Raw genomic sequence first — 141,811 nt, 5'->3', positions numbered from 1 at the left:
GCTTCTGGGGCAGACTGGAGTGGCCAGCGGTGACAGGGACAGCACTGGGAGCAGCCCAGTGCCCCTGGAGTGGCCTCGGTGCCCAGGGACGTGGCGTGAGATATGGATGGCATCACCCTGTCTACAGCCAGGGAATGAAGTCGTGCAGGGCTGTGCACACACAGGTGTCTGCTGTGATTCTTTGCCTTCTCTGCTCTGTGAGCACCTGGCTATTCCATTATTTTCTTGGACTATAAGCTTGAGGTAAGCAGCCTCTAGTCCTCCACTTCATTTATTTTTTCTCCTGGCAAAGACATCACTCCTTTTTCCTGTCCTGTGAAACCTCACCTGTTCCCTTGTCCACGCCCCATATTGCCCTCTGTGAAAAATGTGTATTTTATGATTGGCTTTTCACAGATATTCAGATGAATATTGTATGTGTTATGTTAGGAAGTGATGCTGTATTCATCTTCTTAAGTAGTGTGTTACATACAGTTTTAGGTTAGAACATAATGTTAAAATAGAAACTATGCTATGTAAGATACTCGTTTTTAAAGAGAGGACTTGCACTGAGACAGCAGCCACCGGACACCTGAATCTTTCAGAGAAAAAGAATTTATTGCTCCATTATCAGAAGCAACTAAATTCTTCCTGGCTCGCTCATTAAGAGGAAGAAGTTGACACTGACCAGACAGAATCCTTTGTTTGAATAGAATTTATGCATCATGTGTGAGGTGTATGAATATGCAACAGGCTGTTGATTTTAAGGGTTAATCCTCTGTTAATGGGTGTCCTTTTCTGGGCTTATTTTGCCCAGAAAAGGTACCCGGACCGTCTGTAACTCTTTGTTTTTATTATCTCATATTGTCCTAATCCAAATTGTTCAAATTTTATTACTATTTTTATAACCACTTTATTACTATTAAACTTTAAAATTCTAAAAACAAGTGATTGGCGTTTTTCACACCTCGCTTACCCTCGGCCCATCCGAGCGCGTTTTCCCTCCCCGTGGAGAGCACACGCCTGTGTCACGTGTGGAAAACGACAAAAAGTCACCTTTTAACTACAAAACTACATTTATCGTACTGTTAAAACGTTAATGCTGCACTGCTAATCAACACCACACAATGCACACAGTGAATATCTGCGCAGAGCCGTGTAACACGCACTTTCCACACGCGCGTGCGTGCACGCGCCCAGCTGCGCGCACATCTGCCCGCGTGCACGCGCACGAGCACGCCCCGCCCCTGACACGCGCGTCCCCGGTCCCCGTTCCCCTCCCGGTCCCCGTCCCTGTCCCGTCCCATCTCGGTCTCCGTGCCCATCCCGGTCCCTGTCCCCATCCCGGTGCCCGTCCCCGCCCCGTCCCTGTCCCCGTCCCGTCCCCATCCCGGTCCCGGTCCCGTTCCCGTCCCCTCCCGGTCCCCGCCTCGTCCCCGTTCCCGTTCCCGTCCCCGTCCCCGTTCCCGTCGCATCCCCATCCCGGTGTCCTCCCCGTCCTGTCCCCGTCCCCATCCCGGTACCCTCACCGCCCCGTCCCCGTCCCCGTCCCCGTCCCCATCCCGTTCCCGTTCCCGTTCCCATCCCGGTCCCCTCACCGCCCCGTCCCCGTCCCCATCCCGGTCCCCGCCCGGTCCCCGCCCCGTTCCCGTCCCCATCCCGCCCCATCCCCGCCCGGTCCCCGCCCCGTCCCCGTTCCCGTCCCGGTCCCGCCCGGTGCCCGCCCCAGCGGCGCGGGCGGAAGCGCTCGGGGATGGAGCCGCCGGCCATGGAGGGGCCGCTGCTGGTGCAGCACAGCCACAAATTCGGCACCAAGGTGAGTCGGGCCATCCCTCCCTCCCTCCCTCCCTCTCCCTCTTCCCCTCCTCCCCGGCAGCTCCGGGGCCGCTCCCGGTGAGCGGCGGCCCCGGCGGGCTCGGTGTGACCCCGCTGCCCGCAGCGCTGGAAGCGCGGCTGGTCCGCGCTCTACCCGGCCAGCCAGCACGGCGTGGCTCGCCTCGAGCTCTTCGACTGCAAGGAGCCGGCCGGCCGGGCGGGCACCCGGCGGCTCGCCCGCACCGTGGTGCGGCTCAGCGACTGCACCAGCGTGGCCCCGGTGGGCGACAGCGGCCCCCGCGCCGGCACCGCCACCTTCCGCCTGGAGACCCGCGACCGCAGCTTCCTCTTCGCGGCCGAGAAGCAGCAGAGCGAGGAGTGGGTGGCCAAGCTGTGCCAGATCGCCTTCCCGGTGAGCCCCGGGCTGGGCGGGAGCCGGGGACAGGACGGGACACGGGTGGCAGCGTGTGGGGTGGCACCTTGGCGCCTGGCAGCTTGGGGAGGACACCCTGAGGTGTAAAGGTTTGAAGTGCCCGGCCCCGGCGCTCTCAGTGGCTCCTGCTGTGGTTTGTGGGGCTCCTCGGCTGTGCTGTCAATAATTCGAGGTTGTGGCTCCGAATTTTAAGTCGGGCTCTTCTTGCCCGGTGCAGAGCCCGTGCTGGCCCTGCAGAGCTGGCAGGAGCCCAGCTGATGGCCAGGAGCGTTTCCTCTTGGCCCAGCCATTGCTGCCTTTCCTGCAACTTGGAAAACAGCAACCGGGGTGGAAGCAGAGCCTCGAGAGCCTTCCAGGACCTGGAGCCCCTTTCCCAGCCTCGGGGCTCGCTCCTGGCTGCTGCTGTGGGCTCTGGAACCCTGTCGAGCCCCTCCTCTGCAGCCCTGGAGCTGCTGGGCAGCAGTGTGCCAGCCTGTTTGTCAGCGGGTGCCCTGGCAGTCTGGTTTTCTGTGCCCTCTGGGACAGCAGCCCACGCCTGCCCAGCTCCACAGCGCTGCCTCTCCCTCCTGGGAGGTGTCTGCAGAGCCCTGGGTTGGGCTCCAGCTGATTCCAGGCTTGGAGTGCTGGGCAGGGCTGCCTGGCAGGAGGGCTGTTCATCCCAGGATGTCCCCTGAGTGTGATTTACCTTTGTCCCTCCCTGCAGTCTCCTGGCAGGCCAGGTGTGTCTGTGCAGCAAGTGCCAGGGCTGGGAGGCACTGGTGGAATTGTCTCTGTGTCTCCTGGTGCAGTCAGGGTTGCAGCCTTTGCCCTGGAAGTGGCTTGTGGGGCTGAGCTGGGGACACAACACACCCTGGGAGCGGGGCAGGGTGGTGGCCAGGCCAGGGAGCACCTGCTTGGAGCTGCCATCCCCCACATGGGAGCCATCATTTGTGGGCCTGAGAAGCAAGCTGAAAGTTTAGGAGGTTGGGAGCAAAAGGCTACGAGGCTGGCATGTGTTTTAAAAAGGCCTGACCTGGAGCAGGAGGCACAAGAGCTGCACGTGGCCTCTCTGCACAGAGCTGGGGATGCTCAGCTGGGATTGCTGATCATCTGCATGGAGAATGTGATTTTGTGTCATGTTCCTGCCCAGAGGGCATGCAGGGTCCAGCAGCTTGGGAACTAGGGCCAGAGATCATTTGGAGTTCAGAACAGATTTTTTTTTTTCTAATTTCCTTTTGAAGATGAGAAGTGCAGTCAAATGGAGGCTCTGGCAGATCTGGTGGCCCTTGGCTTTCCAGTCCCACTCTGGAGCCCTGCTGTGTTGATGCTTTAGCTGAGGAGGAGCTGCTGCTATCAGCTCTCAGGACATGAGGTTCTGTGACCCAGCCACAAGGGCTGGATGCCCCTTTTTTGGGTTAAGAAGCTCATGTGTGTGGGTTTTAAACTGCAACTGTGGCCTGTGCCTTCTGCAAGATGCACCCTCTGCTGCAGCCCCAAGGAGCAGCTCCAGGCACTGAGCCTGCCTTGTGCCAGCTGCACAGGGCTGGGGGAGCCTGTCCTGTGTGAGGGGCTTTTCTGCAGGAGGATCTCTGGAAGCACCAGGGGTTTGTGTCCCCCCCCGGGCCCTTTGGGGGCCCTGCTGCTGGGACACAGTCGCTGACAGCGTGTGTGTTGCATTTTCAGTTCTGCATGTGCTAAAATAGAAGCACTCGCTTCCCCTCTGCAGGCTCCCTGTCCTCCTGGGCAGGGCAGGACACAGATCCCTGTGTCACCAGGCCATCAGCCCCCCGTGTCACCAGGCCATCAGCCCCCTGTGTCACCAGCCCCCTGTGCTAGGGATGGCATGGCCAGGAGGCTGTGTTTGGGTTGTGCCATGCTTTGAGGGCAGCTCTGTGCCTTGTGCTGCCCTGTAGCCTGTCACTGCAGAGCCCAGCTGGGGACAGGGCGCTGCCAGGAGCTCAGGGAAGTGCCCCCTGTGCTGCCTGGCCCTGTTGATCCGTGTGGGCTCAGGGGGTGCTGTGGCCAGCTCTGGGGTGGGCAGGGTGCAGCACAGCCGGGCTGTGGGGCTGGGGAGGGCAGCAGGGCTCAGGCCATGCAAGGTGGCCTTGGGGCTGATGTGGGAAGAGAACTCTGGGTCTGATCTCTCTCCTTGGGCAGGGAAATGGCCCCAGCGATGGCCTGGTGTCACAGTACGGCCGAGAGGGCAGCGGGGAGTCACCAGCCCTGGAGATGGCCGTGAACTCCATCTACTACTCCAGAGATGAAGGTGGGGCCTGCTGCTGCCCTGGCTCGGGGCCACCTTCCACAGAGCCTTGTCCTGCTGCTGCCCCATCGCTGGGGCCACGCTGGGCATTGCTGTGTCCCCTGCCCTGAGCAGCCCTGTCCCCACAGTGGGCCCGGGTGTCCCTGAGCAGCCCTGTCCCCACAGTGTGTCCGGGTGTCCCTGAGCAGCCCTGTCCCCACAGTGGGGCTGTGTCCCTGAGCAGCCCTGTCCCCACAGTGGGGCTGTGTGTCCCTGAGCAGCCCTGTCCCCACAGTGGGCCCGGGTGTCCCTGAGCAGCCCTGTCCCCACAGTGGGGCTGTGTGTCCCTGAGCAGCCCTGTCCCCACAGTGGGGCTGTGTGTCCCTGAGCAGCCCTGTCCCACAGTGGGGCTGTGTCCCTGAGCAGCCCTGTCCCCACAGTGGGGCTGTGTGTCCCTGAGCAGCCCTGTCCCCACAGTGGGGTTGGTGTCCCTGAGCAGCCCTGTCCCCACAGTGGGGCTGTGTGTCCCTGAGCAGCCCTGTCCCCACAGTGGGGCTGTGTCCCTGAGCAGCCCTGTCCCCACAGTGGTGTTGGTGTCCCTGAGCAGCCCTGTCCCCACAGTGGGGTTGGTGTCCCTGAGCAGCCCTGTCCCCACAGTGGGGTTGGTGTCCCTGAGCAGCCCTGTCCCCACAGTGGATCTGTGTCCCTGAGCAGCCCTGTCCCCACGGTGGGGTTGGTGTCCCTGAGCAGCCCTGTCCCACAGTGGGGCTGTGTCCCTGAGCAGCCCTGTCCCCACAGTGGGGCTGTGTGTCCCTGAGCAGCCCTGTCCCCACAGTGGGGCTGTGTCCCTGAGCAGCCCTGTCCCACAGTGGGGCTGTGTCCCTGAGCAGCCCTGTCCCCACAGTGGGGCTGTGTGTCCCTGAGCAGCCCTGTCCCCACAGTGGGGCTGTGTGTCCCTGAGCAGCCCTGTCCCCACAGTGGGGTTGGTGTCCCTGAGCAGCCCTGTCCCCACAGTGTGGCTGTGTGTCCCTGAGCAGCCCTGTCCCCACAGTGAACACCTTCTGGGTGACCGTGCAGCGGACGGAGGCCGCGGAGCGCTGCGAGCTGCGTGGCAGCTACGTGCTGAAGGCGGAGCGGGACAGCCTGGTGCTGAAGGAGCCACGGACAGACAGGATCCTCTACGTCTGGCCCTACCGCCTGCTGCGGAGATACGGCCGGGACAAGGTGGGCAACGGGGGCCCCGTGTGCTGCAGCTGCTCCCTGTAGCTGTGCCCTTGTGGATTCCTGCAGCCAGCCCTGCCAGGATTGCTGCGGCCCCTGGTGGGCTTGGCTGAACTCAGTTCCTGTCCTGTCACCTGGCTGGCAGGACACAGGCATGGACACTCATCCCCTCTGTGCTGTCCCATTTTCACTGAGGCCATTGCCTCTGCTGCTCTTCTTCTCCATCCCAGCACTTGCCAGCTTGTGCCAGGAGCAGGGACACCCCTCAGGGCTGCACACACGCTCTCCCCAGCTCCTGGAACCTTGGCTCCTAGCACTCCTGTCTCTGCCCCGGGTTCAGTCCCTCCCTCCTAACGATGGTGGCCATAGCAGAGGGGCTTTGAGACACCAGTTGCTCTGGATTTGTTCACTCCGTGGGGGAATTGCTCCTGTTCTCAGTGACGTTTGAAGGTCTGCCCCTCTCCAGAGTCCTCCTGCAGTGAGTCCCCAATCTGCCTTGCTGCTACCCTGAGTGCAAGGGGTGTGGGCCACGCTGGACAGGAAGGAAATGCTGTCCTGGGGCTGCTCAGTGGTGTCCTGGGGCTGCTCAGTGCTGTCCTGGGGCTGCTCAGTGGTGTCCTGGGGCTGCTCAGTGGTGTCCTGGGGCTGTTTATAGCAGGGACCATGTTGGTCACACTGTGCTTATGGTGCTTTTTGTGGCACATTCCCAAAGCACAGGTGGAAACCGAGCTGTCCTTGTGGGGGTGTCCAGCTCATCTGCAGAGTCTGCGCTGGGGGCAGGAGGAGAGTTGCAAGGTGTGGGGAGCTGCACCTGCAGTGACCTGAGCAGAGAGGGTCTGATTGTGCTTCTGTTCAGCAGCACTGACCCATAAAAAGAAGTTTGTCCCCAGAGACCTTTGTAGCAACTGCAGGGGCTGCTGCTGCCTGTGAGAGAGGCAGAAAATGTCCCCTGGTTAAGGGAATGAGGCTCAGGAAGAGTGTGGGCGTCAGCTGGTGGGAACCTGCTCACCAGAGTGTGCTCAGGCCAGAGGAAGCACAGCCCTGGTGCAAGACTTCTCTTTAAAGGACCTTTTACCATGAACAGATTAATGCTGGTAGGTCAGTGCTGTGTTTACTCTTGGTAACTGAGCTGCTGCTGCTGAGCTTTCTCCTGTGGAAAGCCCTGTTCTTCCTCTTGTATCTCTTGCTTCCAGAGCACTCCCTTCTTTCCTAAGATTCCATGCTAGTTTCCGCTGCTGAACTGTCACTCAGCTTCTCACCCTGCTCCTTCCTCAGTGTTGTTTCTTAGACTATCTGGTGAAGGTGGTAGAATCTGCTGGAATTGCTCAGGTAAGGCAGCAGGGCTCCAGCAGGAGCTGCAGCTCTCTGGGGCACTCACAGTGATGTCCCCTCAGGTGTGCTCCAGCTCTACAGCTCGTAGTGTGGCCATTCCCTGCCCAGCTGCTGGGCACAGGCTGGCCCTTGCTGTGGGAGTGGAAGGAGCAGGATTTCAGGGCAGGATTTCAGGGCAGGATGTGCAGGATCAGTGCTGCAGCCACACTCCCTTTGGTGGGAAGCACAGCCTGCACAACGTGCTGGGTGCTGAGCAGGACGTGACCCTTCTGCTTCCCCTTCAGGTGATGTTCTCCTTCGAGGCTGGCAGGCGCTGTGACTCAGGACCCGGAAACTTCACCTTTGAGACCAAGCAGGGCAACGAGATCTTCCGCCTGGTGGAAGCCTCCATCCAGGAGCAGAAGGCTCAGGTGGAGGAGAACCGGCAGAGCTGCGACTCGCTGGAAGCTGACAGCCCCGGCGTGGTGCAGATCCGCCAGGCCCTGGCTGACAACCTCAGCCTGGAGCTGCCCGCTGAGGGGGATGACACCCCGGCACCCAAAGCAGGGCTGGCACCCAGAGCTGGTGCAGCAGCAGCAGCAGCAGCAGAGGAGAGAGATGCCACATCTCTGCTGAAGAGCCGGACTCTGCCAGAGCTGCCCGTGCCACCGGCCAAGCCCACGGTGTCCAGCACCCCGCCACGCTCCCCTCTGCCCAAGGGGCTCCGTGCCGTGCCGCCGGCCGAGGACCCGTCCAGCGTGTACTCGGAGCCCCTGGACTCGGTGAAGGGCCTGCAGCCGTGGCCAGACCCGCTGTACTCGGACCCTGTGGACAGCAAGGCCGTGAGCGTGGCCAAGGCGCCCGGCGGGGCTGCGGAGGAGCCGAAGCCGCGGCTGCCGGTGCTGCCGCCCTACCCGGGCCCCTACGAGCAGGTCCGGCCCGTGTCCGAGGGGCAGGGCCGGGCCGAGGGGCAGGGCCGGGCTGAGGGTCGTGGCCAGGCCGCCCCCGGGCACAAGGAGCACATCTACGACGAGCCCGAGGGCCGTGCCCCCCGCTCGCTGCATCCCTTCGCCTACATCTACGACGAGGCGCGGCCCACCAGCGAGGCCTGGCGCACGCAGGGCCACGATGGCAAGGGGGGCTACGAGTACCCCTACAACCCCAGCACTGACGATTACTCGGTACCCACCTTCCCGGCCAAGGCCAAGAACCCCAAGCCGGTGCCAGCCCCCAAGCCCCCGGCAGCCTTTATCCCCAAAGGGGCAGAAAGGGCGGAGGAGCCTGGCAGGCGATGGGGCGGCGCGGCCCCGGAGAAGGTGCTCGCCAAACCCAGCCTCAACAGCAGCAACAACAACAACGTGGAGGTGCTCTACAGCCAGGTGGTGAAGCCCCAGCAGCTGCAGAAGAAGGAGCAGTGTGTGGATGAGTACAGCTTGTTCCCTCTCTATGAGGATTTAGGGGAGATATAAGCTGCTGCTGCTCTGTGTCTGTATCCCAGCAGGGACTGGGCACCCCAGTGCCAGCTGGGTTTCTCCTCCCCAGGATGACTTGGGGCTGTTTGGGCTCAGGCAGAGCCCCTTTTCTCACCAGTGCTGAGGGGCTGAGTTTCCCTGGAGGGAAACAGCAAGAGAGCTGTGGCTGGTACAAGCCCCAGCTCTGGAGCTGGCTCCACTGTGCCTTCTGATCTGCAGGAGGGCTGGTATTTTCCTCTACCTGCTGCTCTGGCTCTGCTCTGGCTTCCTGTCTGACCAGGCTGCAGAGCTCTGGTGCCTTTTGTGGTGTGTGGAAGGCTGCTTGCTGTCAGTCTCCAAAAGTATTTTTATACAAAGTTATTTTAATATTAAAGTCTGTATGTCTCAGAACGACACGTTTGCCTGTGGCGTGGATGGGGAGGTGCAGGTGCACGTTTGTGTCTGTGCCAGGGCTACTGAGCCAAGAGGGAGCCTCAAAGCCAAGTGCCTGCCAGGCTGAGCTGTGGCTGCATGCCCTGGTGCCAGGGGATTAGGGGAAATCAGGCTCAGATGTGTGATGGCCTCCAGGCACAGGGCTGGGCAGGGACAGGGGCCAGCTCTGCTGCAGCTCGGTGGCTGTTGGTGAGTCACAGGATCTCTCCTTCTCCAGCTTGATCCCACTGCTGATCCCCGCTGCTCCCAGCTGCTTTGGGAGGCCTGGAAGGGCCCAGTCTGGTTCCCATTCAGTTTAATGGCCAAATCTGTGATGCCTGCTGCGTGGTTTGTGGGATTGCTGCGTGGCCAGCCTTAGCCAGAAGCCTACCCAGGAGAAAAACAGGTTGTGCTTTCTGTGTGGGGCCACACCAGGCCTGCTGGCATTGGCTGTCCCCACGTCTGGATGGGGCTGCTGGTGACTTCTGCAGGTGTGGCAGCCTGTGGGTACCCAAAGAACAGGCAGGTGACAGGCAGCACTGTGCTGCACCTCTGCAGAGGGCTAAGCTCCACTTCTGCAGCCCCAGCTCAGCCAAACTGCTGGGGAAGCCTGGAGGTTCAGGTCCCCAGGCTGGTGAGATGGTGATGAGGTGATGAACTCCGGACATTTATTGGTGCCCTGGTTGCAGGGGGAAGGCTCAGTCCTGTAAAAACACAGCTCAGCTGTGGCCAGGACCAATTTGTGGCTGTTCCCCTCTGCTGGGTCCTCTTCTCCACTGGGGTTTTGCTTCAGGAGAAGGGAAAACTCTCTTGGGTTTGAGGAAATCTGAGGGAGGCTGAGGTGGTTCTAAAAACTTTGTTGCCTCCCTGTTGCCTCCTCCCTAAACCTGATTTTATAATTTTTATGTTGTTGACTGGTTTGCAGGCCCCAGGCTGGGCCATTTGTGTGTTCACTCCTGCACCCAACCATCCCTGTGCCTGCAGGGGTGTCTGCCCTGTCTGCCACGGTACCTGCCCTCGATGTCTTGCCCCAGCAGCTGCCTGATGAGATGCCAGGCCATGGGAAGAGCCAGCCCCTGCCTCTGGGCCTGTCAGAGCTGGGATCCCAGGGAGAAGGGATGGGATTGTGGTGCTTGCCTCATGCCCTTGCTCCCCTGCAGCTGTTTCCCAGGAAGCACAGGGCAGTGGTGGGATGGCAGTGCTGGACATGTCAGGAACCACAGGCACAGAGTGAGCTCCATGGAGGGTAACTTTATTTTGGAACAGCTTTTCAGAACCAGGTAAGTAGAACACAAACGCTGCTTGGTATCAGGGGCTCAGTGAGACCACCCCACCTTGGCTTGCTCAAGCTGCCCTGGGCTCACACCTACCCCACCCCAGCACTGAAAAACAGGCTGGCATCTGGCCAGGAATTCTCTGGAATTGCTCTGGCTTGGCATTTGCTACAACCCCCTTCACTAGCTGGGGCGTTGGACAGCAAGGCCAATCTTGGAAGTAACCAAATCATCTGGAGAGCAGAACTCCAGGCTTTGAGATTAAATCCAAGAGCCCTGTTTCATTCCTATTCAACCACCCCACTGAACCTGCTGCTGTGGGATAAGGGCAGCTCAGCACGACTGCCTGCCTTGTCTGATTTCCTCCCTGCCCTGCCTGCAGCTCTTCTGCTCCCGCTGACAGCAATCTGTGATTTGTGGCCTGTGCTAGCCCAGTCTCACAAACCCAAATTTGAGGCAGGCTGGTGACGTGTGCTGGCAAGAACAGGAAATACGTGGTGCTGCTGCTGCAGGGGACAGCTGGATCTCTGGACAGAGGGTCCCTGAGCAGCAAACTTCCTGCAGAACTGGCTCGGTGACGAACACAATGTGAAACAACAACGAGGAGGAACAAACGATGGGAAGTGCCTGCCTGGCCAAGGCCAAGCTCGGTGTCTTGCCTGACCACATCCGGGCAGCTGCTGAGCCAGGACCTGTGCCTGCCCAGGGGCAGCTCACTGTAAGAACTCCTCATACTCCTTGGGGAGCAGGGAGCCCTCACAGGAGCCTCTCCTGGCTGCTGCTGCTGGTGATCTGAACGTTTGCAGGGGAGAGGGAGCCATCAGCAGGGGAGCCACTGCAGCTTTGGCTCTGCTCTGAGGCTGCAAGACAGGGACAAAACACAAATCCCTGTGGCAGGAGGTGCTGGCTGTGCCTCACCCAGCACGGGGAGCTGCCTGCAGCAGGAATCTGACCAGGAGGGCACAATCTGCTGGAATTTGGCCAGGAGGGGACGTCAGCCCCCGGGCAGGCTGCTCACACACAGGGACTCACTCACCTGCCTGGGCTGGTGCCGCTCCGGGCGCTGCTCCCGGGGCTGGGGCTGCTGCCGGGGGGGAGCTTTGTACAAGGAGCTCTTCAGGTATTTGTAGAGGTTGCTCTTCAGGTGCAAGGGGTTGTAAGCAACTTCCACTTCCAAGTTGTTCAGGGCGCTCTGCTTGGAAGAGAGAACTTGAGTTTGCTACAGGATGTGAGGTGGAGGCTGTGGGGTTTGCATGTTTGTGGTTTTTTTGGTTTCTTTTTCAGGGACAGTGTTGTAGACACTCCAAACCACCCACCCTGCAGTGAAAGGTGAAGGGATTGTTGGCTGTGCTGCAAACCATAAGGAGCACTCTTAGCCATGTGTAGAACAAGAGGCATCTCCAAACAGATCTTAATGGATTTAAACATTCCCTTGTAGGATGCAGTCCTACCCTTTCCCATGCCCAGAATCAGCCAAGAAGCTGCAACTCCCTTTCTGGGCACTGTCACCCTCAGCTCTGCCTCACAAGGCCTCTTCCACCCAACAGACACCAACATTGCTCCCAAGGACAGGTATTTGCTGTCCATGGAGAAAGCTGTCTGCTGGGAAGGAGTTCTGGAGTGCACCATCACACTTCAGCTGTCACTAGACATTGTCACAGCCGTTTCCTTCTCTCGTTATCAGCTGAGGTGATAACGAGAGCTGATAATGAGTGACTCACCTCGATGGGGCCCCTGACTCGCTCCGGGTGCTCAGCCAGGAGGGCTGGGAAGGCTGATGGCAGCAGGAGCTCCCTGATGGCCACTGCTTTCACCAGGAGAGTGGCAGAGTCAGAGGGGACGATGACATAATAGGGGTGCACCACCACGTTCCAGTTTGGTCCAGCGTTCTGGGGCTCATGCCTGGCCAAGAGCATCCACTTCCTTTTCTAAAGGGCAAAATCCAGGTGTGAACAACAGCAGCAGCCACTTCCTTCAGCCCTGCCACCGTGGGCTCAGGGCAGGCACAGTCACACACCACGGAAGGGAAACTTCTGCAGCAGGGCTGAGGACAGTATGGCATTTGGTTTGTTTTCTAGCAAGTCAGTTCTTAAGAAAAACACCCAATTTTGGTTTGCAGCTTGTCAGTAACAGCCAGTTCTCCACAGTCCAAGTCCTGGTTAATTATTTTTGCTGTTAAAGTTGCAAGTCTAACTCCAGCCCTGGCATTTGCACTTCACACCTCCAAACACTCATTTCTGGTAGGTTTGAGGGTCTTCCCTAAGCTCTGAGGAGCTGTAGCATCTTTCCAGCAGATGGAAGGATTTACAAGCCCAACTCTGGCCCACGAGATGAGGTTGCAGCTTTTAAAATATTTCCTGGTGCAGCCAGAGAGATGTTACAAGGTGTGCCCTCACTGTTCCCTTCCCTGGCCATCCCTCCCCATCACACTGCCACTGTCACACACTCACCAGGAGACTGTGACACAAAGCATGGAAGCTGTGCTGGTTTGTCTCCAGTTCATCCCAGTCCAGCTGCCAGCAGCTTGTGGGCTTGATGATGAAGGGCAGCCCATAGAGTACAGACTCACAGACCCCTTCAGACTTCAGAGCCCTGCCAGGATACAGCTCATGTTAGTGCTCAGTTAAGAACAACTGCACAGCTTGGAAATTATCCTGTTTTTTCCTATAAATAAACCTCAGGAAAGACACTAAAGGGCATCTCTGCTCTGCCTGTGCCATGAACTGCTGCCAGGAAAGTGAATTGTTAGGGTGAAATCACAGCACTGTGAGGTTTTGCTTAGGCTCTGGCATCCAATTAATTGCTGTGGCCTCATTAGGTAATGATAGAGTAGAATTACTGCCATTAAACATTTCACTGGGGCAAAATAACTTTTGGAGGAATGGCATCTGTGGTGTCACCCTCATTGAGTGCTGTGGTGACACCAGGTGTGATTGTGGTCTGCATGTGGCCTGTGCTGTTCCATGAGAGGAAGAGTGATGGAACTGGGGGTTTTTCACACCAGAATTTGGCTCACCAGCACCCCAGAGCCTCCTGGTGATGTCAGCAGGCCCCAGGAAAGTGAAGCTTTTCTTCCAGCCTGCCCCAGTTACCCAGTGGAGGACAAGGAGCACCACTCACTTCAGCACCCGGAGTTTGTGCAGAGCTGGGGATGGCCAGGCTGTCATGTGCCAGGGAGAAGTGGCATCTGCTGCTCTCCCAGTGCCATCAGATGTCCCCAAAAGCAGGGCTGGGTCCAGCAGCCTCTCCTGCAAGTCACACTTCAGGCACACTGGGAGAAGGAGAATGGTTTAGGTCACTGGGATTGGCAATGACATGCTCAAAGCACTTAAAAATTAATGTTTTCTACCAATTATTGGAGGAAGACAAATACCAAAGCCTGACACAAGGCATCAGCTTGTCCCCAAATCCCTCTGCAAGACAGCCTTTATTTAAGTGCAGCTCTCTGTAAAACAGCCTTCATTTAAGTGCAGCTCTGGCACAGACTCAGTTTTGAACACAATTTTCAGGGCTATTCAATTCTCAAGGTTCCTTTTTACCTTGGCCACGTGGCTGTAAATTCACATGCCCCTCCAGGCACATTTTTGCTGCAGAATGGAAACAACTGCAGCCTCAGCAGCTGTGGCAGCAAAGAGCAGCTTTGTAAGCCTGATGATTTTCCAAGTTATCCACAGACCTCACCTGGGTCTCTAAATGGGAGGGAAGGTGCCCATAGGACAATCCTGGGTACCTTTTAAGGCTGAGGGATTCAGGAGCTCCTAGAAATGGAGCAGAGGGGAGAGAAAATGAAATACTCAAGTTGTTCTTGGGTGCAGCAGCGTGGCCAAAACCTCCTGAGGGAAGGAGGAGATGGAGCTGTTCCCTCTCTGTGCCATGGTCATGGAGCCATGTTTTAAACAGCATCTCCAGGCTGATGACATTGTCCTCTACAGTTTGCACCTCGATGTCCATTCCCAGGATTGCCATATCTGCAGGAAAAAAAGGAAAAGGAGGTGGAAAAGCACCAAGATTTTCAGCCATTGAAAAGATTTCTTCAGCAATTATTAAACTCCTTTGTTGGAGGTGCAGACAAATGTGGTTTGATGTAGCAACAACTCTGAAGCATGGAGAGAAATGTAGGCTGAACAGAGTTAGGCAGGATATAAACAAGATAAGCCCCAAAAATACCCCAAAACCACCCACAAATAATACTCAAAGGTGCATCCAGATGAGAGGCTAGCTTGAAGTCCATTAGATAAACAAGAATAAAATGGGATAAATAAAATAAGGGAAGAAAAAAATCCAATTTGCAAATTGCATAAGACGTGCAATATAACCACTTGTAAACATAGAAGACAGAGTGTGGTAGCACTAATAGCTTTACCATGCAGCCAGGATGTGGAAAGGCTTTCTGAGAAGATGAATAAATAGCAGAAATAGCCTTTTCCCCCTCCTTGTGTTTAGCAGGCCAGCAGGGGGATTAAAAAACAGTGCTGCATCCATCTCCACTGAGATATCTTTTCATTTCTAATGCCATTTGGTGAAAATGACACTTATGCATTAAAAAAAACCCCCAAAACGAAAGAAGAACCCCAAGAAATTAATTGATTTCTAGCTGGCAGATAATCCAGGACTACTGTAATGACTGTAATTCTCCAAATGCTCTGCAGGACACACTTTTTGACTGTCTTGAGGGAGAGATTGTGTTGGTGGTGTGTCTGCAGCAAAGCAGCCTCAACTCCCACTCACAACAGATCTTTCACACTGCCCTTGCTACTAAAAACCTTTCCTTATCCTCTCTGACTGTCCCTGGCTGCCAGGATATTTAATTATTTTATTTTTTCAGTTCTTTACTTGGTTTTGTTTTCTTTTTTGGTTCTTTATTTCTTTTTTTTTTAATTCAAAGCTGCTCTTCATGAACTGAGCTGTTCCCAGCTCCATCCCCTTGCCCAGAGTGTTGCTCCCATTTCCCTGCAGAATTCACTGTTGCAGGATGATCCTGTTTTGGATGCATTCCCTGCAGATTTTAGACTTGGGCTTCTCTCAGGGATGTGCACTGAAGAGGGCATTAACAGCCCAGAAGACAAAGCAGCAGGAAATCCATGTAATTAACTTTTACAAACAGCAAAATATAGCTAACAAAGGAAATTATTTGTGTTTTGGGGCTGGTAAATGCTTTAGTTCTTCCCTTGGTAAATATTTCCCTGGTTTTTGTTTTCTTATTTTTTTTCCTCTGTAATAGATATTTAATCACTTCCACATCTGCAGTTGGCACAACACATGACAATTTTAAAAGAAATTCACTGCATTCTTTAGGAAAACCAGGTTGGGGTGCCAATATCTCAAACATTCTGGAGAGCAGAGCCCAGGTGGGGAAAGGAGCCCTGGGATTGCAGAAGATGGGCTGGGGTTATGAAAAAGGCATTAACGTTTTTTCTGCAGGACTTGTTGTTTGTTTCTATCAGAGAGAAAGAGCTGGGAGCAGTTATCTCCAGCACATGCAAATATTAACCTTTGTTAGCAAAAGGTCTGGCAAGGCTCAGCTGCTTTCAGGGAGTGTAATGAGGCAGGGGAAGAGAAATGCTAATAACAATAACAACAATAATAACAATAACAACAACAATAACAATAATAATAACAACAACAATAATAATTTTTAAAAATGAGCATTATATAATTATAATAGAATAATAGTATAATTATATTCATAGTTTATAATACTATATAATTATAATATTACAATACAATAGCATTATAATATATAATTACTTATTGATAATAATGATAATAATAGTTATAATAATTATGATAATATATTGATTATATAAAATTAATAGTATATAGTTATAATAATAGCATAATTATATTGATAATTTATAATATAATAGAGTTACAATATAATTATAATACAATAGAATTGTAATGTATAATTTAATGATAATAATGATAATAAATAAAAGTTTGTTTGTTTGTTTGGGGTTTTTTGTTCTCAATTAGAGACCAGGCCAGGCATCCTGTTGGTCATTCCTCCAGATTATTCCCACCTCAAATGTCCTGCTCTCCAAAGGGTTTAGTTAAATCACTTTGCTCTGGTTCTGAGACCTCAGCATGTTCAAAGCTGGTCTAAGATTTGCCAGCATGAGGTTTTCAAACTAGTGAAGTCTTTTCCAGCTGCACTAACCTGGGAATGAGCCTGGAGGGGGTATCCTGATCCTGCTCTGGATATTAAAAATGTAAGTAGGTTCAAATAACCCCTAAAAAAAACTAATGGAAGAAATATCCTCAGTGGAATTAAGCTCTTGATTAAGTGCTGCATCACAATGTTTATTTTCTAGCTCAACACAGCACTAATCTTGCACTTCCTGTACACTGGATCTTGCAAATTCAATGCTCTTTACTGTAATTTTTTAATAGTAAAATGGATTTATTTTCTGAAACAGAAGGAGGGAGCTCCAGTGGGTATCTTAAACCAGTTGGGCTCATTTTTCCAGTTATCTGACCTATTCATCCCCTGTTGCTTTTTATACAGAGCAAATAGTTCATCCACTCAGAAAATTAGAATTTCATCATTGACATTTCAATGGCCTTTATGTCCACATTTATATTTTCATTTCCTTTACTGGGTGAAAGGGCTACACAAAAATCCACGTTTAGAAATCATTTGGGTGGGGTTTTGCATTCCCTAAAAGCTGCCTGTGACAGAGGCACAGAGCATCTCCTCCTCTGTGGAGCTGAGCCTTCCAAGGATTCCCTGCAGGATTCCCAGTCCCTGCTGTGACAACTGACCAGAAATTTGCTGCAACCACAAGAGAAAATGAACAGCAAGAGACAAATAACCCTGCCTGTCCCTCAGTAAAAACCAGAAATAACCCCTTTTAATCCTGTTGGAATCTGAAATACAAAGAATTCTCAGAACTTTGGGCCTGTAAACCAAAGCTTAGAATTAAGATTTGATCTGAGACTTTAGAAAAGGCTCCCAAACTTAAGTACTAGAAGCAAGAATTTGGATTTATAGTTTAAAGCAGAGACACGTTAAGCTAAGTAAAAGAAAGTTGAGAGTTTTAGAGTTTAAGATATAGAAAAAAATAAAAGTAGCTACAAGGGTAAACAAAGAAATTAGAATGCAGTACTGTGAGTTTGTGTGTCATAACATGATTAGCTAAGAAAACTTACACTGCAGCATGGGTCTATAAGATAAAATATTTAAGGATTGGGTCAAAACCATAAATATCCTTTATTATTGCAGTGTTTTATTAGTCAATAACTCCTTAAAAAGTCTTGTGACTAAAAGTCTTCTGAACCATGCTGTAACAATGTGAGCTGAACTCACTCTTCTTGCCTATGTAGAAGATAAAAAAAATAAACTACATCATCTAAAAAGCTTAGAAGTCCCATCTCTAACTCATTCAGAACTTAAAAAATCCCTATAGAATCCTCTCTCCCAGGCTGCACATTGGTGGGAAGAGTTACTGTCACTGACCAAGCCTCTTAATTAGCTGGTTTTTGTCTCTGATTCAGTTCCTGCTCACTGCTGCTGCTTTCCTCCATGCTCAGAGTGTGTTACCCCCATAACTTGATGCCTTTTTCTCTTTAACCCTCACAGTGAAGCTGTGTCACACATAAATTTTAAATAACACCAAGAGCTGAAGTAATACACTGCCAGTTTTTGTTAAAAGTAATACACTGCCAGTCCTTGGCTTCTTTTTCTTGTCAAGGTCATGATTGAAGCTCTCCAGAGGGTATTTTGTGTTCAGACTCAGATGTTTATTAGTTCTTATCTATTTTACAGTCTCACAAGCAGTGAGTTCTGCAGCATTTCACTACCAAGGCACAAAATGGCCTTGTATCTCTCTCTACAAGGTGCTTTAAGGCTAAACTATCCCATTAAGAAATGACACCTAAATTATTTTCACTTTTAACCCAATAACTAATCATTCAAAGTCCAAAATGTGGACTTTTCTGTCCAGTTACAAAATACCACCAAACCCATGATGAAGAAGGTGAAGAAGGACCAGCCTCTGCCCTAAAACCTCAATCTTGCTGTATATCTATTACTATATTCTAAAACCTTAAACTCTGGGTTTTGCACCCTGTGATATCACACACTTCTAATCAAACTCTACACCCACAATCCCAGTTCCATCGTTCCATTTTGGAAGCCTTCTCCACAGCCTCAGGTCAGTGCAGTGTTCTCCTGGGGGTCAGTGCCTGTTTGCACAGAAAGTCTGGAATTCTCAGCAGCCAGGACTCCAACATCCAGGACCCCAACAATACAGGAGGTGTGGAAGTTCTACAAGCCCCAGAGAAGAGCTGTGGTACAAACTTCCTCCAGGCACAGCAGTTCCCACTCACCCAAGGGACATTAAGTGGCCCAAAGGGAAGTGGCAGATGTTGGACTGTCATAACTTCCCTGAAAATGTCCTCCACTCACCACTGCTGGGCTCCTCTGCTGGCACACACTGCTCCACGTCCTCAGGCTCCAGGAAATCTCTCTTCACAACCTCAATGACCTGTATTCTTCTCAGGCTCACCAGGTCTATGTCTTGTAGCTTCTTTTCCAGCTGCTTCACCATGTCTCTGCTGGGCTGGCTGGTCAAAATGGTGATCTGAAACACAAATGAGAGCATGAGGAGGCTGCCTCTACCCCAGTTCTCTCTTGGGAGGTGGAGATGTTGGGTAGCACTGGTGTCACTATGGAGAGAGGAGAAATCTTGCTGAAATCTCTCATCTTTTCAAAAGCAGATTTATAAGCAATATTTTTATTTTTAACTTTGGCTCACATTTAAGCCAATATGAAATGGATTGAGAGGTTCACTGGAGGAACATCTACAGGCTTTGCTCTCTGTGCTTTGCACTTGTAATCAGTCTCTGTGTGTAAGAAGGGACTTGCACATTAATTATAATTCAAATAGACTAAACTGGGCCTTCTCCCTTGAAAATTGAATGGGAATTTTGTATTTTTTTTTTAATGTATCCAGTCTATCCTAAAGATATTTCCAAAGAGAGCAGCAGTAGGTGTGATTGTCACCACCCAGTTTTGGTCTGATACTGAGAAAGGGAAACAAAAAGTCTGATACTGAGAAAATTCAACTTACTCTGCATTAAGAAAATGCTTGGTTGGGGGGGGGGGGGGGAGGAATTGCAAGCACTTAAGTATCTGGAACAAAAAAGAAGCCTTTTTTTGAAACTTTTTTTTGGCCTTTTGTAAGGGTAAAAGCCCTTCCTGACTGTGAGTGACCCAAGCCTGTCCCTGCAGCATGTCTTACATCCCCCTGCAAAGAGAAGTACAATAAAATTGCATAATCTAGAAGAACTGGAAGGATAATTGCATAATCTAGAAGAACTAGAAGAATAATTGCATAATCTAGAAGAACTAGTCTAGAAGGACTGCTTAAGGGAGTAAAAACTCCCTGTATCCATGGATTAACTTAATTTTTAATGTAGCTTGCTCCTTCAAGTATACTAGAAAATGTCCTGGGTTTTGGTGTGTGTCAGAAAAGGTCTTGTGTCCAAAGCATGCCCTGTTTGTCCCAACCCCCTTTAAAGCACAAATCACCTTTCAAATGGGCAGGAAAAATACCTTAAAGCCTCAAGAAAGGCAGAAAATCAGCAGAAAAGTTTCCTGGACAGACACTGGGAGTAAATCTCAACTGCAGCCTGATCACAGCGTGACTCTGACACTGTGGAAAGGGTTTAAGGACCTAAAAAAAGCATAAAGACTTGGCAAATTTCACTTGTGGGAATCTCAATTTGCTTTTTATGACTGGCATGTGGATCCTGAGCCTGGGAAGTCTGAAATGCAGGATTGTTTGGAGCTGATATTTTCTGCTGTCCAAAGGAAAACATTCCTGTGTGAGTCCTTTCCCCTTGATAACTCCCTGTCCTTTCATGTCAGTTGATACTGCTTAAAAAAATACTTCCTCCTGTGAACCTTGCTCCGCTTTCTGCATTCACACATCTGTTCTCACGTGTTATTAGCAGCTTCCCTCCCATGTATGCAAAATCACACATTTGGAGCTGAAAACGCAGCCACCAAAATCCACCAAAAGTGCGTCCACCAAAATCTATCAGATCCTGGACCAGGACAGCTTTCCCTAGATGTGTCCCCTTTTCCACAGCAATCTGTCCAGAGGGATTTGAGGACTTGATATCTTCCTTCAGGACTTCTGTGGATCTCTGTAACATCCAGAGTGCTGAATACCTAAATTTTTCTGCATGTTCACTGCACACGAAATACACGTTTATAAATCACAATGATGTGGGATGGCTCCCACTCCCCTCCCAGCACTTTCTTACCTCAACAGAACTATTTGTGGAGCCTCCTGCTGCTGTGTGCCTGCTGTACTGCTTGAACTGCTGCAATCCATCCTGCACAGCTTGCAGCACTCCGCTGCCCCCCGGGGGGAAGCAGCCTTCAGCCGGCAGCGAGCGCAGCTCCGAAATGCAGGCTTGAACTCGGGCAAAGTTTTCTTTCACTTGCTGCAAAACAGGGGTCAGGGAGCAGGAAAGGAAAGGCTGGGGGCTTAGGTTACAAGAAGTGGCTGGGGGTGTGTATTCTATCACCACCTGTCAGAGGTGGGGCAGTTCTCTTCTGTTCTTTGGGCAGTTTTCTTTATCTCTTCTATAACCAATCCTCCCTCCAGGAGATCTCTGCTGTTCGTGGGCCATTAATTATTAATTATCTTCTGTTCATGGCCAGGGAGTGTCCCTGCATGGCTGATCAAATTCCATCATCCCACTGGGAGATGCTCTGCCCAGGGCAGGAGCCAAGCATTCCTACCTGGATACAATCTGAGCCTGGAACAGCACAGCAGCCTTTGCCCCCTGCATTCCCAGAGGAGCAGCTTTCTCCTGCCCTGCATTCCCAGAGGAAGAGCAGGCCCATCTCCAGCAGCCCTGGAGCTGCAGAGGAAAACTGCAGCCTTGTGCAGGATCCCTGCTCCAGCAGAAGCACAGCTGGCACTGCAGGAGGGCTGAGCCCCCATGGGATGGGACTGTGCCACCACCCTGACCCACAGGGTGCCAGCTCCTGCTCTGACTCTGGCTGTGGTTTGTTTTCTTTTCTTTTTTGTACCATTGCATTTGTATTTTAAATTTCCCTAGTAAAGAACTGTTAACAATTCCTACTCCCATATCTTTGCCTGAGAGCCCCTTAATTTCAAATTTATAATAATTTAGAGGGAGGGAGTTTACATTTTCAATTTCAAGGAAGGCTCCTGCCCTCCTTAGCAGACACCTGGCTTTTCAAACCAAGGCACCTGGTAAACAACATGAAATACCTCTCCATGATGTGGAGGAAGGCTGGTGCTCACAGAGAAGTCAGCTCACCTGAGCCTCACCAAGAACTCAGCAGTTAAACTGGTACATTGTGACCACAGGAAAGATACTGAGTGAACTCTACCAAATTTATTTACAGCAATACAAGACACTGCTGCCAGAGGTCACCTTCCCCACTGAGGAGGCAGCAGGTGAACATTTGACTTGTTTGCTTCAGGTGTGTGGAGCTCTGGGTCACTGAAGCACCCCTGAGCCCTGGTTTGCAGGGTGGGCTTTGAGTGGAAAGCTGCAAAGGCTCTGCTCAGTCCTTACTCAGTCCCACATTAAATTTTTTGATGCTTCAATGGTCATTTCTTATCTTGTCACCACTTACTCTCCCTCACAGCTATCTACTTTCATTCTGGCTTCTCCTTTTTTGCCCTCCCTGCCCTTTCCAGGGAGGCTTTATGGACTCTCCTGCTGGGGAGACCAGTGGGAACAGAGACCATAAACAAGCACAGAGGAAAGGTTAAACCCAGGGCAAGTGTGTGTGACACTTCCCCATGTACTCTCCCCATCTCTATTTTCAGCTCTGGGGCTTTCCTGACTTCATGATTTGTCTAACACAGCTCTGAAAAACAGCTTCAGCACAGCAGCTGATGGCTGCTATGGGAATGCAGCACCCAAAAAGCCAGCAAAGTGAATACAAAGAATGGCTTAGGAATTATTAAAATCATTGTAAACATGTTCGTAGTTAAACTTATAATTTGTTCTTGATTTTCCAGCCAGAACAGAGAAGGGACCTGCTCCTATTTAGAGGAACAAAGGATAAAATACAAGCATGTTCTTCAATCTAGACAGAAGAGTAAATCTATTAAGAAATCCCCGGAGGATAAAGCAAATAAATGCAAATTAGGAACCAGGTACAGGTTTCACAATGACAATTATTAACCACTGGATGAAATTATCAAGATTACCCATCTTGTCTTCAGATCAAAACTAGATGGCTTTCTGGAAGGAAGTTTTAATGAAATAGGGGTACTTTAGTGAAATATAATAGCCTGTGATGAGAACAAAACAAAACAGTGATCTAAGGGCTCCTCTGCCTTTAAAAACTGTGACTATCAAAATGAGGAATTGTTGTTTAAATTAAAAAGACAGCTGATCAGGAGCAGCAGTCATAATACTGTCCTTGTCACACTATCTATAACCTTTCTTACAAAACAAACACAATTAGCCCGAGTCTTCTTGCAGATCACATTTGCTCATTTACTCTTGACCTCTGGGGTTTTTTTTTGTCAAGATGTGAAGATTTGACAAAACTCTTCAGAATGTTTCCACCATTGCTGTATAAATTGGAAGGGTTAATCCTCTGTGTTTACACTGATGCTGTGTAAATGGGAATGCTCAGTGTGATTATTTCTAACAGGATGACTTCAAAAATTCTTGTGAACTTTAAGGTGCACATTTGTATTCCCAAACTATTACTGCAGAGCTGCTGCTCATTCTCCATTTATTCCTGTGCAGAGCCCCAAATGAGAGCAATATTTGTTCTTACTGACTTAGAGCTCTGTATTTAAAATCTGTGTGGATGTGACACTTAGGAACATGCTTAAGTGGTGGATTTGCCAGGGCTGGGTTTAGAATTGGATTTAGTCTTAAAGAACTTTTCCTGAAATCACAGAATCATCTGTGAATATATATCAGCACAGATATATATTTTATATATAGAGATATATATTTATATATATATATATAGATAGACATTCAGCACAGATATATGTATATATTTTTTTAAAATTTTTTGTTTTTAATTCTGCACCTTTCCCCTTCAATATCTAGAACCTCTCACACACTGGTAATATTTGTTCAGCTCGAGTAGTGTGTGATAATTCCAACAGAGAAGCAGCACAGCACAAAGCAGCACACGAAAGGTGCAACAGATGCTCCAAAACAGATGTTTTAGCATGGAAGAGCACAAAACCTAATTTATCAGGTTGACAGATCAAAAGTGACACTCCTCCTTTTCAATTTTACCCTTTCATAGAATTCACCTCACGGCGAAATGATCGTTTGGAGAACGGCCGATTTTTGAGACGCGAATTGATATACAGATTTTTAGGTATGAATTTAGATATAAATAATTTTTTTTTTTTTTTTTCACGTACCGTGAAGGGCAGCAGACACTCCTGCTGGGGCTGCACCACGTAGAGGCTGAGCAGGGGCACCCTGCAGGGCCCTGGCAGGCCACAGGCCAGGCACAGGACGTTCTCCAGGGCCTCGGAGAGCACGGAGCAGGTGTTGGCCCAGGAAGGGGAGGTGGCATCCACCACCAGGATGTGGGATGGCTGCTGGCTCGGGGCTTTGGCAGTAGGGAAGGCTCTCCGTGGTTCTGAGGGGAATTTTCTGCAATTCATGGCTTCTGCAGCACGTGGGTGTTGTGTGCACGGTGATGCATCTAAACAGGAGAAGTAAATAAAGAACAGCAATGAGTGAGGCTCTCTGTCAGAACCCTGATAAAATTACTGAGAATTTCAGACTTTCTGTGCTAACAAGCACTAATCCCCAAGAGAACACTGCATTTAACTTAAAGCCATAGAGAAAACTTCCAAAATTAAACGATAGAACCAAGATTATGAGTGTATAGTTTAATTAAAAGTGTGTAATATCAAATAGTTGAAAACCTTGAGTTTAAAATTTTGGAATATAGTAATACATATATAACAAAATAAAAATTTTAAGGCAGAAGCTAGTCCTTCTTCTTCATAGATTTAAGTAGTATTGTGTAATTAGATAAAAAAATCCACATTGCAAATAGTTAGTTATTAAGTTAAAAATTAAAATTATAAGTGTGTAGTTTAAATAAAAGTGTATAATACTTAAGTGATTGCAATTTCTCTCCCCCTCATCACAAGCATTTTCTTAATGCAGAGTAAGTTGAATTTTTGTTTCCCTTTCTCAGTATCAGACCAAAACTGGGTGGTGACAATCACACCTACTGCTGCTCTCTTTGGAAATATCTTTGGGATAGACTGGATATGTTAAAAAAATACAAAATTCCCATTCAATTTTCAAGGGAGAAGGCCCAGTTTAGTCTATTTGAACTATAATTAATGTGCAAGTCCCTTCTTACACACAGAGACTCAGTGATCACAAGTGCAAAGCACAGAGCACAAAACCTGGGGATGTTCCTCCAGTGAACCTCTCAATCCATTTCACACAGAAAAAACCTTAAAAGTTTAAAATTATAAAATATAATAATATATATATTACAAAATAAAAGTTTTAGAAGAAAAACTAGCCCTTGTTCTTCATGAATTTAAACAATATTGTGTAATTAGATTTTAAAAATCCACATTGCAAGCCACAAGTAGTCATTAAGCTAAAAGTAAAAATAATTTAAGTGTAATTTCTTAATTAAACAGTTTATCCTCAAAAAACCTTATAGAAAAGAAATACAGCTCCATTTTTAATTTGTTAACATAGAGTACTATAAAACTCAGTTTGTAAAACTGGAATATAAATAAAAACTAACAAATATCTAAATCCAAATTCTGCACTGGCCAGGAGGTTGCACCCAAACCCTGAGGAGAACAGTCCCTGTTCCTTCACCCCCAGCAGCACGAGACAAATCACTGGAGAAGCCAAAAGAGGCCAGCAGGAAGCAGCAAGAAAATCCTGCACATCCATGAATTTAATTTTGTGGGTAAAATTAATTTTATTTTTTTTAAACTTTTTTTTTTTTTTTGTTTTTACTTTGTGGGTAAGAATAACCAACTTTTGTCCTTCAGAGTGTCAAACACCCGGGATGAGCTCCTCCTCAGTCCTTGAATTTGACATTTGTTCCCCACCCCTATCTCCCTTCAACCTGAAGCACAAGAGCATTTTCTTGTTCAAAAATGTATTTTTTACTTCATGAGCAAAAAGCTTTTCTAAAAATCCTCTCTTCACTAAATCCATGCAAATCCTTCAGTGCTGTTTCTAAAGATACAGGAAATGCTTCAAAAAAGAAAAGTGTTGGTGTAACTGCACACATCTTGTTATGAACTAGGATAATTTTTTCTTTAATTATCAATTAAAAGATTTTTTTTCTTATTTTTTCTTTAGTTTTGTTCCCAGCAGAATTAGTAAAAGTTTTAGAAGGATTGACACAGTTGGGCTCTGGCCTGTCATTTGTGGGGTGTGTTCAGCTCACACAAACAGCTCTTTTTTGGTCTCCAAGGAGACAAGACACTGATTTCCCACAGCCTCCAGCACTTTGGAGTAAGAATTTCTGTAAGGCTTGGGAAGAGCAAGAAATCATCACAGAAAAAAAAAAAAAATCTGAATTTTTAAGATTCCTCAGGATGCCTGTCAGTGCAGGCAAAACAAGAGTGATCACAGCCTGAATTTGAAAACTGGGGTTAACACTTCAGAGCTGATGAAAATGTTATAAATACAGATACAGATCACATAGGTATCTTGCTTTGATTAGTCCTCTGGTATAATTTGATTGTCAAGTGCAAAAGTGCCAGATACCACTTTAATCAGTGTCTCTCCTGAAGCTTTTCAATTTACAGCAGAGTTTACTCAATTACTTCACTGGAGCTGGGAATGCACTTGTCTGTCTGATTTTTCTGATGAGGCTTCAGTGCTACTGAACTCTGCAAGCCCCCAGAGCTTCCTCAAATAAAGGAGACAAAACAAATCCTGTCACAAATCCATGAGAGTTGGGCCTTAGCATTGGTTTCAGGGAGGAAAATGAATTTTGATGCTGAAGCAGAAAGTGTTTTCCCAATTTTGAATGAATTCTCTCATTCTTGGCACTCTACTTATTTGTATTCCCAAACTATTATTGCAGAGCTGCTGCTCATGCTCCATCTACATTTATTCCTGTGCAGAGCCCTAAATGAGAGGAATATTTGTTCTTACTCACTTGGAGCTCTAAATTTAAAATCTGTGTGGATGTGGCACTGAGGAATGTGGTTAAATCATGGATTATTAAGGACTATGCTTATTTTAAAGTGGTTTTGTTAAAATAGCTCCTTACCACTAAATTTAATTTCTTCATAATTGTGGTGTCTTAATTAATCTCTGCTTCTTAATATTAATGTGATTTATATGCATGTCTCTACAATATTTGACAATATTTGACCTCTTTTATAGCTCTAGTGAGGCTGGAGAATGGAAGAATTCTGTGGAAGTGGTTGCTGTGGTAAAAAAATTCTGTGGTAAAATGACATTTTCACTTAGGCATTGGGTGGACTGACAGAGCCCATCCCGAGGGATCCTCCACAATTCCATGAGAATTGGGTAAACTGCAAGTTCTGGCAGCTGATTTGACATTAAGTTATTGCTCAATAAAGCAGAACTCTCCAGGTGTCAGGGCTGGTGATGTGCATTTTGCTCAATGCAAGGAGACACAAATTGTGCAGAACCAGAAAGAGACAGAAAGGAAATTTCTTTGTAGTGAGTGATTTGTGACTGCTGAGGACATTCTGCAGTTGCACACCATCCTATGTGCTTAGTTTGTTATAAAAAGAAATTATTAAATAATATCCAGGTCTAAAAAGGCACAGCACCAAAGCCACTGGTTAAAGAGGATTGAGGATAATTGGTTTTAAAAGGTGAAATTTTCAGAGTAAGCTTCAAACCCCTGGGAAACAGGAATATTCTCATGTGGAAAACAGACCAAGCTGCATAACTGAGGGTTTACTAGAGAATAAACTGGCTGTGCAGTGTGGATGGCCTCTGGTGTGAACAGTTTTTTCCACCTAGCCTAGAAAGGAAGGTATTTCTTTAAAAAGGTCAGGATGAACAGAAGAATAAAGACAAAAAAAGCAGAAGAGTTTGCAGAAAATCAAGCTACTGGAAACAAAATTATTCCAGATCCTGTATAATAGAAGATATTTTGTGTTACTCTATTCATCAGTGCTATAATTAATCATAAATAAATGGCTTTAGGCTTGTGCTTTTATTGACATAAAATCATCAAACCTTAGCAAGAATTGTCGCTTCATATTAGTGTTAAAATCACTCATTATAACCTTTAGAGGTTCTTGGTTTTGTTTTTTCTCAAAAGAAGAGCAACTATAACATTGTAGGAAAAAAGGCATTTTTATATCCTGAATCACTAAAAATGAGTAAAAATAGCAAAACCTTAAGGGAGCAGCAGAGAAAGGACAAACTGCTGCAGAATTCCCAGGTGGAATTTTGTGGAAAAGCAGCCAACTCCAACCCCACCAGGAGAGCTGGGCTATCAGGGTGTGAGTGACAGGCTGGAATTGCCAGAATTCAATGTTCTAAGAACTGTAATAACTCAGTGATCCGATTATGGGCACGGCTAACGAAGCCTCTCGGGGCAGCTGCTCCATCTTCCCTGGCATCTTAATCAAGAATGCGGGCTGACACCTTGTCAACACACGCGGTGTAACCTGATAAAAACCTGCATAATTCATGGGCAGGGCGTGCCGCAGGCAGGGAATCACCTCTGAGGCTGCAGGGAAAATCCTGGGCTGGAATTGTCCTCCACGGCTCCTACAACCTCAGCTCTTCTAGCCTGGATGTCACCTCAGGGTCTAAAGTTTCAATCTTACTGTGACATTTTCGTATTTCCTGTACTGTTTTGGGTTTGTTTTGTTTTGTTTTGTTTTGAAAGCTTTAGGCAGCAACACGCCCTCACTGGTGGCTGCATCCTGGGAGGAAGGGAAGGCAGCACTTGTCCCGCAGGAAATCCTGTGGCATGTCCCACCTGGAACAGCACGATGTGCCCAGGTGCCTCTGGCTTTTGGGGACTCTGCAGGGACTGGGAGAGCTCTGCTGGGATGGACTGGGACAGCTGGACAGGGACAGGAACAGCTGTACTGGGCTGTACTGGGATTGGGAAAGCCTGACAGGGACTGGGAAAACTGTACTGGGCTGTACTGGGATTGGGAAAGCCTGACAGGGACTGGGAAAGCTGTACTGGGCTGTACTGGGATTGGGAAAGCCTGACAGGGACTGGGAAAACTGTACTGGGCTGTACTGGGATTGGGAAAGCCTGACAGGGACTGGGAAAGCTGTACTGGGCTGTACTGGGACTGGGACAGCTGGACAGGGATAGGGACAGCTGTACTGGGCTGTACTGGGACTGGGACACCTGTACTGGGCTGTACTGGGACTGGGACAGCTGGACAGGGATAGGGACAGCTGTACTGGGCTGTACTGGGATTGGGACAATTGTACTGGGCTGTACTGGGATTGGGAAAGCCTGACAGGGACTGGGAAAGCTGTACTGGGCTGTACTGGGACTGGGACAGCTGGACAGGGATAGGGACACCTGTACTGGGCAATAATGGGACTGGGACACCTGTACTGGGCTGTACTGGGACTGGGACAGCTGGACAGGGATAGGGACAGCTGTACTGGGATTGGGACAATTGTACTGGGCTGTACTGGGATTGGGAAAGCCTGACAGGGACTGGGAAAGCTGTACTGGGCTGTACTGGGACTGGGACAGCTGGACAGGGATAGGGACACCTGTACTGGGCAATAATGGGACTGGGACACCTGTACTGGGCTGTACTGGGACTGGGGCAGCTGGACAGGGATAGGGACAGCTGTACTGGGATTAGGACAGCTGTACCAGACTGTACTGAGGTTGGAACACCTGCACTGGGCTGTACTGGGATTAGGACAGCTGTATTGGGCTATACTGGGGTTGGAACACCTATACTGGGCTGTACTGGGATTGGGACACCTGTACTGGCCTGTACTGGGATTAGGTCAGCTGTACTGGGCTGTACTAGGATTAGGACACCTGCACTGAGCTGTACTGGGATTAGGACAGCTGTACTGGGCTGTACTGGGATTAGGACACCTGTACTGGGATTAGGACAGCCATACTGGGCTGTACTGGGATTAGGACACCTGTACTGGGATTAGGATAGCTGTACTGGGATTAGGACAGCCATACTGGGCTGTACTGGGATTAGGACACCTGTACTGGGATTAGGATAGCTGTACTGGGATTAGGACAGCCGTACTGGGCTGTACTGGGATTAGGACACCTGTACTGGGATTAGGATAGCTGTACTGGGATTAGGACAGCCGTACTGGGCTGTACTGGGATTAGGACAGCCGCGTGTGCCTGAAGGGTGTCCAAGCCCCCTGTGGGCTCCCTCACAGCCCATCCTGTGTTTCCCAGACATTTCTCCTTGCTGCCATCCATTTTCCCTGCACTGGATGCTGTGGGAAGGATGGATGGGGAGGGAAGCACCTGGTCCAGCTTTTCCCCCAGCCTGGAGCCTTCATGGGGCATTTTAGTGCTGCAATTAAAGCAAAACCAGGAATAAACTCCTCTGCCTGACCTCTGTTTCCTAAGGTGCACCTTTTATCCCTGAACTGGGTTTTCCCCCACATTTCCCTTCCAGTTTGCTCCACACCAACAGCGCCCGAGGCTGCTGCCCTTGGATGCCTTAATTGCATTTACAGAGGAAATGAGAATTAATTATTAACTTCCCACGGGAGCAACTCCCACAGGAGGCTGATGTTTTCCACCTCCCAGCTCCCAAATACCCTCAACAAGGCTTTTCCTGAGGGATTTGGGACAGAATTTCCCTGAGGAATTCGGGACTGAATTTCCCTGTGGGATTTGGAGCAGAATTTCCCAGATGGATTTGGGGCAGAATTTCCGTGAGGAATTTGCGACGGAATTTCCCTGAGGAATTTGGGATGAAATTTCCCTGAAGGATTTGGAACAGAATTTCCCTGAAGGATTTGGGACAGAATTTCCCTGAGGGATTTGGGACAGAATTTCCCTGAGGGATTCGGGACAGAATGTCCCTGAGAAATTTCGGACACATTTTCCCTGAGGGATTCGGGGCCGAATTTCCCTGAGGGATTTGGAATGGAATTTCCCTGAGGGATTTGGGACGAAATTTCCCTGAGGGATTTGGGACAGAATTTCCCTGAGGGATTTGGGACAGAATGTCCCTGAGAAATTTGGGACACATTTTCCCTGAGGGATTCGGGGCCGAATTTCCCTGAGGGATTTGGAATGGAATTTCCCTGAGGAATTTGGGACCAAATTTTCCCGAGGGATTTTGGACAGAATTTCCCTGAGGGATTCGGGGCCGAATTTCCCTAAGGAATTGGGGAGCGAATTTTCCTGAGGGATTTTTGGACAGAATTTCCCTGAGGGATTCAGGACCGAATGTCCCTGAGGAATTTGGGACAGATTTTCCCTGAGGGATTTGGGGCACAATTTCCCTGAGGAATTCAGAGCCGAATTTCCCTGAGGGATTTGGGATGGAATTTCCGAGGGATTTAGGATGGAATTTCCCTGAGGAATTTGGATGGAATTTCGCTGAGGAATTCGGGAGCGAATTTCCCTGAGGGTTTTGGGATGGATTTTCCGAGGGATTTAGGACGGAATTTCCCTGAAGGATTTGGGACAGAATTTCCCTGAGGAATTTGGGGCGGATTTCCCCTGAGGGCTTCGGGGCCGGAGCTCCTTTCCCGCGGCCGGGCCGGGCCCTGCCCGGGGCCGCAGCCGCTTCCCGGTCCCGCCTCATCCCGGGGCTGTTCCCGTGGGAATGCCGCCCTCCGGGCCCGGACCCACCTGGGCGGGCCGTTTATCCCTGTTCTGGCCCAAATCCCGTTTAAATCCCGTTTAAATCCCGGGTGGATCCCGGGCGTGCGGGGCCTGCGCGCATGCGCAGCCAGCGCTTCCCTCAATCCCGAATTTGGGATGCTCGGGAAAGCCGGGATCGCTCTCCTTCCCAAAAAATTGCATTTTGAGACCTTCCCAGCGCATCCAGCACTGGTTGAATTGTTTTTCCTTTCACCACCCCATCAGCCAAACGTTAATTTTGCCAAAATGAACCCCGGCGAGGCTCAGTTAAAGCCAGAGTTGGAATGTTGGACATCTGGGATTGGGAATTTATGGCTCTTCAAGGAGTCTGGAGGGACCAGGAGATGCAGAAGGGATTGAGGGATGGAAAGTTGGAAAATTCCCTTTTGAGAAAAAGATGATTAAATGTTGGAACCCTGATTGCTGAGAATTTCAGACTTTCTGTGCTGGCAGGCACTGACCCCCAAGAGAACACTGCATTTAAATTAAAGCCATAGAGAAAACTTCCAAAATTAAACGATAGAACTAAGATTATGAGTGTATAGTGTCAATAAAAATGTGTAATATCACAAAGTAGAAAACCTGTATTTAAAATGTTAGTATATAGTAATATATATATAACAAAATAATTTTTTAAGGCAGAAGCTGGTCCTCCCTCACCTTCTTCTTCATAAAGTAGTATTGTGTAATTTAAGTAGTATTGTGTAATTAGATAAAAAGTCCATATTGTGAGCCACGAGTAGTTAGTTATTAAGTTAAAAATAAAACTAATTTAAGTGTCATTTCTTAATTTCTTAAAAATCCCTCTTTGAAGGGGAATTGTGTATTTTGGAGATAAAAATTTAATAGCATCAGTTCGCAGCTGTGCCAGTTCAGTGACTGCAAAAGGAAATCCAGGATTTCTCTAGAGGGAAGGTTTTTATTTGAGTATGTAAACAAAGGCACATCTTTTTATTGTAAAGTGAATTATTGAGATTTGGGGTTGTTTTTCTTCTTTACTCTTTACATTTTCACTCTTGACTTCCAGTTCCACTGTGGCATGAGGGAAGGGATGAGTAGGGAATCAAGGGGGGCAGGTGGACGCTCACAAAAAAGGAGTTTACAGCCCCAAAAATGCCTGAAAACTCACAGTGTGTGTGTGTGTGTGTGTGTGTAAATTCTAAAACCTTTGAAATTCCTCATCTTTATACAGTTATATATATATATTATATATTGAAAAAAATATATATTTATAAAAGAAATATATATTATATAAAATACATTTTATGTATTGAGAAAAAGATAATGTAATTATATATATGATATATATTTTATATATAATATATATTATATAGATCTCATATATAAAAAAATAAAATATAATTATATCTATATCTGTTATATATATTATAGATATAATTATATATTATATAATATGTATAATTATATTATACATATTATAATTATCTATAAGTAGATATAATTCTATTCTATAATATAGTATTATATTATATTATATTATATTATATTATATTATATTATATTATATTATATTATATTATATTATATTATATTATATTATATTATATTATATTATATTATATTATATTATATTATATTGTATTATATTATATTATTATTAGCAAATATATACCTTTACATATTGACAACACTAATATAGATAAAAATTGATTTCAAAATAAAACGCCGTGTCTGCTGTATTATATACAGGATTTTAGGACATAAGAAAGCTCTGGCTATAGAACCGCAGGGTTCGAAAGGGCAAATATAACTTATATATTTATAAATTAAAAGAATTAATGGTAAGGAAAGATCAAGTCCGGGATGGCGGCTTGCCTTCAGTCGCTGCTGCCACCACGTGGTGAAAATGAGGAACTGCAGCCCCCTTGACTCAGTGGTACGACAACCCAAAAAAACCCCTAAAAGCATATAAAACCCCCCTCCAAATCGAACAAAAAACGAAGCAAACCAAACCATAAATTCACCAAAATCCCCCCAAAACCCGAATATCCGTTCCAGCCGTAATTAAAGGTGGGATGGAACAAAGCGAGCCGCGCATGCGCAGTGACTTTTCCTGCTCAGTGCTTCCGCCCTGTGGCGACATCCCAGTACTGCAAGCGGGAGTTGTGTTCCTTTATTGCGGATTTTAGGGGATAAAACGAAGATTTTGGGAATAAAACGAACATTTTGGGATAAAATCAACATTTTGTGTATAAAATAAACATTTTGGGGATAAGGTCTGAGTTATCTGCGCTGGAGGAAATGAAAACTTTGATGTGAAATTGAGGGGATTAATAGGTGATATTTTGAGGGGTAAAATTGAGGTTGTCGTTAGGGGGCAAGTAGGGAAAATTTGAGGGGTAAAACCTGTAAGGGATGGAATGGACATTTTTTTAGGGGATGTGAGGTAAAGTATAGGGGACAAAGGGAATATTTTGGGTTTAGAATGTGAGGTAATGTAGAGGGGACAGGAATCAGTGAACTGGTCAGGGAGGCAGGGGTGATATTTCCGACAGAGATTGAAATCTAGAAATATGCTGATATTAATTTCTTAAAAAATATATAAACCAAGCATCTGAAAACACGCCACAGAAGGCTGTGAAACCTGAAAGTCAGGATAAATTGTGACTTCATTTCCTGCTTCTGTAATTAGGAAATTGCTCAGGTGTGCACAGATTAATTTTTTATATCCTTCAGCTCTCCTAATTGAAATAAAAGCATCATTCTCCTCCCTCCCTTCCATAATTGCAGGGTCGGTATTTATTATTTTATGGGTGGAATTTGCAGAGGGAATGCTGCCTGAGTGCTTCCAGAACACATTTGAGTCGTGGTTTCTATTGTCTGACAAAAATCCTGAGCTGCTTTTGGGAATTTTGGGTAGAAACACAACAGGAAAGGTTCAATGGATGGCAGAAATGAGACGGGATGGAACAGCCCTGTGATGGTTTAGCCTTGAAAAAGGAAATACTCCTTGGATATTCCAAATATTTGCTGTAATGTTAGGAAAAACCCAGAAATTATCACTGGGAATTGGAGCCCGAAATTTCTGCAATTTCCAGGTTTTCCAGCCGGCGTCACTCCTGGGTCAGGCAGAGCCTTCCCAGCCGTGAGGGGATCCAGGAGGTGTTTCTGGGTTTTATAACTAAGGCTTTTATATATATATATATATATATATATATAGATAGATAGATAGATAGATATAGATATATAGATATATAGATATATGTATATTTATTTATTTATTTACATTTACTTATTCATATTTACTTTATTTATTTATTTTCTATTTTATATATTTTTCTTTTACAATTTATTTATTTATTTATACATATATTACATTTACTTTTATTGATCTATTTTCATGTAAATATTTTCTAATAATATAATATAATATAATATAATATAATATAATATAATATAATATAATATAATATAATATAATATAATATAATATAATATAATATAATATAATATAATATAATATAATATAATATAATATAATATAATATCTAGTGTATATATAAAATGTATTAAATATAACACTCTATAATCTATAATCTATAATCTATCATAAATAATATAAAATATACAATACATAATGCAGAATATAGAATATATAATAGTTCATAATATATTTTATAATATATAATATATAATATATCTTATATAAAATATAAGGTATATTTTATAATATAGAATATATTATATATCTTATATAATATATAAGATATTAGATATATTATATATCCTATATATTATAGGATATTATATATTAGAGATAATATCTAATATATATATTAGATATAATAGATAATATATTAATATTATGTCTTAATATATTACATTACATTTTTAAAAATTTGTTTTAAAAAATAACTTACTTTTTATAACCAATTTAATAATTCTATAACCTTTCATAATCCAAAAGATTTTTGGGTAATTCCCCACTTTGTTTCCTTTCCCTGATGCCCTGAGGTGCCTCTGTGATATCCTGAGTTCCCTGCTCTGCTCTCGTGCCTTCTCATGTCAGATCCCACATGTGGCTCCTTGAAACACTCAAAAAAAGGCAAAACTTCATTTTATAGTTCAGAAAAAGAAACTTTGGGCTCCATCTGTAATAAATTCCCACAGCAAACTTGCTAAATTAAATTTAAACATTGTTTATTTGTAATTGTCCCAAAGCATTCTATGAAGAAATGATCTGGAAGATGTTCTCTGTCTTGGATCTCCAGCTGGACTCTGAGCTCTGTTACCTCTGGAAAAAATAAATTTCTGCTCCTAATCCCATCCAGGCAGAACAGCTGAAATTGAGCAGAGCCAAATCTGATTTTCAGATCCTACAAGACCCACGCAGGGTTGGCACTGAGGAAAAGTGACCACCAAAAATAAGATTTAATTAAATTCACTCTGCATCACAACCTCCCTGTGAGCACGTGGGCTGAAATGACTCATAATATTTTTGCTTTTTAAATTAGCCACTTTATGAATTATGGAAAAGGAAATGCCAACATTGACAGATGATTCTTTTAAATGCAGCGAGAAAAAAAAAATTACTAAAAATGCACCTGAAATTCACCATTCTACAGCTCTGACTCTGCTCAAGGTCTGAAATGCTGTTAGTGATGGGTTTTGCCCAAAATTCCTCATTTTCCAGGTATTTCCCTGTCTTATTCAGAATTATTTATGGTTCCTGGGCACTTGCAGATGTTTTGAAGATGATTTTAAAATAAAGATTTTAAATTTCATGCTCTGGTTGAGGCGTCCTTGAAACCTGACCTCATGAAGGGCTGGGGACAAGGTTGGACAATCCAGGACAAGGAAGCACAAATTGTTCATGAACAATTTGGTTTACAAACTAAATATTGAAAAACCCCACACAAATCACCCCTATTTTTAAGAGAAATCTTTGAATTTTTGCTTGGTCACTCCTGCATTGGGTCACCTCTGGTTTGGCTTTAGGTGATGAGAGATTTTGGAGAATTCTTCCACCTTTCCTTGAAATTTGTGTGGGTTTTATTCAAGGATCAGTGCTGGAGGTCACAGGAAATTTCATGGAATGGAACGAAACAAATTAAAATGAAATTTCATGGAATGATACGAAATGAAATTTTGTGCAATGCAACGAAATAAAGTGAAATTTCATTTCATGAAAGGAAATTTCATTTCACTTCACGGAATGAAATGAAATGCAAGGAAATTTTGTGGAATGAAATGGAATGGAATTTCAAAATTTCATTTCATGACAGGAAATTTCATTTTGTTTACTGGAATTAAATGAAATGTAAAGCAATTTCATGAAATGAAATGAAATTTTGTGCAGTGAAAGAAAATAAAATTTTAAGTGTCATTCTATTTCATGAAATGGAATGAAACCACACAGAATGAAGGGAAGTGAAATGGAATTTCGTGGAATAAAATTAAATATTTTGGAACTCAGTGAAGTGAAATGAAATTTTATGCAACACAATGAAATTTTGAAATGGGGCTGCACTGCTTCTGCCTGAAGGGGAGAGCTGAGCTTGAAACTTTCAGTTTAAAGCTGGGTTTAAAGGAGAAGGAATTCCTCCCTGGGAGGGTGGGCAGGCCCTGGCACAGGGTGCCCAGAGCAGCTGTGGCTGCCCCTGGATCCCTGGCAGTGCCAAGGCCAGGCTGGATGGGCTTGGAGCACCCTGGGGCAGTGAAGGTGTCCCTGCCCATGGATGGGGTGGAATTGGGTGGGATTTGAGGTTTCTTCCATCCCAAACCATTCCCAGACTCTCTGCTGTGTGCACGTGCTCACGCTTCCCTGCCCAAGTGATTTCATTATCCCTGCAGCTAATTAAGAGGCTGTTTGTGTCACTTTGTGCTCAGCCACAGCCAATTCACCTTTATAAGTTGATTTCCCCCTCATTTTTGTGCCTGGCTAAGCCAGAACAGCTCTGATCCCATTAACTTCATGCTCCACGTACCTGGGGAAGATAATGAAATTACACCAAGGGATTTAACCTGCCCGGCATTAAACACTGGGAACTGCAGCTCTTCCTGTTGGAGGAAATGAATGAGAAAATAAACAGGAAAATAAAGATATTAAGCAGGACATTCCTGATTCTGATATAGCCCATGCAGCCTGGCTTGAGGGTCGCCCTTTGGATCAGTATTATCAGAAATTCCCTGTGCCAAACCAGAGTTTGTACAAATCACACATTTCCTTATCACATAAATCACACATTCCCTTTTCCACTGGGACATCAACATCCAGGGTTGTGCTGGACTGAGCCTGGTGCCCAAGCTGTGCCTTCAAAGGGGTGACATTCATGGATGTGTTTGGAGAAACTGAATTATTTTCTGACTCCCCTAGAGACAGACTTCCAGCTGAGAGCAGAATCCCTAAAAGACCTGGATGAATTTTGTTCATCCTCTGAGACAAGGACTTTGCGCATTCCAGTAATTTACAATTTGCCACGGAGAGAAACTCTGGCTCTCCTCCCACGGGAGGAGCAGGGCAGGTCCTGGCAGTCCTTTGTGCAGCACGTGCAGCCTCTGACCCTAATCAGGATCCTGATTTATGGGATCATGTGAGTCCCCTGATTTACTGAGCATCTGTCTGGGAGCTCCTTGCAGGTCCTGTTGCTCAGGGCTGCCTTCACACTGAATTTATCAGCCCTGGGTGAGCTGGCTCGAATAAATTGGCACAGGGTCTTGAAATCACAGTCAGACGTGATGGATGGATGGATGGATGGATGGATGGATGGATGGATGGATGGATGGATGGATGGATGGATGGATGGATAAATGGATGGATAAATGGATAAATGGATGGATTCACTCACTGCCTCCCTATTTTTGTGGTTATCCCACATTCATGGCTTTAAGAGCAACGCTCATAAAATAACAAATGCTGTCTCCACGTGGATGTAATTAAAATCCAAGCATGAACATGCAATTATCTGAAACTCCTTTTTTCAGCTTCCAAGCCCCACGAGGCCAGCCTTTAGGTCTGAGTTTCACTGCTGATTCACTGTGCCTTGAGTGCCTGGCAGGTTGTTATTAATTTTAATGACTTCTGTTTTCCTGCACTGGTGTTGGCAGGGGTGAGCACGGCCTGCAGCAGTCTGGGTGCAATTGCTGTGCAGATCCTGGCAGCAGAGGAGCAGGGAAATGCATGGACAGATGACAAAAACCAAGCAGCAAAGCTGATTGAGCCTGGAGGAGGAAGCAGCTCTGTGAATCCTTTCTCTGTGAGTCCAAACCTCCCTTCCCAGATCTTTCCAAGCCCCATCCAACCCAGCCTTGAGTGCTCCCAGGGGCATCCCTTTAATTTCTGTGCACATTTCAGAGAAGGGACCTGAGCAAGGGCCTCCAGCAGGTGAAATAACCCCTCAGGTTGATTTTTTGGGGGGTCATCAGTGTTGGTTTTTATCCCTTCTTGTTGGTCCTGGCAGCTGGCAATGGCTCCTTGTCACCACACACTGCATTTAAAGCTTCTCCTCCAGGTTTGTGGCTCCCCATTTTGGCCAGAAATGCCATTTCTCCTGCAGTTTTCAAGCAGCTGGGGATGACTCCTGTCACAAATGTCATGGTGACTTCCAGAGATCCTGGGATAATACCAGGACCTGGAATCTGGGAATTCCTGTTGCAGGCATGGAACATCCCTGTGTGACACTTCCAGGACAGAGAACCTCCAAAGGAGGACAAAAACCTCTTTTGCTCTGGTCTCAGAGCTCCTTTCTGCCTCTGCCTGCATCTCCTGCTGCAGCTGAAAGCAAATTCCAGGTTTTGCCTGGATGTAGAGGAAAGGGACAGCAGGAGCAGCAAAGCTCAGCAGACCCAGAGGAAGAACCTGCTGCAATTAAAACCAAGACCATGGTGGTAATATTTGTTACTTCCCCAGCTCAGCAACAGGCACAGGAGGCAAACAACAGCCAGGATATATTTTTTAATATTTTTGTCCTTTGGCTTTGCACCCTTTTTGTGGTTTTGCTGCCTCCTGGTGCCAGTGGAGCTTTAAATACAGGAATATCAACTTATTTGATGAATATCTATCTCATGTTTTGCTTTCATGGGGAATGGAGCTTCCAGGGGTAAGAACTCACACATGTGATTATTGTTTATTTAAAAATTTGCTTTAACTGATTACTAATATAAGCAAGTTATTGGAAATAGCAAAATAATATTATGAGACTACGAAAGTGCTTGGCAACCTGTTTGGTAATTAAAAAAAATTATATTTAAGAAAAATTAAGAACATTACTTCTCTTGGTGCCAGTGGAGCAAGAAGCTGGAGCAGCAGTTCTGCCAACAAAGGCATGAGAGATGGAAACCTCAGCTCATGACACAACATGCATCCAGCCTCAAATATTTCAAGTTCTTTGATAGCAAATTTATGGCATTGATGCTTTTAGAAACTTGCCTAGCTCTGCACAGACAGGTGCACCTGCAATAAAAGGACTTTTTAATAAATCCAGAGAGTGGGAGGTAAAAACCTTGCTGGGGCAGAGAGTTTCCTGTAGAGCAGAGTGTTCTCAGGTGTGGAAATATTTCTGAGTGTCATTTCAGTTAATAATGAGGTCATATATTTAATCATGGAACATCCTGAGCTGGAAGGTCAAACCTGACCTCAGCTCAAACTCAGTGTGAAAAATGCCAATCACTTGTTTTTAGAATTTTAAAAGTTTAATAGTAATAAAGTGGTTATAAAAATAGTGATATAATTAGAGTAATTAAAATTTGGACAGTTAGGATTAGGACAATATGAGACAATAAAAACAAAGAGTTACAGACAGTCTGGGTACCTCTTTCTGGGCAAAATAAGCCTGAAAAAGGACCCACGTTAACAGAGGATTAACCCTTAAAAGCAACAGCCTGTTGCATATTCATACACCTCATGCATGGTGCATAAATTGCATTCAAACAAAGGATTCTGTCTGGTCGTGCCAACTTCTTCCTCTTAATGAGTGAGGTGGGAAGAAGTTAGTTCCTTCTGATAATGGAGCAATAAATTCTTTTTCTCTGAAAGATTCAGGTGTCCTGTGGCTGCTGTCTCAGTGCAAGTACCTCATTCCTCTCTTTTAAAAAAGTATCTTACATAGCATAGTTTCTATTTTAACATTATATTATAACCTAAAACTATATTTAGCACACTACTTAAGAAAATTAATACAGCATAACTATCACCACACATTTTCTGAAAAATCCCTTCGCCAGGATTTCTTCTCCTGGGAAGCTGAGAAACCTCAGAGAAAAAGGAAAATAATAATTATCTCATTTGCTTCTCCTGTGTTTTGCTGCTTTGGAATGTGGTTGGAGATTGTTCATCCAACAGATGATTGTTTCATTGGTTTCATGTGAATTGTTTTAACTTAATGACCAATCACAGTCAGGCTGTGTTGGGACTCTGGAAGGAGTCACGAGTTTTCTTTATCATTCTTTGTAGCCTTCTGTCTGTATCCTTTCTCTATTCTTTAGTATAATTAGGATAGAATAGAATAGAATAGAATAGAATAGAATAGAATAGAATAGAATAGAATAGAATAGAATAGAATAATAAATTAGCCTTCTAAGAACATGGAGTCAGATTCATAATTTCCTCCCTTTGTCGAGGGACCCCAAAAATACCACACATAACTTTCTAACATAACACATATAATGTTCATTTCAATATTTGCCAAAAGCCAATCACAAAATATGCATTTTTCACAATTCCATGATTCTGATTGTGGAAACACCCCTTCTGACAAAAGCAAAAATAGGATATTTCCCGTGTTTCCTTTCCAAGGACTCGCATCCTCCTCCTTCCGAGGAGCAGAGCGCTCGCTAATGAGATCAGTGGTTTGTTTTCATTTAATGGGCTGCCCGGGGCCGTGCTGGAAAACCCCGGCCCCTTTGTTTCAGCTGTAAATTGCCATTTAACTCGACAGCTCCGCTCCCATTGTTGGCCGTGTAAGGATGGAGCAAGGTGCAGGAGGAGATGAAAAGCTGGGGTGACACCAGGGAGAAAGGCAGACGGGGTCAAAGCCAAGGGCAGGGACGGGAGATGCCCCACGCCCTTCTCCTGACAATAGGGCAATTTATTCCTGTTCCCTCGGTGGAAGACACTTTAATATCCTAATTTTAGCTTCCTTTTAGCTGGTAAACAGGGAGTATTATCGCGCTGGCAAGAACAGGAATCTCATTCTCACAACCCCCGCTCGCAGATAATTTATTTCTATCCCATGTTCAGCCCTTCTTGCTCACGTTATTTATTTTACAGCTAGCAAAACCAGCAGCAATCAAATCTCATTTTGCATCCTCAGCCCTTCATTTTGCATCCCCAGCCTTTCCCTCGTGTTATTGTGTTGCCAGCACAACACAGAGGAGCAGGGGAAAAATGAAGAGAGCATCGACACGAGGGGCTTTGTGGAGCTCCTGCAGATGCTCTCCCAGCGATTATCCCGGGCAGCTTCACCCCCTCCTCCTTCTCCAGCTCTTGTCTCGCTTTTTCGCCGTGCCCTCCTCTGCACAAAGCCCTCCTCGACTCCAAACCTCTCCCAGCTGGTCGGGAAAGAAGAGTTTGTCACCATTGTCCCCAGCTCTGTCCGTGTCGCGGCCGTGCCAGGCGAGCTCTTCAGACAACACAGAATATTTCACTGATATTTTGCAGGCAGCAATTTGTCATTTTCTTTGGCGCAAATGAATAATTTCTAATTATCTGGGATTGGGAATTGTCTATTTTTGCGCGGAGATGCGGCAGATTTCCCTATTTATTTATTTTTTTAATCTTGGAAAATGGCTTTTCCTTTGTCTCCCCCAGAACAAAGAAACGTGAACACACGATTTAAACAGCGAGGGCTGGGCTGGGCTGAGCCCATCCCCAGGGTGAAGGCGCTGCCTTCAATGGGGTTACACGCCGCAGAAATAAATTTGGCTGGGAGTCTGTAATCACTGCCTGAATTAATGAAAAAAAGGGGTTCTTTGGAGCAGGCTGAATAGCCCAGCTGCAGCAATTATCTCCTCACTCATCAGAATGACGACAAAATTAGTTCCAGATATAAAACCAGGCAGCAGAGGCGAGACACCCACTGGGGATTTATTTCCCAGTTAGGGACACTGGAGGTTCCTTTTCCATCCCCATCACCCGCCCAGGATTTATTTCCCAGTTAGAGACACTGGAGGTTCCCTTTCCATCCCTGTCTCCCACTGGGGATTTATTTCCCAGTTAGGGACACTGGAGGTTCCCTTTCCATCCCTGTCTCCCACTGGGGATTTATTTCCCAGTTAAGGACACTGGAGGTTCCCTTTCCACCCATGGTGGTGCCACACTCATGGCTTGCCAGGGGTTCACAAGAGACAGTGAGCTGCACGTCAGTTTGTGAAATTTAATTCCTTTTTTTCAGGGATTTGGCAAAGTTTTGTCCCAAATCACCTCCCTGTGCCCCAGTTCCTGCCTTTAAAAGTTCCCAGTGTGGCTGAGCCTTGTCGTGGTCGTAGCTGGGGCTGCAGGGAGCAGCATCCTCACACTTACAGTGATTTATTTATCCATCTGTGGGGAACTCACGTCTCTCTTGGGGCCTCTATGTGAGTGATTTGGTTCTTGGGAAGTCCAAATATGAGAATTTTTGGCTGGACATGCCCCAGCCATGCTGAGCCCCAGAATGCCCCTGTGCTGAGCTGATCCCCCAGCGTGGGCAGCAGGGGAAGGGGGGGATTCTGCCTCTGTGCCCTGCTCAGGTGAGACCCCATCTGCAGAGCTGCCCCAGATCCAGCATCAGAAGGACCTGGAGCTGCTGGAGCCAGTCCAGAGGAGGGCACAGAGCTGCTCCAAAGGCTGGAGCCCCTCTGCTCTGGAGCCAGGCTGGGAGAGTTGGGGGTGCTCACCTGGAGAAGGAAAAACTCCAGGGAAACCTCAGAGCCCCTGGCAGGGCCTGAAGGGGCTCCAGGGGGGCTGGAGAAGGACTGGGGACAAGGGATGGAGGGACTGGACACAGGGAATGGCTCCCACTGCCAGAGGGTGGGTTAGATTGATAGCAGGGAGAAATTCTTCTCTGTGAGGAAGTGAGGCCCTGGCACACTGGAATATCTCATTCCACCCCCTGCCATGGGCAGGGACACCTTCCACCATCCCAGGCTGCTCCAAGCCACATCCCACCTGGCCTGGGATGGGGAATCCACAGCCTCCCTGGGCACCCTGACATCTGAGACCCCAAATCTCCCTGCTGTGTTCAGTACAAGCAAAGGCAGCTCCAAGCCTTTCCCAGATATCCCAGGGAGATCTTTGGGGTTTGGGCTACCAGGAGGGTCCCAGGGGTGTTTCAGTGTCTCCATCCTTGGATGGTTTCAGGAGCAAACTGAAAACAGCCCAGAACAACCTGGTGTGACCTCATGGTGACCCTGCTTGGAGCAGGAGGTTGGAGTAGAGATGTCCCCAGGTCCCTTCCAACCTGAATTTCCCTCTGATCCTGAACCATACCAGACTGTTCCTTCTTTTGAAGAACCTTCCCAGAGACACCAGCACACCCCTCCAGAGAGCAGTTTCCTGATTTTTTGCAGGCCAAATGCCCCTCTAGTAAATCTGATATGGCCAAAGAAGATGGTCTTCAAGTCCCTTCCAACCCAAGTTATTTTACGATCCTATAGCACCTGGAGATGTCCCAAAACATGTTGAAATGAAGAACTTAATAAATGCTGCATTCCCTATTTTGGGGGGGTTCAGCTGGTGCACACATGCTGGCAATCAGATACAGCTGCATTGGATGGCGGACAAAAAGAGACTGGCACATTAATTTTGTATTTTTATTTTAAACATCCACAGAAAGGGCATTAAAAAATTATAATAGCCTCCCATTATAAAATTGTAATTTATAAAATTATTTAAATAAAAATAATTTTATAGAAATAATTCTATATAAATTATAATTTATAAAAATAAAATTTTATAGAAAATATGTTCTATCATTATATTATATATAATGTATAACATATATAATATATTTTATATATAACATGTTAAAGATCTATAATATATATTATAAATAAAATGAAATTATAATAAAATTTTAAAATATAAGATATATAATGTATACATAATATATAACACTAAAATTATATTATATATAATATATAGAATATCTATAATACATATAATAATTAAAATAAAATTAAAATTTAAATTATAATAGATATATTAAAATATGTAAGAATATATTTTATATATAAATAAAATTATAATAAAAATTATAATAGCCTTCCATTGAAGGAGATTCAGAAGACTCTGGGAAGAAAAGCCTGTGATTTATATAAAGAATGCTTTTTTCCCTCCCTCTCCTGGTACTCAGAGGCACGCAGAGCTTTGACTGAAATGAAAGCCTTGACTGCAGTTTGGCTCGTGTGCCCTGCACCCCTCTGCGAGCAGCACCAGGCACCACTTTGTGCTTTGTGCTCCGTGTAAATAACCCAGCTGCTGCCAGCGGGTGTCACACAGGGCTCCAGGAAAGGGCTGACAATGTCCCCTCCCCGAGGAAAGCTGGCAAGCGTGAACCTCAGCGCTGGGAAAAGCCCTTGGGAAGAGGTTGCCCAGCTGGCTCAGCGCTGAGGTTCTCAGGGAACGGGAAAATTGGCTGCCTCCATCCCACCCTGCCCGGCACAGTCACAGCCAGTGGCACCAGGTGACAGCCACAAGGCTGTGGCTCTGTGGGATTTCAGGAGGTGGATGCTGTATTTGGGGGAAAATACAAAAAGTCATCACTTCCTGTTGAGTCTTAACTTCTTTTTGCCAGGGTTGGATTAAATGTGTGAGTGTATTTCTTGTTGGGACTCAGATGTTTGTTAGTTCTCAACTCTGTCCCAGTCTCACAAACCCTGGGTTTTATAGCACCTCACTCCAACAAACTAAAAATGGAGACCTGTCTCGCTCTCTACAAGGCCTTTTAGGGATAAACTGTCCAGAAATGACACCTGAATTATTTTCACTTTTAACCCAATAACCAACCACCCGTACCTGCAATGGAGACTTTTTATCCAATGACACAAAACCACCCAAATCCATGAAGAAAAAGGTGAAGAAGAAGGTGAAGAACGAGTCTCCACCCTAAAACCTCGATCTTGCTGTATATCTATTACTATATTCTAAAACTTTAAACTCTGGGTTTTCCACTCTGTGATATCACACACTTCTATCCAAACTCCACACCCACAATCCCAGTTCCATCATTCCATTTTGGAAGCCTTCTCCACGGCCTCAGGTCGATGCAGAATTCTCCTGGGGGTCAGTGCCTGCCAGCACAGAAAATCTAAAATTCTCAGCATCCAGGGTTCCAAAAACTTCCCAGCAAGTCCCCTCAGCCTTTTCCCAGCTGGCAAAGCTCTGGGAAGATCTCCGTGCCTGTGCAGAGAATATTTTAATCTCTGCTGCTGTTATTAGTATTCTCACTGCTAATGGTAATCGATAAATTAAGGGCAATGGGATTCCCCGCTGGGATATTGCTCTGCCGAGCCTCAGCCCTTTGCAAACACCCGCTGGGAGAGCCATTCCTGCTGGAATCACTGTGGAGCCGGCTGGGATAGCCCTGGGGGAGATAGGGAGTTGTAAATCACCGTCTTGTAGAGGCTGGTGCTGGTTTAGTGCAAGGATAAAAAACCCACAAAGGCTTTTGTGCTGCGGGTTAGAGTGCCACAATCCCTGCCTGTGCCTGAGGGATGAGAAATCAGGGATGCTGTCCTTATCACATCAGGATTTTTTCGTGTGAAGAGCCCAAGATCTTTGAATTTGGCCCATAGTGTATGCCACAACATGGGTGAGGTTGGCAAAGGTGAAATAATCTGAAATATTCCAGGTGACAAGGAACAGGATAAGAGGAAACAGACTCAGGTTGCTCCAAGGTGGGTTAGATTGGATATCAGGGCAAATTTCTTCATGGAAAGGGTTGTCCAGCCCTGGCAAAGGCTGCCCAGGGGTAGAATCACCATTCTTGGGGGGATTGAAAAGCCATGGGGATGTGGCATTTGAGGACATGGCTTTTAGTGGTGAACATGGTGAACATGGTGCTGAGTTAATTCTTGGGGATTTTAGAGATCTTTTCCAACCTCAGTGATTCTATGATTTGATTCTCTAAAATCATCCCTCCCTAACTGCTTCCTGCTTGTCCCACAGCACAGACCAGTGCCTCTCCCTGCAGTAATCTGGGGAAAAAACCTGATGGGAGCCACCTAAAGGGGCTGGGATGATGCAAGATTTGAAGTTTCTTGAGTCATGGAGAAGTAGCTCCAGCAAAGCCCAACCCCTCCAACACTCAGCACTCAGTCCTACAGCAGAGACCAGACAAAAACCAGATTTTGGGCTCTCATTTCCTAAGATGTGGAGCCAAAACAGAGCTCACAGGAGCCTCTGCACTTGTCCATGCCCCTGCTGTGGCTTCCCAGGAAGCTCTTCACAGCGGGGTCTTACTTCTACAGCTCCCTTAAGTTCTCTGAAGACTTTTTAGCTCATGAAACACAGCAAATGCTGCTGGGCAATGCTGGAATGGAGTTCTCTTGGATCCTCTCTCTTTCAGTGGCGATTTCCCCAGCATGTTAAGCAGCAGGTTGGAACATTTCCCTTTCCAGCTGTCCTAGACGGGGAGAGAAGATTTTATTACAAACCCCAGATTTACGGCTCCTTGTGCCCGTGTGCTTTCCCAAGCTGTGTGTTTCACAAGAATAATTGGGAAGGGGGAAGCTCTCCACAGCTTTCCTTCCCAAGGCTTCACTAAATGAGCTGCTCTGTTTTCCTTGCCTGCAGCTGCGAAAGCGCCGCGCACCGAGAGGCGGTGAATTGACCAAATCCAACATTTTTCTGTTTGCATTCCCTCCCAAATCTCTGTAACTGCACGTTTGATTTGCAGAGGATCCTTTTGTGGTGGCCTCCAGGCCGACCTGCTCGGAGCAAGCCATAAAATGAGCCGTGCTCCTCTAATTTGTCTGGGTAGCGGAGGGACGCGGCGGCTCGCGAGCGCGGAATGCTGCCACGCAGAGAGGCCTTGCTGAGAACATCCCAGTCTGCCTCTGGTAGAGCTCCAGGATCCACGCTGAGCATCAAATCCATGATTAAATGGCTCTGGGGGACACAATGCGTTCGTCCCCATCCATCACTGAACAAAACCTGGGAGCTGAGCCCGGCACGGTGCTCTGGCTGCTGGCTTTGTCCCAGTTTTGTCCCTGCTGGTTCCCACAGCCCCTCCACCAAGCTGTGAGCTCAGCCTTCCTCCCTCTGAGTGAGGCAGGATGGAGGAGGAGGATGGAGTGCTGCTGGTGGTAATTATCATCACCTTTGTTTTCACGGATGAGTGAAAATGAGTTTAATTTCAGTTTCCGCAGAGGGCGAAGGGAATCTGCTTGCTGTTTGTTGACCATACTCCTGGATTTCCACTGGGCAAGCCAAAATCTGAAGGAAAAAAACATCTTTCCAAGTGATCTCATTGTTGTTTCCTTCCCCTGGAGCCAACAAACAGTGTGCACAGTGAAGTGGTCAGCAAGGTACCGCTCCATCGGATATCCGGGAAACGCTGCAGGGAACCTGCTCAGGAGCTGCATTTTGCCATCAACGAGGCTCAAAAGGGGATTGAGGGGCAGTGGTGACTCTGCAGGGTGGAAATCAGTGATGGAGCCTGAGGACATAAATGTTCTTTGGAGAAAAAGGAAGGATTCAGAGGATTTAGGTCTCTGATCCCACTGCAGCTCTGTGGTTCCCTCCCCTTGCAAAGGATGTGGGAAGCACTGGAATGAACATGGAGGTGGGTGGGAAGCTCTTGGAGATGAATCAGCAGCATGAAAATCCTACTTAAATGAAATGCTGACAAAAGGAGATGAAAAGCTTAGATGGATTTTCCCTTCCTGACATGCCTGGCATTCTCTGCTCACATTTCTGAGACAGAAACCATTGCAAGCTGCAAACGGGGAGTCCAGGAATGCAGAATTCCTGCTAAGGAGAAATTCTGGCTGATTTCTGGGAAAAATGGTGGGTGAAAGATGAAGGGAAATCCTCTTAGAGGGAAAGAGATTCTGTGGGTCTGTTTGGAAGAGGAAAGGAATTTTCATGGAGAAATTTTCATGGCTCGTTCATGACAAGGGCCTGGAGTGCCCAGACAAGGGGAAAGGCAGAGGGGACATTTAGATGGAATTTTGGGAAGAAATCTTTGCTGTGAGGGTGGTGAGGCCCTGGCACAGGGTTGCCTGGCTCTGCTCATAGCAGGGAGGTGGAACAAGATCATCTTTAAGGTATCTTCCAACCCAAACCACTCTGGAATTCTATGATCCATATCTTCATAGAAACCCCAACAATTTCACAGTACAATGCAACAGAATTACAGTAAACAGAAGCATCCTGGCCAATTTATTCTCTTAATCATCTCCTGAAGATGCCTTAGGAGGAGCCCAGAGCTCTCCAGGACCACCAGCTGAGGAGCTCTGCCCAGCATGGAGAAGCTTGGAGATGCTAGTCCCATGCACATCCAGCCTTTGAAGACGCTGCACTGCCTGAAGTCGCAGCCTCTCCCCAGGCCAACAGGCAGAGACTTGAGAGCAAAATCTTGGGGAGCTGCAAAATCTGGTGGTGCTGGCTTAAATCAGGTTTTAAGCACTGTATCCTCAGGCAGTGTTGAGAGGAGGCTCCTGGAAGGGAAGCACAAGGAAGGGAGGGATTTGAGCTCCGGAGGAAGCGGGATGGGAGAGGTGGGAAGTTGTTCCTGGAGATAAGGAGATGCAAAGGAGGCCACACAGCAAATGCTCTGGGGCCTGGCTTCCTCTGCTCATCTGAGGCTCAAAAACTGGGAAAAAAAGATGAGTGTAGCTGGTTGGCTCCAGGAGGTGATGGCCTCACACCTGGAATGCTGAGGGTGGCTAGGTGGAGGTTTTGGGCAAGCAGTGGGAGAGGAGCAGATCCCATGGAGATCTTTGGGGTTTGGGCTACCAGGAGGGTCCCAGGGGTGTTTCAGTGTCTCCATCCTTGGATGGTTTCAGGAGCAAAATGAAAACAGCCCAGAGCAACCTGGTGTGACCTCATGGTGACCCTGCTTGGAGCAGAAGGTTGGAGTAGAGATGTCCCCAGGTCCCTTCCAACCTGAATTTCCCTCTGATCCTGAACCATATCCAGACTGTTCCTTCTTTTGAAGAACCTTTCCAGAGACACCAGCACACCCCTCCAGAGAGCAGTTTCCTGATTTTTTGCAGGCCAAATGCCCCTCTAGTAAATCTGATATGGCCAAAGAAGATGGTCTTCAAGTCCCTTCCAACCCAAGTTATTTTACAATTCTATAGAACCTGGAGATGTCCCAAAACATGTTGAAATGAAAAAGCCATGACATAAAATTATTCTCAGGGGCAGTGGTTTGCTCCCCCATCAGGCAGCAAACATTTCTTTGCTCCATCCACTCTTGGAAAAGCCAAAAGGAACTTCAGCAGCGACCTCCACCAGCACCAAATTCCCTCCTTGCATGGAGCCAGTTTGCAAAGAGAACACCCAAAAAATCCTCTCCATTTCCTGGTCACCCTCAGCCCCCTCTATTTCTTAGCCAAACTCTTCATTTACAAAGAGCAGTGGCTACAACAAAACACGTCTGGGTAACTCGGGGTCAGCACTGCTATTTTTTGAGACGTTTCCTGTTCTTGCAGGATCTTGGTGTGTTGTGTCTCCATCACCTCCTGCATCCCCACCCTGTGTTTGATGGGTGTATGGTGCCAGATTCAGGGTGGTATAAACAAGCAGATCTCAGCTTGTTGAAGTAACTCTCACCCTTTTGTTTTCTTTGACCTGGGGGCTGCTTTTTTGCGGTGAGAATAAAACAATCATTTCAGGGCAGAGGAAATTTTAATATCTCTCCTCCTAAAATAGCACTAGAGAAGAATGAAGATCTTCTAGCCTGAAGAACTTGGATAGATGGAGTAGGAGGCTTTTTATAGCCATCATCATTTATTACTTAATTTTCCCTCCCCTGGTAAAAGTGGAAAACTTTTCAAACGGCCTCATTTCATCCTTTCTCTTGCTATTCATAAATTTTTCAGTAAGAGCTCTGTAGACAGCAAGTCCATTCTCTGAATGAACATCCATTGCCTGGAGAGTGGACTCCTCTGAAACATTCATGGGATCCCATAAATACAACAGGATCCCATAAATCTGAGCAAAAAGGAAGAAAAATGGTTCTTATGAAGCACAGCAAGGGACTACCTTGTTTGTTTACCATGCAAGCAGAGCACAATTTATGTTTTCTCTCCAAGAAATTGGAATTATTTCCTTAAAAGTGCTGTTAGAGTAAGAAAATATCTCCTTGATGCTACAGAGGGATAAGGAAAAAGCAAACTAAAAGCCCTGAAGCATGGATCCTTGGCTCTTAGGATACTGAAAATGGGATTTGTGAGTCATAAAGCTTTTCTGTTTGGATTTATTTGGAGCTGCTGACTTTGGGGTTATTTCTGGGATTGCCCAGTTAACACCAGGGATGGAGACAGGGCTTCCTGAGGTTCCACCATCCTGGGAAGTCCTGCAGGATGGATCATGGATGGTTCCTTAGCATGCACCACGACATCAAAGCCATCCCACAGCCCACACACCCAGCAGCCAATGTTTTCCATGGGGAAGGGTTGTGCAGGTCCTGGCAGCATGGGATGTATACATAAATCTTTAAATAAAATTCAGCCTCCAGCCTCACTGAGCAACCATCAGGCCAGGGTGGGAAGTTTAGGCGTTCCTCATGGATGGGAGAATAAAGAACCTCTCCAGGTGCACACCTCAGGGTGAACAGCTAATTTTGGCCTCTCTGTGTGTACAACATTGTTTTCTCCAGCAGGGATTTGCTAAAAATAAACAGCTATCCAGGGAAGAGGGTGTGCAGGCAGCTGTCTCCGTGGGGAGAGGCCAATGCTGAGGTACCCAAGCTGAAAACACAGCCAGGATCAGCCCTACCAGGTCACACGAGCAGGCTCAACCCAGAGCTGGTGTTTGCTTTTGGACAAGACCTAGCTCAGGAGGACCCAACAAGCAACACCAGCAGCAGCTTTCCCCCTCTTTCCAAACCCCTCTGCCTCCCCTCTTCCTCTCTTTGGGAATTGTTGTGGATTTCATTCAGCTCCTGCAGCCCTCAAAACGTGCAACAATAGTGGGATAGTGCAGCTCAGGAAGCTGAGGGCAGGAACAATAGCTGATCTCATGTTCTTTCCTCTTCCACCTCACCTCACTCCTTCTCCAGGAAGCCTGACCTCTCTGTTGGGTGTTTTCCAGGTTGTTGGCCTGATTTGTCATCCCAAGGGAAATACGAGGCTGCAGGCCACAGCAGCGGTGTGAAATATCTCCTCTTGTTGGCTGAAAGAGTTTTGGGGGGAAAATATTCCTAAATCTCATCCTGGGAATATCCCTTTTCCCTCTCTTCTGCCACCATAGCCTAGATGTGTTCCTGGGGCTTTGGAGTGCCCATGCAAGCTCATGAAGAGGAGATGGAAGAGAGGAGGTGGAAGGAGCCAACACAGAACCCAGATGTTGCAAGGAAAGGATGAGCTGTCAGGACATGTCTCCTTCCTTTTGTGGGTGTTGGATGTAGAGGGGGCTTGGGAAAGCCTTCTGGGAGCTGGTGGTTCATGGACTGGCATGGGACAACCAGCAGGAGCTCTGCAGGAGGCTGTCCACTCAGACAAGAGAAGCAGGAGGAAATCATTCCAGGATCCTTCTAGAGGGAAGCCAAGGGTTTTTAGAAATCCTATCCACTTTTGCTTCCAGGCCTTCAGCTCCCATTGCTGATGCTGCCTTAGCAAGCTCAAAGCGTGTCCAGAGGCTGAAAAACCAGGAAGAATCTGGGATCGGGATGGTGCCAGCTCCTTGTCAGCACAACCTGTGCCGTGGGGACTTGTCTGTACATGGAACCATCAGAATTTTATCATGGCCAGCTAAAACGCTTCCCAGTGGCTGCAGGGCAGCTGGGCCACGGCCCAGAATATTTATTTACCTTGTTTTTGCTCTGTGGCACTGAGCAAAGTCCGATTTGTTTTTTGGGAAAAAAAGGAAAGGATACTTTGGAACGTGTTCTCACCTGCACCAGGTTAAAAGTGAGGTGGGAGTGAGAGACCCTGAGTGCTCCCCATTGGGTTGGGGTCCTTTGGGAAGGGAAAAGGAGCTTGGTCCAGGCAGCCCCGTGGCTCCATCACACCCCAAAGCTGCAGATTTGGGGCTTTACGCTGCTCTTGGCAAATACTGGTGTAATTAAAATAAGATGCAGACAAGGGGTCTTATCCCACTCTCCACCAGGATTGAGGAGCTGGGGGATTAACGGGGCTGGACACAGCGCAGGGAGCTCTTCACAGATTAGCACTGGGGGATGGGGATTAATGTTCTGAGGGCGAATGAGAGCCTCCACAGCAAATTCAGCTTGCCTTAATGCTTACTCAACATCTAGTCCTTTCCCCAAGGGTAGGTGAATGCAGGAGGAGCGGGATGTGCTCCCTCAGCTGAGGGATGTGTGATGAATGGCTTTCCAGCCATGTCCCCCTCCAAGCCTGGCTCCAGATCCTTCCCTGCGTTGTGATGACCTCAGTCCTTTATAAATCCTTGCAGGTTTTCTGTGCAGGACCCAAAATCCCTGCTCCTGCTCCCTGGGAGCTGGGGGTGCTGACTCAGTTGTTTGGCAGTGGTGACACATCAGTAAAATAGGAGAAGACAATGGGGAAAAGGTGTCAGTGGCCAGGCCAGGCTGGGATCTCTGGGCAGAGCAGCATAAGGCAGAGGAGGCAAAACTCCTTTAATTTCTGCTCTGAAGAGAATAAAGGATGTCTGTAAGGGTGGTCGTGCTGGTATTAGCACACAGAGGGGTGCTGGTTGGAAAGGGGGGGTTTATTTTTAGGGATAACAAGAAAAGGACCATGTGGGGTGCTGGTGACACCCATGAGGGGTGCAAAGCTGGGGGGACACGGGGAGCCAGGGCATGTCTGTGTGCTGTAGGGTGTTTTGGGGACAACACTTTGGGGACACCAGGGTACATCACTCCGTGGAGATCCAGGACACATCCCTCAGGGCTCTGTGGGATGTTGGGGGTCTCCGTGTCCCCCTGCTCCTCGGGGCTCTGTGTCACTCCTCCTTGGGGCTTTTGTGTCACCCCTTCTCGGGGGGCTCTGTGAAACCTCTCCCTAAGGGTCTCAGGGGGTCCCTTGTTCCCCTTCCCCGGGCCTCAGGGGTCCCTTGTCCCTCTCCCGGGCTCTCAGGGCCCCTTGTCCCCCCTCACGGGCTCTCAGGGCCCCTTGTCCCCCCTCACGGGGTCTCAGGGTCCCTTGTCCCCTCTCCCGGGCTCTCAGGGTCCCTTGTCCCCCCTCCCGGGCTCTCAGGGGGTCTCGGAGTCCCTTGTCCCCCCTCACGGGGTCTCAGGAGGTCTCAGGGTCCCTTGTCCCCCCTCATGGGGTTTCAGAGGGTCTCAGGGTCCCTTGTCACCCCTCATGGGGTTTCAGGGGCTCTCAGGGTCCCTTGTCCCCCCTCACGGGGTCTCAGGAGGTCTCAGGGTCCCTTGTCCCCCCTCACGGGGTTTCAGGGGGTCTCAGGGTCTCTTGTCCCCCCTCATGGGGTTTCAGGGGGTCTCAGGGTCCCTTGTCCCCCCTCATGGGGTTTCAGGGGGTCTCAGGGTCCCTTGTCCCCCCTCATGGGGTTTCAGGGGGTCTCAGGGTCCCTTGTCCCCCCTCCCCGGGGACTCCCTGCCATCGGACGAGCCCAGGCCCCATCGCAGGGGGGAGCATCAGCTGCGGTAGGGGCTGGACGCGCCCGAGAGCGAGCGGGGGGGCGTGAGGGGTGTGTGAGCAGGGGGCTGGACTTGGACGAGCCCATTCCTACCAGAGGGGCGAGCAACCTCATCCCCGATACGTTTGCTCCCAGATAGAGCCGATATCCAAGAATTCCCAACCGCACTTCCTGCGAGAGGAGGAAAAACTCCGGATAAATCCTGCGCGGACAGAAAAAGCTGGGAGCGGAGGGAGCGGTGCGGGTGTGCCATATCCTTTCCCCCCCGGGCCGAGTGGTGCGCGCGGCGCGGGGCGGGGCGCCGGCCCGCAGCGGCGGAGCCGCCCCGTCGCTCCGGCGCATCGCGGTCGCCATGGCGCTGTGCGGCCGCTCCGCGCTCCTCCCGCCGCCCCCGCGGCACCGGCCCCGGCCCCGAGCCCCGGGGCCCTTCGTCAGGTACCGGAGTGGCAGCGGGGAAGGCGAGGAGAGGGGTGACAGCCAGCGGCAGGGCTGCGCTGAAGGGGCTGTGGGGTGGGGAAGGGGTGTGCGGGGTCTGTTGGAGGGGCGCTGAGGGAGGGATGTGGAGAATTCTGATGAACTGAGAAGGAATTTGGTGTGCGAGAAGCTGAGCTTTTCACAGCTGTGGCGCTGCTCGTGGGGGAAATAGCGTTAAACGCCTGTTTGGGGGCGTTGGGGTGCGAGGCGCTGGAATGGAGGGGATGGGGAGGGGTTTTAAGCGGTGGGATGGGAACTTGAGGGGTTTGATGTGGTGAAAGTGGGGTGTTCACAGAGCTGATTTGGGGTACAGTAGGGTTTTACACCTGATTGAAGGCGTTGGGGTGCGAAGGATGGGGGTGGGACAGAAGGGATGAGGCATCAAGGAAAGGTTTTCCTGTGTGGCACTGATTGCCGTCAGATTTGGGACCATTAAGGCGGTTTTGGGGTGCTGGAGCATCATGTGAGGTGCTGGCAACGAGAAGGAAAGGATTGCCCGTGCTGGGGACAGGTAGATTTGGCAGGAGGGAGGTGCTGGTGGCCCTGCCAGGGTGGCAGACAGGAGCCTGCTGTGACCTTGTGGATGCAGGGATTGTCAGAGGAGGAATCCTGCTGGAGGAGGGCGAGTGGGAGGCTGCGGGGGCTCAGGAGCAGCAGCACAGCACGGGGGGCTTGTGTGCTCACAGGGGCTTTGGGGGGGTGTTTCTGTAGGGGATAAACCTAATTTGGGAGGGGTCAGCGTGGGCTTGGCAATAACAGAAAAAAAAAAAAAAGGCTTGTGAAAGGCAGGAAAAGTGAATTAAGGTAGGGGTAGCTGAGGTTTGGGAGGGGCTGAGAGAAAGAAGAGGCTGTGTTTGTGTGGGTGCCTGCTGGGAGGGTTTGTGGGTACAAAGGTAATAAAATTTCCTGAGCTTTGAAAATATGTTGGGTAGGGCTTGACAGGAGCTGGGGTGTGGGGACAGGTGAGATGGTGGCACTGGCTCTGTGGGAGCTCAGGTGTCAGCTCAGGTATCCTTGGGTTGCCAGAGCTCTGTTTCCTTTTGGAGACTTGAGGTGCACCCATGTGTAAGATGCTGCAGCTCATTTCCTAAAGGGTTTGAATAGAGGAAACAGCCTCAAGCTGTACCAGGAGAGGTTTAGGTTGGGTGTTAAGAAATATTTCTCTGCTGGGAGGATTGTCCAGCACTGGAACAGGCTGCCCAGGGCACTGTTGGAGTCTCCAGGTATAGAAAAGGCATTAAAAAACCATTTTTGTGGTGCTTAGTTGAGCTTCAATGGTGGCTTTGGCAGCGCTGCGGTAACAGTTGGACTCGATGGTCTCGGGGAGCTTTTCCAACCAAAATGATTCTGGGATTCTGTTTTATGGTGCCACAAAGGACAACCCAGGAACTGAAGTGCTTGATGCTTTCAATAGTTGCAGCACAATACGTGGAAGTATTCAGCAGTGGGAAGCCAGATAATCAGGGAAGGGAGAACCTTGCACGTGAATCGCAGACAAACACTTGGCCAAGCTGCCTGCCTCTGTGCTTGCTGGAGATTTTCAATTAAAAACCAAACAAACACCAAAACCAAACAGCTTTTTATCTTAAGTACAAGAAGGGAACAAAAGAATTTTCACTTTTTGGATGATTTGCCAGTGAAATGAGGAATTCTTCAGTGAGAAAAAGAGAGAAATGGGGGTTGTTCTCCTTGTTTAAAACACACGAGCACGGCTGGTTATGTTCCCTCTCTCCCCTTCTGAATTGAAAATAAGACAGAAAAAAAAGTGACCTTTTCAAATATTTTTTTAAACTGAATAAATTAATCTTAATTATTTAGAAAGAGCTTGGTATTTCTTTAGAGCTGTAAAGTATCTAAAAATTCATGATGGGTAACGAAATGCCAAGATGGTTTAAAAAAAAATGCTGAAAGAGAAAATGGTTTCCACTCAAGCCTTCCTCTTCCTGAGTGATTTTTGTAATCTGAGACCCTGTTTTAGAGTTGTCATGAGAACATTCAGCCTCTCTGAACATCTGCAAGCTTTTGAGCTCCACTGGGAGATGCAGCCAGCAACTGTAATTTGGTGCATTTGTAGGAGCCATGTCATCTGTTAATTTTTTTTTCATTCTTGTGCAGTTCTTTTTTAATTTTTTTTTTATTGTCAGGCCAGATGGAGGCCAGTGTCTGCAATAAATTTCCTAGGCAGTCAGCAGATAGCAGGCAGTTAATAAAAATAACTTAAAACAAAACAATCTGTTACCCTCCCCCCCCACTCCGCCCCCAAGTTCCCAAACAGGAATGGAAAAATTCTTCAGACTATATAAAGACTAGAGAAAGGGCCAGAGATAATTCTTGGAGTTCTTCCACATACTTGAGAGTTTTGGTCTGCCATGGGGCACCTTGGGAGCTGGCGACCCTCAGCATTGTAACAAGTAAAGAATGGGTTTGGAAATAGAAAAAAAAATCCCTTAAGGAAGAGAGGAGTGCTGCCCAAAAAAGGGGAAGTCTTTTTGGGAGGTGATGTCATCTTTCATGTGCCTGTGTTTGGTGTTTTCCTTGTGAATACAGGCATTTCTGAACAAAATCCCTGTGAAGTGCTTGTTTTAAATATCTGCATCAGAAAAATCGATGCAGATTTGTTCTATTTCACAGCCCCTGCCCCCACCCAATCTGAATTACCTTTATGTAAAACAGAGTCAGCAAATCCTCATTATTCATTATCCATGTGGTAACATAATACAGATGAGTTCTCACCATGTGTCCATGTGGGGAAATGCAAAATGAGTCATTGGGTTAATTTTTCTGTTGTCTCTTCCTCTGTGCTTTACATTTTCCTGCTCTAACTGTTCTGTTGTTAATCACATCGTGGTTAAATATGTGGCTTTTTTTTTTTTATTTTTTTCCATGAACAGGGTATTTGGGAGCACGGGACCAAAGAGTTGTTGTGGTTTCCCAACCAGTTTTTGCAGGGGACTTGTCTGTGATGAAAGATGAACAAATTTTTCTGTGCCTTTGTGTTCCTTATGTAATTGTGCTGAGGTTCAGGATTTTGTAAGAGCACAGTTGCACTGGAATTATTATTTCATTTTTTTTAAGGAAAATTCTGTATTTTAGCAATGCAAAGAGAGAGCTGATTTAACTTGAAGTACAGGGGGGAAAAAAAGAGAAACAACCCCCATTCCTTGAATATGGATGGTTTTCTGCCACCTTGGGGAAATAAGAATGCTTAGGGTTTGCTCAGTGAGAACTGAGGGGTGTGGAACCATTTGGTTGATGGGAATAAAGAGGCAGAAAGGAAATTTACCGCGAGGAGGAGCAGAGCTATGGTGTGGACCTTTCAGCTGGAATTCTCCCTTTGTGATCATCTCAGCATCTGATCTGGGGCTTTGTGGCCACCTGGCTGCAGAGGTTTTGGCCCAGGAATGAGCCCTGAAGGTGAATTTAGTCTTGAGGCACCGAAAATCAGCTTTGATTTCTGCCCTGTCCTTTTAATGATGGCAGAATAATCACCCTCGAGCTGCTGCTCTTTGTCACTTCTTCAATTCTTGTCATTTTCTCAGCTGATAATATTTTTGGTAGGGAATAATTGATGCCCTCCATAATGTGCTGCAGCATAAGAAAATGAAAATACAGACATGGTTTTTATAAATCAGCCTGTTAAAGAGAGAGAACAGCAAGGCTGAGGGTCTGACTGATGGGCAACCCATCATTTATAAATATCCTCAAAAAGTCTGTGATTGTGCAGAATGACATCAGGCAGTTCCAGATGTTTAGTAAGGAGAGATTCAGGCTTGTTCCTATGTGCTTTGAGGTCTCTGGATTACAGAACTGAATATTCCTGTCCACTTAAGGTCAAGATTTAGTCCTGAAAATGCACACAGAGTTAAAATTTATTTATCTATGTCCATTGTTTTCTCACTGTTCCTAAAAAATTACTTGACCTCCTATTTATAATCAAGATCCCTATGCTGACTGTAGAGAAATTTGCAAAATAGGTGGAAAATTGACATCTATCTTAAGGTGGGTGAATGTTGTCTTTTATGAGTGTTAAACAGTGAAAGAGATATTTTGAAATCAATGAAATTCTGGGAGTCTTTAGCTCAGTCTGACTTCTGGTGTCTGTTTTCACAGCTACAGTGAGGTGGGGATAATGTCAGACTGTGGGAAATGCAGGAAAATCCTGGATTCTTAATACAAGCAAACATTTCTGATAGAAATCATGAGGTCAACAAAAAAACCCAAGAAATATAAACTCGATTTTTTGGGGACTAAAATGAAAACAGATGCTCACAACAGTGAGTTAACAAGAAGTGAGACTTGGGGAAAAAAAAAAAAAACCCTCTGTGATTTTTCATTCTATTTAATTTAATTTATTTATGACTTATTTATTTATTTATAATCAGGCTGTTAATGGTAAAACCATTGACTTTGGTAGGCAGCACGGATCTGTTCAAGGTGAGGATTTTTCCTAATGTGGAGATATTTCTGATTTTTCCCTGCCATCCATCCAGCCTTGGCCACGTGCAGGTTTTTAGGGCTGCCAAGCCCTTTGTGGGGGAGGAACAAAACATCTGCCAAGACGAGGAGAAACACACGGGAAACAGCAAAATGCCAGCTTTTGTCAGCTGAATTGGGCACTACTGAACACAGCTGCAGCCCTGCCAGGCTGGGGGAATCCTCTGGGAATTGGGAATCCTCTGGGAATTGGGAATCCATCCCTGCCAGGCTGGGGGAATCCTCTGGGAATTGGGAATCCACTGGAAATTGGGAATCCATCCCTGCCAGGCTGGGGGAATCCACTGGGAATTGGGAATCCACCCCTGCCAGGCTGTGGGAATCCACTGGAAATTTAGAATCCACTGGGAATTGGGAATTCACCCCTGCCAGGCTGGGGGAATCCACTGGGAATTTAGAATCCACTGGGAATTGGGAATCCACTGGAAATCCCAATTTGGGGATTCTCAGCTTGTTTTTCCTGCCCCTGTCAAGGTCGGGATTGAAGGCACTTGAGATGACATTTTTAGATTTATTATTTCTTATTTATATTACAAATTGTGAGTTCTGCAGCATTCTACTAACAAGGCATAAAATGGCAAACTGTCCTTTAGTACGAGGTCTTTTAAGGCTAAACTGTCCAATTAAGAAATGACACCTAAATTATTTTCACTTTTAACCTAATAACTAATCACTCATGTCCCACAATGTGGACTTTTCTGTCCAATTACAAAATACCACCCAAACCCATGAAAAAGGTGAGGAAGAACAACCAAAAAACCTCCATCTTGCCCCATATATTGGTATATTCTAAAACCTTAAAGTCTAAATTTTCCACTCTGTGATATCACACGCTTCTAATCAAGCTACACACCCATAATCCCACTGCTATCAATCAGTTTTTGGAAGCCTTCTCCATGGTCTCAGGTCAAAATTGGTATTTTTGTGTAGGTCTGTGCCCTTCAGCACAGAAATTTAAAATTCTCAGCATCCAGGATTCCAGCAGGGATCAATGGGCGCTGCCTCAGCTCTGGATTACCACGTCAAGAAAAGGCAGCTTGCACTCAGGTTAAATCCAGCCAGCAGCCAGGGGAAAAAAAGCATTGTGTGGGGGGAAGAAACGAGATGGAATGGAAATTCAAGCACCGCGTGGCTTTCTGGAGGAAATGGATTTGTTCTTTGTGATTGAGAAAGGCACAGTTGTTAATATTCTCTTTATTTGCCAACAGACGTGCCTTGCAGCGCCGTGTCTGTTACCAAGCTGTGACAGGCTGGCTGTTGTAAAGCGAGGTGCTTTGCATAATTAGTGTGAAGACGTGAACAGATGAGCACTAATTCTTAGAAGTTAATGATTGTCAATTATCTCCCCCTTTTTTTTTTTTCCTGGATCCACTCCAAGATTAGCGGAATATCAACTACCTCAAGGTACAGTTCCTTAATTGGCCCAAGCACAATTATTGCCAGCTGTCACCCCAAAATGTGGCTTTGCCTTTTGACCTGCCTTCATCAGCAGTCAGGTCAGCTTGCTGCTGTTTGAAAGCCTTGTTTTCTTTTTAATTCCTGGGCTGGAGGTTGTTTGGATCCATAAGCTGATCCGACCTGACACAAGGCTTCCAGATCGTTAGTGCAGACAGAAAGGGGCTGAGAAGGGTGAGACTGTCCCTGGCAGCTCCAGGAGATTTTATCCTGCCTTAAACCCACAGAGAAATCCCACTTTCTGCTCAAAAGTGATGCAAAAATTCCCACTTCACCTATTTCAACTTCTTACCTGCTCCAGAAATTGTCTCATAGGTGCATAAATAGCTTCCAGCTCTTGTCTTGCCCAAATCTCGTTGGAATCCAGGATTTTGGAGCTTCCTTAGGAAAGTGTTTCCAAACACACCTGTATTTTTTTGTTCTTTTCAGCAGCAGGTTACTGTAGGTTTAACTGTGGTTATGTACATGGTGGATCCAGAGGCACAACTTCCAGGGAAGCATCCCACAGGTTTGTGTGGAGGTTGTTGTTTCCGTTTCCATTTGTGCTGCTGGAGCAAAATGAAAAGGGGTGCTTGTTTTGGAGATGGGAAAAGTCATGGATTTTTGTTCCCAGGAAAGTCTTTTTGTTTTTGGGAGATGACTGTTTAATGTGAAATCCAAGAAAATGCCTTTATTTTCCCCTCGCTGACTTTATACACAGTTTAGCCTGTATTGTTTAAAAGCATGTTGTAAGAATTCTAATTATTCTCTTCCCTATTTCTGAATGGCATCTTTCTTCAGGCACACAAGTCCTCTGTGCTTAGTGTCAGCCTTTGAATATAATGATTTATCCACACTTGAAATGACATTAAAAATTTTTCTGTGAAGGAGCTTTTTCAAAGAATTCTCTCCTCTCACTTCTTAAATAAGGCTAAGAAAAATATTCTGCTAAATATCTGTTTCATATTAAGAAATAAATATCTTTATTGGACATAACACCTTACTGTGAAATAATGAATGTATCATTTGCTCTGTGCTTTCCTGTTTTATGTCACGATGTACAGCTCTGACATGCAGATTTACCTGGCAGAAATGTTTTAGCAGCTTAATCTGAGATCTTTAGATATTTTTAAGGGCTGCACCAAAGTTACAATTTATTTGAAAAATAAAGTAATTTGAGGAGAGTAAAATTGCTAACCTAAAACCTTAAAAAAGGAAGGAAATACCCAACCTGCGAGGATTCTCCTCCCCCAATTCTTCTTCCCTTTTTCTACCCAGTACTTGAACTGATCAGAAAATACTTCCCCAGAGCTCAAGAAGACAAAAAACCCATTTATTTTGTTGTTCTCTGCTCTGGTCTTCTTGCACATGCTCATAACACTATTTCTTTTAAATAATAAATGTGTTTTATTGGGTCACTCTTTCGTGGAAGCCTTTGAAATTAAAATTTAAATATCTTAGGAATAGCTAACCTTGTTTCATAGGTAATATTTTTTTAATAAAATGGAAAAAGTCTTTCCCCATGAGTTTCCATAATTGTTCTTTGTCAAATTGAGTTCTAACCATTTTTCTATAAGTGATCAGTACAGGTAGGGAAAAAAATGGTGGGAAAATCAAGATGTATATTGCTGCTCTGTTTATAATGCACAAGAAGTTCTAAAAATGTTACAGGTCCTTAAAAACCTGATTTTGGCTGGAGAATTAAATTTGCCTTCACAGTTGACCATGAGTAGCAGAGAAATGATTGCATCTTGTTTTTGAGGAGCTGAAGGAAAATCTCATTTTTTTCTGCTGACTGTTTCTTTCCTCACTTTGAGCAGGAGCAGGAACATGCACCCTCTGATATGGAAAATGTTTTATTAAAAGTCACTCTGGGAGCTGCTTGCTGTGTCAGTGCAGAAGTCCTTGGACATGCTTCTTCTCCCAGTCCTTCCAAATTGTCCTTCAGATCCTCTCGGAAATCATGGAAACAATTCCTTTGCAGGGAGGTCAAGAAGCATTTTGAGAAGGATTTCACTTACGGACAGTTTTGTACAAAAAGCTGCTTTCATGTTTTTGGCTTTTTTCAGAGAGGCTCCAGCAATCCTGCAGCTGCTCTTCAAATAACTGTGGGCTTGAGCAACTTGTGTTGCTGTTTCCATACCAACAAATGAAATAAGTCCAATTTGTGCCCACAGTGAAGAGTCTGGGGATTTTTTTTTCTGCTCTTTATCTCATGATATGGGAAGTATAAAAAGATGAGCTGTGAATAGCTCGTAGTGAATCATCTGTCAGCCAGCTGCTCTGGGCTCCTGTTTAATGATGGGATGGAAGTTTTCCAGAATAAGACACAAAACCTTAAATTTATATAACTGCGAGATGCAGATTTAGGTGAGGTTTGACAGAATGAATAATTAGTAGTTGTTTAAATGTGCAGCATAAAGTTCAGTGTGGATTTCCTGGCATCACCCATGTGGGCAAACATCTGATTGTACCTGATGAAGTCTTTGCTGTCATCAGTGGCTTTAATTTCTGTTTCCATATCTAAGAGTGGGTCAGAATATCCATCCATCCATCATCCATCCATCATCCATCCATCATCCATCCATCATCCATCCATCCATCCATCCATCCATCCATCCATCCATCATCCATCCACCCATCCATCCGTCCATCCATCCATCCATCCATCATCCATCCATCATCCATCCATCCATCCATCATCCATCATCCATCCATCATCCATCCATCATCCATCCATCCATCATCCATCCATCCATCCATCCATCCATCCATCCATCCATCCATCCATCCATCATCCGTCCATCCATCCATCCATCATCCATCATCCATCCATCCATCCATCCATCCATCATCCATCATCCATCCATCATCCATCCATCCATCATCCATCCATCCATCCATCCATCCATCCATCCATCCATCCATCCATCATCCATCCATCATCCATCCATCATCCATCATCCATCATCCATCCATCCATCATCCATCCATCCATCCATCCATCCATCCATCCATCCATCCATCATCCATCCATCCATCCATCATCCATCCATCCATCCATCCATCCATCATCCATCCATCATCCATCATCCATCCATCCATCCTCCATCATCCATCCGTCCATCCATCATCCATCATCCATCCGTCCATCCATCCATCCATCATCCATCATCCATCCATCATCCATCCATCATCCATCCATCATCCATCCATCATCCATCATCCATCCATCCATCATCCATCCATCCATCCATCCATCCATCCATCCATCCATCATCCATCCATCATCCATCCATCCATCCATCCATCATCCATCATCCATCCATCATCCATCCATCCATCCATCCATCATCCATCCATCCATCATCCATCCATCATCCATCCATCCATCATCCATCCATCCATCCATCCATCATCCATCCATCCATCCATCATCCATCCATCATCCATCCATCCATCCATCCATCATCCATCCATCCATCCATCCATCCATCATCCATCCATCATCCATCATCCATCCATCCATCCATCATCCATCCATCATCCATCCATCCATCCATCCATCCATCCATCCATCCATCATCCATCCATCCATCCATCCATCATCCATCCATCATCCATCCATCATCCATCCATCCATCCATCCATCCATCCATCATCCATCATCCATCCATCATCCATCCATCCATCCATCCATCCATCATCCATCCATCCATCCATCATCCATCCATCATCCATCCATCATCCATCCATCCATCCATCCATCCATCCATCCATCCATCCATCATCCATCATCCATCATCCATCCATCATCCATCCATCCATCCATCCATCCATCCATCCATCCATCCATCCATCATCCATCATCCATCATCCATCCATCATCCATCCATCATCCATCATCCATCCATCCATCCATCCATCCATCCATCCATCCATCCATCCATCCATCATCCATCATCCATCCATCCATCCATCCATCCATCCATCCATCCATCCATCCATCCATCCATCCATCATCCATCCATCCAAATATAAAATACTATATTTTGAAATATAATATTGAAATATTCCAGGTAAAAAGAACAATTGAGGGATTCAGAACCAAAACATTTGACCTAAAAAGGGATAAAATGACTGCTGGGGACTGCAGTGACTTTGTGCTTCCCATGGAAGTATCTCCAAATGAATTATTGTCTGTCCTTTATCTCTGATGTTTGAATTTCACTTAGATTTGCCATAATGGAAACCTTTCATGTCCATTCTTTCTTTCAGAGAAAGTAGAGCATAATAATTGTAGTGTTGCTGAAAAAACCTATTTGCTTTTTTACTTGGCTAAAGTAATGCTGAAAATAGAAATATTTGACCTTACTTTATTGTTTGTTTGAACTGCTCATAAATTTAGCTCTGTTTGACTGTTTCTGTGAGAGACATTTGTTTCCTGGAGCTGAACAGCTCATAGTTCTATAAACAAGACTGTAAACAAGAAATCCCATTCAGTAATATCAACAGTGAAATTTCTTGTCTTTTATCTGCATTTAAACAAACTCACAGAATGTTGCCTGGAAGCACAAATTGTGTTGCTCTCTGTGTGGCTGTTGTAGCTGAAAGATGCATATTGGGCAACTGAATTAAAATTTATGTAATGAACTATTCACTTTGATTATAAAAAAATAATCTGTCTGGCTGTTGCAGATGGAATTTTTGCCTGGTTTAAGGATAAATATTGGACAGCTGAATTAAAATTTATAGAATAAATGATTAATTTTTATGGTAAAAAAAAATCTCAGCAATACTTGGCATTGTTTAATTTCTCTTTAATGTTTGAATTGATGATCTTGGAGGTCTTTTCCAACTTTAATGATTCTCCTGATGGTGCTGGAGGTGCCAAAACTCTTTCCCAAACTCCTGCTGGGATATTGGTGCACCTGTGGTCCCTTCTGATGTCACTTTGCTTTTTCTTCTCTGGTAGAAAAGAGAATTTCTGCTGGCCAGGTGAGAGCAAACCTGAGCAGCAATTTTTACCAGGTTGGAGATTAACAGAGCTCATGGGTTGAAGGAATAGTTAAAATTCCTGTCTTCTCAGTGCTGTGAACTTCATCTTTTAATGGGCAAAAATCATCAGGAATGACTTGATTTAAGGTCCATATCTCAAGAAAAAAACCCCCAAATTGAAGTGTGTCCATTTACTTTCTGTAATAAAGGAAACAAAGCTGGGTCAGCTCTTCAGCCTCCCAGTTTGGCATTTCACAGCAGTGACCTTGAGGACAAATTCTCTTTTTTTTTTTTTTTTTTTTTTTTGCAGCTGCAGCCGCCTCCGAAATATTCAGAGTATCCTGACACAGAGCAGCAAATCTCAGCCTGATGGAATCCTCTGCATTTTAGGTTAGTGTTACAATTTTTGTTCTCATTATGCTGATAAGGATACCGCGAGTTTCAGAAAGAAGAAATTCATCTTGCTGCTCCAAGCCCCAGCCTGGTTTCTCAGCTGATGTTACATTCTGTTCTCCCTAAACAATTCTTCATCTCATTTACTAATTTTGGGCAAAGAATTTTAAAGAGTGGCCCCAGAAACCCAGGAAGCAGTTAGGAGTTAAATGTTTGCACATAAAATTCATGTGGTTTCAGTGCTTTATTTCTGCTGGGATTGGGAGAAAAGGGCAGCAGGAAATAAATGTGCACGTGCAAGTGTGCTGTGGGAAAATAACAGGGGTTTTGTGTTGCTTTAATACCATTTCATGGACTCTTGTTTCACCTTATATCATCAGTGTCAAGATCTTAAAGGAAAAATGCAGACATTATGATTGAAAACTTGAGTCCTTAGAGAAAAGGACTGAGGAGTAATTGTTTAAATAATATATTGCAGTTAAATAGCAGAAATCTGGTGTAGCCCTAAAGAAGCTCTGTGTATGAAGTGATACCACAGCCTGTTTTTTTTTTTTGTTTTATTCTGTTTTTTTAATGATGTAGCAAGAGAACTTAAAGCTCATTTACTGGACCACAGAATAATTTGATAAATGTATATATAATTATATACAATTATATATATATATAAATATACAAATTTATAAATATATATGTATAATAGCTATATTTATAAATATAATAGATAATTTATAATAGATAATAATTAAAAAATTATAAACAGACAATAATTTATAATAGATAACATTCTCTTCTAGTCAGTGCTAACTGTACAACATGACCCTTCCTACCCTGCATTTTCCAGGGTAAGAGGTTAAGTCTCTAAGTAGTAACTGTACAGCCAGAAGCTCTGTGAGGTCACTGTGTCAGCCTCCCAGTGAAACTTAATCATACAGGATAAACTCCTTGGGTTTTGCCTTTGCTGCTGATTTAATTCCATAAAACATGAAATTAACATTAAAAATAAATATAAAACCCCCCATAATTTAATTCCATAAAACATTAACTGATGACACTGCAGTATTTCTTAATTATTGTGAACTCTGAGGCTGCAGAGAGTCCCAGGTAAGGAGCAGTGACTAAAACATGGCTCAGCTTTAAGGAAAGCAAAGGAATTGCTTTGTGTAATCCCCAGTGTTGTGTGGAGGATTTAATTCTCTTCAGAAGAACACACCTCTTTCTAAATAAGCACTTGTGGTATGGAAACATGGGAGGTGTGTTTTGTTGGGAGATTTGGGCTTTGCCCTGATCTCTCAGCACCCACAATGGGACCCTTGTCTGCTCTGGCCTGGCTCCTGTAGCCTGCAGAATTTCTGGCATAGCTTCCAGAAAACAGGCATGTCACTGTGAGAAATGCATTAAATCTCTCATCAAACACAAGCTTCTGATGACAAAACCCATGTAGTTTTACATCCTGAGTCCTCTTGGCTTGTTGGAAAGTGGATACTCACAAGTGTGGTTTTTTACAGGCAATGCATGTTCTGTTTCACTTGGCTGCTTTTAATGGCCTGCAGTTAATGCAGCTCCTCACCTCAACTTCATTTTCATGCTGAGCTGGGAGATAAAACCAGAATAAACTTCCCCAGCTTTACTTCAAGTTCATTAATATTTGTACTGAAATCCAACCCAGCATTGGGAGATCCCAGAGAGAGATGAGAATTGAGCCACTGTTGATGCAAATATTTAAATGGAGTTACAGCTGATTTTTTAAAAAGAATCCTGTAATCTGATTTTGAAGGGGTTGTGTGGTAACATTCCTGCATTCTGTGCTGGGGAGAAAAGGCCTCACAGCTGACAGGAAAAAGGAATTTGGAGGTTGGCATGTCAAATGGCTTTAAGAAGCTGTGATGTCTCAGCTGAGCGTGTTGCTGTTCAAACTGACCTACTCAAACTATATTTTTAATTATTTTCTATCATAATGGTGTTTCTAGGCATCTTACCTTTCAGCAGAGATTTTCAGCTCCTGGTTCAGCTGCTGTGATTTCTGAGGATGTGCATTTGCTGTGAGCTGGGGGTGTCTGTGACTACTGCAATTGCAGCTGCTCTGATTGTGGATGGAACTGTTTCACCATTCAGCACAGCTGAGCTGAATTTTTGCAAATATTGATATTTATTTTCTATTCTCCTCGAAGAGTATGGGGATACTTTTAAGGCTGTTGCAGTAAATATTTATTTTACTTTGGTTCTGTTCACATACTGCTTTTTTAGATTATAAATTATCTAGATTATTTATTTAGTTTATATATTTAGACAATATAGTTATATATTATATAAATACATATTATATATAATATATAACATATAATTATATATATGATAAATATAACACATATAATTATATATTATATATACACACATGTATATTATTATATATAATATATACTATATAATATTATAGAATTATGTATATTATCTAAATATATAATATATAATATATAATTTTATTATAATATAATTATATATAATCTAAATAGAAAGATACAACATGAAATTATATATGATATATAGTATATGATATTATTATATGATTAGATATATAACTAAATATACAATATATAATACATATAATTATAATATATAATAGATATATTATTATTGTATAATTATCTATAATATAAATGTATAATACATAATATAAAATGATAATATAATGTATATAATAAATATAAAATATATAATATATAAAATATATAATCTAAAATCATCTAGATTATTTATAACCTACAAAATCTATCTGTGAACAGAAAGATCATGTTCACATCATCTTTTTTAGAGTATTTTTTCTCCATTATATCCATCCCACACAGAGCTCTCCCTGCTGGGGTTTCTCCCACATTCTGAGAACCTTTAGTCCATCGCTCTGTCTGTTCATCCCATTCCCTTTCCAAACAGAGATTATTTTAAGGATTATTCTGCAGCAGTTCCAGAATTCCGTTGCTTTTGGGCCAATATCTGAAGCTGAATTATCCATTCCCTCCATCCTCTCCCTCCTGCTGTCCCCAGGTGCATTTTGCATCCCTGCCTGTGCCCTTGGGTATCTCCCCCCTCTTGATCTTAGCCAGCAGGCAGATTTCCCCCTGCATTTGTGAAAAATGCATATTAGATGATTGGCTCTTGGCAAATATTAAAATGAACACTTATGGGTTATTTTGGAAAGTTATGTTGCATTAATAGCTTTTAAGCAGTGTGATAAATAGAGTTTTTAGGCTATAGCATAATATTAAAATAGAAACTATGTGAAGTGAGATACTTTTTTGTAATTGACTCAAGAAATGGAAAAGATAAGCAAGAAATTCTTCTCATTATCTTCTCTGGATGGAGATACAACAGGATTCCAAGAAAAGAATTATTGCCTGTTTATTGGGAAGGCCCAGATCCCAGGAACCAAGGTGATTGATTTACAAGGTGAAGTTGCTTCCCTTCTTCATCTTGTAAATCAAGATAAACAGAATAATCCTTAGTTTGAAAGGAGTGTTTGCATCATGTATGAGATATATGAATATTCAACAGGCTGGTTTTTTTTAAAGGTTAATCCTGTGTTAGAGAGCTCTGCTTTTTGGGGCTTAGTGCCCAGGAAGCATCCAGAGCTCCATAATTCTTTGCTTTTATTGTCCTAACTCTGATTGTCCAAATTCTTACTGCTTTAATTTTTTTATTACTATTTCCATAACTATTTTATTACTCTTAAACTGTTACAATTTTAAAACAAGTGATTGGCGTTTTTCACACTTTGTGCCAGCTAACAAAGTGCTGAGGGGCAGCTGAGCCCTGCCTGGGGAGCAGAGCAGGAGCTCAGGGTGTGCCCACACCCCTGCCAGGGGCTGGGAACAGGAGGGGGAGTTCCAAACTCCCAGCTCAGCTGGAGACAGGCGTCGGGGTTTCCTAATTAATGGCCTTGCCCATTGTTCTGGGGAGGACTCCTGATATGGGTATCTTATCTTGGTCATTGTTTCATTTCCTGTTTGTTTTCTGCTGGCTGGATCTGTTCTTTAACTCCATATGTTGCTGTAGAATAGCACTAAAGGCTCAGTGTGAAAGCTCCTGTTTGGACAGATACTTGGAAGACCCAAGTAAACCACAAATTCCAAATATTCTGCAGAATTCATGGTTTTATGTTAAACAGTTACCTTCCTTGAGTGGCTGTCAGTGCTCTGCAAGCAGTAAATTCACCCATGTCCTCTATTATGAGTTTAATTTGTCAGCTGTCCCCCTTTAAGATCTTTTGTTTTCTCTTCTCCTCCTTCTGTCATTAACTGAAAAAGCAGGGCTTTGGAGTTTGGCTTGGAAGAGCTTCCCTGCTCTAAGCTGCTGTACCCAGATAAAATCTCAAACTCTTCAAGTGATGGTGACATCAACTTTTTTTTTTTTTTTGAGGACAGTTTCTCATTTTTCTTCTGGTCTTCCAGAAATTAGAATCACAGGATCATAGAATGGTTTAGATTGGAGGGATTTTAAAGATTACATAGTTCCAACTCAGTGCCATGGGCAGGGACACCTCCCACTGTCCCCGGATGCTCCAAACCCTGTCTGACCTGGCCTTGGACACTTCCAGGGATCCAGGGGCAGTCACAGCTGCTCTGGGCACCCTGTGCCAGGGCTCATCACCCTCCCAGGGAACAATTCCTTCCCAATATCCCATCCATCCCTGCCCTCTGGTACTGGGAAACCATTCCCTGTGTCCTGTCCCTCCATCCCTTGTCCCCAGTCCCTCTCCAGCTCTCCTGGAGCCCTCTTAGCACTGGAGGGGGCTCTGAGGTCTTTCTGGAGCCTTCTCTTTTCCAGGCTGAACATTCCCAGCTCTTTCAGTCTGTCTGTGTCAGATTATTGCTCCTCTGAGCCTTCAGAAGGTGCCTGAGTCAGGCAGGTAATCAGTGGAGCAGATTATCCTCAGGAGATTGTGTGTGCTCACTTCCCAAGGCTGCAGCTGATTCCAAGGAGGCTGATTACATTGAAATGGAGTTCCCCAAAACAATGGGACAGTTTCTTCCTGAAAGAAGGGAGTCTCCACTTGTTTGTAACTAAAATCCCACCTAGACACAAGGGCTTTGGCATCTGTATTTGTGTGCTGAGTCCCACTGAATTCCATTGGTGTGCCTGCTTTCATGGGGCTGAAAATGTCAATAAAATAGAGGGACACTTATGAATGAGAGGTCAGAAACAGCAGGGGAATGAGGATTCCAAGATTATGGCTGGAAAAAAAAAAACTTTGAGGGCTGAGAAAGCTGGGAGAGATGTGAGGCAGCTTTCCACCAAATATCAGATACCTTGGAATCCACGTGAGCTACCAAAGTTACTGAGCAAACAAAGAGTTTATTGAGATGTGGGATTCACTAGCTGGATGCAGACACATCATGTAGCATTTTAGAGCTGAAGCATAACAAGAAAAAGGAGCATAAACAGGAGAACCTGAGATTTGTTCCAATTTTTGCCAATTCCAGGTGACTCTTGACTGGTTTGGTTTCCAGTTCAAGTGCTGAGACTCAGATGTTCAGGCCATGTTATTACATTATCAATGTCCTGATCTCTCTTTTAGCAGAGCTAACAAATCCTATTTTGTTGGCAGCCCTTCCACTGTATCCTAATGTAACAAATCCACATTTGTTGGCAAGGATTCCACTGAATCCTAATATAACTTGGTAGGAAAACTTGCCATTAGAGGAATTTTTTGGCAGTCAGTGCTGGTGACTTCTGTGAAATGTGGATGGCAAGGATTCTGCTTTATGTGCAGTTGTACTTGTTTGAAAAAACTGGGTTTATTACATTAGAATTATGACTGTGACTGTCATCTAGAGAGATGAAGATTGATGAAAATAGTTTCTAAATCTATGACCTCATTCCTTTCTTCTTGAATTTATCTTCTCTCCCTTCATGCTCCAGATCATCGGTTGTTTTCATTTAATTTTCCCAAGGACCAGCAAAGATTTCCTTGGAAGCTCTTTGTGCCCCATGTTTTTTGTCAGAACATCTTTTCACAATTTGTCAGAAGTCTGCAGTGGCTCTCTGGTGACTCAGGGATTGCTCTATAGCACTGATAAGATAATGTTTAATCATGTATTCCAAAGCAGGAGATTTGGGTCACAGGATTAGTTTGTTAGGAGGCTTCAATCAAGAACATATTAATTAGAATGCATCCTGCATCCAGACAGATGTTTGAATTACTAGAAAAAACGGAATTTTGGATGCACAGCACTGCAGAAAACAATACTTTTAAATTTTTTAAGGAATACTTGTGGATTTAGGTTGAAAGGGGGATGTCAGCATGTGGCAGTGACCTTGCAAAATCTCCTTTTTCCCTACCCCGTTCTCTCAGTGTGTTCAGTTGAAGAGTTGAGTTCATGCTGCTGCTTTAAAGTTTAATAAATTGAGAAGGAAAAGAAACTTTTCAGGTGTGCAATGTTAGGACACACACCAATTCTCTGTGGTTTTGCTTTGCAGGGATAGACAGTCGATACAATGAAGGGTGCAGGGAGCTGGCAAATTATCTGCTCTTTGGTTTGTACAACCAGAACAACAATGACTTTGAAAGGACAGGTTTTCCTGAGGAAGTTCTGGATGGTGAGTAATATTCTCAACACTTTTTAGCTGTTCTGGACAGAAGATGAGCAGAAAAAGTGACATACCAAAAAAAAAAAGAAAAAAAAGTCATTAAGTCTCAAGTTGTCTGTATATGCCTGAAAATATCTTCTTAGAAACACTGCTGAAGGACTCATTTTTAAACATAAAAAGATATATTAAATGTGTTTTATGCTCCACAATTTATCTCAAATGTTGTAAACTTACACAATTACAGTCCATTAGTTCAGTCAATGTGTGTATATACATGTTGTTAATATTGTGTGATCACACCTCTGCACTTCTAAAATACTTGAGCTCTTTTTTACTTCACCACATTAACTCACCTTTGTCATACTTGGAATGTGGCCAGTCCCCGTGATCACAGCTTATTATTCCCTTATTTGCACGAAACTTTTGGATATCTCCCCTGCAGGCTGTGGTGTTGATAGTTTTTTACTTGAAGCAGCTCTGATGTAACATCAGGCAAGAGCAGCTGGAGTTTAGAGTTCTGGAAGTGCTCTGGGAAGGCTCATCCTGACCCTCTTGGCTGCACAAAGGACAGGCTGATGCAAGTCCTGTGCAAGACTTGGGAATTACCCCCCAGTTGTCTGGAACAGTAACAAGTGCCTGGAACTGTCTGTGGCTGCCAACTGCTCCTTCTGCTTGTTTAAAAGAAATCAGGAATTGCACTGCGTTCAGATAGCTGAACAATTTTCTTTTTTTAATGAGGTGCATAATAGAAAAAAATGTTTTCTGTTCAGTTTCTCTTGTGTGTGGAGTCCTGATGCTGGAATGTTTGTTGTGATTGTTGCAGATATAATCATATTAATAAAACCTGACAGTGTTCATCTGTACTGCAACCCTGTGAATTACAATCATCTTTTACCCTATGTGGCACACTGGAGGAACTTGCATTTCCACTGTCTGACTGAAAATGAGGTAAGTGAAAAATGAATGCAGACAAGATTTGCTAATGAACTTGATAATGAACTGATCCTTAAAGTGAAACTTTTAAAAACATTCTTTCCAGAAGCCTTTTTTCTCTTTCCTCCTCAGCAGGGGAGTGGTATGTGTGTACATCTGGGTATTATCATTTGCTAAAGTGTGCAAGGAGAATATGTTGTCAATACTTTTATTTGTTGGAGTGTGAGGACAAATTGCTCCTCTCTCCCACTAATTGCTGTTGTTTTGACCTGAGTCAGTGATCTTGTAATGAGGAAAAAAATGTGGGTTGTGAAAAATGCCAAATGTGAGTCAAGTATCACAGTCAGTGCTGAGATTTCCCACATGAGCCTTGTTTGCTGCCAGAGCAACGTTTGCATTGGCTGCTAATAGGTTTAGAATATTAGGAAAGATGGGCTTAGTAAGTCCTTTAAAATCAAGAAACTTCATTATGTATTTTCATTTTAACTATTAAATCTGTTAAGAACTATTAGCCTCACTACCACTACATCTCCTGACTGATGTGGGTTTCATCTTGAACTTAAAAGTCAAAGTATTCTAGAGAAAGTCCATTTATTGTTGTGAAATATTTTTAGAGGAGTAAACAATGAAAATACTTTTTGTCTGGGTATAGAATAATGACCTTTTCATTCCAGTGGAGACTGGAAATGCTTCTTCCTACACTGAGTTCTGTGTAGTTCCTTCTCTAAGTTAGAATTGTACTGAATTCTGCTGGGAGTGGGTTTGGAGCCTGTGATGGTGAGTGAAGCCAGTGGAAAAATGAGTGGGAAAGTCAGGGAGAGAAATCTTTTGTTCCCTTGAGTTTCTAGCTTGGGAGTGATGGGGCTTATAGTAGACTGATTGTGTTTTTATGTGTCTGGTTGATAGTTTAGATCACAGAATTAGGAAATAACTCAGATCACAGAGGACCTCTGGAGATAATCTTGTCCAGCCTCCTGCTTCAGTGGTGAGATCAGATCAGGTGACTCAAGGGCTTTTTGCAGCTGGGTGTTGAAATCATCCAAGGATGGCTACAGAACCTCTGCTGGCTGCCTGCTGCATTTTCTCCCTGTCCTCCTAGTGAAAAAGTGTTTCCTTTTGTCAAACCAAAACCTGATTGCTTTAAATCAAGACTTTTGTCACGACCTCTGTGAAGAGTCTGACTTCACCATCTCAGTAATATTTTGGAGGTGCAGATATTGAGCAAGCCTGGATCTCTCCCTCTGGGACAAGTGCTGCATCCCTCTGATTGTGGTGGCCCTCCACTAATCTTGCTCCAGTTTATAAACACCTTGTCCATGAATCCCAAAATTTGTTGTGGATACAATTCCAGGAGTGCAGCAGAGAGGGATAATTCTTGTTAGGATAGAACAGCTGAGCTCCAGGTTAAAACATGCCCCAGCAAAACCTAAAGCCTGGCTTCACAAGGCTTCTTTGTTGCCAAAATCCTTGCTGACAGGGCAAATGTGATGCTGGGAGAGCACGTGCACTTTGGAATCAGGAGCAGAGAAGTTCTTACCACACAGATGCCAGTGCAGCTGCAATCTCAGCTATTGAATTTTAAGCTTCATCTGCTTATGGGCTTTGATATGATTTATCGTGGTAAAGAACCTTAATCACACAGTGTTGCCTTGAAAAAATGATGTAACTGGCAAGGTGAACCATGTGCCTTGTTCTTTGTGGAAATGAGGGGAAAGGTTTGGTTTTGGAAGCTGAAAATACAGTTCTGCTTCATTGTGAGTGAGTGAGCTGAGCACTTCCAGTCACATTCCCAATGTATAAGAATTGGCAGTTTCCTAGATTACTGCTGAAAGACAAACAAAACCTTGCTGTGTCAGGCTTTAAGTGCATCCTGTTTACAGGAGAATTGCCTGCAGTGGCTTTTAAGTACTCACTTTAGTGATAGAAATAACTTCATAAAAATGAAACCAAAAAAGCACAAGAATTTTAGAAATAAATAAAGCAATGCTGTACCTGGCTCTGGCACAACACAGAGCTTCTGCTTCCTTTTTTCCTTCCTACTTGCTTTAACTAGACCACAGGAATTTAAGAGAATATCCTAGTTATTGGGCAAAAAATTGTCCCATATTATTAAAAAAAAAGCTCATGTTCAAAGTGACCAAATAGGATAAAATACAGAAATTTGCTGTAACAAATTTTGGGGTGCCACAGTCGAACTGGCTGCAACAGCAGATTGTGAGCAAGCCTTTAGCACCCTGCCAAAACCCAAGTTCTTATTCCAATGGCATTTTTAAGTCTTGAGAAACTGGCAGTTGTTTGGGGCTTGGCTTTGAGCTGCAGCTTTGATCTGGCTTCCTGGGATTGAAGGAGGAACACACCACAGAGGAGCTGGGGCTGCAGCTTCAATTCAGGCTCGGCTTAAAAGAGCTTGTTCTTAAAATAAACGTGTTGGGTGTACCCTGAAGCTCACAAAAAGTTCATAATCATGTCATTTGCCTTGATAAGAAGCTCAGAGCACTGAACATAAAAATAAAATAAAATAACATAGGCAAAACACCTCTGCCTTCTGATCTTGCTCCAGAAAACAAGTGGCTCTTGAAGGAGCCTGCAGGGCTGGACCTGTTGGTTCCAGGCTTGCTGCTAAACTGCTTCTCAGGTCAAAGCCAGTGTGTTTGCAGGTTTGTGTTCTGTTATAAAAATGACTTCGTGTGATTTGTCTCTTCAGTCTGGTTTTTATGCTTTTCTGAGTTAGGAAATTTGCTCTTCAGTCTGCTGAAGTCTTCAGTTCTGACAGTGTTGCATGAAGATTTCTCCTCTTCTTGCCTCCTTCTTTTCCTGAAGTTCACCTCTCCCTCAGACCTAAACTGATTCTCCTTGCCTAATCTGTGACCTGGGGCTTATTGTGACATTGATTTTCCTTGCTCAGTGTTGTTTAGCTGGTAATACATTATCTTAATTTTTTTCCCTCAGTGGCACGTTTTTTCGTAGCACATCAGTTGGTATCCTCACAGTTACTTTCATCTTTCAAATCTGGATGTTGAAAGAGTTGAACTGAAACTTCAACTGACTGAAAGCTGAAAATAAAGTCTGTAATTATGCCTTCATATGTCATGATTAAAAACCTTGTTTTGAAGTCTGATTTTTTTTCAATTTTCCATTGGCTTGAGTACATCCCTGCCATGATGGGATTTCCAAAATCCCAAAGCACCTCCCAAAAATGGCTTCAGGAGCCTGTAGGTGATATTTTAGTGCTTTACATGCTGCATCTTCTCTTTCCTACCAATCAAATCAGGGCATGCCTAATCCAATTTGATTTTAACTGGCTTCTTTCAGTATGAGGATGAAGAAGCTGCAGAGGAATTCAAGATTTCCAGCTTTGTGGACATGGTCAGGGATTGCAGCCGCATCGGGATCCCCTACAGCTGCCAAGGTAGGGTGGGTGATCCTCAGAATCTTTAGATTTTGGGGTGTTTTTTTTTTTTTCTTTTTGTCTTTTTTTGGGGTTTTTTTGGGGTTTGTTTTTTATGAAGGTTGAGATTGAAGGTACTTGAAATGGTATTTCACATTCAAACTTAGATTTTTAAAAAATTTGTTTTACAGTTTCATAAGTAGTGAGTTCTGTAATATTTTACTAACAAGTTATAAAACGTCTAACTGTCTTTCTTTAGAAGGTCTTTTAATGTTAAACTGTCGAACTAACAAAATGATATTTCAATTTTTTTAATTTTTAACTCAATAACTAATCTTTTGTGTCCTGCAATGTGGATTTTTTTGTCTAATTACAAAATATTCCTTAAACTCATGAAGAAGAAGGTGAGGAAGAACAACTGGCTGCTACTTTAAAACTTCTTATATAGCTTTATATATATTATTATATTTTAAAACTTTAAACTCTATGTTTTCTACTTCGTGATGTCACACACTCTTATTCAAATGACACACTTGTAATCTTAGTGCTGTTAATCAATTTTGGAAGCCTTCTCTACAGCCTTAGGTTAAATATAATATTCTCCTGTGGGTCTGTGCTTTTCAAAACAGAAAGTTTAAAATTCTCAGCATCTAGAGTTCCAACACAGAATGGAAGTGTTTTTGTACCCTGCAGCTTCAGGGAATGAAGATTTCCTTGCCTCTTAGAAGTGAAATAAGGATTACTAAGTCATTAGTTTCCTTTCAGCATCTTTTTTCTTAAGAGTTGAATTTCTTTCTGAGAACTGGAAGCCCTCAGAGTTCATTTGGGGAGCGAATGCCCCCAGCGTGAGGCAGAGAAATGATTTGCATTCAGAGCAGTGTCTTGAGCTGCTACAGAACTTCTCTGTTCCCATGGGAGCTCCAGATAAATCCTTCTTTATGGAAGGGGAGAATAAACATTTCTTTATGCAAGTTTCCTTTTTTAGAACTGAAAAAAACTGCCCTGCATGGCTTCCTGTTGGGATCTGGAGCCAGCCATGAGCCTCAGCACTGTAATCTTGCATTCTTTTTTTATTCTTAATTCTTTATTGCTTCCCTTAGGGAAGGCTGATATGCTCTGACTGCCTCAAAAGTCATTAATGGAAGTGCTAGGAGGAAATTTTAATCTCCCTCAACTTAAAATTCTGGTTAAATGAGGATGATGGAAGAAATTCCTCCCTGTGAGGGTGGTGAGGCCCTGGCACAGGGTGCCCAGAGAAGCTGTGGCTGCCCCTGGATCCCTGGAAGTGCCCAAGGCCAGGCTGGACAGGGCTTGGAGCACCCTGGGACAGTGGAAGCTGTCCCTGCCCATGGCAGGGGGGAATGGGATGAGCCTTAAGGTCCTTTCCTCCAAACCATTCTGGGATTCTGTGATGTTGTATTTCAGTATTTACTTAAGGCCAAGTATTTGATGAACTGGAGTAAGCAAAGCTCCCTGTTTATTATCTTGAATTTTAATTGTTAATCAGCTTGTAATGAAGTTTGCAAGGAGATGGGGAATATCCTGAAAAAAAAGGACAAAATTTAGGGTGTAGAGGAGCTTCTAAAATTGTTGTCTGCATGAAAAATATTTTTCGCTTCAAGATTTTCGGTTGTACAGAAATGGGATTTTTGTACAACTGAATCTGTGAATCCCAAGAACTCAGAGAGAGCTGAAATGCCAGGATTTGTGAGGGAATGTTGCTGTGCTTGCTTTGCAGGCCACCTGCAGATCTTTGACATGTTCATCGTGGAGAAGTGGCCGATCGTCCAGGCCTTCGCGCTCGAGGGGATCGGGGGCGACGGCTTCTTCACCATGAAATATGAAGTGAGTGCTTCCCTCAGTCATTCCCTTCCTGAAGCAGAACTTACTCAGGAAATTATTTGGTTTGGAAAGCACTTTTGGAGATGATCTAGTCCTGACTCACTGCTCATTTGGCTGGAGGTTTTTGGGATCTTGTGAAACTGTGGCATGGCTGAGGTTCTGTTCTGGGTTACACAGCACTTTTTCCTGCATAAACCATTATTTGGACATTCTCTGCAGGCCTCTGCTGTGATTTAGGACTTTCCTTTCCTTTCCTTTCCTTTCCTTTCCTTTCCTTTCCTTTCCTTTCCTTTCCTTTCCTTTCCTTTCCTTTCCTTTCCTTTCCTTTCCTTTCCTTTCCTTTCCTTTCCTTTCCTTTCCTTCCCTTCCCTTCCCTTCCCTTCCCTTCCCTTCCCTTCCCTTCCCTTCCCTTCCCTTCCCTTCCCTTCCCTTCCCTTCCCTTCCCTTCCCTTCCCTTCCCTTCCCTTCCCTTCCCTTCCCTTCCCTTCCCTTCCCTTCCCTTCCCTTCCCTTCCCTTCCCTTCCCTTCCCTTCCCTTCCCTTCCCTTCCCTTCCCTTCCCTTCCCTTCCCTTCCCTTCCCTTCCCTTCCCTTCCCTTCCCTTCCCTTCCCTTCCCTTCCCTTCCCTTCCCTTCCCTTCCCTTCCCTTCCCTTCCCTTCCCTTCCCTTCCCTTCCCTTCCCTTCCCTTCCCTTCCCTTCCCTTCCCTTCCCTTCCCTTCCCTTCCCTTCCCTTCCCTTCCCTTCCCTTCCCTTCCCTTTTCCTTTCCTTTTCCTTTCCTTTCCCTTTCCTTTCCTTTCCCTTTTTTTCCCTTTCCCCAAGCCACCTCTACCAACAACCAATTTTTATACCCCTAGATGGATTTTTTTACCCCTATTTTTTTAGATGCATTCTAGATCTTCAAGAGCAGAGCAGGAGGAGCTGGTTAGTGAGAAACACCTTGAGATGAGCTCAGAAAATAAGAAAAGACTATTCTTGGGTCACTGGTTTTGACTGAAGAGATGCATCCCCTTCTCTCCCTGACACTGTATATTCAGGGGTCATCACACCCTGCTCAATAGGGCAAAAGTCAGGATTTAATTGCTGCTGTATTTCATAATGATTTGCTGTTCCAATCTGAGCAACTTGTGTCACTGATTTGTCCATTTATTAATCATGCTCTGAACAGCATTTTCAGATGACAGCTTTGCATTTCTGTGCTTATTGAAAGCTTCTTTGCTTTCATTTTTTGACTCTCTGCCACAGCAATGCAGATGTTCCATTTTTCTTATCACTCCTCTATTTTTACAGCCACAATGGGCTTTTGTCTGACTCCTGATAGCTGGAAAACCTCCAGAGAATTAATAGTGCCATTTTTAAAGTCTCATCATATCTATAATTGTACATGCTTGCTCAGAAATATTCTCTGTGAGTTCCTGTGCCTTTCTGAGCACTGTTGTCTTTCCACTGGGTGGAAAATTTTAAGCTTTTTTAGGGTTTTTTTCAGGGTTTTTTTCCATTCCATCACTGGTGCTGTAACACCTTGTGGTGTGAACCTGCCCAAACACAGAGAGCAAACAGATGAGCATCTTTGGGGAGGGCAGCACTCACCCTTCTTGATGCCTGAAATGAATCAATGAAAATTTCACTGACATTTCAGGAGCTGTTTAGGTCTTTAACTGCCTTTTAATTACCCCAGTTCATTTCAGAAATCTGTGGAGGCTCTGAAAAAAACGTTCAGACAGGGTGGCACAGACAGAACCTCTCCTGTGAGATCCAGGGAGCTGAGACTGTCCCCAAGCACTCCTGGAATGCCTCAAAAGGAGCAGGGAAAATTCTTGGACTCCTTTTTTGAGAGCAATCATGTTGGCTCTCACTGTCCAGCCAGCTCCAGCTGGAGTTCTTGTTTGCTTCCTCCTTGAAATCATGAGGGGATTTCAAATGGGAAGTGACATTCTTAACTTGGTACGTGTTTGTGTGGTTCTGTGTCACTGAGGGGGGAGGAAACCAGGCTGGAAGTGCATTTGGGATCACTGTAAATCATCTCTAAATTAATTCTTCTGCCATTATTAAAAGGGGAGGCTTTTGGTGCATTTTTAGCTCAGACTTTCCCTCTGAGATTTTCTCTGTGCTGTGTGTTCTCTTAGATTGGAATATATGAAGAATGATAATTCAGGATTTTCCCCAGTCTTTTAAAGGCAGTTGCTCTTTTACTGGATAAATCAGAATTGTGCATGATGCTGTAATTTAGAAAATTTCCTGTATTCATAGGAATGGAAGTGAGATCTGGGAAATCATTATTGCTTGAGTACCTGGAATAACTGTAAAGCAGTGGCTTAAGAAAATTCCAGCCAGTGTTGCATTTTTAACTGAGTGGGTGATGTGGAGCCCTGTAAATGCAGAATCATTCAGATACCAGTGCCCCTCAATAATATATTTTTAAATATTATTCTCCATATGCATCATCCTCCTACTTGGAAGAAAGAATTGCAAAGTTAAACTGTCTTAGCCTAAATTTACATCAGCTTGGAGCAAGTATTGGCTGATGCTCAGGATGAGTAACCCTGGAATTGGCTCTTAGCTGTCTTAGAAAACTCATCTTGCCCTTTTGCCTGCACCAGCTCATGCAGTTCTTTGCTATTAAATTGAAAAAAATATTGTGAAATGATTTGTTTGGAAGATGCAGAGAAAGCTCTGCCCAGAGTTCAGACCCTCACTGGTCAGGTCTTTTGTAACAGAGTGAAAATATTTGTGAAATGAGAGTGGAAATATTTGTGAAATCAGAGTTAAGGAGCACTGTTAGACAGGGCAGTGTTCCCTAATTCTGTCTCATCCTAAACCTGGATCTGTGGCCTTCTTTGTGGTGTTTTTCATAGAAATGTGTTTAAATTCTCTTTCAGTTAATGGATGTCAGTGCTGATTTATGGAAGACCTACAGCAAAATGGATCCTGTGTCCTTGGAGGATTTGCTTTTTGAGGTAATGCAGGTGAAATGTTCTGCCTCAGCTCCACAGAATGAAAGTTTGATTTTGTTTGGTTTTAATTAAGTTTATGGTCTTAATTTACAGGCTCTGCCTGCTGTTGCTTGCAGGGTCTCCTCACATTCCTTAAATCTACCACAAACTCTGCAAAACACTAAAATAACTTGTCTTGCTTTCTTTGAATTTACTGCTTTGTCTGAAAATCTCCTAAAAACTTTCCTTCATGTCATTAAACCATGTACAAAATACATGAAGTTGCTGTGGTTTTGTGTGTTGATCCTCCTTTTGCAGCAAGGAGGGTTAAAAAAAATCCCCTTTAACACACAACCATTCTTCCAGGAGAAAAAAACCAAACATTTTTCAGATTTTTGTAGCTCCTTGAAGTGGGGAACAGTGACACTCAGTGGCTGCCCTGGTGCTTTGGGAAATACAAACAGAGGGAAGGGATTCTCACATTAATGCCATGCCCTGATCTCAGTGCTAGAGGAAAAAACATTGTATAAATATTAGTATTTGTAATTATAATTTATAATTTATTAGTATTTATACTTTAATAGTAAATACATTTTATAATTCTTGGTATATATTAATTTTTAATCTGTTTCTAGCTTGATAGCAATTTAATATGTGCAAAATTCAGCAGTAATTATCCTTTATTAATAAAATATTGGTAGTTCACACCAATTTGTTTGTTCAATCAACTGCTGTAATGAAAATTAAAATATCACAGAGTTTTTACAAGGCTTTCAGTTTAAATAATCACTCTCTGATATTTCACTTCTCCTTTCTGTGTGGAAGTGAGATTAATGTTTCAGACTTGCCCTACACCCTGAGCAAACCTTTTATTATAATTTGAAATTTTCAACCTGAAAGTTGTTGTTCAATTGACTTAAATTTTATGAAAACAATAAACATAAACCACACACCCACAAAAAGACACCCTGAAGTCCAGCAGAATGTCCTTATCTTCTAAAATACATTTATTTTCCTGTGCTTATTGTTTCATTGGGCAGTCTGTATTCAGTGAAGTGTCACCTTTGCCTTCATTTCTCTTGCCTTGGGAAGTAATGTCAAATATTTTCCTTCTAGGATTTAATGATTTTTGAACACCAATGGACCAACTTTTTTGCTAATTTTGACACTGAAATTCCCTTCATTCTGGAACTCTCAGAATCTCAGGCTGGGGAGGTAGGCCTGCTTCAGCAATCCTCAAGTGCAGAAGGAATAATTATTCAGCATTATTTTTTTTTTTCCCTATCCCATCTTACTGTTCATGTTTGAGGGGTAAAACCACATAGTTTGGATTTTTTTAAAGTCACCACCCACCTTAAAAATCCATGGTATGATGGCTTAGAACTGCAGGGGTAATTCAGTCAAGTGTTTGCTCACTGATAATTCAATTTATATCTGCACAGGAGATATTTGTGGGTAGATTAACTTGCATTTGGATGGAATCTGGTATGTGCAGGGCTTAACAAGATGAATTTGCACATCTCAAACCTCAAACAAAACTGAGGGGTGGCACAAAGCATGGGAGAAAACAGCACAGCATTTCTGGGGGTGGCTGTTGCTTTTTTTTTTGATGCATTTTGCTGCTTTTTTGAAGCATTTTGTTGCTTCCTCTGGGATGGTGGAAGGGGTTTGGAATTAAATGGGCTTTAAGGTCCCTCCCAAGCTAAATCATTCAATGATTTAATGATATGAGAGACTTAGTGATGTTTGGGTTTGTTTGTGGAGGTTGGAAGTATTTTCTGAGGGTTCAGGAGTTTTCTCTGAGAAGGATAATTCAGGTTTAATTAATGAGAGGATATTTCACACTTCTGTCCATGTACTTCTTAGTAATTTTTGTTTTCAACTCTTCACAGCCCTTCAGAAGTTATTTCAGCCATGGTATGATCTCAAGCCATATAACAGATAACAGGTAATTATTACTCATTATTATTATTATTACTCATTACTCCCTCTGGTGTCACTAATACCTCAATATTTTATTTCCATATCCCTGATGCCATAATATTAAAAATTCTTTTTGGTATCACCTCAGTAGATCTAATCTGATATTTAAAAAAGCCTGTGCAAAGTTCTTTCATGTCCTGGGAGGATAAGCTGAATTTTGCCAGGGTTTAATGCTGTAGTTCTTACCTGTACCATGAAATTTTGTGCATTATGATCAGTTCCTTCCCTGTTCCATGCCTGGAAAAGGTTGGATGGGGCTTGGAACAACCTGGGCTAGTGGAAGGTGTCCCTGCCCGTGGCAGGGGTTGGACTGAGATGATTTAAGGTTCCTTCCAACCCAAACCATCCTGTGATTCTGTGAGAGAGTTTCAACCAAAAGTTGTTGTTTAGCTGAAGGTTCTGTTGCAAAATCCATGTTCTGCTGTTGTGAGCTAATGAAGGTTTGTTTAGATAATTCAATCTCTCTGCACATTCTCCTCTGTTTGGAGTAAACAGGTGGAGTTCAATGCCCTTTATTGCTGGCAGCATCCTCTGGTGTTTGCATTGCAATAAAGAAAAGAAAATCCTTGACCTCTCCAGCTGAGTCTTGGGCCCAAAGCCAAAACTAAACCCAAAATAGTTTTGTTTGTTTTCAGCACAGTCATTTCAGGGCTTTTCAAGATGGTGAATTTTAAACTAAGCAGCTTTTCAAGGAAGTTTAAGATAAAAGAATCTTCTAAGAGCATTGGGAACAACCTTGAGATAAATTTATTGTATCTGAAAGAAATTATCATCTATTTTAATGCAAGTAGATTTTTTTCTTTTGAACTTGCTCATTTCACTGTGAAGCTTTGTGCAGCTTCAGTCATTTTTTATTATTATAATGAGAAATGCAGCAGTTGAAAGCTTTGATTTCATTTGTTGGTTGTAAACTTCCTGCAAGTATTTTGGTACTGATTCCCTGTCTCCTCCTCAGCCCGAGCCGCCAGCCCTTTGTCCTGTTTGGCAGCCACTCCACAAAGGAAAACTTGAACACTGGGAACTTTAATTTTCCATCTGAAGGACATCTGGTCCGAAACACTGGCCTTGGTGGAAGCACTGCCAAGCATATGGTAAGGCTTTGGAGAAGTTATCTGAGATTTTGGGGTATATTCTCTTTTTCTTTGTGTATTTTCTGTGCTTGTCTTTCATGAGTTCAATGCCTAATTCTTCTTAACATAAAGCACCTTAGCAATCCATCAGGTTAAGGAACAAATGTGATTTTTCTTGCTCTTTCCAAATGAAACTGTACTGGGACTGCTGAATGAGTTAAAATAATTTATTCTCTGGCAAAAGACAACTTTTGCTGTGAGTTAGGGAGAGGGAAATGCTGTTTGTGTCCTGACCACAAAGTGAAAACCTTCTGTGATACACTTAACTGTGACACACAAATTCTATTTTAATCACATTTATTTAGCCATTTCTTAAAAAAGAAATAAAAAGCCACTTTTTTTTTTTTTTTGATAACACCTTTGTGAATAAACCTGTATCCAAATTCCAGTGTGTACTTCAACAACTATTGACAAAATTCTGAAAAACCTTTCATAAAATTCCAGGACTGTTCTGATGAAGTTGCAAAGCTTAACTTGCTTCCATTTCCAAGTAAAAGCTGGGTTGTTAAACATGATGAACTTGTTTCCATTTCCCAGTAAAAGCTGGGTGGTTGAACATGATTTTCCCAGTAAAATCTGGATGGTTAAACAGGATGAACTTGTTTCTATTTCCCAGTAAAAACTGGGTGGTTGAACATGATTAACTTGTTTCCATTTCCCAGTAAAAGCTGGGTGGTTGAGCATGATTTTCCCAGTAAAAGCAGGGTTGTTAAACGTGATGAATTTATTTCCATTTCCCAGTAAAAGTGAGATGTTAAACGTGATGAACTTGTTTCTATTTCCCAGTAAAAGGTGGGATGTTGAACATGAGGAACTTGTTTCCTTTTCCAAGTGAAAGTTAGGATGTTAAACATGATGAACTTGTTTCCATTTCCCAGTAAAAGGTGGGATGTTAAATATGATGGACTTGTTTCTGTTTCCCAGTAAAAGGTGGGATGTTAAACATGATGAACTTGTTTCCTTTTCCAAGTGAAAGTTGGGATGTTAAATATGATGAACTTATTTCCATTTCCCAGTAAAGGTGGGATGTTAAACATGATTACTTTGTTTCTATCTCCCAGTAAAAGGTGGGATGTTAAACATGATGAACTTGTTTCCTTTTCCAAGTGAAAGTTAGGATGTTGAACATGATTCACCTGTTTCCATTTCCCAGTAAAAGCTGGGGTGTTAAACATGAGCTGAGGTCCGTCTGCGGCGCAGGGGCCGTGCCTGGGCAGGCCCCCCCAGGGAATTGGGATCCTCTGGCCGGAGGGCCTGGGTGGCTCCAGAAGGCAACTTGGCAGCGAAGGAGGAGAGAGGTAGAGTGTGGAGAGAGCTCCCTGCTGCCTCCAGGGGCTCTGGGAGTGGTGTGAGCCCTGAGCAGGTGGATGTGGCCATGCTGGAGTGAGAGCATGAGTGAGGCCATGAGTTGATGAGATTGTCAGCATTTCATGTGCAGCTGCCTCAGGGATGGATGGATGTGGGGCTTCTGGGCACAAATCACGTGTGCAGAGCCTGAGAAAAGAGTGGTTTTGCATCTTGGTGAAATCTCATCCTCCATTTGCTGCTATTTCTGTGAAAACACTTTCAATTCTGTCTTTCCTTCCCTTGTTAACAATAAGATGCCATTTGATACCTTTGAAAATGCAAGTACTGTGTTATTGTGATGTACTTGCTCCATCTGTTGTCCTCAGATTCTGATGCTGTTCTTAAAAAGGTGGTTTATTTACAGGTACAGGTGATACTGTTTTAATAGGGTGTCATGAAAATAGTAAATAAGACCAAGTGCCAGCGTAGTTATGGGAACCTGACCCACTTTCCTCTTCATGAAAAGAGCAGTTGACATAGGAAATTGAAAACACAAGTCAGAGCTCATCTCCTTTCCAAAGTCTTTCAACCATTCAGGTCAAGTCAAAAGTGAAATAGACCTTTGAAAACGTAAGTTGCTTTTTCACAATCCAGTTCTGTGTTGTAAACTTCTGTAGTCTGTCAGTGCTTAGAAGACTTAAGGGCAATGTAGTTAATTGTTAATTATTGCACCAATTTGCTTTACTGATGTCTTTTGTATCTCATTAATACTGACTGCTAGGTAGTGCAGTGTGTATCTCCAAAGGGACCTCTGGCTTGTTCAAGGACCTATTTTTTTGGAGCCACTCACATTCCTTTCCTGGGTAAGTGCATTAAATACACAATAATGCAGTTATTGCCTCTGATTCCATGAAAATTTGTAGCAATTAAAGGCTTTGCTTCCTTTCTGAGTGGTAGATTCTGTAGCCAGTGCACGAAATCATTGCAGATTTTGTGGGTAAGATCTGTCAGATCTGAGTTTTGAACGTAAAATTTGTCAGATCTCAGTGTGCAGACCCTTTTAAAAGTATTAAACAAATATTTAAGTCCATTTTCCATATGGATTTATAAAAAAACAATCTCCAAAATGCAGTAATTCAAACTGGGAGTTGTCAAGTAATTCAGAATTTTTAGAAGGATGAAGGAAATTCTTTCACTTCTTTTATCCTCAGTATAATGAGTTAGAGTAGCTGTATTCCCAAATAAAAACAAGCCATGTAAAATTTTTAAAAACCATTTTCTTATATAGTTCAAGTGGCTGGAAGAGTCTATGGATGAAGTCAGTCCTTAGGGTTGTCTTGAAAAAAAACCCCCAAAACATATACATCTAAAAATAGAATATATAATAATATAATATAATATAATATAATATAATATAATATAATATAATATAATATAATATAATATAATATAATATAATATAATATAATATGTGTTTTATATATAATATATATGTTATATACATGTTTTATATCTATCTATATATATATATCTATATATATCTATCTATATATATATCTATATATATATATATCTACTGGGCTCAGAAAAGCTGAAGAAAGGATGGTTGGAGAATTGGAATTTTGCCCTAGTAACATAAAATACTGGATAAATTCCATGTAAGATATGCAGCAGAAATGTTCTCAGAGTGCTTAAACCAAACCTTTTTTTTATTATTATTTTTGTTTTATTATTTTTGTTTTAATACAGGAAATGACAATGAGATGCACAAGCAAGCTGAGCAAGTGTAAGCTGCCAATTTTTTATATTATTCCTTAACTCTACTCTCTTTCTACCTCGTGGCAGTAGGTGAAACCTGCTTTTAGTGGCTGTTGGCATCTGCAGGGACATTTTAATTCAGAATAATGGGCATGGGACAGGATTGCAAAGGCAAAATGCTTGTGGAGAGTTTCAGTGGTTGCATGAGGAGTTTTTAGGAAAGGAAATATTAGTAAATTTTGCTCAAATTGTAGTGAAAAAAAAGAATCTTAACACTTGAATAATTTTGAAAGATACAGTCTCTCACACTGTAGCACCTTGCACAGATAGAAGAAAAAGTAATTTTTGGACCAGTTCCATTAACAATATGGAAGATTTCTGATGCTCAGTGAAAATGCCAACAGGGAACTCTCAAACTTGTGAAGAAATTCACTGTGTTCAAATTAAACCCAACTTAATTTTTCCTAAACTTTGGGAAGCTGCAAAGCTTCTGCACATTTTAACCTTCTCAAAATCTCACTTTGTTTATCCATGTTGATGTCCACTTCCTGTGCATGTTGTGGATCCCTGTCCAGCTTGGAGAACAGAGTAGAAAATCTGCTTTGTTCTCTCTCTCTTGATAAATCAGAATTTTCCTTAGAGATTTTTGTCCTCCTTATTAGTTGGGATCATTTTAGGAGCCTGTTCTTTTTGCAGCTGCATGACCTGGTAGCAAGATAAAGAAAATATTAAAGATGTGTCAGTACTGTCACACTAAATACTGTTGGCTCTTGGTAATTGTGAGACATAAAAATGGATTTACTGCACTGAGCAGCAGATTTTCCTTTTTTTTAAAGAAAACTGAACTCCAACAGGTGTTTTTTCTTGCATCTATGTACTGCTAAAATATTTTTTGTTCTCCTTCAAAAATTCTTTGCACTGAATGCATTTTAATCAAGATGAGCAGAGAAGCTCTAAACAAAGCAGGGGTTGATAAAAGCAGTAATTTAAAAATAATATCTTTTTCTTGGAAGCATCTCTGTATTGGTTCAAATAACCTAATTTCAACAACAGTAGTATAATTGGCTTTTTTTGACAAACCTGAACTCATGATTTTCACTTGGTTTGCAGTTTTGTCCTGCTCTTACAGTTGTCAATATTTTATAAAAAGTGAAATAAGAAGTATTTTCTGAACACTATTCATTCCAAATTTGGCTGTACTGATTGCCTGGAGTGCATAAACCAAGTCTGTAAATGGAATGATAAACTGGGATAATTTTTTTGTTTTATTTTTATTTTAAGAAAATACTTCCAAAGCAGCACAGAATAAATCCTGTGCTGCTCTTTATTTTTTACTGCTAGCTTTAAAATGTTAAAACAGGAAGAAGAATAAGACAAAGGACACCTCACTGAGGTGTTTTCTTGCAAATATATCTGTAAATTTGAGGGAAAATAAGAATGGTTACAAAGCCTGGAAGAATGACAATATAAAGGAATTACATTGCTTTGCTGGGTGCAGTGAAATCATGCTAAGTGCATATGAAAGCACAGGGAATTACCATCCAGAAACCTGAAAAAATAGTGAGAAAGGTGAATTTTAAAACCACTTGCTGCTGTTGGGGATGATCCAAGACAAGCTTTGGTGCATTTTGAGGTTCCTCCATGGTTGGGATCTTCAGATGCTTTTTTTCCATCCTTCAGGAATGCTTTGCATTTGGCTTAAATGCTGTTTCCTTCTCTTTCCTCCCCACTCTTCCCTCCCTCAATATTGGCAGTGGAGTGATGAGAAAACTTAAAAATTAGGGAGTAATTTTATTGGTCTGCTCATCTTTTGGTTGTAATTCAGCAGGAAAACAGAGGCTGATGTTCCTTGGTTGGGCACACGAGGGGTTTTTCCCCAGTGGTTCTGGAGCTGTAAATGTGTCAATAATACAAAGTCACTCCTGGCTTCACCTGACTTTGGTTTATTTCTGTACCATTTTTTCAGTCCTCTGTTAAGAAGGGAATTGGACTAAGCTGGGATGGAGATTTCATGGAATTGTGGAATGGTTTGGGTTGGAAGAGATCTTTAAAGATCATCTCATTCCAATATTCTGCTAGGAAAGGGAGGGACAGCAGGGACACCTTCCACTGTCCTAAGTGGCTGCAAGCCCTTGGACACTTCCAAGTGGCCTTGGACACTTCCAGGGGCAGCCACAGCTTCTCTGGGAATTCCATCCCAGGGCCTCCCCACCCTCTCAGGGAACAATTCAGGATCCCATCTATCCCTCCCTCCTGTCAATGTGAAGCCATTCCCTCTGTCACTCCAGGCCCTGCTTTTAGGATGTGATTCTTAAACCCACCTGCAGCAAAAAGCAACAGTAAAACACATTTTTTATTCCTGTCTAACAAAAGCACCAGATACATTTATATCAAGAGTTATTTCCCTAAAAATATCCTGTAATTTGAGCAATTTCCTCGCTCTAATTGAATTTTCTTAAACAGAAAGCTTAAATATAAAACTATTTATTCCAACAAAGACCCCTTCCTTATTATTAAGGGAGTTGTGCAATGAGAGGAAAAACTGCTCCTTTAAAGAGAGGAGGAAGAAAACTCTGCCTGTCCAGTAAATGTTGTGTTTGTATTTCTCTTCAGTACGCTGTTGTCGCAAATATATTCTGCTGTTGTAGAGGCTGTGCTTGCTGGCATTGAGTGCTATGCTAAAACTTCCACTGAATCCAAGGTAAATGAAGTTGGTAAATGAAATTTAATTGTTCTCTCTCTGTAATTGTTGATTTGGATTGCTTGCAGTGTGAGATTTACGTGCAAACCGAAAAGAAATCCAAAAGAATTCCCGTGTTTGGCTCAATGGAATAACACAAGGTTCAAACCCTGGTCTCTGAATTCTGTTTAAAAAAAAATAAAATAAAAGAGAGATTTCAGAGTGTGTCTAATTTTACCCGTCTCCAGTTGGTTTTCCATCTTCTCATGAATTTTCCTGACCTCATAGTAAGGCAAATGAGATCTGTGAAAGAACAGATTTTAGCCTGGTGCATCAGTGTGTCACTGTTTAGTGTCTCTTGTTGGTCTTAGGGTGCTCCTGGAGCTGCTGGGATTTGGGAAAGGATGTTTTAATTTTTATTTCCTTTTTTCAGGCAAAGGAGGTGGCAGAGCAGGTGCTGCTGTCTGTGTTAGACACCCTTGGCTTAGCACAGCTGAAATCTGCTTTACGGTGTGTATTGCCAGAGTTGCTCATTTGGCTTCTTTGGGGAAAAAAATATAAATTATAAACTGAAAAATATTAATTTTAAACTGAGCTTGTCCAACTGCCAGATTTCAGGATTTCATAATGCATTCAGCCTATAAAAATCCTTATAATGATTGCATTTTCCAGTTTTCTTAATCACTTCTTTTGCTTTAAGTCTATTCTTGCTTATTTTCTCCATTAAAAAAATATAAACCACACATTTCACCTGTACAATTTCTATCCTACAGCTCCAAAATTGCTTTTCAAATCCAGGCTGTGAACAACCATGGCAGGTTTGTATCACTGTCTTACCACTTTTTGTTATTGATTAGTGCTTTTCATGCACTAATAAATAAATTTTTCTCCACTTGGAACTCCTGCAAAAACCTTTGTGTTTGATTATTTCACACAAGGTGTGCTCAGTACTTTTGTGTATGAAGTAGTTGAGTGATTTCATATCTGTAATTCTGTGGAATCTTAAAAACATTAAAAGGAACAAAAAGCAGTTGGGCAGACTAATTTTTATTAACTGTTAATGAGTAGAAGCAGCATGAGCTCATTAAGAGTTTCCTTTTAAAAATGCTTTTTAATTAGTTGATATTACAGACTGTGCTTATTTAATCCCCACACTAATTGACTGAAATGACCTGCACAAATAAGTGTTTATTTTAAAATAAACCAGCTTTTTTGGCTGCTGTGGAGTCACAGAAAGATGATGTAATTTAAAAAATGTAATTATCATTGTTGTTCTAGAATTACTCCATTAGATAACGAGGACAGCCTGAGTTTGATCAAAACGGTAAGAAATAATAATATTTATTTATTTAATTAGAAAATAGAGCTCAATTGTCTGTTTTACTGGGGCATACTGAGATTTTTATGTGAATACAAGTGTAAGAGGAGACATGAGAGAGATTTCAGATGCTGGACCAGGTTTAACAAGAAGTCAGAATTCAGAATAAAACATGAACACACATTTATGATCTCAGGCTTTAACCACAACATAGAAATAGTGGTTTAGGATGTTTGAAAAATACAAATTTTGCTTTTTCAATTGAAATATTTCAAGTTCTGCTTTCTCTTCCCTCCAACTGCTGGATGGCTGCAGGCATCCATGATGGTGTTTGACATTCCAGACCTGCTCACAGGCAGAGGATGCTTGGGATCTGTTGTGTTTTCAGAGTCCTTCCTGACATCACAGATACAGGTCAAAGAAAAAGGTGAGTGGTTTCAATTCTGAAATTCAGCACCACTCTTTTCCTGTGCTGGGAGAGCCAAAGGAATTCCAATGGATGTTTTTGTTCTTACCCTGATGGGTTTGGAACACTAAGAGCAAAGGAAGAAGCCATGGAAAGATCAGGATAAATCAGGATTTTTTGGAACTCTGTAGCACAAGAAGACTGGGAGTTACTCTGCTGTGAAAGCTTCATTTAAACCCTCAGAAATCCTTAAAATAATAAGATTTTCATATTTACTAAAGCAATTTCAAGTCTTAAAAGTAACATACTGGGCATTCTGAAGTATGAGGGTGGTATTGGTTTGGTGGCCATGGTGATATTAGGTCAGAGGTTGGATTTGGTGATCTTGGAGGTCTTTTCCAACCTTAATAATTCCCTGATTGCACTGCTTTGTTTCCCATGGCTTCCCTGCAGATGGCAGCATCCAGCCAGACTCCAGGCACGTTATCCTGACTGCAGCTATCCCAAGATTTGCTTCCTGGCTGGTGAGTGAGAGCACAGAGCCTCAACTCAGCTCATCCACAGGGCAAAACTTGCTCTGGGGCTGGGCTGGGCCGAGGGAAAATCTGGAACCTGAGCATTGAAACACAAAGTTGTAATATTAACATGCTCTGGTTTTTTAGATTTGGACAATAAGTGAAAAATTAAGTGGAAACAAAGTGATGGTTCCATGCATAACAGGAGTTTAAAATTATAATTATTATTTAAAATTCAATTATAATTTTAAATTATAGTAATTATTATTGTTATTATTATTATTACTACTATTACTATTATAATTTTCATTTTCATCTCGTCAGATTTTTATCTTTTTAAAGGTCTGGTTGTTTTTGAAGTGCACAGTGTGACTTTTGAAAATTCTGTTTATTGTGGGGCATTTTAGATCAGCCCAAAAGAAAGCAAAGTCTGATTCAAGACCTCTGATGCACTACCCTGTGTGAGAGATGGAATTCCAAAGAATTGAAAATTCCATCTGGGCATTGCCCTTTGGCAATGCATGCCTGAACAGTAATAAAAAATAAAACTGCATACTTTCTACCTATATAATATTTTAGTCTATAAAACAATTTAATGGGGTGAATGTGGTGCAAGAAATTATTGTTGTCCCATGGTAACACAGTATTAAGAGCACAAAATTGGTTTTAAAACTCTCTGGGCTCAGGGCTTTTTCTGTCTGTGGTACCTGAGGTTCTTGTTGGCCTCAAAACTTGTTTAATGCTTTTTATTTAATGTTAAACTTACTTTATTTATATAAATCACAATTCAAATGGAAGCTGTTTCTGGCTGCAGGTTGAAGACAGTGATGTGAAATTGTCTGAAAAGGCACAGCAAGTATTGAAGGTAAAATTAAATTTTTTTTGTTAAATTAAAGAAGTTACACTGTATTTGAAAAACTTGAGCTACTACCAGACTCTCTTTTTATTATGTGTGTTACTTCTCTTCTACAAGACTTGCCTGTTCTGCCCTGGCTTTTTCAAACTTTGACATACAAAATAATATATTGTGTGTAAAAGTTTGAGGGTTTCTTTATTTCAAAGAATCATAAAACCTAAGAGCAAAAAGAGTCCTAATAAAACTATGATTTCATGGAAGTCTCACTAAGCATTACTCATGGAGCTCATGTGTCTCCAAAAGCCCCTAAAACTTGATGCAACTTTCTTTTAACTTAATTAGCATGCTAATGTCTAAAGGAAAACACTCTAAGCACTAGGGAAAAAAAAGAGTTTGGAATCTGGAAACATCTTAAATCACATGAGTTTCACATTTGTGGTGCAATTTGTGGTTCCCAGGCATGTTCATTATAAATAGATTTATTTTCATGTAATATACTTTTAGCTCAGTAGATGGACAAACTAAAAACAAAAAGCTCAGCCTTGTGGTTGTGACAATAACTTGTAACTTCATAGCTGCTGGCAAAGCCAAAATGGGGAGGAGGGCTTTTAAAAATTATCCTCTTGCCTTGCTCTCTTTCCCTGCTCCTTCTGTATCCATGCAGGATAAAACTCTTTCAAAGTTCTTGACTGATGCTGTTTGAAAATAAAATATTTTCTCTTGGAGCAAAATCAGGAGAAAATGTTCCTGCTTGGATTGGTCCTTGATCCAGTCTGTGATGTTTTTGTTTGGTTTTCCCTGTTTAGGAGGACAAATCTTTCCTGGGCACTTTACTCACTGGGGGTGATGGAGTTTATATCTGTTCCAGCAACCCACAGGCCATGCCTGCAGAAGGTGAGATGTAGTTGAGTTTTTTTGCTTGTTTTTTTGTTGTTTTGGTGGGTTTTTATTTTGTTTTAAACAGGAGAGAGGTTCTGAGATTCACACTCTAGTGAGCCAAACTGTGCCATCATCTTAAACTTTCCATTTCAACTTAAACACAGCTTTCTTGTGCATAATTCCATGTCTGTTTTTTGTCCCCAACCTCTGCCTGAATGTCCTGGAAGGAGAATTCCTGCAGAGCTTTGCAGACCTGCCAGGTGGGAGGAGGCTTTTCCCCACAGCTCACCTTCCCAACTGGCTCCTCCTGTCCTTGACAGATGAGCTGCCAGATGTTTTCTGCCTTTTCTGTGTCTCACAAACATGAGGTTGGAAGAATTGGCCATTGCAGAAGTGCTGTGAGCTCCCAGCTCAGGAGGAGAAGGCAAATATTCCTTTCAAAGCCTCCTCCTGGAGCTGACGTGTTCCAGGTTTCTGCCACTGTCATTTTCTCTCAGGAATTCAGAGTTTGTCAGCTCAGCTGCTCACTGTGGCACAGAAAAATGCCTGATTTTGGTCCTTCTCAGATCCAATCCAGTTACAGCTTTTTGATACAAGAATATTGTATCAAAAAGTCTTGGATTATTCCTCTTTTTTTGGTGCCTTTTCCTTCAAGAACTTAAACAACATGAATATCCCAGGAATAAGACTGAAAACAATTTGATAGGGCTGTTAGATTTCCCTCCCTCCTTGTGCCTTGAATTAATAGATTCTTTTTAAGACACAATATTTTCTATTCTATATATTTCTATATTTTATCCAGAGGAGGTGCTGCTGTCACAGTTCTGATGTGCAGCAGGAGGTGCTCAATATCTGACATTAAGTGCTTGGTGCTGACAGTTTTTAGAGGAGAACCTTCAGCTTTATTGTCTTTGCCCTGGAGTGTGGAGGATAAATAATGATGTGCAAGGCAATTAAACAGCAACCCTCACATAAGGGCAGCTGCTTTTGCTCTAATTGATCAGATTTCAAAGAGAAGAGGTTAATGCAGAGTGTGATGTTCAGCTGTTTTGCAATGCAGTGCTGTGGGCACTTGTTCACTCAGTAAATAACTAGAGAACACTGGATTTTTTTTATTTTTTTGCTTTGTTAAATCTGGCTCTGTGTGCCCCCAAAGGAGCAATTAACTTTTTTCTTTTTTTTTTAAATTAAATTTTTTTTTTTTTTGAGATTTGTGAAGATCAGTGTTTTACCAACTCTTGAGCTGGAGAGTTAGAGTTAGGTGCTATAAAGAACATTATGAAACACTGCAAGGAACATGAAATTTTTTTAGGTGTTATGTGACAGTGAAGCTGATTTTGTTCTCCAGTTTGTTGTGCTCAAATCTGGGCTCTGCTGAGGTTGCAGCCCTGTAGTCTGGCACTATGAGGTGCAAAAGGTGCATAAAATTCATGGAATAGTTTGAGCTGGAAAGGACCTCCAGGAACATTTAGATCCAACCTCTTGCCATGGGCAGGGACACTTTTCACTAGCCCAGGTTGCTCCAAAAATTTTAATTATTAGGTTAAATTTTAATTTAAAAAGTAGCTGTTAATTTTTTTTTAAAGTTTAATTAAAACTTAGTGTTTAAATTTTCTATTTAAACATTTTTACACTTCAGTTTGTTACAATATTCAATTTTCAATTGTTTTGGATGCAGTCTTTACTTAAGTTCTTGTATTGTCAATTTTCTAGTTCTGGAAGTTTGAAATTTGGCGGGATGGATGTTTTTTGCTTTTAATTTAAAAAAAGTGCCTCAGAATATTTATGATAAGTGGTTCTGTGGGGTCAGATGAACTCAGATCATAGTCATGATTCCTGCCCTTGGTAATGAGATCCAGTAAAGAGTGAATGGTTGTAAATATTATCTCAAATAAAATAAATATTTTTATTTCATAAAAACAAAATAAATATTGCTAAATTTTATCCAAAATCAAATCTACTGCTTGTTAAATGCAACAAAATCCTGCAGGAACATAGATTTCTTCCTCAGGAAGACAAGACAGTCATCATGAGAAGCTGAAATGTTGATTTACACCTCATACAATTCTTTTTCCTTCAAATTCTAGGCAAACTGTATTTCTTTTCTGATGGAATTCTGTTCTGTGATCCCCACCACGGCAGCATTTCCATTTCCAAGAACCACATGAGTTCCATTTCTCTCTATGATGGGGTGAGTATTTTGTCTTTTCTTCTGTCATAAAGTTTCCATCAATTTTTAACAATAATTCTATTGGGTCCTGGTACAAAGTTTATATTTAATAATCTGTACAGCTGTAATAACTGATGCAAATCACTGCAGTTTTGGTGCTGATTAACTGAATTTAGTGAATAAGGAGGAGAGAATTTTGTATTGGAGTTAGCAATGTGCTGTTAACAGTGTGAAAACTGCTTTTTGTTAAAAGAAAAATTACAGAACACGACATTCATCAAACATCTCACAATGTGAAGGGATGGACAGAGAAGAGTTCATAGGGTGTTTTGGAAGGTAAAATGTTGCCTTTTATTAAAAATATGTTTGAATCTCTCACTTGGCCACCAGGGCAGTGTTCAGGCTCAGTGGCAATTGAGAGGTTAATTAGGGCAGCTCAGCTCTGTCCACCTCGAGGCAGAAACACTGGGTTAACCATCACTTCTTCAGGGTGGAAAAGAGATTATTTGTGTTGGTTACTGTTTCCTAAACAGTGAGGAAAAAAAAAATCAGTTTCCTTTAGTTTTCCTTTTGTTCAGGTACAGTATTCCCCATTTATTCAACGGCCTCCTGCAGCATTGTGCTGGGTGATTTCATCCCACAATACAGGAAACCAGTAAAATACAATAAAAATGTGATTCAATTGAGATGAAAACACAGCAGCTCAGAGAGTCTTACCTTAGCTGCCTTTTCTTGGACATCATATTGATTGCCCCTCGTTTAAGAAGCTATTTTAACACTGACCTTCCTGTGATTGTTTGAGTCAAGACACTCACTTTCATAAAAGTTGCTATTTCTGGGACCTGGCCATCATTCTTGAAATGATGCCAGGTTTTTGTGTGAAGCTAAGCCTTGACAGGGAGTGTATTATTGTTCTACTGACTTGGCAGAATATGAGGGTGGAGGGTTTTGAAACTGTTAAGAAGTGACAGGAGAAGCAAGGGAATCGTTGGTTGCTCTTTCCAAAAGTTCTAGCAGCAATATTGGTGGAAAAGAAAAAGGAGAATTTAATTCTCTGATTAAAATAAAAGATACAATTAACACAAAAAAAAAGATATATTAAAATGAAAGACACATCACTTTGAAGTGATGCAAAATGCAGGTTTTTCAGCAGCTTTAGCATGATGCCTGTGAGATATTCTTCTTTTTAACCTGGAAATATCTGTAATTCTGCTCCTGCATGTGCTGCAGACTCCTGTGCTGTGGGGAACTGGGCACTGAGCTGCCCCTGAGCTCCTGAAATCCCTGGGACTCATGCATGGAGGGCAGGGGAGATTCTGGCCATTCATCAGGGAACAAATATTACCCAGCAATATTTAGATTTCACAACGACATTAACATCTTGTAAAACTTGGAGCTGGCTCCTTTCAACCTTGTGTCCGTGGGGATTATTGCTGCTGCTGCTGCTTTTCAGCTTTTTTCAATTTGTGGAGCCCAAAATGTTTTCCAGGAGCAGATTTTGTTGGACATTTCTCGTGCTGACAGCAGCGTGGATGAGTTGGCCTTGGAGTCACTTCTCAGGAAATCTCCAAACCGTCCTGCAGAATCCAGGATCTGTGAATTCTGTTCCAAAAATCATTTTCTGTTAAAAGAAATTGTTCTCTTTGAGGAGAATATTTTTGTATGTTCTTCAGTGACCTCAGTGACTTTGAGAGGATTATTTTTATGATTAATCCTTCAGTCAGCAAAGCAGAGAAATTCTGTTTGCAAATGTCTCTGAGTTGATACCAATTCTTATGTAACAGTTCCCCAACTTGAGCTTTTTCTTCTCAACAATGAGCACAGTGAGTTCTTTGCCCCTTTCTATTGAAAGTGAAGGGGATGCCACTAAAATTCTGATTTGAGCCCTACATAACTGAATTCCCATTTCCCAGAAATGCTTCATGCTTCTAAATTGTTCTGATTTTCTAAACCTTTGATGTGAAAAGGACTTGAATATAAAACACTTCAGCATCATGCAGATTTGTATATAAAATCCTGTCCTGGATTCCACAGTCATGGAATGGTTTGGGTTGGAAGGGACCCTAAAAACCATCTTGTTCCACCCCCTGCCTTGGAGCTCCTTCCACTTTCCTGGGTTGCTCCAAGCCCCATCCAGCCTGGCCTTGAGCACTTCCAGGGATGGGACATCTCCCACCACTCTGGGAAAAACAAAACAAAACAAAACAAACTAAAAAATAACCCAAGAAAAATAAGTCAGTGTTTTCTCAGCACAAAAATGAAACTTGAGTTCTGTGTTTCTGAGGGAAACACAACCTGAGGGCTTCAGCCTCCCTTGTCACCTTTTTAGGTGGCATTGAATTAATTTTTCATCTGCTGTCTGTGTTGGACATGTGGGTGTAGACAAAAAGTTTGTTGTTTGAAGCAGTAGCAGAGGAAAGGTCTAGATTTTGGTGTGGACATGAGAAGATATTAAAATTTAAGCTTTGTTTTCAGGACAAAAGTTTAGTGCTTCACTCAGACTCAGATCCTTTGAGCTTGTGATATTTCCAGTAGCTGCAGAGTGGAAACTCAGGGGTGCTGCACCCCTGCTGCTCCATCCCTGTGCCATGCAAAGTAAAAAATATTAATTTTAACATGTCCTGTTTCTTTCTTTTCCAGGATTCCAACAGCATTGTTGCTGCACTCTTTATAGACTTCAAAAGTTCCCTGCTCCCTTATCTCCCCATTGAATTCCACACCCAGAACAACTTCCTGATGATTGCACTTTTCCCCAAAAGAAAGATTTATAAAGCTTTTTATTCACAGGTAAAGTAAAAAAAAGTTTGGTTGGGGTGGGGGAGAAACCACATAATTGCTCTGTGTGTTTAAGATGTGTGAGAAACTCAAAATCCTGTATGAATTTCCAGTGATGGTGCTGCTCGTTGTGTTTAATGCTCCCATGTGCTTTCACTTTGCCTTCTGAAGGCAGCCAGGGCTCTAAAATCTCCTTTTCTGAGCTGCATTTCTGGTGTCTAATTTGCTGCAGGGATTGTATGGAGTGGCAGAGGTTCCATTGTGTGTTTTTGTGGTCAGACACATTTGGATCGTGATCCTTGGGGAAGTGGAGTTGAAGTTTTTCAGTCTCCCATATGGCATTGTATTATTCCCTAAGTAGATTGGCTTCATGCATTGTGCTGCAGAGGCTTTTAATAAACCCAACTTTATAACAATAGTGCTTTTGAGGAAATGAGCCTGGAGATTTTAGGGCTTCACAAGGGTTTTAGGATGTGCTCATCACACTGGGTTGGAAAAGACCACCTAGCTCAGTGAGTAGTCCCCACTGGTCCTATTAATGGTCCCATAAAATGTCTCCTCCTTTTATCTTAAGTGTTTAAATTCCTCCCACTGTTCCACTCTGTGAATGGTTGGCAATCTGTTGTTTGTTTGTATTTGAATTTTCAGCCTGTTTTATTAATGCTACTTCTATATCTGTTTTATTTTTCTTTACCAGAACACATCCTCGAGATACTCACAAATCTCAGACCTATTCTTTCTGCTTTATTTGGCCTAATAAAACAAAACCAGATTCTTTTCAATCTATGCCTATAAAATGTTCTTTTTTCTTCTGATAGTTGTAATGCTTTTCTTTTGATCTGTTTTTTGGCTGTAGATACCCAAACTGTTTGTAGTATATGAGATCAGGGTATTTGTTTCTTCTGTTGATTTTTCTCAGGGCTATTTATTCCTGTTCTCCTTTGAGTTAATTTTTTGGTGAACAGTTCCACACTGATGTTCATTTTGGGCAGTTTAAGTTTCTCATTTGGCACCACACCAGTTGCTTTGCTCAAGCAGATGAAACAAATCTTTTGTCTTCAGAATGTTCTCTCATGAACAAAACTCTTCATCAAATTGACTCCACCTGATTGTGTAAACCATGGAAATATATTGTTGTGTTTTGTCAGTATTTACCTTCAGGTGTTTATTGATTTCCTCCAAAATTCTTTCTAAAAGTCTGTGTGCCCACAGATTACAAAGATTCACTGAAATTTAGGTGCTGCTTCTACTCTTCTCAATTATCTGGTTTGATACCTCACTCACTGGAGCTGTACTTTGATTATTCCAAGCCTCCTGGAATTAGGGAATTGCAAGTGCCCTGTTACCCAAATCTGGGTTTGTTAAAAACTGAGATGTTGAGCCCAGGAGGTGAAATCTGCTGTGTAGAACGAGGTGATGCCTTTGCCATCCTCACTCTAAATGGTACAGGAGGAAAATTTGTTTAGGTTTTGGGATGTGTTGATTTCTCTCATTTTTTTCTTTCATGCCATAGCAGCTCTTTCTTACACTTTCCTTGAATTATACAAAAGAGCCTGATATATTTCTTCTGGACCTGATATATTTCTATATTTCTAACACTTGTTAGCCTGACCTATATTTTCACTTTATCCCCAACCCTTTGACTCTTACAGAACACAAATTTCCCTTGACCATTCCTTTTTTCCATCTCTCCCAGGCATTTCTTTGAGTCCCTTCTGTGTGTTTTGAAGTGGTTGTTTCTTGAGTTGTGTGGATCCTTCTGCATGAGCAATATTGCCTTTGTTAATATCAAAAGTATATTTTATTTTGATGGTTTTTATCTCCTACCCTTGTGTTTGGGATGCTGTGTTTTTAATGGAAAGCAGTCGTGTCCCCCCCCAGTTGTTTTGTCTTGCAGACAGTTATTGTGAAAAATGACAATGGCTGTTGCCTTTACTTATGAAAAGAAGGGAAATTCCAAACACTGACAGGACTTTGTGATTCATCTGAATCTGATTTCTAGGTTCCCAATGCCATTCAGATTAATGTGTCTTGGCTGGAGCAATTGGATGGGAGCCAAAACATTCCCTGGAGAAACGAAGGGTTTCCTTTTCTTTTGGGAGGGAGCAGAGTTTTTCTTCAATTTCGAGTAATGATTGCTGCAATCTCACCTCATGAAAATTACAGCAGTGCTTCAAAGAGACTTGAATTAATTCAGTTCCTGCTGTAGAGCACTTGGGCTATAAACATCAACATTTCTATCAGGGAAAACGAGGCCATTTCAATAAATTCCTGAAGCACTTCCAGGCTAGCCAAAGAAAAGGTTGCAAAATCTGATCAGTGCATTTGAATCCTAAAATTGAAAGGGGCCTCAAGGCACATCTCATTCCAACCCTCTGCCATGGGCAGGGAACCTTCCACTCTCCCAGGTTTTTCCAAGCCCCATCCAACACTTGGACACTTCCAGGGATGGGGCAGCCACAGCTTCTCTTGCAGGAAAACCTTTATTGTGCAATATTTAATGGCTTGTGACAATGTGTCTGTTTTTTTAGGTGAGCAAAACCAATTCCTAAATAAATTCACAGCAAATTTGGGAAAATAATGACACTCATGCATAGATCTGGTTTGTTCCAGGTTTTCTCTGCATGGCAAAACCAGACAAACTCAGGATTATCTTTAAGGGTTGTCCCAGAAGAATTCCTGTCTGAGGAACAAAAGAGGCTGTAAGTTCCTGCCACTGCAGTGCAGTTACACAGAAGCTGCAATCAGAAAAATGCTGTTATTTATTGGTTTTGATAATAATTCTTTTTAAAAAATGGTGCATTCTTAGTGCAACACTCAATTTTTTTTGGTACTGTTTAATATATACCCATGTGGTTTAAAGAAGAGAAATTTTTAGGTTTCTCCTTTAACTAATTAATTAATTTCCTTCTTTTAGGCATTCCAGTGTCCAGAAGCTTTTCAATGCCTTGTCTTTTGCTTCTGGGGAAAGATGCAGGGAGCTGAAGCTGTCTGCTGCCATTCCAGGATTGGAGAGGTGAGAAATTACTTTTGTGTTCAAGGGATTAATTCTGTCAGAAATGAGACAAAAATGTGATAGCCATCTAAAAATGTTTCTTAAATAATTCTCTCTTTACCCTAGGATGTTTTTATTCTGAGATGAATTATTTCTTTTCTAGCTTGACCTTTTCATACTCTTGTTTTAGTAATTTCCCAGTTATTTATATGGATGAAATTTTTGCTGTCAATTGTAAAGAAGTAAACCTTTTATTTTTGGAAGGTTTGTGCAACACTTCACAGTCAGCAGTGTCAGCACCAAACCAGTGATGAGGGCACATCTTCCTGTCCTTCTCCAACAGTCAGAAACCATTTCTGACAGCAAAGCAGAAGGTGGTAAGGTAAGGAAATAATTCCACAATAATTCCTCATGTAGAATATTTGGAATATTCTGTCAGTAGTTCTGTTGTAGTGTGATAAAACACTAATCATGTTCAGCCATGCTCTGCCTCCTCCTCCACTACCACCAGTTTTTTGTCTTGTTTTCCTGGTTATATACTTCATTCTTTTCCATTTAAACAATCTTTTGGAAGTGCAAATGGCCTTTCAGCCTGATGAAGTAGAGGCAGAAAATGAGGTGTAGATCTTTAAGTCGAGTGTTTTCTCTAATGTCCTGAGAGACTTTGCCCTAAAGCAGCAGCTTGTTTTTATGAATTGCTGAATAATTTAACTGAATTGTTCTCTGGAACATAAAAGTCCTTTAAATAGCATAGAGGTAGCACATGATATTTAACATTTGCTGATATTATCTGTACAACACTCCTTTCTCTATAGGGGCAATAACAATTGTCCAGTTGAAGGTGGGCTTTAAATAGCATTTTCAGAGAAAATATTTCCTTGGAGCTTCCCAGCTTTTGAAATCTGCTGAGAACAAAGCCAAAGCAGCAGGAATATAATTTTTCCTTGCAGTATTGCTGGGGTCTGGTTCAGAGACCATTCTGACCATTAATAAACCCTTAAGAACGTTTTAAAATCTGATTTTAAGGTTGGTTTATCTGTGGATTCTTAAAAAAGAAAGAAAAATCTATATGAATCATAGAAAACATCCTTTTTGGTGTCTGCACCAGTATTTCTGTGGTTATTTTGTGTTTAGACTTCCCTTGCCCTGTTCCTGTGTTGCAGGTGATCATCACCATCCTCACTGGGCTCCCAGGGTGCCGTTCCAGTGACCTCTGCTCTTTCCTTGTCACTTTTACCAAGGAGCATGGCAGGTTGGTGCAGCTCTGCTTACACTGATCACCAAAAAACCAGATTGGCATGAAGGCAAAAAAAAAATTACCACTGTTTCATTTGGTGTTTTCTTAAACCTAATTTCAGACTGACAGGTAGATTTGCCTTAAATTTATACATTTGGACAGAAAAACAGCACAGGAGATTTCTTTGTTGCCTATTCCATGTGGTGAAGAGCTTCCATTTATTGATTTGTAGTGATTCTAAAATGCTTTTTTTGAGAAAAGACTGTACTAGCAGTCCTTGCCACAGCATTGTTTTTAATTTAGTCTGATTTGAGGTACATTCAGGACATCTGATGTATGGCAATGAGATAAATCTGCTATAGGAATTTGCCACTCTGTGTCTTGATAGAGCTTCTGAAAAATAAAATAAAAAAAATCTTATCCTTTTACACTTAAGCATTTAATCTTTGCCATGTTCTGAACTGTTCTTTTACTTTTAACTCAATGTTTTGATTTTATCAAGTTGATTCAGAGCAGTTTTGTGGTTCTGTTATAGGGCGAACACGTAAGGTGACTTTTGAAGGTTGTGTAATAACACATCTCCTCATGTTTTCCTGCAAATGTCATTGTTACTTTCCTTTTTTGCAGTGAAATATTTTCGTGCCCGGAGTCTTGAATTAGATTTGTCGAATTTTTGTTTACTGCATCACTGCCAGTGATCAGAATTACTCATATGATGTACAGCTTTGAAAAAAGCTGGTGAACATAGTTTTATTGAAAAGCAACAAAAAAACAACCACAAACCCCTTTGGCAGCCATGTAAAGAATGTGCATGTGCTGGAAATGATAGAAAGCTAAATAAATTCCCCTTCCCTACGTGGCCACATGGAACGAGATCATGATGAGAGATGTGAAAACTTTGGGCTTGTCAAACTTCATTTTGGTCTGTTGCTTGAAAATAGGTGTTCTGGTTTGAAAGCAAAACCAGTGAGAGACTCCAAGTCAGAGATATAATTTACTAGGAAAAGGGGAAAAAATCCCAAAATACATGCAATAATAAAAAAGAAAAAACACTGAAAGAGTCAGAATACAACCTGTTGGTCAGGGTGTTGGTAGCAGTTTGGCTGGAATTGTGGCTGCACTCCTGGAGGTGGAGTTTTCCTCTGGGAATCCAGTGGAAGAGGCAGCTGTTCCTCTGGGAATGCAGTGGAAAGGCTGTTCTGCTGTCCCAGAATCTCAGATTGTATCCAGGTAGGAATGTTTGGCTCCTCCCCTGGGCGGAGCATCTCCCAGTGGGATGATGGAATTTGATCAGCCATGCAGGGACACTCACTGGCCACGAACAGAAGATAATTAATAATTAATGGCCCATTAACAGAAGATAATTTATAATTAATGGCCCATTAACAGCAGATACCTCCCGGAAGGGGGATTGGTTGTGGAAGAGATAAAGAAAACTGCCCAATGAACTGCCCCACCTCTGACAGATGGGAATAGAACACACATTGCCTTGCAATCTAGGGCAATAGGAAGCAAACAGAAGTGTTCTATGGAGGGGTTTGATAATTGGCTTGTAAGTAAAGTTGAGTTAATAGAAGAAATAACAATTGATGATTTTGAGTGTATTTATATAGCAAGGAAGAAAACAAGGTTCTTAGTATGGAAACAGATTAGAAAAGATACATGAACACTTTTGTAAGCTAAGCTACGTGCATAAGTAGATCTGCAGATGTGCTTTATTAAATTTTTGTAAAATTTTTGCCAATTATATTGATGCTAATTGCACCAATGACTATAACAAGTTACGGTGACATAATTAATAACTTAACTTTGTTAAGTTTTTATTTTTTGTGGTTTTACCACACAAAACCCCACAACATAAAAAAACCCCACACAAAATAAAAACCCTTTTTCTTCTTCAACCCTGATCACGTGTGTGTGTGTCACGTCCAAGCTGACAATGGCTTTGCTGGCTGTGTGTGCTCAGGTGGATTGTGTATCGGCAGACCATGGACAGCCCGCAGTGTTTCAGTGCCTCCCACTTCCAGCGCTTCCTGGCCGGGCTCCTGGAGGCCCAGCACAACCTTGGAGTCCATCAGCCCAACCACTCTGGGAAGAGGAACAGGCTCCTGGTGGTGCTGCAAGGGTAAAGAATCCAAACTCTTGGAACTGTTGTGTGGAATGAGGAGATTCTGGTTTATGTATGGGCCAAACTCAGCTTTTCTGTCGCTGTTGGTTTTGTTGTTCCTGTAAAAAAGGGGTTCTTAACCTTGCTTCCATGTGCTGGCTGCACTCACAGCCCTGAACCCCCCTGGGCTGGGCTGGTCCCTCAGTGTGGGCAGCAGGGGAGGGGGATTCTTTCCCCTGTGCCCTGCTCAGGTGAGATCTCACCTGCAGAGCTGCCTCAGCTCATAGGTCCCAACAGCAGAAGAATGTGGAGAGAGTCCAGAGGAGACCACAGAGCTGCTCTGAAGGCTGGAGCCCCTCTGCTCTGGAGCCAGGCTTGGAGAACTGAGAATGCTCACAAGGCTCCAGGCAGAGCTCAGAGCCCCTTCCAGGGCCTGAAGGGGCTCCAGGAGAGCTGGAGAGGGACTGGGGACAAGGGATGGAAGGACAGGACACAGGGAATGGCTTCAGATTGAAAAAGGGGAGATTTGGTTGGGATACTGGGAAGGAATCCCTGGCTGTGAGGGTGGTGAGGCCCTGGCACAGCTGTGGCTGCCCCTGCATCCCTGGAGTGTCCAAGGCCAGGTTGGAGCAGTTTGGGGTGGTGGAAGATGTCCCTGGTTGTTACAGGAGGTTGAACTAAGATGACCTTTAAAGGTCCCTTCCAACCCAAACTGGTCTGTGATTCTGACTCCAGAATTGCCAGCAGAAATCAAACTGTCAAAAATCTCCTGTTGCCTGGTAGAGCAGGTGATAACAGAGGAGGACTTAGTGATGTGTTTGGATAAATGCCATTTTCCTTGTGGGATAAAGGTGAAGACTGAGCCACCTGTGTTTGACATTTCCATCCAATGTAGCATTTGTGAGCCAGGATCATCTTCTGAGTCATTAGAAGTCACAAGAAGAACTACCCTGACCTGGCTGCAGTGATTTCCACTTCATCCTTCTCACTGAGGATGTACAAATAGAGCTCAGCATTTTCTTCATTATGGTCCATTCTGATAGTGTTAAAAACCATAATTTTTTCCATGTTGGAGCCAGATTTATTTGTTTTTTTGTTTAATTAGTAGGGATGGTGTTAAGTTCATTGATGGACAAAATAACTGATACTCTGGTAGCTGCACTGGCTTCAGGAACAGATAATTGAAAGTTTTCCATTCTTTATGGGTAGTTGGGTGTTGGTGTAAACAGCTTTAGAGTAGCTGGAGTTCTCTAAATATCCCATTCAGCTGATAACTGACAGTAGAGGAAAGTTTGTAACTGCCTGAGAAATAAATACCTGACATTAAAACTCAGGTTCACCTAAGCCTTGATGTCATACAGAGATAAAATGCAACAGTGGTTCAAGTCCTGATAAAAAAATGGATACATTAATGGTAGTAATATTTAAATTGGGATGCTGGTAAGTGAGAGAGGCTGTTATTTTATTCTTTTTTAAACTCAAATTGTGCTTAAGTTGCTTGGCATTAGGCATAAAATGTTTGTGTTATATTGTGCTTTTTGTGCTTTCTGCAGGCTGGACTTTTCCAGTTCAGTGCAAAGTTTACACTGTTTTTCTCTGGATTGTTAATAATTGATTTTTAATGTAACTTCCAGTTAGTTTATTTGTCTGGATTTGCTTAATTTGTCTGGATTTGCTTAATTTGTCTGGATTTGCCAAGCTCTGAGCTGCTTTCCATCTCTTTTGGTAGTTTTTTTGGAAATCCAGTTTTCCTCCAAGCCATCAATTTCTTCCTGGGTAGGGACCTGTTCTGGTTCTCTGAATCCATTTTTCATTTTGGTTTCTTGCAGGTACACTGATGTTATTGATGTTGTGCAAGCTCTGCAGACTCACCCTGACCCAGATGTGAAATCTTCTTTCATCATTGGAGCAATCAACACTTGTGTGGAGCCTCTGAGCTGCTACATGGAACACAGGTGTGCTTTGAAATATTTTTACAAGTTTAAGAGCAAATATGTCAATTTTTGGTATCACTTTCATAATAATTAGTGATTTCTGATGGTCAAAAGCCACTTAAATCCCATAAAATTGCTTAATAATCCAGCTTGGAGGAACTTGGAAGTGCTCTTTGGTATATCAGGATGGCACTTGGTTTCCACTGGATATTTAATTATATGGAATAGCAATAGAAGTTCAGCTCCAATAGTAGTTCAGCTCCTAGAAAAATAAATAAAGATTAAGTACCAATCCTCTGGTTAAGGGTTTTATAACATTTGGACAGTCAATTATCCTTGAATAATTCTCTTTTTTGCAATCTTGTAGTAAGTCAGACTGAAATTCGAGATGTGCATCTCAGTTTGGGTTATCCATTCTGCCACAACTTTTGGATGTTTGAAAAGACTTTACAGGTTTAAAATATGGAATTGAAGGGTTTAAAATATGGAATTGAAGGGAAACAATCCCTGAAATAGCAAGAGAATGACAAAGCACGGAAGCCAAAGCATTGCAAGTGTTAAAATCTGATATCCTGGGTTACTGCAGAGCCAGGGTGGGGAGGAAATGGTCACAGAGCCAAGTCACTGACCTTTGCAAATAGTTTGGTTTCATAGTAAATGTGTGTGCTCCAAGCTTCAAAAAACATGGAAATCATTTCTCAGACCTACCTGTAAAATTGTAACACTCCAATTTTTTAATTATGCCTTGCAGCTGATTTGATGAAAGTAAGTTCCAGCAGTTAGAGTTTTCGGAGTTGGTAGCACTGCTTCTGTTTGTGATCAAACTGTGCATCACAGCTTAGAGGAGAACTGCCCAAGCAGTTTCTAAAAGTGCATTCCTGACATTTCCTGGCTGTTCTTAAACACTAACCAACGTGCTGCTTGTGCTTTGCAGTAGTCAATAAATAGACCTTACCTTGCTGCTTCTTCTTGTCTCCGTGACAAAGATACCAAATAAATATTAAAGACTACATCAACAATTGGTGAATTGATGCTGGAGTGCTGTTTAAACTTGTTCTTTCCATAATTCTAGGAAAGACAAGTTCCATTTCTGTTTTATTTTTAACTTACTAACGTGTTCCTAGTCATGGTACTGTGTAGTGTTTAGCAGCAGCAGCCTGCAGTCCTCTCACACTGTTTGTCTCCTCAAGTGCAGAAGCAATTGAAGGCAGAGGCTCAGCCTATGCTGTAGATTATTTCAATTTTGCTTTGGAGTTTGTCCTGATAAAAATTTCCCAAGCAACCACACAGTGCCAATGGCAAACCTTGCAGTTGGGAAGCTTTGGTGATTTCACTGTGTGAGAATGGAACAGAGTGGATTTCATGTCTGGCTTGAAACTTGCACTCAAGAAAATCAAACCCATTTCCTGCCTCAGAGTTCATCACTGTAGAGATCCAGCTCTTCCATGAGCATGGCATGAAGCTTTTCCCCATTCTGAATCAGCAGAGCAGGGCAGGGGAGAGGGAATTGAAGGGAACAGGTAAAATACTCTCCTTGAGGTTTTGTGTCCATGAGAAAGCTCCTGAAAAGAATTGTCACTTGTCTGACACAGCAGCAGAAATTGGCGTTCTGTACATCCAGGCTTTCTATGGAAAGTTCCCACTCTTTGAAAGGCACAATTCTTTAGGGCAAACTTTAAATTCCTATTGTTTAAATATGAATTAAAATAACATTGAAGCATTTCTGACTCCTTAGAGTACAGAAGAAATTGCATGGTGGGAGAAAAAAAATCTGTTGGAGAATTAAAACCATCTACAAAATTGATTTTTGGGGAAAAAGTCCTGAAAGACATAACCTGTGAGGATGTTGCAGTTAGATGGATTGAGGAAAAGAAGCATGAAAATGGTTTGGTTTGTGAGACTCTGTCAGTGTCCAATGAACGTAAATGTTTTACTTGAATAATAAATCCATTCTTGATATGTGAACTTTTTGGTTTTTTAGGCTTCTTTTTCCCAAGTTCTTGGACCAGTGTTCTCAAGGTATGTGTCACTTTTCCTGACTTTGAGCTCTACAGAATTGGTCATTGTTGAAGGAGAAACTGCAAAATGCCCAGGACAAGAGTGGCTGATTTTCTTGCAGTCAAAATGCTGCAAGAATTACAAATAACTGAGCCATGTGGCCAAATAAATACCTGTATTTATTATTTTGTGCTGGTAATACCATAGCCAAAGGATCATGATAAACTCTTGAAGGTGAGAACAGACAATCATAGGCAGAAAATGAAAAAATTCTGGAGCATGATCCATTTTGAAGTCCTCATCTGCAGGATGGGTTTCCTAAGACCATTAATTAGACATTAATTAAACTGCTCTACACTGAGCTGTTGTAACTGGGAGTGAAATGGATTGGACTGGAGTTCCACCCTCCTTTGGGGATGTGTAAGGAAATGGAGCTATTATAAAGGGAAAAATGAGGGGTGACCTTGTTCCCCAAATCCTCCTCTTGGTGTGGCCTGGAGGGTCCTTGCAGGGCTCATCTCCCCCTGCAGCAAAGCAGCTCAGCTGCAGGGCTGGTCCTCTCCTGTGTGTTCAGTTTTATTCCTGAAATCAGTCACTGGCTGCACTGTCCTCCTTGGCAGCTTGGGAATTAGAGCAGGAGTTGGCATCAATGGGATGTGATCCTTCCTCACCTGCCCTCAAATCCCTGCCCCCTGTTCAAGGCCAGGTTGGATTTATTTTGTCTTCACATTTAAATGCAGCTGTTGGAAAATCAGGATGCTGTGCTCTTCTTGTGGCTGCTTAAACTCTGATTGCTCTGCTTGGCTGCCAGAGTGCTGCCACCTCTTTTTCACGTGTGAAGAGAACCTTAAAGAATGAAGTTGTGAACAAGCTGGGCAGAAAGTGGGTGCTGTTATATAAATCAATATTTAATTTGGAGAAAAATGTTGGTGCTCCAGATTGGAAAATTATCATGTGTACTGGTAAAATTGAAGAGAGCAGGAGAATGTTAAGAATATGAAGAATTATTAATAACTACAGAGAAGTTAAAGGTGCAAATTGTTTTATGAAAGAATAAATAAAACAAATACTCAAAGCTTTGTTTTCCTTAAAGTGAATTTGTACAGACTGGATTGGGTGAGAATTGGTCATTGTTGAAGGAGAAACTGCAAAATGCCCAGGACAAGAGTAGCTGATTTTCTTGCAGTCAAAATGCTGCAAGAATTACAAATACTGGAGGTTAGAGGAATGTTCTTGTGGCAGGGAATAATTTCTGCACATTGCAAAGTGTTGTCATCCAGTTCTGTGATACAGAATGTGACATCAGATGGCCCAGGGGTCACTTGGTAGAAAGAAATTGTTTCACAAAAATAGGGGTAATTTTAGTGTAAAAGGCTCAGGAGGAAAAGTATGCTTTGAAGTGAGATGTGGCACACTTAAACTTTCCAGACAGATGCAGAATTGTGTCATGTGTGCAGTAGAGAATTTACATCTGCATAATTCATAGAATCACAGACTGCTTTGGGTTGAAGGGACCTTAAAGAGCCTTTAGTGCCACCCCTGCCATGGCAGGGACACCTCCCACTGTCCCAGGGTGCCCCAAGCCCTGTCCAGCCTGGCCTTGGACACTTCAGGGATCCAGGGGCAGCCACAGCTGCTCTGAACAATTGAGAGAAAATTCATTATGGTTTCACGCACCTGAGAATTCATTTTTGGTGCAACAACAGCAAGATTTAATGAGAGATCCACAGAGAGATATTAATTCATATTTTTGGAATGTTGTGCACCCCAGTATTGTTTGTTTTGCTGTGTCACCAATGGGCCAGGACTGTGTTTTGTTGGTTTTTGCATTTTTTTTTTGGTTGAAGTTGGGATTGAAGGTACTTGAGATGATACTTAGTGTTTAGATTTAAATGTTTATTTTTTAAAATTTCTATTACAGTTTTATAGGTAGTGGGTTTTGTATTTAGTATCTTACTAATAAGGTACAAAATTTTTGTTACAAGGTTTTTTAAGGTTAAACTGTCTAATTAAGAAATGATACTTAAATTGTTTTTACTTTCAAGTTAATAATGAACTTGAATAACTTGAAGTCCACAATGCAGACTTTTCTGTCTAATTACAAAATACTACTCAAACTTAGGAAGAAGAAAGTGAAGAAAAATGACTGGCTTTTGTTCTAAAACTTTTATTTAGTTTTATATATATTACTATATTTTAAAATTCTAAACTCTTAAGTTTTTTACTTTGTGATATTATATGCTTTTAACTAAACAATACACTTAATTTTAGTGTTGTTAATTAATTTTGGAAGCTGTCTTTATGTCTGCAAGTCAAATTAGTGTTTTCTTGGGAGTTAAGGTCTGTTAGTACAGAAAGTCTGAAATTCTCAGTATGCAGAACTCTGGCAGTGTTGTACTGGGCTTTGTACAGATCTGAAACCAGAACTTTGTGGGTGTGAGAAAAGCCAAGTGCAGCCATAGGCAAGTGGGAATTAATTAGACTTTGGAGCTGTACTTTTTCTTTCTATCATCCAAATGTGGGGAGTGAGTTGGGTTTGCCTGCTGCTGCCTTTCTCTGTATCACAGGGGTTCCTGGGCATGTTATCAATGTGACATTTCCCAAAAATTCTGTTTGGGGAGCACCAAGACTGACAGAGGCAGATGGGGATTGGGGAGAACTGACAAAGCTAGAGCAGAATGACCAACAGGAATATCCTGTGCATACTTCCTTAAATTTCTCCAAAAATTCCTGCCACCATCTGTGTGCTGTAATTCCCTTTTGTCTCTCTTTTCTTTATTTTTTTGTCTTTCTTTCCTTTCTTTCTTGCACAGAAGCTGTAAGATGATACCTTCCTAGTCCAAGGGCACCCTGGCATCCCTTGTGAAACAATTTCTTATAGAACACAAATTAAGACATCACCATTGTTAAATATTCCCATTGTAAGTTAGGGAGCAAAGAGGAGCCATTATTTTCATGCAGCATATGTATTTTTAATCCATCCCTCCTGTTCCTTTCCTGCTTCCATTGAACATGCTATTCCCCAGGCTGCAAGGGTTCTTTTCTTTAGAGGAGTGTATAAATAAAGATTTAAACAAAACTGGGTGGTCTTCAAAATGCATCTCTTAGAAACAGAGATGGCAGTGGCAGTTTAAACAGAAAAGGTTAAATTTGTTCATTACTGGATATTTTTTTTTTAACTTAGAGCTTTTCCAGCTTATCCTTGACAGTTATGGATCCCCTCCAAGGCATGGTGCTGCCAATTGTCACATGGAGTCAGTGGCAGCTCTGTGGCACAGCCACAGGGTGGTGGTGGGTGATTCAGGAATCCCAGAATGGTTTGGGTTGGAAGGGACCTCAAAGCTCATCTCATTCCAACCCCCTTCCACCATCCCAGGCTGCTCCAAGCCCCATCCAACCTGGCCTGGAATATTCCAGGGGTGGAATGATGATCTTATTCATTGTACAATTATCTTATTCATATTTTTATCTAATTTCAAGACTAATATCCCCAAACTTGATACCATTTCAAGCCTGCACATGGCTTAAATTTCAAAGAGTGCTTGCTGTTCTCCTTTCCTTTTCCCCCTCCTCCAAGAGCAAGTGTACATTGGAGAAGACATGGATGTTCCTGAAATTGGAGTGGAAACTTCTGTGCAAGGTTAAAAGAGAAATACAGTGATGCAGATTAGTGCTGTTAATGAAGTTCTGGCTTGGAAGGGTCAGTGATGCAAAGAGCAGTGACTGGGAGTCTGTGGTGCAATGGAAATGCCCCAGAAATATTTGGTGCAGGAATTTGTGTGTAAAGCAGCATGCATTAATGTGATTTAAGACCTTGTGTAAAGACCAGGAATTATTGCAGGTAGCAGATCAGGTGTGATCAGTTGTTACATCTTTGTTTTAATTAGTTGGAGGCAGAGGAAATGCATCCTGGCTCAGTTGTTTGTGGATATTGGAGATTTTCTGTTCTTCCTTCCACTCCACTTGTAGTCACAGGAAAGTGTCAAAGCAGGACTGCACATCTTGAGCAAAGAAATAACATTTATTGTAAACTTACAGAACTGTTGAGGTTGGAAAAGACCTCTAAGATCATCAAATCCAATTAGCAGCCCAGCACCACTGCCCAGTTCCCCATTACCCCTGTCAAGAGCCACATCCACGTGTTCTTTGAACACTTCCAGGGATGAGGACTCCACCACTGCCCTGGCAGCTCTGCCAGAGCTGGACACCCCTTTCCATGAAGAAATATTTCCTAACATCTCATCTAAACCTCCCCTGGCACAACTTGAGGCCGTTTCCTTTCCATTTCCTCTCTTTCCCTCACATTCAGGACAATACTGCCATGCTAGGGAGGCACCAAGTGTTGACACTGCAGTTTCTTTGAGGAACTGGGCTGAAAGAAAAATCATGTATAATTGGAAAGCAGGGATCCTGTAACTGAAATTAACTGGATGGTTTTCTGCTATCTTTTTGATGCCTCTTGGGTTCTGTCTTGCTGTCTGAATATCCTTTAGGAGTCTTTAAAGACAAAAAATAACCCTAAACCCTCCTCTTGTTTTTGGAAGTGGCAACTGAGTGTCCAAAATACTGATTTTTAGCTGTTCAGTGTAGCTGTCTTACTACACATTGAATTCACCAAGAGATTTTACACCTTAGTGTTCTCTTTTTCTTAAACTACTCCTGCTCAGATTGATTCTTGTATGGATTTGTTATTTTAATTAATAGATTCTATGGATTGAGTCTGAATTGATTCTGTTAGATGGAAGAGTCTCTGCTTGTTTTTTTTTTTTTTTTGCTGTAGTGGATTTTCTTTTTGTCTTTAATGAAAGAATGCAGTGAGAGGAAAGGAAAATAAGAGAAGAATGGTTGGAATATCACTGAATGGTTTATTAGTCACTGTTTACATGCCTGAGCTGTAAATGATCCCCTGATTTCCTTCCCCAGGACTGGTGAGTAACGTGGTTTTCACAAGTCATGCCACAGAGCAGAGGCACCCACTCCTGGTGCAGCTGCAGAGCCTGATCCGAGCAGCAAATCCTGGAGTTTCCTTCATCCTGGCAGAAAATGGGATTGTAACAAGGTAACTTTCATCAGGATTTATTGCTTTTGGCACATGGGCCACGAGCGCTCAGAAACTTCTGTTCTCCTTTTTTTTACTCTGCTGATTTATAGGAAGGAAATGCAGATTTTTCTTAATTGCTTCTCGTGCAAAAGGGATTTTCCCTTTACGTTTATGAGCACATAAATACAGGGATTAGGAAATGTGTTTTGTTTGCAGAGTGTGATTTATGTTGCTGTTACTGCCATACTAAAGGAAAAGTGCTCTTAATTTTACTGTCACTAGCACATTATGTTTTATGTAAGTAGATAGTGGCCATTTTATTTAACTTAGAAAATTAAAAATCTTCATTTTTATCTCTTTACAGGAACGAGGATATTGAACTAATTCTCTCAGAAAGCAGTTTTTCAAGTCCTCAGATGATGAGAGCTCGATATTTAATGTACCCTGGCTGGCAAGTATCTAGACTGAGAAGTATTAAAACTATTTTTCTAATTAACTTGAAGATTAAAATGTTTCACTAACTTCATTTATATTTTTTTTTTCCCTAAGACTACTCATTTGGAACAGGCAGCAGCTTTGTAAATCATTTTTAAGAGAGCTGATGATTATTCTTAGTGGATACAAGATTGCTGCCCTTTTATGGGGGAAAAAGCTCCTTTCTGGCCACCATTTAAATCAATGGCAAGATTACTGTTGCTTTCCAGAAGAATAGGCAAGAACCCTGTGGGAATAAACTGGGAAGGATTGGGATGGGTGAGGTCAATAATGACTGGAGTAATTTCATCCTGACAGCTATTCAGCATTACTGGAATGAACTTGCTCTGTCAGTCTGGCCATTAGCAGAGTAATTATTCACAAAAGCCAGGAACCTCAGTGACAGCCCTGGCACAGCTCAGGCACAAACCCACGTGGCACCAAACTTTCCACTGAGCACCGAGGGAGATTTCTCCTGGCTCAGGGCTCTTCACACATCTTGTTGCAATTTTTTCTGCTGCACCTTTTTGGCAGAAATCTGTCAGCATAATTGCTGGCTGACCAGGCTCCGTGCTGGAAACATCATTTATTTATCATACCTTGCAGTCCTCTGTATCTCTTGCTTAATAAATTTGGTTCTGAATTGAATGCAAGTAGCCAAATAAAGCTACTGGAGTGAAGCACAAGGCTTGGGGTGAGGATATTGAATTAATATCATCAGAGCTGCTTGTGGATTGCATGGAGCCAAAGAGAGAGAGCAGGAAAAGAAAAGATTTCAAACTTTTGGGCAGCTGTTAATCTATTTGATGACAGTATGCAACAATTGGATCTGGGTAGAGTGGAAGAGAAGGAAAGTAGCAGGAAGAGCATCAAGAGCACCCAGGGAGAACTTATTGCAGCATTGCAGTACCTAAAGAGGGCTTTTAAAAAAGGAGTAGAGTGAGTTTTTATGTGGGTAGATGGTGACAGGACAAGGGAGAAGGGTTTTAAGCTAAAAGAAGAGAGATTTAGATTAGATGTTAGGGAAAATTGTTCCCTGTAAGGGTGCTGAGCCCTGGCAGGGATGCCCAGAGAAGCTGTGGCTGCCCCTGGATCCCTGGAAGTGTCCAAGGGCAGGCTGGAGCAGCAGAGTTTGGAGCACCCTGGGCTAGGGGAAGGTGTCCCTGCCCATGGCAGGGGTGGGAATGAGATGATTTTTAAATTCTGACTCCCAGCATTTCACGACTCCAAGAAAAGGAGTCCTGAGTGCTTTGACCAACCTAATGCTGTTGGCATCAGGAGAAAAAAATCTCTGTATTTCCCTTCCTCTGAGCAAGGCTCAGCTGTGCTGAAAGAACAGCTGTTCTTTGCTGGATGAGCAGCAGAAGCTGCTGTGATTTCTGTGTGTTGAAGGGTTTGTTTCTGTCCCCAGGTACGAGGGCAGGTACGGGGCTGGGCCCGTGTTCCCTCCCATGGTTCAGATCTGTGTGTGGTTCAGCCGCCCTCTGGAGAAAACGCGATTTGTCACCAAATGCAAAGGTACCAGTGAACTTTGCCTGACTTGATTGAAATCCAAGCTTGGGATGCTGAGGGATAGAGGGGAAGGAAGGCACTGACGTAACACAGTTGTTTAATCACTGCTGAAGTTAACTTTTAATTGAAAACTCAGCTTTCCTTCCTAAAAGTACAGTAAATTCTGTTCCTTAGTGTCTGCTCTGGAAAATTGTCCCATGATTTTTGTTCGGATGAAAGTCTAATTGAATTTTTGGTTTCTAGGACTGAGACAACTTCCTGTGTTTGCTTTTTTATTTTATGTTTCATTGTATTTGGTAGTGTTGAAATGCAGTTTTATAAGTGACCATCAGCTTCTACTTTTTATGCCAAATAATTCTTTGTAGCTACTAGAAAACTGCTCTAGAGTAAATACATTATCAAACCTCTCCTTCTCTGCTTAGCCAAGTGGTGTTAAAGAGGAGGATTTTACCTCCCACACACACTGTGAGAGTTCCTTATGCCAAACTCACCTTATTTCCCAAACTCCATGGCAAAGAATGAGAAAATAAATGTTATATAGTGGGATTCCAAGGGACATGGCAGCTTTTCCTTTGGAAGCACTGGCATGTGGATTAGAGATCAGCTGCACAGGTTTTACCAGAAGCTCCACCAAAGAGAAAAAAAATAAGTTGAGATAATCTGTTTATCTTCTGTTTCAAACAGCAATTAAGTCGTTGCTCAAGCCAAGTCCTTTTTCTGGAAACATTTATCACATCATGGGCAAAGTGAAGTTTTCAGGTAAGGGCAAATTACTCTGAGGTGTTGTGATCACACTGCACCTTATGTGTGTTCAAAAAAGTATTTCTGTCCTGGATTCTGTCTGCACCAGTGTTGATGTTAGATTAGATTAACAATTATCAGACCCTTCCTTCTGTCTTCTCCTTGTTAGATGCTGATAAAGTCATTGAAGTGTGTCACAACACAGCAGCAAATTCCCTAAGCCTGGTGCCTGTTCCGGAGGGGCCAACTCCTCCCGATTCCAGAAATGATCCCAGAGACTGCAGCAGTCAACAGGAATATTTCCTTGTGTTCATTGGCTGCTCCCTGAAGGAAGAGGATATCAAAGATTGGCTCAGAGAAACTGCAAAACAGGTTTGTGGGCAGGTTTCCTTTTGTGCAGTGCTTGGCATTTCTTAACAACCAAAGGACAAATCCGAGTGTCTCAGTGAAACTTTTGGCTTTCTTAATTAATCTCCTCTTTTTTTTTTTTTCTTCTACCAAGGTATTGACATTGTAGGGTGCAAATGGATTTCAGGAAGGGGACTAAGAGTTTATAAATGTGTGTTGTAATCTCTGTATTGTTTTAGTGCTTGCTACAGCTTATTCATGGATTGATTTGCTCTTGAATGCTTGAGCAAATGGATTATGTCCAGGATAAACACAGGATGATTTAGCTGAGCTGTGATTGCCAAGGGCTGAAGTGTGCTGTGAAATAAATCTTCTTCCAGTACCTGAATGCTGGCAAAGCTGAAAATTTGTTTTGATTCACTGAATTAAACCTCCTTGGAAGTAATCCACTGAAATGGAGGGTAGAGTTCTGTTCATTTTGTCATCTTTAATTAGTGTATTTCTGCATGGCTGATGTATCCATGCAATGAGGAGTAGGGAGCAGGGATTGTGGCTGTTGTAGGAGGCTCAGAAGGCAGAATTTACACAGAGGGACTGCCACAGCTGATTGACAGAATCACAGATCCATAAAATCCTGCAATAGTTTAGGTTGGGAGGGACCTTAAATCCCATCCAGTTCCACCCCAGTGCCATGGGCTGGGACACCTTCCACCATCCCAGATTGTTGTAAACCCTGTCCAGCCTGGTCTTGGACACTTCCAGGGATCCAGGGGCAGCCACAGCTTCTCTGGGCAAATTTTTGGAACATTTGTAAGTTAAAAAATACTCCATGTTACTTCTGTATGGATTAGGATTTGCACAATGTCTCCCTCCAAAAATTTGTGTAGGAAGGGAAAATGTTTCCTGCTGACTGTGGCTGGAGAAGTTGCTAAGGTTCCAAGATTTCTGAGGTTTTTGAATTTCTGAGATGCTCAGGTTCTCATCTTGTGTTCCCCTGTGTTAATTCAGGGAATTAATCCATTTTCTCTGCTGATTATCTCATGCTCTGTACTTACCTCAGGGGTAATATATGGAGACAAATGCTTTGCCATGTAAGAAAGCTCTTTGTGGAATATTACTTAAATTTTATGAAAACTTGGAACTTAAATGCTTATCTCAAGTGTGAAGTGTTTCCTCTTTGAGCAATTCAGGACTATAAACACTTTTTGTACAGTCATGGCTAATTGAGGGTTTCAGATAGCTCTAAGAGTTACCACATGCTGCAGCAAAGAAAGGGATTACAGAATTTCTCAGGCTCAAAACTAAGTTGTTTTTCTGTTCCTGTGCCAGCTTTCTTACAGTAAAGCTGTATTTAAAATTGTCTTGTTTAAAATACTTACAGAATTTTTAATTCCTGAGTGTTTTCTGTAAGATCAGTGAATTTTTACTTTTGTTTTCAGAACATTGTTGTGAGTGCCTTCATAGAACTGGATAATTTTAGAAATTAATTTTTTGAAATACATGCTTCTATGTGGTGGTTTGGATTTTTTTTTTTTTGTTTTGTTTTTAATTTATTTTTTAACCAGCTAAGCTGTGGTATCACATTATCACTGTAGTCACATAACTGGAATCTCCTCCTTCACACAGAAACCTCAGAGGAAAGCCCTGAAAACCAGAGGAATGTTAACTCTTCAGGAAATCAAAAACATCCACGTGAGTAAAAGCAATAATTTACAAACCTTTCTTTTGGCTGATTTCCCTTAAATATCCACCTGGATGACAGAGCACCTGCCACAACAAGTGTGCTGAGCACTAAATTATTACAGCACTTTTGGAGCTGTCCAGGAGGAATTTGAGGTATAAATCTGATCTCAGAGCTCCAAATTCCCTCTGGAAAGCAGGAGAAGGTGTAAAATTTGCCATCTTTGGTTGCTGTAATGCCCCTTCCATTTTCTTTTATCTCTTTGAGTTTGTAAGGACTGTCCCTGAAGGTGTTTAATTTAAATTCTTTCCTGCTGCAGGTGAAACGCCACTTGGATCCACTCCCAGCTGGTTATTTTTACAATGGGACTCAATTTGTGAATTTTTTTGGTGACAAAATGGATTATCATCCATGTATCCTTTAAAATGGGAGGTTTGGGGAAGGTTTTAGGTAGGAAATGAACTGTGCAGCTCTGAAATGTTAAGTGCCAAAGCAGATATGGTAAAGAACCAGTTCCTTGCCAGCTAAAGCTTAGTTTTAAAGCCTTTCTTGAGAGATAAGATCTCAGGAACAGAATAGAACCAACAAAACAAACCCCAAACTGCCCATGAGCTCATGCAGGGGATAATTTATGGACCACAGCTTGTCAAAGAAATATTTTTCAAACCAAATAGTGCTGTAATAGCACTGAATGCCTGGGCACGACTGATAAAACTTCCAAATGAATGTAATTTCATGTGTGCACACACTCCAGTGAAAACAATCATATTTTTGTCCTTAGTTTTACCCTGGAATTCCTTGCCAAGGTTCCTCTTGTCCTTGGTCACCACCTGGGGACCTGGGGCAGTGGTGGCCATGGCAGTGCTGGGTTTACAGCTGCACTTGGTGATCTCAGAGGGCTTTTCCAGCCTTCATGATTCTGTGTTTTTCTCATTTTCATAACTTTCTGTTGCTTTTGTCTTTGGTCACCAACTTCCAACTTGGTTTTATATTCCCAGTTTACTTTTCATGGTAAACTTGGTAAAAATCCAGGTGATGCTGCTGTGGAATAAGAACGGAGTTATTTTCTGTAGGACAACTTGAAAATTTTAAACAAGCAGATTTCTGTCTGCACAAAATCCAACAGCAAATTTGCATTTCACTGGAAAATTCTTGATGCCCCATCCCTGGCAGTGTCCAAGGCCAGGTTGGTGGGGTTTGGAGCACCCTGGGATAGTGGGAGGTGTCCCTGCCCATGCAGAGGTTGGGATGAGATGGACTTTAAGCTCCTTCCACCCCAAACCATTCCAGGATTCTTCACTCCACCTCCCCCTTGGTGTTTGGCAGGGAAAGCTGCAGGCCTGGTTAAGCCTTTCTGGGGGATTTGAATTTTGGGAAGTTTTAGACTTGTGCTTGAGCAGAACAGCTGGGAGTGTGTTCACAGAGTCCCAGGATGGTTTGGGTTGGAAGGGATCTTGAAGCTGATCTCATTCCAGCACCTTCCAGAAATGGGGAGTCCAAAACCTCTTTAGGCAACTCATGCCAGGGCCTCACCACCCTCCCAGAGAAGAATTTTTCACTAACATCCCATTTAACCCTGCTATGGTTTTGCTGTTCTTAGATCTTCCTCCTGGCTGGGAAATATCCCAGTTCCTTTATTCCCTGAGTTGTGGTAGCTCTGACTGTAGAACTTCCAGAAAGTAATATATTGAATTTCTGCTTTCACTGAGTATCCCAGAACAGGCACTTCCTTCAAACCTGGATGTTTTTTTCTATTAAACACCATTTGCACAAATATTCTTCCTTCACCTTTCCCAACCAGTAATGGACCAGTTCATGAATGATTACTTGGAAGAAGCCAACAGAGAAATTGAGAAGTACAACAGGGAGCTGGAGGAGCAGGAGTACCACGACCTGTTTGAGCAGAAGATTTAAGCACGTGGATCCTGAGTGTTCCTGTCCTTGTGTCAGGAACCAAAAATGCTATTTTGTCCTTCTGGCTCACCAGAAATCGAGTGAAATGTCTGTTTTCAGCACTCCTTCCCAAACTAAGGGATTGTTCCCCTAAGGTTGGCATTTAACACGGTAACTGCTTAGCTGTTTGTACTGTCAGGATTGCTTCCACTTCACCTTAATTCCAGACTGTACAAAGCATCACCTGGAATCTCTGGCTTGTGGTGGAAACGTGGGAAAAAGAAGAAGAAGGAGGAGAAAAGAAGCAAAACTGGATTTATTTCCTAAAAAAGGTCAGAATGTAATTGTGGAATTGGGCCATGGTGCAGATATCAAACAATCCCTGGATGTCCCTTGGAAATCGTTGCACAGGAGCATCGATGGTCAGTGGGGAGTTCAGGGTGTGGGATTGGGGTGTTCCCAAAGCCAGAAATGGGGGAACAGACTCGGAGGAGTCCCCAGTCCCAGAACTGTTTGAGTGTTCCCGAAGAAAAAATGGGGGAATAATTAAAAAAAGTAAGAGAGTCCCTAATCCCACAGCTGCTGGGCTGTTCCCAAAGCGAGAAATGGGGGAACAGTGGGGAAAACTCAGAACTGAGTCCCTAATCAGCAGTTGTTGGGGTGTTCCCAAAGCAAGAAATGGGGGAATTATTAAAAAAGTAAGAGAGTCCCTAATCCCACAGCTGCTGGGATGTTCCCAAAGTGAGAAATGGGGGAACACGGAGTTCCTAATCCCAGAGCTGTTGGTGTGTTCCCAAAGCGAGAAATGGGGGAACAGTGGGGAAAACTCAGAACTGAGTCCCTAATCAACAGTTGTTGGGGTGTTCCCAAAGCAAGAAATGGGGGAACAATTGGAAAAACTCAGAACTGAGTCCCTAATCAGCAGTTGTTGGGTGTTCCCAAAGCAAGAAATGAGGGAACACTTCTCAGAGTCCCTAATCCCACAGCATCTGGGCTGTTCCCAAAGCGAGAAATGGGGGAACAGTGGGGAAAACTCAGAACTGAGTCCCTAATTAACAGTTCTTGGGGTGTTCCCAAAGCGAGGAGTGGGGGAACACTTTCTCAGAGTCCCTAATCCCACAGCTCTTGGTGTGTTCCCAAAGCAAGAAATGAAGGAACAGTTGGGGTAACTGTGAAGAGCCCCTGATCCCAGAACTGTTGGTGTGTTCCCAAAGCAAGAAATGGGAGAATGATTCAAAAATTCAGAATCCCTGAATCTGCAGCTGTTGGGATGTTCCCAAAGCGAGAAATGGGGGAACAGTGGGGAAAACTCAGAATGGAGTCCCTGATCCCACAGCTTTCAGAGAGTTCCCAAAGTGAGAGATGGGGGAATGGGGAAAACTCAGATGGGCACCCAATCCCACAGCTGTTGGTGTGTTCCCAAAGCGAGAAATGGGGGAACAGTGGGGAAAACTCAGAATGGAGTCCCTGATCCCACAGCTGCTGGGGCATTCCCAAAGTGAAAAATGTGGAAACAGTGGGAAAAACTCAGAAGAGTCCCTAATCCCAGAGCTGTCAGAGTGTTCCCAAAGCGAGAAATGGGGGAACAATGGGAAAAGCTCAGATGGGCACCTAATCCCACAGCTCTTGGTGTGTTCCCAAAGCGAGAAATGGGGGAACAAGGGGAAAAATTCAGAATTGAGTCCCTAATTCCAGAGCTGTTGGTGTGTTCCCAAAGCAAGAAATGGAAAACGATTCAAAAGTTTATAATCCCTGAATCTGCAGCTCTTGAGATGTTCCCAAAGCGAGAAATGGGGGAACAATGGGAAGAACTCAAAACTGAGTCCCTAATCCCAGAGCTGTCAGAGCATTCCCAAAGCAAAAAATAGGGGAATGGAAAAAGCTTGGATGAGCACCTAATCCCACAGTTAGGATGTCCCCAAAGTTACAGATGGGGGAACAATGGGAAAAACCCAGAAGAATCCCTAATTAAAAGCTGATGGGATGTTCCCAAAGCGAGAAATGGGGGAACAGTGGGGAAAACTCAGAATGGAGTCCCTGATCCCACAGCTGCTGGGGCATTCCCAAAGTGAAAAATGTGGAAACAGTGGGAAAAACTCAGAAGAGTCCCTAATCCCAGAGCTGCTAGGTGTTCCCAAAGCGAGAAATGGGGGAACAATGGGAAGAACTCAGAATGGAGTCCCTGATCCCACAGCTTTCAGAGAGTTCCCAAAGTGAGAAATGGGGAAACACTTGATTGGAGTCCCTAATCCCAGAGTTAAGATGTTCCCAAAGCAAGAAATGGGGGAACAGTGGGGAAAACTCAGAACTGAGTCCCCGATCCCACAGCTGCTGTTGTGTTCCCAAAGCGAGAAATGGGGGAACACTTTCCAGGTTCCCTAATCCCAGAGCTGTCAGGGCAATCCCAAAGGGAAAATTGTGGAAACAGTGGGAACAACTCAAAAAAGTCCCTAATCCCAGAGCTGTCAGGGTGTTCCCAAAGAGAGGGATGAGGGAACACTCCCACCCCCACCTTTGCCAGGGCTCAGCCCATCTCAATCCTCAGCACAGTTTGAGTCTGCACTTAAAATTCTGACTTGAAAGAAAAGCTATTTATACATTTCAGGGTGAAATCAGTGGAGAAATCTTAATTTCTTCCCAGTGCTCTCATTGGGATTCTGGAAAATATTTCCTGGCTGGCTGCAATGTGCACCTTGCTTAGATTATCCCTGGAGGATTCCTATTGCAGTCCTAAAAACTAGGCAAGGCAAGGGGGAGATTATTCAGCTGAAGAATTCCTTTTCATGAAGATAAATGATTTCCAAAGGTAAAAAATAGCAAAGGATATTACTTGAAAGAGGCAGGAACTTGTTTGTGGAGCTTCCAGAAGAGTTTGCACGCCGTAACATTTCACTGTGCTGGTGAGAAATCAGCTTTTTAAGTATTGCAACAGAATTTTTATAGTTCCTAAATGATAGAACAGGAATGCTGGCAGCCTGTCCTGACTTAATTCAGAATCATTTTAAAGGAGGCTTTATAAATCCCTGCCTGAAGGATTATAAAGCACCTTAGCAGCTACTTACAGGTAATTATTGGAGTTTATTTGAATAAGCAGTTTATTGTAGCATGCATGTGTTCAGAATTTAGGTGAGAGCAGCCCAGCAGGAATTTTTTATTTTCATATTCCTTTGCCTTAGGGACAGCTCAATCTTTTACTGCAACTGCAGCTTTTCTTTCTGACCAGATGTTTGTGATACAGCAAGAAATGGAATGAAAAATCTCTTAAAATACTTCAAATGTATCTGCACAGCCTCATCCCGAGGCAGGAAAATGAGATTTAACCCCTGCCATCAAACCTGAGGCTAAATTAGAGTTTATGCTTTGCTAAAGAGATGTATTTTTTACCTTTGGAACATGAAATTAGTGAAATTTCAGTGACCTGAAGCACATTTTAGGTGGTTTTGGTCTTCATTGCTGGGTGCAGAGATGGAATTCCAGGTGCTGCAGGCTGGGATAGAAATATTGATAAGATTTCATTCCTCGCTTTCCTCCTAGATTTAAAAAGCTGTCTGAATTGAAGACTTTAGTATTTTATTTTCTTTTTTTTTTTTTTGCACACCACGAGACTTTATATAAAAACTACTTGTATCCTGTTAGAGGCCAGTAAAAGCCAGCAATTAGTTTGTGTTTTTAGGCTTTCCTGGGGTATTCCCTGGATCACAAGTGTGGAGCATCCTGATAAAGCTCGTGAGTTTTATCTATGCATGGCTAAATTTTAGTCTTAATATCCTGTAGTGCCTGTAGAGCAAAGGTAGCTAGCAGTGGGTTTGGGGAGGGGGGGCTGCCAGGGGTTTACAACTAAATCCAGTTGGTTGCATGAAATTATTTCACAGCCCAGAATTTTTAGGAATCCCAAAATTCTGGTGGCGGCGCCGCAATAAAAAAGGGGCATTAGGAAATTGAACTGCAATTGGAATTGCTTTGCCAATTAACTCAGTGTAAACCCAGCTGTTCCAGTCCCAGTTCTCTCACCTGCAAAGCCATATTTTTAGAGTAGTGGGATGTGATGTGGGAAGAAATTCCAGTGGTTGGGACAGCAGGCACGTGGTGGAGGCTTTGTCTCAACTCGTGAGTGGATACAGAGTAGATTTAAGTGCAATTGATTGAAAATAGATGAAGATGCTGTAGCTGATTTTTGCTCTGCTGAACTCTTTTTAAGAACTCCAATTTGTGCAGCTCTCAAATCAGTATGGATGGGGCTTGATCCAGCTAGAATTCCAAGCCCTGTGAACAAAATATAAAAGGAAATAATTGGGTTGTGAGTGTGCAAATTGAGGTGTTCCTTAAAAACTGGAGCAGAAGAGCTCGGAACAAAGGCCTAGAACCCTCCTGTGCTGTGCTGCATGTGCTCTATGGTCATAGCTGTGTATTACAAAGACCTTTCACCAGACTGGTACTGGCTCAATTCATGTATTTTGGTATTGAAAGAAATTGATTACCTCAATTTTTAGCTTTTATTTTTGAACTGTGACTTTTCAACCAGAACAAAAAAAAAAAAAAAAAAGAAGAAAAATACCGAAATAGTGAAACTGTGACAATGGTATCCTTTAAATGTAGTAGTGCCTTGCAGATGACACCATTTATTCCCCGAATAAATGGGTGTCAGGGGTTGCACCCCCCTTTTTTTTTAAAGGAAAATAACGGTTTTGGTGAAAGGACTTAAAAATTTAACCTAGTGACAAATATTAGCACAAATGGTTAAACTGTTTAAAAGAAAACTCTTTGAGGACTGAAATGCCTGATGCTGCTGCTGTTGAAGAGCAGTTGCTGATTTTTTGGGAGTCGATTCTAACGATCAGCAGCGCTTTTTGAATTTTTTTTTATTTTTTCTTTTTAGAAGAGTGTAACTTTTGTACTCTGGTCAGAGCTGTTTGTACTGTATGCAATCCCCAGCCCAGGGGATTTGGTGTCCTCACTCCTTGGAGCTCGAGGTGAGGATGGAGCTACTCCGAAGGATTGGGGTTTGAACTTTTTTTTCTACTGTATAATTAAAAAAAAAGAACCAACAACAACAACAAAAAGCACCATTTCTAACCCACTGATGTTTGGATACAGCAAAAGTGCCATTACACCTTTCCTTTTCTCTTTTACTGTACTTGGAAAAATTTGTGTCCAGGCATTCCTGAGCTTGGGAAGTGCTGAAGAGTCCTCAAGGGGTTTCCACGCTTTGCTGACCTTCGTTAGCAGCTTGTGGTGGTGTTTTTTTCTTTCTCCTCACCGAGAATGAGTGTGATCAGAAGTTACTGAAGTTATAGCATTCAAATGTGACCAACTTAGCAGGGGAACCTTTGCAACTTGAGCTGCTCTGCAGTCTGGGAGTATTTGAATTTTAAGCTGTGCAATTTGGGATTAATCCAGTTTTACACTTTGCAATTAACACACCGGATTGCAGGGAGGAGTTAAGTTGCATGTGAGGGTTCCCTCATAAGTTGGAATTTTTAAAAAAATTATTGTTATTTTTTAATTGAAACTTGTCTGAATTTGCACAGATTTAAGCTCTGGAATACTTTTGGTATTCTTGAAAAGGGAAAAAAAAAATTGTGACTAGTATAGTGAATTGTGAACTGTGAGTTGGTAGAACCACAAGGTTGATCTAATCTTAGGTTGTTAAAAATGTACCTCAGAAAGCTCGTGAGAAATTGCTTCATTTTTACCCAACAGCCAGATCCTGATGTAACACTTCTCACTTTACAATGTGCCAAAATTCACTTTTATACTAGTTCTCAATGCTTTAATATTTGCAACTCTAAGTTAAAAACGTGTTATTTACAAACACTACTGTAACTTCAGTTCAGCTGAATGGTGTGATTGAAGCTTTTTGCCTCTCGTATTTATTACACAACTTGATTCAGTAAATATAAAATGACCTTTCCATTTATTTTTGTATTGTTTTACATGTTTATACCTGCAGTTTGTGTGACTTTTACACCTGTAACTCAGATGTGATGGAAAGAACCAATAAACAGTATCCATCCACTGCCTGGCTTTGACTCCTTTAATAAACCCACAGGTTCCTAAACTGGAATTTTTAAACTTGGAGTGGTTTTCATTTAAAATCTTTAAACTGGCAGAAAGGTGAGTTGTTTATATTCAAATTAAAATACAAAAATTTAAGGTTTTATGGGGTATTTTTTAGCTGCTGTTTTAAGTTTAGACCTTCTTGCTTGAGCTTTTAATTGGGTAAAATTCAAACTTGAAGAAGATTCATCTGCTTTGTGCTGCTGTCTCTGTTTTTCAGCAGCTGTTTGTGAGCATAAATTGATATTTGCATATTTACAAATACAGGGAGGTGCTAAACCTTCCTCCTTGTGCTCACAGAAACCAGGATGCAGCTTCAGGATCCATGGATCTCAAATCTGGCTGCCATGGAGAGGGCAATCCCACCTTACCCTTCTTTCCCTCAGGGGCTGAGCATGAATCAGATTTTTGCTGGTTAAGCTGAGCCTGCAGCTGATTTTCTGTCTCTGTTTTACATCACTTTTGCATTTTGGGGGGAGGTTTTGTGCTCCATTTGGTTTTTAGGAACAGTTTATGTAAATCCAGCCTGCTTTGCATGTTCCAGGTGTGCACATAAAGCAGCAGCTTCTGATTTTGGACTGGGATCCAGGAGTTTTCCCTTGCTGTGCAGCTGGGTTTGGAAAGCAGCTCCCAGCTGTAAATCAGGAATTTGGGTGGCAGCAGGACCAGGACAGTGCTCCCAGGGAACAGGGACAGGAGGAGAGGGAACAGCCTCAGGCTGGGCCAGGGGAGGTCTGGATTGGGAAAATTTCTTCATGGAAAGGGTTATTAGACATTGCTCAGAAGCTTTCCAAGATTACCAAGTCCAACTGTTCCCCCAGCACTGCCAAGGCCACCACTGACCACGTCCCCAAGTGTCACATCCACAGGACTTCTCAATCCCTCCAGGGATGGGGATTCCACCACTGCCCTGGGCTGCTGTGCCAGGGCTGGACAACCCTTTTGATGAAAAAAAAAAAAAAGGAAGTTAAAAATGCTTTGTGAGGCTTTAGATGGTGGGGAACTATCTGAGTTTCATTTCCTAAGAGAGATGAAGTGGATTTTCCTGGGCATACCCCAAATCAGGGTTTTTAGTCCCATTTCTTGCTCTTAATTATCTCATTTTGGTCAGTCTGGTTGTATCTGGAGAGCTTTCCAGCTCTCCTTGGCTTTTCATGAGCTCCTCTTCCTTCCATGTGAACTCATCTGGAATTTCTTTGCCTACGTGTTCGCCAACAAATGGTGCCTTTTTAGCTTCATAAATTACCAGCCTAATTAAAGTAATGAATTCCCAACAGGAATTGCATGGAAATGGGAGCACTTGTTAATTGAATAGCCCTGGGTTGGCTCCCATTGTACACGTTCCACAAGGTGCTTGTGTGATCCCTCCTATTGAATTGGCTTAAAATAAACCTTCAGGGCAGTTTGATGTCTTGGTAGGAAAGAAAACACCCAATGGGCAAGGCCTGGAGGATTTCAATAGCTTTACTGCTCCAGGACAGACAGAAAAACAACCAAAAAAAAAGCATGGAAAGTAAAATGTGGGTGACCCATTCATGGCTAGGAATTCAGCATTGTATAGATCACTACAAAACCGCCCCACATGAGTGAAACAGGAAATTTCTAATGGTTCAAATTGAGCCCTCGCTCAACCCCACCAAAAATCTTCCATTTTTCTGTCTTATCAAAGTTAGCTCAATATTTGCTTTATATACATCCTGTTCCGGACTTTGATTCCTCTATACAGCACCTTCCTGCCTTCTAATATCTGATTTATTGCAGAGCCCTTTTTCTTCCAAAGGTTTGGCTTCGCCTGCTTTAACTCTTTATCTTGTCAGCCTCGGCCACAGCCTTTCCTTGGGCCTCTCCTTGCTTTGGGAAGCTCTGGAGAAAAGATAACAGAGGAGCTGGAAGAGAAGGAAGAGGCTACAGGGGCTCTAGGGATGGGCACAGGGTTTTTGGGACAGAGGTCTGGAATATCCAAGGTGCTTGAGTGCATCAAAACAGAAATTGGAACCTTAAAGGTTATCCAACTCCCTGTCCTGGGCAGGGACACCTTCCATCATCCCAGGTGGATCCAGCCTGGCCTTGGGCACTGCCAGGGATCCCGGGGCAGCCACAGCTTCTCTGGGCACCCTGTGCCAGGGCTCAGCACCCTCACAGGGAACAATTCCTCCCCAATATCCCATCCATCCCTGTTCTCTGGCAATGGGAGCCATTCCTGTGTCCTGTCCCTCCATCCCTTGTCCCCAGTCCCTCTGCAGCTCTCCTGGAGCCCCTTCAGGCCCTGGAAGGTGTTTGAAGGTGTCCCCAGACCCTTCAGGCCCTGGAAAGTGTTTGAAGGTGTCCCCAGACCCTTCAGGCCCTTGAAGATGTTGGAATGTGTCCCCAGACCCTCCTGTTTTCCAGGATCTGATCCTTCCCCCCACTCCCAGCTGTGGTGCTGGATTGGGATCGCTGCCCTCCCCATGCTCTGGGCTCTTTGCAGCCCTTGCCCATCCTAGGGGAATGAGGAGGAAGTTCCCTGCTCCAGGTCAGGATGGATGTCACCAGCCCTTGGGGAAGGTCCCAGAGGCAGGCTGGATGCTGAAGACTCCTGAAAGATGTGTTTCCTGTGCAACAATAGGGAATTTTGTTCTATTTCCCTGTGGAACCTCTTGAGGTAAGTGCTGAAGTTCCTCCTGTTCCAGCAGACACATCCCTCCTCCCTTTGCTGGCACAAAAAAGAGCACAAAGACAGAATTGCAAATTGTGGTGCCTCCTAAATGCCTTGAGCTGTCAGAGCTGCCCCATTCACTGTGTTCCATCCTGAGTGGACCATGGGATTACAGGACATGGGGAATGGCTTCCCAGTGCCACAGGGCAGGGATGGATGGGAGACTGGGAAGGAATCCTTCCCTGTGAGGGTGCTGAGCCCTGGCACAGGGTGCCCAGAGAAGCTGTGGCTGCCCCTGGATCCCTGGAAGTGCCCAAGGCCAGGCTGGAGCAGCCTGGGACGGTGGAAGGTGTTCCAGCCATGGCAGGGGGTGGAATGAGACAATCTTTAACATCCCTTCCAACCCAACCCATTCCATGATTCCCTGCATTCCCTGTATCTTTCTTTCTTTCTTCTGGAGTAAAAAATCTCCTTGAATGATGCAATTTTCCCTTAAAATCTAAAAGGCCCTGCTGTCCCCTGCCCGATGTGGTCATGACAGAGCAGGGCTGATAAGAGATTTCTCTTCTCAAAGGCAAGGCTTGGCGTGTGCTGCAGATTAAAATCACTGCTGCAAAGCAAACGAAACACAAATGAAACACAAATGTTTTGGGTTTGGCTGGCTTTGGGAAGGGTGTCCCTTCCGCTGGCCGCTGTTTGTTTGCTTAGGTGAGGTGGGTGCAAGTTCTAACAATAAACTTTCCTGGGAACACGATGGGAGAGGTCAGGGAAAAAGGAGAAACCAGCAGCAGGCGTGGGATGGGATCCTGGGGGGATGTGGGAGGTTGGAGTGGGCACAGAAGGAGCTGGGATGTGCTCCTTCCTGGGAGTGTCTCATCCACCTCACAGGGAGAGAGGGTCATTGCTTTGGGCCTTGGGTCCTTTCAGCTCTCCTGCCGAGGTTAGTCATTGAAGGGGTTAAATCAGCTTGGGGTAAGAGAAGAAGGGATGCAGGGTGGTTGTGGATGCCGCTGGAAGTGTCCAAGGCCAGGTTGGACAGGGCTTGGAGCAGACTGGGACAGTGGAAGGTGTTCCTGCCCATGGTAGTGGTGGACCTGGATGATCTGTAAGGTCCCTTCCCACCCAAACCATTCCATGATTCCATCACTACAATTTAAAGAAGGAAACCTGCAGTTTGAGCCTGCTTGAAACAGGAAGAGAAAAATGGCATGGTCAGGTCAGAGCAGGTGGCTCCAAGCCCTGTCCAACCTGGCCTTGGACACTTCCAGGGACCCAGGGCAGCCACCCTGTGCCAGGGCCTCATAACAAAGATTTTCCTCCTAACACCACTTCTGGAAGCCAGCCCCTGGCTGAGGGACATGAGGAGGGACAGCCCAGCATCATCCAGGACCTGCTAAACTCCACCCTGCACTCGCTGCTCCCTCTGGGATGCAGAATTCAGTTCCTGGGAAGCTCCTGCTGCCTCTGGCTCCCAGACAGAGCTGAGCTCACCCATCTGCTCTGTCTTGGCAGCAGGGGAGGGGAGGAACAACAATCCTTTCCAATCCAAGCCCAGTGTGTGCACAAAGAGCCCCGAGGATTCCTCTGGCACGGCCCCTGGCTGGGAAGACGGCTGCTGGGGTGGGCCAGGGAGGAGTTTTCCCCCTGTCCTGGCTCAGCCTTTTGTTGGAAGTGAACATTTCTGACTGTCTGCAGCCAGCCTGCCGTGGCCGAGCGTCTCTTGCTCTCCACGGAGGTGTTCTCACCCCTTCTGTGCCTTTGGGAGTCCATCCAACACTTCCAGCACAATTCCTGCTCTGTTGCAGAGAGCCTTCAAAGGCTGAGCCATGGGGACACTGGTTTGGGACTCACGGTTCTCTCCCAGCAGGTTTCCCATTGCTGCCCAGGCCTGTAATCCACATTCCCACCTTACTAACAGGACAACGAGGAGCAAATCAACATTTTCTTTGTGACCTGCACATTGGAGAGGTTTTGTGATAATTTAAATTCCTGTTTTTCTGTTCTGGGTGTGCAATTTCTGTCTAACCTCATCCAGACCTGTTTTCCTTCCTGTTTTCCCTCCCAGGTGTGGGCACAGGGAAGTTGTGGCTGCCCCTGGATCCTGGAAGTGCCCAAGGCCAGGTTGGATGGGGCTTGGAGCAACCTGGGACAGTGGGAGGTGTCCCTGCCCATGGATGGGTGGGATTAGATGATCCTTAAGGTCCCTCCCAGCCCAACCCATTCTGGAATTCTAAAGCAAAGGTGAAGGATGCTCTCAGCTTTTCCTAAGCAAAACACATTGCTTAATGGCTTGGAAACATCCTCAAGGCTGCCAGTCAGCCCTGCATGAGTTCACTGACACCTGCACAAGGCTAAAGTTTAGGGAAAACCTGTCTGAACCAGGGAATCACCCCAGATAAATTATTGTGACTTAATTGAACTGCCTTTCCCCCCCCCCTATTTTTTCCCTTTCTTTTGTCTCTAAGTCAGAGGCTTTCAGTTATTTACGTATCATGTGAAGCCAGATTTCCTCTCATTTCCAGTGGAAGAAAAGGGAGCTGGTGAACCCTGTCCAGAAAGAAAAGCTGCTGGGCTTTGGGGGAAATGGTGGTTTCTGGTTCAAAGCCCAGCCCTGGTGCTGAGTTGTTTGTGCCTTTGCTTCACCAGCAGCTTTGTGCTGCTGCATCACTCCTGGTTTGCATGGAGAGAACCCTCTGGATTCCTCCTTCCATGGAGTTTCATCTTTTTTTTCCTTGAAGGGGTCACTCGATCCACAGAGGGGGCTTTGAACTTTTCTCTTGTGTTAAAAATCCATTCTTGGCCTCAGTGCTGTTGTGGAGCTGCCTCTTGTAGGAGAAAAGTGGGGGAAAAAAAGCAAAATAATGGGAAAAAGACACAGAGTGAATCCCCTCTCGGGCTCAGGAGGAAAAGCTCAGCTAAAGAAGTCTCTGAACACCAAAATCCTCCCATCTGCCCCTACAGATGATGTAAAGGAAGGGGGCAGCCTTTATTCAGCTGGTTAAATCCAGGTCAAAGTGCTTAAAACCCCAGTGTGAAGTTCCTGAGGGGCTGCAGACCCCTGCATGGAGCCCCTGCCCCAAATCAGCAGAGCAAGGAGCAGAAATTCCTATGTTTTTTTTCTCCCAAGTGAAGATAAAAAGAGGGTAGGAGAAAGGAAACCAAGAGCAGAGCTGTTTCCCTGCTCCTGTGCTGCCTCTGCTGAGGGTTATTTTGGGATCTGAGATGTGTTTTGTTCCCTTTTTGAGATACCTGAAATGTTCAGTTCAGAATGTCTCAGGGGAAGGCTTAGAGAAAGAAAAAAAGAATGGATTCAGCACATTTCTAGTAAAGTTACTGAAGTAAAACCTGAATTTAAATGTTAATAAAATGACCTGGAAACAGACCTCCAGCTTGGCTGTCCCATCTTGTGATGCCACCTCGACCACAGGTGACCAAGTTGTCCAAGGAAAGGAGAATTTCTGGAGAGAAAAACCCCTAAAATAGCTACAAAAAATTTAAAAAATCCATTCTGTTGTGTTTCTAAAGCACAGGAGAACAAAATTCTGGGTACAGCAGCTCTTGGAAAGGGGAAACTGGACACATCCTTGGAGTCTGAGGCTAGAAGGTGTAAAATGAGAAAGTTTGCTGTTCACTGGTTCCCTTGTTGCTGCTTGAGATCTGCAGCCTCTTCCCAGGAAGTTCAGGGGTGCTTGATCCTCACCTGGCTGTGGTCATTCCCAGAACCAGGAGTACACCATGCTCTCCTCCAGCTGGATAATCAGATAAAAAAACTTACATTAAATATCTCAGTATTTCCAGCAGGGCTGGATTGGGATACCCTTGGGGTCCCTCGAGGTTCTCTTGGGAGCAACCTGCAGTCCAGCCCAGGAATTCTTGCTGTGGTGCAAAAGAATTGGAGAACTTCTCCTTAGGGAGGCAGCAAGGAAAGTGGAAAGGTGAATTTGGTGTGTGCCAGGGTGGGGATGCTGGAAGCTGGAAGGGTGAGGAGAGGTGAAGCTCTGGTGGTGGAGAGCAGGATTTGGGGAGATCTTCGAGGGGGCTTTCAACAAGACTGGAGAGGGACTTTGGGCAAAGGATGGAATTAGAGGGCAAGAGGGAATGGCCTTAAGCTGAGGGAGGGCAGGGTTAGGTGGGATTTTAGGAAGGAATTCCTGGCTGTGAGGGTGGGCAGACGCTGGCACAGGGTGCCCAGAGAAGCTGTGGCTGCCCCTGGATCCCTGGAAGTGCCAGGCTGGACAGGGCTTGGAGCAATCTGGGATGGTGGAAGGTGTCTCTGCACATGGCAGGGAGTAGGAAGATGGTCTTTAAACCCCTTCCAACCAAACCCATTCCATGATTCTTTAATTCATTGACTGCTCTGTTTGGGGATCTGTTTTCCCGTGCTCAGGGTTTGGTGCAGCAGAGCCCTGTTCCATCCCATCAGTGCACCACCAAAAAGAGGGAGGAGGAATTTTGCTTTTTCTGGGAACAAAACTCACAGGAGCAGAACCCCAGTCACCCTGGTTACCACATTTCATTTGTGCTGAGCAGAAAGGCTGAGAGGAGAAGCCCTTTCCTCACGGATGCACCGAGCACTCCGTGTACCCGCGGAGGGGAAGCAGCACAGCAAGGAGGCTTTGGTGAGGCAAGAAAAGTGTTGTCAGTGTGGTGTCACGGGGTTCTCATCACTCCAGTGCTCTTGGCAAGTCCCTCCTGAGCAATTCCACTCTTTGATACAAGGAGAAGTTGTTCCTTCTCCCCTTTGTTCTTGCCCAACTTACGTCCCGCGGAGATTTGTTTTTGTAGCTCCTGGAGATGAAACAACCTCTGAGTGGAAATGCTAACGAGGTGTCCATGCTCAGACGGCTTTGTAAAAAGGGGTTGCGGTTTAAATCCTTAATCATACTGGATTTGGGAGGTATTTTTGCCCAATCTTCAGCCTCCCCAGGATAATACCTGGGTTCTGTAATAAAAATGCCTGTTTGTGGCTTTCCTTCGTCTCTGGAAGGGCTCTCCTGCCCCGTGCAGAAATTCCTGCTCATAATTTCCTCCCTTTTCCTGCTGGAAGTGGGACTTCCACAGCCAGAGCTGTGACTTGTGCTGTTCCCTCCTTCTCCTCCCCAGGGAATTTCCAGACTCCTCTTTCCCCGTGTTCCCAGTGTTGTGTCTCCAGTCTGGTGAGGAGGATGGCACCTCCAGATGTCTGTTTATCTCCAGCCCCTCCTGTGCTCCAGGCCCTCTGGAGACACATCTCGCAGCCAAAACTTTCTCTGAAAAAAATATTTTTAACCCTTCCTGCCTCCCACTCGTCTTCCCAAGCCAGATCCCCTGGGAACTCTCTGAACAAGATTGTTCTCACTCACACGGTCTCTGGTGACTGCACAGAAGAGCTCAGCTCTGCTTTCAGAAATAAACTTCTTACACGTATTTTTCTTGTCTATACCCAGTTTTTTCCCTTGCATTTTCACACAAAATCCCAGTTGTCAGGCCAACAAGGGGAAGTTTGAAACAGATTTGAATTTTAACTTGAAGTGGATGATTTTTTTTTTTAAAAATTTCTTTTTCATCTTTCTGTATTTTGAAGTCCTTTGGGCCTGTTTTTCCTGGCGCATTCTCTGACCTGATTGACCAAAGTTTTTGTGCTGTTCTTATATTTTGGAACTTTTTTGATGACATGCAGGCTTTTATTTAGTCTGGTATTTTAAAGCTGTGCATCCTACCCCAGTGCAGATATTGCTGCTGTTATATCCCACACTTGATGATGGACTGGATGACCTTGGAGGTCTTTTCTAACCTTAAGGATTCCGTGATTCCATCACCCCCGAGCTGTGGGAGCAGCACAGGGGAATATCTCATCCACAATGGACCAGAGAATGGGGTGAAACCTCCTTGTATTGGGTTTTTTTGTGGCCAGGTTTTGCTAGCCAGGGGCTGCAGGTCTGGCTTCTGGGAAGCTGCTGGAATAAATTGAATTAATTCCCCCATCTGAGTCTGTTTCACCCATGGCAGTAACTGGTGAGTGATTCCTGTTCAGTTTTTGGCCATGCACAGCTCAGTGCCTGCCTGGAGGCCTCCTCCTGACTTTTTGAACCGAGTTTGCTCAGAAAAAGGTGTGTTTTATAGCTGCAGGTATGTGCTGTAATCTTCTTCTCCCTGATTTAATCCTGCTGGGCAGAGGGAGCGAGAGGAGCAGAGATGTGTGGGTTTGTTCTCATTGTTGTTTCACCAGTGACGCTCAGCCCAGGGCTGTTATTTTTGGAGAGTTTGGTGCTCGTGTTTATTGCGGAGGCTCCTCGAGCTCTGGGGCTTTGAGGTGTGTAAATCTAAATAAGGATGACATTTAAAATAGGTTGCATGCTCTCCCTGAGCGTGCAGAGAGGAAATATGAGTAGACTGACTTCAGATACTTCAAGTAAAAAATCCCCTGTGGGAGTGTCATTAAAGTTCTCAGCACCTCCAGGTAATTATATTCTGACATAAGTTGTTTGGGCCACAATTCAAGGTAACTCTAATCTGGGCCTGATTATGATGGATAAAGAGGAATTAATCACTGAGCTGGAAGTGGGATTGCTCCCTGGAGGCGTGTGGTCATGGCCTGCCTGCTGAAATCTGGGCAAAGATGGGACAGTTTGAGCTAAAATCGTGTGTGTAAACACAGACACGGAGAGGCTCAGGAGGGTTGGGCAGCACAGCCGACAAAAGTGAACAGGAAAGGAGGATTGGGAAGGGAAAGGACATGGAGAGGGAGATGGAAATGGGAACTGAGAGTCATGGAATTGGGTTGGAAGAGACCTCAAACACCACCCAGTGCCACCCCCTGCCATGCAGGGACGACTTCCACTGTCCCAGGTTGCTCCAAGCCCCATCCAACCTTGCCTTGGGCACTTCCAGGGAATCCAGGGGCAGCCACAGCTCCTCTGGGCATCCTGTGCCAGTAGTTTTTCTTCTCCAAGACAAAATTCTTCCATAAAAATGAAACGAAATTACAGTTTTTGGGAGCCTGCTGGCTCTGCAGGTACAATTTCCCTTCCGGAGCTGCCCTTGGACAATGAACAGCTGGGAAGCACCAGGAGCTCTGGACAGCGGAGGAGCAGCATTCCATTTCTCCTTGGAAAGGAAAAGGAAGGCTCAGGCACAGGTACTCAGCTGATGGGGGGCATTTTGGGGGACAACAGCCACTTCCAGCAGTTTTCCAGGCTCTGACTTTTAGGGCTGGGCTCAGCCTTGTGGGGAGCAAAGTTTTTTTTTGTCTAGGGTTATTCCCATCCCTGGCACAGCAGCCCAGGGCAGTGGTGGAGTCCCCATCCCTGGAGGGATTTAAAACCTTGTGGATGTGGCACTTGGGGACATGGTCAGGGGTGGCCTTGGCAGTGCTGGGGGAATGGTTTGACTCAGTGATCTGAGTGGAATGATAGAATAAATGATTCTGTGAGTCTGATTCTGAAAGACACACGTGGGGTCTGAAGTCCCACTGTGCTTCTCTTTCTCTTATCCCTTATTCCAATATGGAATATTGAGAACATGATTGAGAAGAGAGAGATCTGGGCAACTTTTCTGCTTCAGTTGTTCTCCAGCACCACAGGCAGGAGTTCAGCTCATCCTGACTGGTACTAGCTCTTTCCCCGGGTGAGACTGGTCCTTGTACTTTGTTCTTCAGGGGAATCTTCAACACAGCAGCGTGGCCCCAGCAGGTTCCATGTCCAAGGTGGATCCTGGTGTTTTACCTGTAATAATTATTTCCTGGCCCAGAAAATGTTCAAACCTACTTGAGCTTTTGGAACAACTCAGATTTAAATTGGCAGATCTGCAGAAAACAAACCATGCTCACTGCCTTTGGTGCAGCATCCAAAAAATAGCCCAGTGTTTTTTCCTTCATTATTGCAACCAGAATTCCTATTTGAAGCATCAATCCAGGCCAGGTATGGAGCAGTGTTCCCTCTGTGCATCTTTTAACACACCAAAGTATGAACATGGGGTTGTCTTTCAGGAATCTGGGGGTTGTCAGAGTTTAAGGGCAGAGTTGCCTATGCTTTATGTCCAGTGATGAGATGTTTGGCTTCCTTGCCTGTTCCCTCTCTTTGTTTCAATCCTTTTTATATGAATCCTCAAGATTTATACGCCATCCTTGATAATGAAGGCCTGGAAGGTATTTTAAAGATAAAGATGATAAAATACTGCATCTCCAATTTCTTTTCCTTTTCCTCTGCCCAAACAAGAAGGCTTTACTTGTTTTACTATATATTTACGTTTTAAAAAATCTTGCTGCCATCTGAAGCTGCTGGCTCCAGTTTGGGCTTTCTTGGGTGTTTCTTTTTTTTTTTAATTCATTTTTTTTGTTGTTGTTATCCTCTCGAGAGAAAGAAACTGCGCGGGTTTCCAAGTTCCTTGAATAAATGTCAAATAAAACATTCCAAACAATTATTCAAGCTGGTAATAAGCAGTGAGACATCCTTCCTGTAGAGAAGCTGAACAATGGTTTCCTCTGACAGAAGCACAATATTAGGAGCCTTCCATATGTTGGTGCTGATTTAAACGGCGGCAGCATCTCCGAGAGGGATCCGAGGCCCCAGTGAGTATCTGGATATCCTGTGGGAAGAAAAGCTCTGTGGGTAACACCCTGACAGCCCCTGAAAAAAAAATTCTGGGAGTTTTGTCCCTGTCTCCTCAACATCCTCCAGTTTTGAGAGCATTTTCTTCCTTCCCTGGGATTTTTAATCCTTCCCAGCACATCCAGGCTTGCCCTGAACGCCTCAGGGAGGCAGGTGAGCCATCCCTCACCTCCAGCTCCAGGATGGCCTCCAGGGGGGAGCAGCACTGGCTCCCAGTTTGACCAGTTTGACCAGTTGGATGTGTGTCCCTGCAGCCCTGGTGAACACATCCCCTTCCCCTTTTTGCTCCAGCAACACCCCTCTCCTCCATGAGCTGTATTCCCTGGGGAAGGGATCCCACCTGGGATGGGAGAAGCAGCAGATAACAGATATCGACAAACTCCTGATTTTCTTGGGTTCTCCCAATTTTCAGATGTCCAAATGCGGGAGCACAGCGCTCACACTGACTTTCCTCCTCAGGTGGTGACCAAGATGGGCCTCTCCAGGTGAAGCTGGCACTGGTGGTGTTGTCCTTGCTCAAGCTGGTGGCCACCTTGGCATTGGGGACATGTGGAAGGTGACAGAGTGGCTGTGGCTTTGTCCTTGCTTGAGCTGGTGGCCACCTTGGCGTTGGGGACATGTGAAAGGTGACAGTGGGGGCAGAGTGGCTGTGGCTTTGTCCTTGCTTGAGCTGCTGGCCACCTTGGTGTTGGGGACATGTAGAAGGTGACAGTGGGGGCAGAGTGGCTGTGGCTTTGTCCTTGCTTGAGCTGCTGGCCACCTTGGTGTTGGGGACATGTGGAAGGTGAGAGAGTGGCTGTGGCTTTGTCCTTGCTTGAGCTGGTGGCCACCATGGCGTTGGGGACATGTGGAAGGTGACAGAGTGGCTGTGGCTTTGTCCTTGCTCGAGCTGGTGGCCCCCTTGGCCTTGGGGACATGTGGAAGGTGACAGAGTGGCTGTGGCTTTGTCCTTGCTCGAGCTGGTGGCCACCTTGGCGCTGGGGACATGTGGAAGGTGGCAGTGGGGGCAGAGTGGCTGTGGCTTTGTCCTTGCTCGAGCTGGTGGCCACCTTGGCGCTGGGGACATGTGGAAGGTGGCAGTGGGGGCAGAGTGGCTGTGGCTTTGTCCTTGCTTGAGCTGGTGACCACCTTGGCGCTGGGGACATGTGGAAGGTGACAGTGGGGGCAGAGTGGCTGGGGTTGGAAAGGCAGTGGTTCCTGGAGCTGTTCCCACTCCTGCAGTCCAGGCTCAGCCCCCACGGGAAGAGCCCGTTCTGGTTGATGGGTCCCAAACAAGGAGTGAGGAAATTTGCCACGTTCCTGGATTTGGTGCCTCCTAAATCCTGCACAAACACGGACAGCTGAGAGTGACCCCAGAGAGGGCAGAGCTCCTTGGGTAGTTCTTGCTCAGAGCAGCATCTAAATCTTTATTAACCAGCTCAGACATGGCCAGAAAAGGTCAGGATGTCAGGAGCAAAGTTCCCCTTTGGGCTGCTCTCCTTGATGCCAAAATCTCACAAATTTTGATGAAAACACCAGAAATTAAAAGGGTTTTTGGGCAATTTTTCCCTTTTGTGCGGCCCCAGGCACTGGATCTGGTAGAAGCACACCCAGCTGCTGTCCTGGGAGTCAGTGAGGTCAAACAGGCCCTTGGCTGGGGAGTCACCTCGATGGTCACCTGTTCTTGTTCACCATCACCATCCCATGAACGTCCTCTCCATTTGTGGTGTTCTGGATTTTGAAGAGCTGGAGGTGAACCCTGTTCCTTGCTTGTAGGAGATCCCAAATCACTGCCATGTTTTAGGAATTAATTTAATTTTCCCATTATTATCATTAGTACTGTTATTAAAATAATATTTTTTCTAAATTTTGACCTCCCCAAATCACAGAAACCCACAGGGTGTGTGTGCTGACCAGGGAGGAGGGGACAGCAGGAGCTCCAAAGGAACGTGCTGATGCTACAGGAATGCTGGGGCTCTTTCCCAAAGATTTTTGCTCCTTGGGTGGAGCATAATCGATCTCCAGCTCAGGGTCACCACTCCATGGTCACCAGCAGCAGCTCAGTCTGCTCCTCCAGGCTTTAAAGCCACCCTGGACCCACCTTCCCAGCAGAAAGAACCTCTGGAGAGGTCACCATGGAGGAGAAGTGTTGTGGCGGCCTGGGTTTCACCCCAATTCTCCATGTGCCGTGTCCTGCTCCCCACAAACCCACTCTGCAGCACAAGGGACCAGTTTTGGGAGCAGAGAGCCTTCTCAAGGGATTTCCCCCTGCTCCTGGGCAGGAGGGATATCTGGCTGATTTTGCAATGGGGACAGAAAAAGGTTTCAGAAGCCCCGAAGAAGTTGAGGCCGTCTCACCTCAGCACCTCACAAGCTCCATATCCCACACGAAACCACAGGTATGGGGCAGCCTGGCTGGAAAACCCTTGTTAAATAATATTCCCCACCTCTTTTGCTCCAGGTACAACCAAAACCATGGGGAAAACAGCCACAGAGAGCAAGGCCTGCAGTCCTTTTAGCTTTGCAGTGGCACAGCTGAGCTGCGTGCCTCCACGCGGCGCCCTCGAGGGCCGTGAGGACGAAGCCTGTCCTGCATTCCCCGAGTGCCCAGGGATGGATTGTCTCACGTCCAGCGTGTGGCTGCTCTGCATCCTCCCATCCTCGCCACGGTTTTGCTGGAGAGAGGGGAGGAGGCAGCCCCGGCCCAGCGGGAGCCCTCGGCCGGGCCCGGCACCCGCGCTCTGCACAATGTCCATTTGTTCTGGGTGCTAACACGAAATGACAAAAGACTCCAGATTCATGCTGAACAAAATTGTCCCCTTGCTAATTATTAGATTATGAAATGCGTTTCATAATGTAATGAATAATGGGGGGGGAGGGGGGGGGGGGGACGTTGGCTTATTTTTTTTTTTTTCTGCTTGAATCTGGATTTTTTCATTGTTTGCCCCGGAGTTTTTGTTGGTAGGTTGAAACAGAGATGCGAAAAGAATGGGAAAGGCTGGGTTTTATTTGTGCCTTGCCTGTTAAAGCTGTGACTTGGCTCACACAGTAAGTGCAAACAATTCTCTCCTGGCAAGTGTTCAGTGGAGACATTACTGATGACAGACTTTATTAAGTGCAGGTTTGCTTGTTATTAAATTCGCTCTGTGCTTGTTTCCGAAGCTGCTGGCCCGGCTGGCTGCATCCCATTAGGATCTTTAGGAAGAAAGAAAGGAACAGAACATTATATGCAGCACAGCCAGCGATGAGGTGATAGGGAAGCCAGTACTGGGGAAGGAGACCCAAGGAGATAATTAATTGCTACGTTTAAAACAAACATTTGTTTGGTTTATTGAGTTAATTCAAGCCATCCCTTGGAGATTCCTGGTTTCCAGGTGAAGCTGGGCATGTCTTCCTGTGTCAGCACGCTCAGGGCTGTGGGAGGTCAATGTATGTTGCATTAATTGTTTGGGGGGTGGAGAAAAACCACCATTAAAGTAGTGGCCTGTTTCTAATTTCTCAGAGCCTTGTTTAAACTCTTCCCTTTTCCCATCCCAGCTATTGTATGGACAGCACGCCACCAATGACAGCCTTTCTATACAAAATAAATATCTTATAAACTCTTAATCTCATGACTGAATGCCTGCATTGCTGCAGTTCCCAACCCTAATTTCCCAGGCCATGTTAAAAATTAAAAAGTTTGAGCATCCAGCAGGTGGGTGCCAGGTATTTC

At 43.9% G+C, this 141,811-nt stretch overlaps 3 protein-coding genes and 1 long non-coding RNA gene across 6 annotated transcripts; 3 read left to right on the top strand and 1 right to left on the bottom strand.

Annotated features, from left to right (window-relative positions):
• Positions 1-1,643: 1,643 nt before the first annotated feature.
• On the top strand, positions 1,644-8,842 carry DOK1 (docking protein 1). The gene is made up of 5 exons (XM_064419080.1): positions 1,644-1,795; positions 1,919-2,206; positions 4,364-4,472; positions 5,500-5,672; positions 7,286-8,842. The coding sequence occupies exons 1-5, from the start codon at positions 1,733-1,735 to the stop codon at positions 8,447-8,449; spliced, it is 1,797 nt and encodes a 598-aa protein (XP_064275150.1). The 5' UTR covers positions 1,644-1,732; the 3' UTR covers positions 8,450-8,842.
• A 1,257-nt stretch (positions 8,843-10,099) lies between these two features.
• M1AP (meiosis 1 associated protein) lies at positions 10,100-31,085 on the bottom strand. Of its 3 annotated transcripts, none has more exons than XM_064419081.1 (10): positions 30,953-31,085; positions 23,541-23,830; positions 20,413-20,595; positions 18,548-18,722; positions 13,932-14,105; positions 13,258-13,408; positions 12,588-12,729; positions 11,859-12,065; positions 11,174-11,332; positions 10,100-10,997 (listed from the first exon to the last, which is right to left on the bottom strand). In XM_064419081.1, the coding sequence occupies exons 2-10, from the start codon at positions 23,787-23,789 to the stop codon at positions 10,851-10,853; spliced, it is 1,587 nt and encodes a 528-aa protein (XP_064275151.1). In that variant the 5' UTR covers positions 23,790-23,830; positions 30,953-31,085; the 3' UTR covers positions 10,100-10,850. The 3 variants fall into 3 exon arrangements, with proteins under 3 accessions (XP_064275151.1, XP_064275154.1, XP_064275153.1); XM_064419084.1 differs by having other exon boundaries at positions 11,174-11,329; XM_064419083.1 differs by lacking the exon at positions 30,953-31,085 and adding an exon at positions 27,840-28,116.
• A 22,851-nt stretch (positions 31,086-53,936) lies between these two features.
• On the top strand, positions 53,937-126,856 carry DNAAF9 (dynein axonemal assembly factor 9). Its single transcript, XM_064419079.1, has 37 exons — positions 53,937-54,089; positions 65,365-65,444; positions 71,919-72,038; positions 72,853-72,977; positions 76,275-76,371; positions 78,089-78,195; positions 81,069-81,146; positions 82,239-82,337; positions 83,015-83,070; positions 84,061-84,196; positions 86,304-86,385; positions 87,272-87,308; positions 89,894-89,981; positions 90,394-90,470; positions 90,734-90,778; positions 91,239-91,284; positions 91,594-91,705; positions 92,138-92,208; positions 93,014-93,064; positions 93,862-93,949; positions 96,022-96,125; positions 98,745-98,891; positions 101,493-101,581; positions 101,797-101,895; positions 102,139-102,256; positions 103,038-103,126; positions 105,078-105,236; positions 107,048-107,173; positions 109,134-109,171; positions 114,074-114,209; positions 114,556-114,642; positions 116,077-116,183; positions 116,862-116,936; positions 117,088-117,290; positions 118,893-118,958; positions 119,267-119,360; positions 120,749-126,856. The coding sequence occupies exons 1-37, from the start codon at positions 54,007-54,009 to the stop codon at positions 120,859-120,861; spliced, it is 3,528 nt and encodes a 1,175-aa protein (XP_064275149.1). The 5' UTR covers positions 53,937-54,006; the 3' UTR covers positions 120,862-126,856.
• Positions 126,857-135,277: 8,421 nt separating this feature from the next.
• Positions 135,278-138,679, top strand: LOC135299721 (uncharacterized). The gene is made up of 3 exons (XR_010361661.1): positions 135,278-136,649; positions 138,001-138,080; positions 138,580-138,679. It is a non-coding gene; the product is annotated as an uncharacterized LOC135299721 (long non-coding RNA).
• Positions 138,680-141,811: the final 3,132 nt, after the last annotated feature.

Source organism: Passer domesticus, chromosome 4, assembly GCF_036417665.1.
Source record: "Passer domesticus isolate bPasDom1 chromosome 4, bPasDom1.hap1, whole genome shotgun sequence".
In the NCBI taxonomy this organism is placed as follows: domain Eukaryota; kingdom Metazoa; phylum Chordata; class Aves; order Passeriformes; family Passeridae; genus Passer; species Passer domesticus.
This window is presented reverse-complemented; position numbering and strand designations above follow the sequence as displayed.

What these genes read in the sequence shown, in the direction of transcription:
- DOK1 (XM_064419080.1), top strand. Translation starts at nt 1,733, where the DNA reads ATGGAGCCGCCGGCCATGGAGGGGCCGCTGCTGGTGCAGCACAGCCAC. An exon ending in GCCACAAATTCGGCACCAAG is followed by an intron (nt 1,796 to 1,918) that starts GTGAGTCGGGCC and finishes CGCTGCCCGCAG; the next exon opens with CGCTGGAAGCGCGGCTGGTC. An exon ending in TGTGCCAGATCGCCTTCCCG is followed by an intron (nt 2,207 to 4,363) that starts GTGAGCCCCGGG and finishes CTCCTTGGGCAG; the next exon opens with GGAAATGGCCCCAGCGATGG.
- M1AP (XM_064419081.1), bottom strand. Translation starts at nt 23,789, where the DNA reads ATGAATTGCAGAAAATTCCCCTCAGAACCACGGAGAGCCTTCCCTACT. An exon ending in AGCAGAGGAGCCCAGCAGTG is followed by an intron (nt 14,106 to 18,547) that starts GTGAGTGGAGGA and finishes TTTTTCCTGCAG; the next exon opens with ATATGGCAATCCTGGGAATG. An exon ending in GAGTCAGGGGCCCCATCGAG is followed by an intron (nt 11,333 to 11,858) that starts GTGAGTCACTCA and finishes CTCTCTTCCAAG; the next exon opens with CAGAGCGCCCTGAACAACTT.
- DNAAF9 (XM_064419079.1), top strand. Translation starts at nt 54,007, where the DNA reads ATGGCGCTGTGCGGCCGCTCCGCGCTCCTCCCGCCGCCCCCGCGGCAC. An exon ending in GCAAAGCAGAAGGTGGTAAG is followed by an intron (nt 102,257 to 103,037) that starts GTAAGGAAATAA and finishes CCTGTGTTGCAG; the next exon opens with GTGATCATCACCATCCTCAC. An exon ending in CTTGGACCAGTGTTCTCAAG is followed by an intron (nt 109,172 to 114,073) that starts GTATGTGTCACT and finishes TTCCTTCCCCAG; the next exon opens with GACTGGTGAGTAACGTGGTT.